The 136,136-nt window shown below is 27.9% G+C and overlaps 7 protein-coding genes across 10 annotated transcripts; 4 read left to right on the top strand and 3 right to left on the bottom strand.

Annotated features, from left to right (window-relative positions):
* Window positions 1-3,975: 3,975 nt before the first annotated feature.
* On the top strand, window positions 3,976-23,395 carry Rpt2 (26S proteasome regulatory subunit Rpt2). The gene is made up of 12 exons (XM_087159340.1): window positions 3,976-4,292; window positions 6,016-6,081; window positions 7,642-7,735; window positions 10,232-10,356; window positions 12,425-12,610; window positions 14,236-14,364; window positions 15,565-15,661; window positions 16,923-17,011; window positions 18,403-18,503; window positions 19,885-19,981; window positions 21,405-21,614; window positions 23,189-23,395. Exons 1-12 carry the CDS (start codon window positions 4,290-4,292, stop codon window positions 23,321-23,323), a joined length of 1,332 nt encoding a protein of 443 aa, XP_087015466.1. The 5' UTR covers window positions 3,976-4,289; the 3' UTR covers window positions 23,324-23,395.
* An 11,008-nt stretch (window positions 23,396-34,403) lies between these two features.
* On the bottom strand, window positions 34,404-36,622 carry LOC107446075 (uncharacterized). The gene has a single exon (XM_016060608.4). The coding sequence runs from the start codon at window positions 36,422-36,424 to the stop codon at window positions 34,988-34,990; it is 1,437 nt and encodes a 478-aa protein (XP_015916094.3). The 5' UTR covers window positions 36,425-36,622; the 3' UTR covers window positions 34,404-34,987.
* A 3,729-nt stretch (window positions 36,623-40,351) lies between these two features.
* Seipin (lipid droplet biogenesis associated protein seipin) lies at window positions 40,352-57,982 on the bottom strand. The gene is made up of 9 exons (XM_016060615.5): window positions 57,564-57,982; window positions 55,568-55,643; window positions 53,637-53,712; window positions 51,262-51,329; window positions 50,471-50,599; window positions 48,454-48,551; window positions 45,698-45,906; window positions 44,240-44,317; window positions 40,352-41,321 (listed from the first exon to the last, which is right to left on the bottom strand). Exons 1-9 carry the CDS (start codon window positions 57,728-57,730, stop codon window positions 41,218-41,220), a joined length of 1,005 nt encoding a protein of 334 aa, XP_015916101.1. The 5' UTR covers window positions 57,731-57,982; the 3' UTR covers window positions 40,352-41,217.
* On the top strand, window positions 57,920-77,239 carry LOC107446076 (acyl-CoA:lysophosphatidylglycerol acyltransferase 1). Of its 2 annotated transcripts, none has more exons than XM_016060612.4 (6): window positions 57,920-58,033; window positions 63,852-64,076; window positions 66,021-66,235; window positions 68,158-68,294; window positions 69,198-69,337; window positions 75,302-77,239. In XM_016060612.4, the coding sequence occupies exons 2-6, from the start codon at window positions 63,854-63,856 to the stop codon at window positions 75,724-75,726; spliced, it is 1,140 nt and encodes a 379-aa protein (XP_015916098.1). In that variant the 5' UTR covers window positions 57,920-58,033; window positions 63,852-63,853; the 3' UTR covers window positions 75,727-77,239. The 2 variants fall into 2 exon arrangements, with proteins under 2 accessions (XP_015916098.1, XP_015916097.1); XM_016060611.4 differs by having other exon boundaries at window positions 58,012-58,317.
* An 8,784-nt stretch (window positions 77,240-86,023) lies between these two features.
* LOC107446094 (uncharacterized) lies at window positions 86,024-116,344 on the top strand. Of its 2 annotated transcripts, none has more exons than XM_043051740.3 (5): window positions 86,024-86,281; window positions 108,820-109,408; window positions 111,468-111,499; window positions 113,456-113,596; window positions 115,757-116,344. In XM_043051740.3, the coding sequence occupies exons 2-5, from the start codon at window positions 108,889-108,891 to the stop codon at window positions 115,832-115,834; spliced, it is 771 nt and encodes a 256-aa protein (XP_042907674.2). In that variant the 5' UTR covers window positions 86,024-86,281; window positions 108,820-108,888; the 3' UTR covers window positions 115,835-116,344. The 2 variants fall into 2 exon arrangements, with proteins under 2 accessions (XP_042907674.2, XP_042907684.2); XM_043051750.3 differs by lacking the exon at window positions 86,024-86,281 and adding an exon at window positions 102,710-102,966.
* A 716-nt stretch (window positions 116,345-117,060) lies between these two features.
* LOC107446071 (V-type proton ATPase subunit D) lies at window positions 117,061-127,356 on the bottom strand. The gene is made up of 7 exons (XM_071179618.2): window positions 127,103-127,356; window positions 125,598-125,715; window positions 123,676-123,823; window positions 122,461-122,505; window positions 122,213-122,383; window positions 120,928-121,006; window positions 117,061-117,838 (listed from the first exon to the last, which is right to left on the bottom strand). The coding sequence occupies exons 1-7, from the start codon at window positions 127,141-127,143 to the stop codon at window positions 117,697-117,699; spliced, it is 744 nt and encodes a 247-aa protein (XP_071035719.1). The 5' UTR covers window positions 127,144-127,356; the 3' UTR covers window positions 117,061-117,696.
* Window positions 127,357-127,376: 20 nt separating this feature from the next.
* On the top strand, window positions 127,377-131,502 carry Trax (Translin associated factor X). Of its 2 annotated transcripts, XM_087159339.1 has the most exons (6): window positions 127,377-127,554; window positions 127,657-127,867; window positions 129,220-129,353; window positions 129,755-129,864; window positions 130,735-131,116; window positions 131,307-131,502. In XM_087159339.1, exons 1-5 carry the CDS (start codon window positions 127,536-127,538, stop codon window positions 131,101-131,103), a joined length of 843 nt encoding a protein of 280 aa, XP_087015465.1. In that variant the 5' UTR covers window positions 127,377-127,535; the 3' UTR covers window positions 131,104-131,116; window positions 131,307-131,502. The 2 variants fall into 2 exon arrangements, with proteins under 2 accessions (XP_087015465.1, XP_015916128.3); XM_016060642.5 differs by lacking the exon at window positions 131,307-131,502 and having other exon boundaries at window positions 130,735-131,165.
* The last annotated feature ends 4,634 nt before the right edge of the window (window positions 131,503-136,136 follow it).

The following is a 136,136-nucleotide window of genomic DNA, read 5'->3' as shown; positions in this document are numbered from 1 at the left end:
TAAAAACATGTATGGGGAAGAAGCAAAAGCAAACTTTTACTCCAAAAAAATGTTGTTTTCAAACAGTTGATTCTTTGGGCGTTAATTCCAGCTGTTTTTTAATCTTTTTGCTGGTGATTTGCCTGGATTAAAAATCCAAATCTTCTTATGTTATTCAATGAAAAAGTAATGCATACCATAGAAATTTTAGTACAACACTCAGCACTTGGAGAATTAAGAAGTATATGGTATTATGAATTCTCTTAATTTCTCTTCACAATGAAAAAATGGTCTCATTAAACAGTTGACTTGTGACTGCAACACTATCCACCTCTTCGCGCTGTTGCTACTCAGTCTCGATCACACACAACATTGGTCTGTATACACTTGACTGCTAATAACACAAGAGCGACCACGACCGTGAACTCAATACAGCTCTCAGGATCAGCACCCAAAAGTACAGTGATCTTAATGCAGTTCTCCCGGATTCTCACAAAAACAGCAATGAATCAAGTAGTGGTACATCGTTCATCGAATTCTATCACAGATAAAATTCAGGTGGGAGAGTACAGCAGTGTGTCTACCACTAAAATGTGTTTCCTATTCACTTGTATAAAAGGCGTGCTAACGCGATTCCATGTTGGGGTACCTTTTCATAGATGAAGGCTGACATCGTTGATAGCAACTCGCCCACAGCGTACATAGATTTAGGTGCAAGTGCGTTCTATCTTAGCTTTACCATAAAAAATTTAAAATTATAATGTTAAACAAAACACGGTGATGAAGAGATATGTATTCATTAATTTTATTTTAATTTGTTATTTTCCAATGACCTTTCTGGGAAGTGACCAGGCATCTGAAGAGTAGATTTCTTGGCCATTTTTTCAGGAGCATTATGTCCCGCAGTGGACTGATCGTTAAGACACGGTTCCCAGCAGACCACCGAAGTCAAGTATCACTGGCTGTTGTCAATTTGCTAGTGGGTGACCACTTGGATCAGCCTGCGTAGGGACCGAGGGTGTGTGGTATTGGTCCTCGTTAAACTGTTCTACCGTAAAGTGCTCGACTTCGCTTGCAGGTCGTCGGGCTACCGAAGCGGGGGTGCCATCCCCTCTGCAGAGGATCAAAATTATGTCTTCGGATCATCCTCAGGGGTGTTTCTCAGACCATTGCCAATAGCCCATTGTGCAGCTCTAGTGCGACTTAAAATGAAGTACAACAACAGGAGCATCATACTAGATGGGCCAACGTTGCTCTTACAGTAAGGACAGTAATAAATATCCCTTTATAAATATGAAAATGAATTCAACTGGTTCTCGATTGGCGATTGAAATGGTCTACAGGTGGCGTAGATTAAAAACTTTTAAGTTAGGCAACTATATGGAACTGTTAACTACATTGAATGTACTAGTTCTAAAAAAAAGCGTCGTGGAATTAAAAAAAAAAATATTTTTGAGAATTGAATGCGAAAAATATTTAGAAAAGGGAAACTATCGCGCTACATTAATAAAATTAATAAAAAATATTTAAAAAAAAAACATTTTTTATGGTGAATGCGCCCTTTTCCACACAGCCGTATACATGTTACAAAAGATATTTATACATGCGAAATACGTGCTCGTAAAATCTGAGGAATAAAAATTCCTGTAGTTGGTCGCTGAGCAGTATCATAGGTACAGGGTTCAGGAGAAAATTTCCTTCCCCTTCAGACCTATGTCTAAATTGAGGAAGTAAATGACGCAAAATTGTGATGGCATGTGTTTGTATCATACTCCGGGAAAGCTCAGACAGTCGCCAATCGCCCATTGTGCAGCTCTCAGGAGACATAAATAAAGTACTTACTTACCTGCATAACATTGTACATAGCACTTAGATTACGCAGATGCACATCTAGTGCAAAGGTACTTGAATGTTAGGATGTGTATCATTATTTAAGTTGTTGTTCTTGTTAATTTACGTCGCACTAGAGCTGCACAATGGGCTATTGGCAGTGCCGTAGCGAGCTTAACTCGCGCCCGGGGCACAATACCTTTTTAGCGCCCCCCCCCCTCACTCGAAAACCATCTAATATTATAAGTAAAATATACTCGCAAAGTAATAAATAAATTAAGTAAAATAAATAAAGTCATAAGCTCAAGCTAGGCATTAAATTTGAGACAAAAAATGTAGTTGAGAAAACAAGACTAGATTTTGAAATGTATATGATCATCTAGAATTAGTTCAAAAGATACCTATTATTTATTTTTCATATTTATAAGTCCCGCAGTGGACTGATCGATAAGACACGGTTCCCAGCAGATCACCGAAGTCAAGCATCACTGGCTGCGGTCAGTGTGCGGGTGGGTGACCACTTGGATCAGTCTGCGTAGGGACCGAGGGTGTGCGGTATTGGTCCTCGTTAAACTGTGCTACCGTAAAGTGCTCGACTTCGCGCGCAGGTCGTCGGGCTACCGAAGCGGGGGTGCCATCCCCTCCGCAGAGGATCAAAATTGTGATGGCATGTCTTCGGATCATCCTCAGGGATTTTTCCCAGACCGTCGCCAATAGCCCATTGTGCAGCTCTAGTGCGACGTAAATTAACAACAACAACAACAACAAATCATATTTATAAAGAAATATTTTTAAAACACGCAGTTTTAAAACAATAAAAAGTAAATATTTATTATCTCTAAGGAGATACATATATTTAAATGATAATAATACATTAATAAAACTAATTACTATGTATAAATTTTCCTTGCTTTTGATGAAGCAAATTTATCAATAATATCATCAAAGCTGATAATTTCAAATTTTTCTCTTTCCACACTTAAAAATGCTGGGTCACTTAGGTGATCTTGTCCCATCGTTGATCGTAGATATGTCAAAATTAATTTTAATTTGCTGAATGGACGTTCGCAGCTAGCAATTGATACTGAGATAGTCAGGAGTATTTCAAGTGCCACTCTCAGGTTTGGAAAATCATCTTCTCCATACGAGATTATAAAAGTAAGAAATTCTAATGGAGTTTTAGGTTCGATTTTTTTTCTACTGCTGAGTAACATTTTGCAGTCACATATTTCGATAACGAGTTCTATTCCATTGAAATCTGTATCATAAAATTCACCAAATTTTTAAATTTTTTTTCAAGGTCGTTTATCCTTGTTAATAGATTTTCAACGTCTAGTAGAAATGCAAATTTGAAATTAAGGTTACTTAATCGTGTACATATTTCTTGTTAGAGACGATCAAGAACGCTTTCCATAACGCGAGAAATTTCACTTTCTGCCGAAATACCAACATCTCTAGCCAATTCTCCGGGCATTTTGCAGCGTTTTCTTACACGTATTGTTGTATCAATATCCCATTTTTCACAAAGAGACTTCGCTTTTTCTAATGCCTCTTCACAGAGTTTGTCTCGAATTTCGGCAAGTTCAGTAGTTAATAATTCAAGATCATGGAACGCGTAGATGCCATAAGGAAGTGCTGACAGACACAGGTCGAGTCAGCCCTGATATTAGAAAAGACGTGCCATTTCTATTATTAATATATTATTGCAGTTCGATTAGTGTTCCTTTTTATTTACGAATTAACATTTATTATATTTCACTGGCACTAAATTTAAAATATATTTTCCAGAAATAAATTATAATAAAAATAAAAATTATCCAACAATTTTGTTTTGTTGATCATTTGGCGCCCCTTTGTGAGTAGCGCCCGTGGCATGATGCCCCCCCTTGCTCCCCCCTCGCTACACCACTGGCTATTGGCGACGGTCTGGGAAACATCCCGGAGGATGATCCGAAGACATGCCATCACAATTTTGATCCTCTGCGAAGGGGATGGCACCTCCGCTTCGGTAGCTCGACGACCTGCTCGCGAAGTCGAGCACTTTACGGTAGCACAGTTTAACGAGGACCAATACCGCACACCCTCGGTCCCTACGCAGACTGATCCAAGTGGTCACCCACCCGCACACTGACCGCAGACAGTGATGTTTGACTTCGGTGAAATGTTGGGAACCATGTCTTAACGATCAGTCCACTGCGGGACTCATTATTTAAGTGAAGTCCTTATTAATATAACAGTAAAATTTTAATAAATCTTTACATTCTTTACGTCATATCGCCGTATTGCACATTTGATGTTTTCCGTTGATATTTTCTGAAACCTTGTTGACGTTTAAATTTTGTTTTTAAAGTTAAAGTTAATGTTTGTGGTAGTTACCATTATTCCATTAAAAATACTAGGATAATAGTGCTAACTGCAATTTTAACATTGCACACTGACTTTTCGCAAGTAATCGTCAATCTGTATTTGAAACGAAAACAATGGTGAGCTGAAATATATATTCTTATTTATTTATAAATTATTGTACTAATTAGATTTTTTTTTTAAATGTATGTGTTTTTCTCGAAATCAACCTATTTTAAAGCTTAAGAATTTTGTTATAATTCCCTAATTATTGGGTAGTAATTGTTGTATGACCAATGTCATGAATTGTTTCGATAAAATTAGGCTTCTACTTAAATAGATTGAAGTACATGTATTATATTTCATTATGCAATAAAATTTCCACTGAACTGAATCATTCAAGCTTTTTACAAGCTTAAAGGCTATAATTAACCTAGAAATAATTTACAATTGAGGTTTATACTTTCCTCACATTAACTTCTACAACCCCGAGATACTAGCATTCTTTTCTACTTGTTTTTAGGGAAAGAATATTTATTTATTGGTTTTTAAAGGCAATAAAATATATATAATTTTTGTGTTTTACTTCGGGCATATTTTTTTGTACGATTTGTTATGGATAGTGAGTTAATCATAGTGTAAGATAAATTCTTCAGTTTGAGCTGGGCGTAGAATAATCAAGTTTCTATCGGCTTTTGGTTATAAAACTTAATGTTTAGTTAGAATTAGGCAATTTTCAAAGTTACCTGGGGGAGATTTCCGTATCCTGATCTGTAGCAGAATAATTGCTAAGTCTTGGCAGCTTCCGGGCAGCGGCCCGCGAAAAACTAAAAAAAAACATCACAGAAAGGGACCAACTCGAACTGTATAACTCGTAGCCACCCTCGGACAAAGGGGATATTTCGGTAGCGTGATCTGTCGCGCCAACTACAATTGCCAAGGTGCCAAATATTTTAAACTTGCAAATTTAAAAAAAAAAACAAACTTGTAGATGTTTGCCCCGGTGGTGGCTATGAGTTATACCTTTCGAGTTGGTTCCTTTCTGTGATTTTTTTTTTAGTTTCTCGCAGGCCGCTGCCCGGAAGTTTCCAAGATTTGTCGATTATTCTGCCACAGATCACGATACGGAAATCTCCCCAGAATGAAGTTGTGCATAACTTACCATGTTTTTTTCATCTTTAAAAGGCAGAGCCTTTTTTTTTTTAAAAAAATTAAGCTACATTAAGTAATGTCTTCATACAAATTAATACTCTAAACGAGGCTGTTTTCATTCGATAAATGATTAATTGATAGTCCTGAAACAGTATAGTGAGGAGACATTTAACTTTTTCTTAACATTATTTGAAGATTTAGAAATTGATAACAATACAATTCACAAAAACATAATAATAGTGGTGTTTCTCACCTAAATGTTTCTCCTGAGCAATTGAAATTTTTATTAAATTATTGGCCTGATTATTTATTTTTAATTACTTTCTTAGTGTTTCTAGTTTCTGTATTATGTTCTGAAGTTTTTTCGTTCTTTCTTTTTGCAGATTTAGAACTTAAAAATCTCACTTATAATTTCTCTCGCTTGAAATTATAAAAATATAAATTCGTTCAGGCTTATGTTTGTTAAATAAATTGAAAAAAAGCTCAAATGCAATTTATCAATTACATATTAGCTTTTTGATCTATGTGTTCATATTTACAGAAATTAGCCGTTCAACTCTTAAGTTCTTTTGTAGAATGACACCTTATATTTGGGTAATGCTCTTTAGCATACAAAAGTTATTATTGAAAAACGGAACTAATGTTTTCATGTTAATGTGTATAATTTACCTAAAATGGTTAGTTGATTATGTATTTTTTCCCCATATTTAGGGTCAAAGTCAATCATCTGGTGGCCCTGGGGGCAGTGGAAGTGGAGGAGATAAGAAAGATGATAAAGTATGATTTAAAAAAAAATTAAATATGATTAGTTACAAATATTTATCCTTTTACTTCTATTAATTTGAACAATTATCTTTTTTGTATTATGTAACTTGCTATACATATTTTTAATTAATATCACCCATGTAAAGTAATTTTGATATTCTTTCTTTTTATTTGTCGAATAAATTGATTGAGAAATTTCATTACCAATATAATAAAATATCGTAGTTAATCATGTGGTAAATTAAAATGATTGTAGATTCCCTCTTAATCACTTTGCTATGGCTGTAAGATGTTAATTTCTATTATGTTTAAAAATTGAGAATTCACAAGGACTTATTATGCATTCTTTTTGATGATATGTTATTGAACTCCCTTATCTTTTTGTTAGGTTTTTAACTTTAAATTTACACATTCAAATATTTGTCTATTATATGAACTTACCCATAATGGAAGAATTCAAAGATGAAGAGAAATCTATTTTAATAACGCATTTATAATTGGTAAATAAATTCCACAGCTTATAGAAGTAATAATAAATAAATTTAGACATGATTACTGCAAAAAATTACTTAATAAGCATGCCAATTAAGTAAAAATTGACAAAAATATAAAGTTTCTGGGATCTGGAGCCAATTTTTAAGTTATCAACTGTTATATTCCTTCGCTTTCGTTCCTTTTTTTGTTTCTTTTTTTAAATGAAAAATAAGAAATAATAATACTGTAAATGACAAATTGATGTTTCTACAATTAATTGCAATTTATACAGGGTGATTCTAAAAAGATGGGCAAAATTTAGGGAACTGATAGTACACACCCAAGCAAACAATTTTTATAAAAGAATGCATGGGCAAAAACAAAATGCGAAAACGCTAGAGGGCGTCAAAGTTTATGTTCTTATATGAGGCAAAAATACACAAAGAACGATGAAGTTAAGTTATAAAAGCAAATTTAATGGCATGTGATTACAATAAGTGTTCAAAACAGTGGCCGGCAGCGGCTATGCACGCAGTACAACGGCGAAGAAAAGATAGGCGAACATTCTGAAACACGCCAGGCATATCATGAACTTTCCCTGCAGCGGCCGAAAGCTTGGGGACAAGTAACCCAGCGCAGTAACTTGCAACAGGAATGGAGCTTTCACGTTTGCGCCAAACAACTTTTCAAATGCGCGAGCACCTTTGCGTTTTGTTTTCGACTATGCATTCTTTGATAAAAATTGTTTGCTTGTGTGTGTACTATCACTTCCTAAAATTTTGCCCATCTTTTTAGAATCACCCTCTATATATATTTTTAGTATTAAACTATGCCAAAAAGCAAAGTGCAATGCATGAAATTATTTCTTAAAAACTGGTTCTAGTATTTGACTTTAGTTAAAATTCATATTTTAATTAGATAGATATTTTACATATAGTTATTAAAAAAAAATTTTTTGGACCATTTTTTACTATTAAAAAAATATTAGTCTGCCCATAAGCAAGGTGAGAAAGCATTGGACAAGTGTTTCATACTATAGTTTTCATTGTTGTTTTCTTGCTTTCAATTACTATTTGTTTAATTATGTTATCATTCTAGAAAAAGAAGAAGTATGAACCTCCTGTACCGACCAGGGTTGGTAAGAAGAAGAAGAGACAAAAGGGACCAGAAGCAGCTAGTAAACTACCATTAGGTAAGGAATTGTTTTTATAAACTAGCTCATGATTATTTTATGACGCTGGAGGGAAAAAAGTATTGTATCATGGGTCATATTAGGATAAATTTGAGTCTATTTATAGAATGTGAGTTAAAATGGATTACTCCCAAAATATTTCTTTACAAAACATGTGCTCTTTTCAATATTTTCCTTTTTAGAAATGTATCTTTCACAAAACTCAGGGTTTCAAGTGCTGCATATATAGTGGGAAAAGATTAGACTAGTACATTACTGTGTAAACACGGTTTATTAACCTGAATTCACATCAAATTAGAGCGAAGCTGTTCTTTCGTAAAGGAGTCGACTTGCAAATATACTATTTTTCTCTTTCAATTTATTCTGAACGTAAATAAAAAATAACGGAAGACAAATTTTTTCCAAATCCACTGTAATAATATTTAAAAAAAAAAAAAATTATGTTGATTCTCCCTATAGCATTGTAGCCATTCGTCAAGAATAAATAAAGCAGCAAGAGTCCGTGTAATGAGCCATGTAATAAGCACATAAGATTATAAGAGTGTTATTTATTTCTCTTAGAGAAAAAATTCTGCTACTTAAAAAAAATTCAAATTCCAGTTTATTTATTCACTAATAAAATAAGATGTTTCTCATTTTCTATAACTTAGAAAAATACCTCCTTTTCAATAACAGAAAATCTGATAATTTCTGACAAACATAATTTTCAATATTATCGAAAATAGAATTGTAACAGAATCTTAATCTGCGGCCAAACACAATTTTTGTGAACCTGATAAGTGAAGAAAAACAGAATGTGAATTTTATGACATACGTATAAATATCAAATGGCAAAGCTATTTTTGATTATATAATGTTGATAAAAACTTCTTGTCGAGATGTATTAATTATAAATTAACCAGATCTTCCTGAATTTCTTTTTATATCTGGTTCCCTAAATGAATTTATTGCAACACAACTCTTACTTTTTCAAACTATCATTACCCAAATCACTCTCAGGATGTAGCTCGTATGCCTCAGGCAAAATCTGGAAAACTCAGGATATAAAAATTGGTTTTACTCATGTAAAATAAAAATGTTCCCTCAAAACAAAAGAATTTTTTTTTTTTTTGCAGAAATGTTTTTTATTTGAATTCTTTACATGCAAAATTTGTAGTTTTCCAACGCAAATGTAATAAAAGATCATTTCTGTTGAAGCAATTTTTTATTGGGAGAGAGTTTTTATTAAAACATAGTAAAACATTTATTTACTATAATGCTTGAATAATTTTCTTTAAGATGCAATTGTTACTTTAGAAGATTTTGATAAATTTTTCTAGAAGGGAAAATTTTTTGTTTTTTCCAAGGGTTGAGACAGTTAAACTGCCTTTTGTTTGAAATTTCTTAAAATGTTGGGAATTATTTTTTCTCTTAGAATTTGAGTCCTAAGTTTATGCATGTAAAAGTAAAAGGTGTATTGTTTGATGGAATCTGACTATGTTTAGTAATGATTTTTGATCTGTTCTAAGTGAGAACTCAATGGGAGCAATGATTTCAAAGAATTACCTAATTTCGAAGCGATTCATTCTTTTCTTAAATTGGTGAGGAAATATCAGAAAAATTACTATGCATTATTTCCGAATTCTGTTAAATATAAAATAAAATGTTAATTTATGAACTCAACTATGCTCAAAAATCTAAATTTACAAGCATTATGTTTCTATGAATATAAGATTATTTGCTGCAACCTGCTCCAAAAATCAAATTTATTTGCCTCAAAGTGATTATGCTGCTCTTTCATCACTGTGCATAAAAAAATATTTTATGATGCAATTGTCAGTTTGAGAATTTTGATTCATCTTTTTAACAATGAGAATTAAATTTTTTTAAGATCAGTGGGCAGTTAATCATTGTCTTTTGTTTAAAATTCTTTAAAATGCTAGAGAATTTATTTCAACTTAGAGTTTGATTCCTAAATTTATGAGTGTAAAGGTTTATCATAGTATAGTATCAATGCAATCCAATAATGTTTAGGGTTGATTTTGATCTGGTCTTTTAATTCTGGTCTGGTTTATTTGATCTTTTATTTTATTGATAAAATATAAATTTTATTGATATTTTTGTCCATCTATACCAGCTTCTTGTTTCTTTGAAGTCTCTTAGGTTGCAGTATGTATTATTTTTAAGAATTGTTTCTCCGGATAATTAGAAAAAATTAAGTAAATTTTTTCTTTAAAATAAAAGTAAGAACTCAACTGAAAAAATGATTTTAAAGAACTACCTGATTTCAAAGCAAGTTGTAATTTTCTTGATTTGAATTATAGTGGTGAAAAATTATCAGCAAATCTGAAGCAGTTGTAGAAAATCTGAATTTTAAGTTTATGAAGATAAGTTCTCTTTAAGAGTTAATGACTCATAGAATGCATATTTTATAAAACAATATGGGGAAGAGTGTTATGCACCTCTAAAAAAGTCATTTAATAGTCCCATGTTAAATGTGTTTTCACTTTGATATAGTTACTCCACATACCAGATGTCGCTTGAAGTTATTGAAGCTTGAACGCATTAAGGATTATTTACTTATGGAGGAAGAATTTCTGAGAAACCAGGAACGTTTGAAACCTCAAGAAGAAAAACATGAGGTATGAGTATAAAGGATGAAAATATTGATTTCTTTTAGGAATATGATATGATAAGTTTACAATTATTTTTTAAAAAGTTTGATTTATTTAAATTTGTGTTTATTGTTATTATTATTTTTTTGTTAATAGAGAATTTTCACACATTACTTTTTGACGCATGTTAATGTTAGTTCTTCTTTCATAAGGTTAATATTACTTTGGAAGTAAAATGCTTCTACCATACCATAGAAAATACAGCTTTTTTAATATTGTAAGAAATTTCTCCTACTTTATTAAAAACAAGGAATCTTGTTGATTAACTTTCTCTACTTGTTATATTATATTTTCATTTGTTATGTTTAAATTTTTTATTTAAAAATTCGGAGTTAATGTAATTAGATATTACAGTACAGTGGTCTTATACTTTTTTGTTTCATAACCTTATTACCTAAATGCCATAAGTATTTCTGTAAATTAAACAAGTGAAGATGTTTTTGTGAACCATTTTATTAAAATGGCTATGAATTAGATTTATTGATAAAGATCTATACTATCATATTTTACAGAACTGTATACCTTTTTATTCTAATCCTGCAAAAAGAAAAGAAATATCTAATTTGAAATTAATTATGTATATTATTAATATCATATATTAATGCTTTCTTGGAATTCAGCTGAAATTTTAATTGCATATAAGTCAGAGTTGAGCTCTCAGGAAAGTTATAACTCAACATTTCAAATACTGACACCACAGCTTCAGTTATTGGGCCATAATTCTTGCTTGCATGCATACATTGTTTCTTTTATAGTCATATATAAACAATTTAAATACTACTAACCTAAAATATACTTAAATATTATCTTTTTTTGTTTTGTTTGTTTATTTGTAGTAATTTTCATTAAGTATTACCTTAGTTATTTAAAAATACAGATATTGTAAAAAAAATTTACTGTGATTTGTGGAAAAGTGTAAATGTTATGAAAGGGAATTTACAAAAAGTTTCTCGTTTTTCAAATTATCATTGAGGCATTCAATTTAATCTGCATAACCTGTAGACAATCAAACTTTAACTAATAGCTGAAAAAAAAGTTTTCATATCAATTTTTCTATATTTATTAAAATAAAACAGAAATTTAGAATTGGAAATGACCTTAAGGAAATAAATCTTTGATGATGTAGTTGTTGAGTCTACATCAAGTTGTATGATAATGTCATAAGTATGACTTTTCAGCTGTTTTTATAATTTTAAGCAATAAGTTGCCTATTTCATATATAGTAGAGTCTAGATTATAATTAATGTAGACCCAGACTTATTCATTTTAAGCAAAAATTTTAAATAAAACAAATAATTTAGATTTAAATGCATATTTTAAAAACACAAATTATTCATACCACATCCTAGATTCATATTGTCATTAAAGAGTTAGTTCTTAAAGTCAATTGTCTTTTTTTTAAGCTGTTTAGGCATTTCCCTGCTGTAATGTTTTGCTATTTTTTAAAAGTAACAGGGTTACTGTTGTTACTTCTTCCTGTTTGATATATTCAATAACTGATTGCTTTTAGTCCATCTGTATGGGAGATTCGTATAAGTCTATTTTCATCAGTACTATCTTCATCATCATTGCTAGATTCATTTTCTTTATTGATGATTATAAGAATCAGGATCATCATTGATGATCCTGATCCTTATAAGGGTGATGTTGGATATTGTGTTCATTGGTGTTTGGGGACTAAATTGTATTTTTTTTTTTTTTTTTTTTAGTAGTTATGAAAATAGAGAATGTAAAACCAAAAAAATCCTTTAAAATTTAAGTTTCATAATTGACCACCTTTTTTCAAAAAAAAAAAAAAAAAAAAAAAAAAAACATTTGTAAAATATGATACACTGGTTGGAATCGTGACAGCTGAAATGTCAAGCAACTACTTTATTTACTAACTTCTATAAATTATTTGTGAGTAATGCACAATTGTGGATTGTTATATTTTTATTGTAAATTATGTTTATTATTATGAAATCCTTTAAGACGCTGCTTATCAAACTTTAATATTATAACTATTCTTATCTTAGTATTTTATTATTAACATTAGGAAGAAAGATCTAAAGTTGATGATTTGCGAGGAACACCGATGTCTGTTGGAACATTGGAAGAGATAATTGATGATAATCATGCAATTGTATCTACTTCAGTTGGCAGTGAACATTATGTTAGCATATTATCTTTTGTTGACAAAGATCAATTGGAGCCTGGCTGCTCGGTTTTGCTGAATCACAAAGTAAAATAACAGTTTTTATGTTAAAAAAGTTTTTGTAGAATTTAAATTTAGTGTTTTGCTCATCTTGTTGAGTATTGGCATATTTTTAGGTGAAATTAATTTTGGCATAATTTTTGGTTGTTAAAAAGAGAGATTGGGTTTAACATACAAAAACTTGTTGATTTTAAACTTTTTTATTTTGTTTTAGAAATTTTTTATAGAGAGGCCAATTGTCCAATAAACAAACAAAACCTGAAATTCCATGAGAAATTCAGAATAAGTTTTTGCTTATTTTTCATCTGAGTATTTAGATCGGCTTAGTCACAGAGTCACTTACATCGGCAGATTCAATATTTTCTGGTGGGGTAGCTATGAGCTGGTGATTCTTGTGTTTTTCCTTATTGAAAACTGTGGCATTTGGAACGCAGTTTTCAGTTGCACCCACCTCTGTATATCCCACTTCAGTCTCTGTTCTGTAATAACTCCCATTTTCAAAGGGGCCAGAAATTAAAATTTCATAGTCAGAAATACTGTCTTATGGTTGAGTTATAAAAATTACAGTTTTTAAGAATTTTCATAATCTTTTCAAAATAAGCTTCCCTCCTAACTTCCCAGTGTTATAAAATTTTGGTGTTTGCCGCCAATATTGGAAATTTTTTATTTTTATGGTACGACCATACATAATATCATTAATATCAAGTATATTGAATTAGCATGTAAAAACACCTTGAAATTGTGCTAATTTGAATTTTATTAATGTTTTATTGTTATTTTAATTCAGATTACAGATAGCTTATTTTGAAAGTTGGCACTTATGCATCTTGTAGCATTAAAACTAATAGAAAAGTACGTACTTAATTCCAAGTGCTCTGATTGAAATGAGTTGATTTCTCGTATAAAAAGTTTCTTTTTGAAATTTGACTGCTGCGTAATGTAATATCCTAAGAACAGATTCTTTTTTTTTACAAAATCAACACTAAAATTTAAGGTATCCCTAAAGTGCCCTGTGTTCTCCTACAGTTAGTTGAATGTTGGTTTATGTGCCTAAATTTTTGTACTTTAATTTTGTTCCAAAGCATGCTTTTTAACTTCATATTGGATCAAATGATTGTTCATCTATTCTATAAATAATTTTATTGCCCTCTAATTTTATTTAATTAATTTTATCTTTATTAACTAGATCTGTATGCTATTTTTTGCATTGTGTTATTTAATACTGATTCACACTTTTTGTCACTTAAATAAATTCAAACATGTCATAAAATTATTTACTTTATAGTGTAATCTAATTTGTATATAACAGCAATTTTTTTAAAATTTGTCATCTTACTTCTTTAATGAACAAAAAGAATAGACTTTAGCCTTCACCTATTTAAACTATTAATTAAATTTGTAATGCTAAATTTGTTAATTTTTTCTACTGCATGATGCTAGTTAATGAGTATGCAGAAAGTAGGAAGTCCATGAGGGAGAGCCAAGTATTTTAGTACAATGTCGTTAAAATAACAGAATTAATGACAGAAACCATTGAATTTGTAGGGCAGACCAACTGGTTTTTGAGGGTGGCTAGTATTTAAATAAAGTCAATTTACATTTAATACCAATAGTGCTATTCCATGTATTTTTAATACATATTTAAACTTTAGGTCCATGCTGTGGTTGGTGTATTATCAGATGACACTGATCCGATGGTTACTGTTATGAAATTAGAAAAAGCACCACAAGAAACATATGCAGATATTGGTGGTCTTGACCAGCAGATTCAAGAAATAAAGGTAAGATATTTTAATATGATATACCAAATTTATTTTTTCTTTGCTTTTCAAAGCAGTTGTTGATTAAGCAATAAAAATCAATGAGAAACTTTTGTGCTACCTTAATGTATTCTTTCATTTTAATATAGCCAATTTTGTTTTTTACAGGCTAAGCTCTTAAGTCATTAAAACCTATAATTGACTCAACTTACTTACTTATTCATATTAATATTTACAGAGATTTTTAAAAAGTTATTTTGCAACAAAACATAATCAAAGCATTTGCTTACTCAATAGTTGTGATTTTCAGTTCCTTAAAATATTTCTAATATTTAATGTACATGATATTATTTTTCATGAACATCAAAACTGATAACATTATGCCACTCTATTTTGTTATGAATTGATAGATATAATTTTAATTCAAAACTTCTTATAATCTGTGAAATAATTAAAATATTAAGAGATTTTTTAGGAGATAAAATTTTTGCAATGTGTGATGAAAAAAATATTTACCGGGCATGCCTTCTGGAGTCAACTTTAATGACCATAAAAAAAATTAAATAACAGTAAATCATAAATTTATTGTTTTTTAATAAAGAAACAAATATTCTTAGTTAAATAAAGAAGCAAACACAATGTGGGAAAATTAATGCATTGGCAACTTAGCACTACAAAAAAATACCAAAGTCTTACCATATTTATTTTGTGAGTTCTTTCATGGATTTTGTGCATGATTTCATGAATAAATGAATTGAAATTGAATTTTCTTTGGAGGCCATATTGCCTACACATAAAATCATTTACAAACAAGTAAAATAAGCAAAAAATAACAAAAAAAATTTTTATTAATTGAAAAGATTGTTTTGCATCTGTTGGGGAAAAAAGTCAAATTATTTAAAACACCTTCTTTAGAATTAATTTCCAACAATTCTATTAGTATTGCATTCATTTTTTAGTTGTATAGTTTATCATTAGTATTTATAAATATTCTCTTTTCTTTATTAATTAATAAGTTAGTTTTTACTATTTTTCTACGTATCATTATATCGATAAATATAGTATGTGTGTAATATGATGTGAATAACATTCGTTTTCTATATTCCTTAAATATCAATTAGAATTAATTAAAGTATTGTTTTTTTGTGTGTGTGTTTGTTTAACTGGTGTTTTTAATGTTTACAAGCATAATTTTTTTAAAACTGTTTATACATTTTTTAGGAATCTGTTGAGTTGCCCCTGACACATCCAGAATATTATGAAGAAATGGGAATTAAACCCCCTAAAGGTGTAATACTGTATGGACCTCCTGGCACAGGTGATTAAAATTGATTTTAAAAATTTACAATAATACTTAGATACTATAACGTTTGTATGTAGCGTTATTTTATTTTAAATAGTTTTCATGATTTTGTTTTAAAAATTAAAAAAAACAGTGGGTTGTGTTATAAATAATCCGTTTTGATTGTTAATAAAGCTTAATATTTATCGAAAATTTATTCTCAACATTTATTATCTTCCAAAACTGAATAATCAAATAGGGAAATAATCTTACTTTTTTTTTCTCTTCCTTCTGGTTATGAAAATATCAGAATGTTTGAGAATGCAAAAAAATGAGTACAAAAAATGAAAACAAAAGAGTCCATTTTCATCTTTTATTTTCACTTTTTTTTTTTTACTTTAACACTTTTAAAATAGGCAATTAAGCAAAAAAAATTTAATGATAAAAACTAGTATGTTTTATACTTTTTTTACTACATATTTTACCACACTATTTTTATCCAGAAGATTATTTAAAACATTTGATTGTGACAGAATAATATCACCTGTGCGCAGTAAATTTAAGACATGCAGTTTACTTTTTAAATGTATTTACTGATCTCTAACCACTCTTTATTCACTTTACTGTCTTTTGCGACGTATATATTTATCAGATCAAACGAGAATTTTTTTAATATTTATTAACGAGACCTTCCGAAAAGTACTAAAATAGTCTCTTCAAAATAACACCCCTAACAAATTCATCCCCTCCGTAGAGGATCAAAATTGTGATGGCATGTCTTCGGATCATCCTCCGGGATGTTTCCCAGACCGTCGCCAATAGCCCATTGTGCAGCTCTAGTGCGACGTAAATTAACAACAACAACATCAAAATAACACATAATAAAATAAGTTCAAACAGAAAAAGGTTATTATAAAATTCAAAATTCGATTATATCGTTTTATTATAAAGTAAATTTTATGCAACAAGTAGAAAGAATATTAAAGCATGTATTTTCACACATTTCTTTTTCAGCTCAAAATTTTTTTCATATGTGTTATAATTTAACAATGTTCTGATTATCATATTAATGATTATTGATCTATCTGAAGCTTAAAATAAATTGCCAAGAACTATGCTATGAACATAAGTTAACTTTGTATTGTATATGTGTATTATTAAGAATTATATCAAAATAAATAGTTTAAAAAGTTATAAAATCTGTTTTTTCTTCCTTCAAACAGCAGTGTGTGTTTCAGTTTTTATGCTAACAAAGGTTTCAACCGATTCATTTAAAATAAACTTTATTTTTTCATAGGTAAGACATTACTTGCCAAAGCCGTTGCCAATCAAACTTCTGCCACATTTTTAAGAGTTGTAGGATCTGAGTTAATCCAGAAATACTTGGTAAGTATTTTTCCTCTTCTTTTCTCTTTGTGTGTACTGTAGAGCCTAAATACCGGAATTGTTCTTTATCAACGTCCAAGGGTCGTCTACTACCAAAAAGCAGTCCATGTTGGCAAAAGATAAAAGTTCAGGTGCTTGTGAGTAAATGGGTAATGGATTTATGATGTAAATGGAAGCCCCCAATAGTTGGTTTCCTCTACATCTATATGCAGTAGAAATTCTTGTCCCCCTGCTTGGTCAAAACAGACATGGCCTGTCTTACAGATTTGCTTATGTAATTTATTATGATTATTTTGCAATTATAAGGCGATAGTATAAATTTGATTTCAATGGAGTCAATCATTGCAGTTTTCCTTTCTGAATTAAGCTAATAAAGCTAAATGTGGAACGTGATGTTTTCTAATTTGTCATTCATTGACAAAGTGACAGAAAGATGCAGCATTTAATATTTAAATGCCTTTCCATAAAGATTTTAAAACTACCTTAGATAGTTTTTTAGTTATATAATTATACAGTAGATAATCAATATAGTGGCAGCAGCAAAATAGTTGTCGTATTGCAAAAGGAATTGATCAGAATAAAGCAAATGAAGAACTTGAATGGCAATTTTTTGAAATTGATATCTGTAATTTTGGTCACAAAATTGTGGAATATAGATTTTAATTGCTTTGCCATTTTCATACTTGGTAAAAAAAGTGTCTCATCACAGTTGACTATCTCTTAACATCACTGACCACAAATATTTGTAATTAAGTCTAATAAATTGATGCCAAACATCGAACATATATTATTAAATCAAAAGCATCAGGTTCATATCTTTCACTATCAGCATTTATTTTTTGCTTAGTTATTTTATTACAGGCTGTTATTTTGCTTAGTTATTTATAATTTTGGCACAGGCTAAATTTTATTTGGTGAATTTTAATTAGAATCCATAATAATTGCAATAACGTTTTTTTTTTTTTAATGTTTATTACAATATGGTTAAAAGTATTTTCTTGTGAGTAACACTTTACCATCTGTCAAAAACAGATTTGAAGTTGATGAATTATTAAAACTTTAATATTAGGTATGCAAGAGTTCGCTCTAAACTGTAAAGTGTGGCAAGTGTTCCACAAAACAAAATGTTTGGGGTTCCAGAGACTTATTTTTCTTTTTATTTATTTATTTTGAGTGTTTCTAATGATTTTGCCTACCAATTACAGTAAATTAATGATTGTTAACATTTACATCTCCTTTGTTTGATTGTTTAAAAAAATCTCATTTTTATGCACAATGAATCTTATTATTTAAAACCTTTAATTATATCTATTTAAGTTTACATAAGATTTTTTTATCACCTTTAGTTACATTATAAACAAATTCACATGTTTTGTAAATGTTTCTTTCAGGGTGACGGTCCAAAGCTTGTTCGAGAATTATTTAGAGTTGCAGAAGAACATGCTCCCTCTATTGTGTTCATTGATGAAATTGACGCTGTTGGTACTAAAAGGTAATTTTATTTTTCTGTGAGACTTTTTTTAAAAAATCTAATTCTGAATTCACATTATTTATGAATTTCTCATATTATAAATTTGTTAAATCAATGAGCCCTTTAATTTATGTTATCAATGTAAAAAATTGTAAACAAAAGTGAGGTAGAAAATGTTACATTGTACTGAATTGGATACTTTCTGTAGTTTCTTTTTGTCTTAATGGTATTGGAAATAAAGTGAAAATTAAATACAGGATATCCGCGCACCTAGAAAGTCATGAATTTCAGTATTGAACAAAATTTGTCATGAAATGTCATGATTTTAACTATTTTTTAAAGAAAATCATGAAAAGTCATGGATTTAGGTTGCCGAAAAATCTAATTTTTAAAATGGAATTCGCCCCCTCCTCCCAATTTCATGGTGTTCCGAATATCTGAATTTGTAACAATTTTTTAAAGAAAATCATGAAAAGTCATGGATTTAGGTTGCCGAAAAATCTAATTTTTAAAATGGAATTCGCCCCCTCCTCCCAATTTCATGGTGTTCCGAATATCTGAATTTATAACAAAGTCCCCACTCTCAGTCTTATTTGATTAAAATATAAAATGTTTTTATCATGTTCTTTAAAAGTTATGGTGTTCTTTGAAAACATGAAAGAAAAAACATTTCTAGAGCGAATCATCTATTAAACTTCTGTGATTTCAGAATTTTTGTTATTATTTATTTTTATTTTATTTTATCAATTTAAGATTCTAGCTGAAGCAAGCCAGTTATTGGCGAATTTTTTTATTCCGTAATGAGAACAGAAGTATGAAATGAGAACAGAAAAATCAGGAGTATTTCTTTCCTTTCTGATGAACCAGAAAAGTATCTTAAGAATGTAATTCTGCAGAAAAAAAGAAAGAAAAATTACTTGCTTTTGTATAATTTTCAGCTATTTTATTGTTTCAACTTTTTCTTTACTCTGTTTTTAAAATTTAAAATCTATAAATATGAAGATGCAGAGTATAACAGTATTGGTTATACCTATCATTTCAATGAATGTTATTATAATGCTTTTTTTAATTTATCGTTATGTTTTTGTCGGAGAAATTAGTAACTTTGTTAAGTCGTGAAAAATTCTTGGAATTAATCATGAAAAGTCATGAATTTGAAAATCAAAAATGTAGCACATACCCTGTAAATAATGCTTTTAGCTGATGTCAAACTTTTCAAAGCTGTTAAAAATTGTTTACAGTCATAACTGTGTGTTCGCCCATTTTCAAACAAGTATTGTTAAAAAATGCAAAACTAAAATTAATGATCAGATTAGACATATGTTCCTCAAAAATTTCATTCATGGTATAACATGTAGATTTTTAGGTTTGATTTTTTTAAAATCTTTTTTTTTATTTTTAGATATGATTCAAACTCTGGTGGTGAAAGAGAAATTCAGCGAACAATGTTAGAATTGTTGAATCAGTTGGATGGTTTTGATTCAAGGGGTGATGTAAAGGTATATTTGCTTCTAATTTTTCTTTTAAGTTCATCTCAAAAAGTCTTAAAATTGTAACATTCAGCATTTTAAAACAAATTTAATAATTACGAGATTAAAGAGTGCAAAATTTGTATAAACATATCCACAGGTCAGTAGAGTGCCATTTGTCAGAACAATATTTAATCCAGTTTGTTCAATAAATCTAATTGATCCAGAACCTTCGTTTGTTTAAAAATTACAAACTATATTTTTATTTAACTATTAAATGCGTTTTATGGGAAATCTTTTGATTTAATACATTTATTGAATATACCTTACTTTTAATTAAACTTAACCTATGAAATCGTTCTGTTCATACACTAGATGTTTACATCTTTTTACTGAAATATTTTCAGTTGATTTAGTTTGTTTTGTAAATAAAGCTATTTATCTGCAAAATTCTATTATGTGCTTTTGTTTCAAAATATTTATTTGAATTATTAGCTATCAGCTAGAATTTATCTTATCTTTAGAATTTTTTACACTAATTTTTCATTTTTTTTATTTATTAAAGGTTTTTATTTTTTTGCAAAGGTGCTGTGTGAATATTGTTAGCATGCTTTGAAGTTGGTATGATTGTTTTGTTTAAATGTCATGTAAATCTAGAATATTGTTACAGATATACACTGTAATGCAGAGCATGGAAATCCCACTCAAGATAATTTCATTATGATGATTATCAACTAAGACCATGGTTTCTAATTTAATACTCAGTATTGGCTGGCACAGAATGTGGCAGATAACCTCATCCATTTGCAATAAGGAATCAAAAGTTAATCATTTTGGAAAAAAATTGAGTATTGGACTCATTGATGCACAATCTAATTAAAACATACAACTTAATAAAGAATGTTTGTTTAAAATTATGTAAATATACAATAAGATATAACTGTTACCTCAAACCGAGTGTGGTGGATAGAAACAACAAATATCAATATGGTGTCAAAAACTAATTGATAGAAATGATGATTGTGTGACTTATAATCTAATAAAAATATTTAACTTAATGAAAGTGTAATTTAAAGTTAAACGTTAAAGATTAAAATATAGGTGTTTAAAAACACTGCACAATATTGAAAGAAAATAATATGAATAAAGGGAGTTTACAAAACCACGCTAATGCCATATTTATCACCAAAAGAGTGAAATTCTAAATTCTATTTAATATTTTTTATAATAATTTTTCAACTTGAGTAGCATGCATATATGTATATTACATTAAATTGCTTATTAATTCTTATCAATTTTTAAATAATAAGTTCAAAAAAGTCACATTGTTTTCATTCTTTAATAAAAAATCTCTTTTCTGTGTTCTGTAATAGTTAAAATCTAAATATTGTATTAATATTTTCTACATATTAAATGAATTATGAACTAAATGTATGTTCAATTTTATTCATAGGTTGTGATGGCAACTAATCGAATAGAAACCCTTGATCCTGCTCTTATCAGGCCTGGCCGTATTGATAGAAAAATTGAATTCCCTTTGCCAGATGAGAAGACTAAAAGAAGGATTTTCCTCATTCACACTGCCCGAATGACATTAGCAGAGGATGTAAATATTGATGATTTAGTTATGGCAAAAGATGATTTGTCTGGAGCAGATATTAAGGTAAGCTTAGTTGTCAAGAGGTCCTTTCTCTACCAACCATACTCAACTTAATCCTCTTTGTTTAATTTTCACAAATAAATTGAGGATGGATATTAGGCAGTATCTTTTGATACATCTAAAATACAAGACTACCTCCCACTCACAATTCGAAATAATAAAACATGCAATTACAGTGGAGCATCGTTTATACGACGATCACTTATACGACGTTTACATTTATACGACGTTTTAGTGTGGTCCCAAATCATTCCTATTCATTTTAATGTAAAAATATATCGTTTATACGACGCACAGAATCGGTTATACGTCGGTTTTTGGATTTTGTTCACGTTTATTTAATTTTTTATTTTTTCTTGTGTATTTTAAAAAAGGGTGGAATTTGCCAACATGAATGATACAGAAAAGGGTGACAACAAGAATTCTTGGATGACGACCGTAATTTTTACTAGATGACTGAAAAAACTTGACAATATTATGAAGAGGCAAAAGCATAAAATTTGCTATTTATCGACCTATGTCCAGCGTACCCATCGATACTAATTATTTTGGAAAATGTAAAAGCTCTCTTTTTTCTGCAAATTGCACAAGTGCGCTTCAGCCATTAGATTTGGCCGTGATTAGAAATTTAAATTGCGTCATGGAAAGTAGTAAGTTCAACTCGCTATTCAAAGCATTGTAGAGACCAATAGCAAGAAAATATAATTAAAGGTAACATGCATTCAAATTGCTCACTGCAATTTTTCTTCTTTGGTTATTTGTTTGTTTTGCTTTGTCTAATTTAAAAATGTATGTAAATCAACACGTTAAACATTAAAATTAACTGAAAACAGAGTTAGTTTCAGTTTTAGAAGTAAAAATCGATTATACGACGTTATCGTTTATACGACGTTTTTCGGTGGTCCCTTCGGCGTCGTATAAACGATGCTCCACTGTACTTGTTTTTAGATTTTGATAACCATCTTTGTTTTTATGCAATTAATGCCATCCAAGTTGATTTTCATTAGTTTAAACTGTAATAAAATTAGATTTTAAGAAATCTAAAAACTGTGAAATGCGTAGTTTTAAATTACTTACTTAAAACTACAAATTTTGTCATTTTATTGCTAAAAGTTTTGAGGAAAAATTGTTTATATTATTAATAAAAATGGTATAAATAGTTCAATTAGTTGTGATGGTACTGTGGAAATTTAAGCTGATTGCTGAAAAGTAAGGAAAATTTCTATTGGACTAGATTTTTCTCTGCACATAAACAAATATTTAATAAAAAGTAATAAGCTGGCAGATGATAATTGTATTTTTAAAAAAAATACATCTCATATACATATATATTTGTCCAATTGTCTTATTAATTTGTTAGTCAGTCGAATTTGTTCGTGTAAAATTAGTTTATTTTGTAACAAATTCATTTCTGTATTAACTCATAATTGAACATGTAAGTAAGATACTGCTTTTTGAAATGTACTAAAAAACAAAATGTGAAAAAGTTCACTAGATAAGACAAATCACAATAAAATCTTGTATGTAATGAAAATGATTGCATTTGTTAAAAAAAATAAATTATTTTCTTGTTATAGGCTATTTGTACAGAAGCTGGGTTGATGGCTCTGAGAGAGAGGCGTATGAAAGTAACTAATGAAGACTTCAGAAAATCTAAAGAGAATGTTCTGTATCGTAAAAAAGAAGGAACTCCCGAGGGCTTATATTTATAAATTTTGTAGGATTTCTCTTCACTTGTTTTTTTTTTTATAACTTCCATTATTGAAATAAATTCATTGACTGTCTTTTTTTTTAGCCTTTTTGTGATTCATAAGCTTACAAATCATGTTGAATTTTCAATATTTAGAGTAACACTGTCAACTAAGAATTGAATGAAACCTGTAATTGAATGACTAATTAATCATCATTAGCTAAAAGTGTTCTAAGAATGCTTTTTTTATGGTTTAAAATACACTTAATCAAACATAAGTTTTTTTCGATTAAGAAGTTATTTTTTTCATTTGACAAAAGAAAAACTCCATACAAAGATAACAAATAAACAAGTACTGAACAAAATTAATTTAATCATAATTGCCGACTGATGGATTTTTTTTTTTACTATGTCTTGTGCCGAATATATACCTACAAACCATTAGTGGTTAAAATTGAGAACGACTGTTTTAACTGAAAAATTAAGAGTAATATGAGAATAAAGTCGAGAACAACTTTTTTTTGTGAAAAAAAGACATGCATTCAATTCAAACGTTTAACATATTAATAACTTTTGATCTAATGGTTAGATTATTTTGTACTAAGATGTAATCCTAATGGTTTAAAAAGATAACTTTAAAAATAATAATTAATCAGTGCAGGAACTAAAACATAGGCAAAAACATATATTTTCTTTGAATAAACATAGATGAGTAAGTTAACATTTATGCATTATTTTTTCTACCACTGTCGGCATATTGGCAACCACTGAACGTTCTTTGGGTAATAATGCTGCTCATTGGCAGCATCCCTGAAGCATTTTTTGTATACTGGGTAGTAGATTTCTTATAGTAAACTCATTCTTTCATTGCGATTGCAAAACAGATATTAATTTATTTTGAGGCTAGTACTAAGGTTGCTACCAAATATGTATGTATTTGTAATGTCTCTTTTGAAACCATTTCTAAGCAAAGGTCATACTTTTTACTTGGACAACTAGATTTCCAATCCCTCATTGTTTATCTTACTCCAGGAAAAAGGTATGAATGCTTGTGGCATTATGCAAAGTTGACGAAAAGCTCTGTATAGGTGAAACATAAGTTAACTGAAAGGTATAAGTGATAATTTGAGAAAAGAGCAGTATTCCACGAGTCGGATGGAAAAGAATTTTATATGCTTTTCACTATCCCAATTTCAGAAGTGCCTAATATAAAATCAAGAAAAAAATGAATTTATTTTAAAGCCAAAATGCATAAAAGGCTATAACTCTTATGGGTACAATTAATTAATCTGACATGGTGATAAGTACTATCAATGCAACTTTCAAAATTTAAAGTGGTTATAGCAGATATTTTATCTGCTTTAATGACACACCACAAAAGAAAAATTTCAATGTTGAAATTTCAGGTGAAGGAAACATTACAAGAATTGTGAATTTCATCAGTAATCGGGCAGTAATTATCCCATAATGACCACATGTAGACAATTTTCTTCGATATACCATTCATGTTGTGTAGCATTTTTAAAAAGTGCCTTTTTTTTAAAGCTTTTTTCATAAGATGTTGGTAAAAAATGATTTTCAAATGTAACATTTTTCATTTGGTACTAATTACTGTTCTCTACAAAATTATTGGAATTTTTTCTGCTCATGCACAGTATGAAAGTATTACTTTAAATGCTAGTATCCTGTTTTCAATTTTTAGCTAATTTTTTCAAATTTTATTGAATATTTTTAAAGTTATGGCAAAAACACCTAAGATTTAAAAAAAAAAGGTAGTTTTAATAAAAATCTCCATAAATATTTAAGCTAGGTTTACAAATTTTTATGCAATTATTGCATATAGTAACAAAAATAAATCTAGACAAGTTGATTGCTGTATTTTCTGTCAATCAGTGTCCAAAAACACTTTTTTTGCTTGCAATTTAGTGCCTGTCCATTTAACCTCTGAAAATTTTATACTTTATTGATAAGTATGACAAATCACATGACCCAAACACCTTTAAAGTTATAAAAAAAACTCTGAATGTTCTTTGAGAAATTTTTAAAAAAATGTTAAAGTGTGTCTTTAATTATAGTAGGGTAGGGTATATATGAAAAACTTAAAACAATTGATAATAAAATGCATAAGGGCACATACCTCGATTGTAATTATTTTATATAAAAAAAGTGCTTAAAAATATTTTTTCAGTGCTTCAAAAAGGCTTTAAAGGTGCCTATTTTAACTAAAACAAATTTTGGCTAAACAACCTGCCATTGGTGGGGGAAAAAAACCTAAAATGAAAAGCTTTATGTGTGCGACGAGCATATATGGCAACGTTACTTTTAAAAAGTAACGAGTAAAAGTACAAGTATTTTTTAAAAAAGTAACGAGTAAAAAGTTCTTATTTTAAAAAGTAACGAGTAAAAAGTACAAGTACTGAACAAAAAAAGTAACGATTTAAAAGTACATTTCTAGGAAACCGAAAATTCAAAGTAACCTAAAATTTTATTGAATAATATTCTTATGTTCTCTAATGTTTTTGCAAAATTGTTGTTATTTACTTAATTATTTTTAATTTTGAAAGCTATGAACATTAATTTATTTTTAAATTCGGAATATTATAATATAATTTTAAAATAAAATATAATTTTAATACAGTCAAACCCCGCTATAGTGAACATGGTTTATAGTGAACTCTCGGATATAGTGAACGAAATGTTCGGTCCCGTGCCTTGCTTTACCCGTATAATGTTATTTTTCGTGGATATAGTGAACCAGAAAAGTGATGAAGTTGAATATAATGAAATTTTTTCTGTCTTCGACTAATTATTTTCTTCATTTTCGAAATTTCTACTTCAAAATAAATACATATACCGATTTTTAAAACCATTTATAGGTAGCGATAAGCATTTTTTTCTTGTTTGCTTCTTTTATCTTGCTTTCCCATCCCTAAACAAATCAAGTAGATGTTTCCAACCCAGGCAGATGATGCACCTGTAAGGTGTCAGTGGGATCAATATGTATTTTTTGTCAGAGGAAATGAGTAATTATTCATTATTGGTCAAAGAGTTGGACACTACTAATATGTGCTGATAAGGCCCTCATTTCAACTCCTTTTTGCTCTCAGTGCAGTTAAAAAAAGCCTGCAAACAAGTGTCTCAAATTTAACTATGGCGAGCAGTAAACGTAATATGTTCTCCATTGATGATAAAATGGGCATAATCAGAAAAATTGAAAATGGATGTAATCAAGCTGATATTTGCAGGGAATATAAACTATCCAAATCTACAGTTTGTAACGTATGGAAAAATAGGCTATTAACAATTTCTGCTCATGAAAAAAATTTAAATGGCAGAAAAAAGTGGAGAAAAGCAGACCACAAGGATATTGAAGAAGCATTACTGAAGTGGTTCAGCATTCAAAGAAGCCGTAATCTTCCAGTATCTCGACAAATGTCGATGAATTTGCTAAGCGATTTTACGAGATTACTTTTATGTGCTCGAATGGCAGGTTAGACAAGTTTAAAAAGTTGACTAACAGAAATTCAGGAAAAATTATCTGAGAGTCGGGAAATGTTTCCATATCTGATGCTGAGGACTGCTCAACAGCTAAAGATTAAAATTTTTTTTTTGTACGCAGGGCGAAGAGCAATAAAAAATAACAAATTTTTTGCTACTACATAATATTTTTCAGTCATTTATTTGAATAACGTGTAATAAAAGGGAGGAATTTGGGAACCATTAGTTAAATTGCCCGCATAACGAATATAGTGAACTCTCGGTTATAGTGAACAAAAATTTCGTTCCCTTAAAGGTTCACTATAGCGACTTGACTGTATCTAACTTTTTATGGATTTGCATGAAAAAGAAATTTTATCTATTGATTTTAATTTTTAGTTTATCATTTTTATTTATTTAAATTACCATTGATTTAAAATTGTTTGACTCTATAGAAACGCGTTTTAAAAGCACAAACATAAACAAAGCAAACACGGGGTTTCAGATAGCTTTGTGATCTTTGAGCTAGCAAAAAATAATTGAATGTGCAGTATAAGTTGAAACAGAACAGTCTACAGTTTTATTTGTAACAATGGCTAATGCTGAAGTCATGCGAGAAAATCATTTTCCGAACATTTCTGCCTGACGGAATAATTAAAATTTGTAAACGAATTTTAGTATCAGCGGCTGAATTAATACCTACGAGTTTTCAAGAGTTAAAATAGTAATTATAATAGTTTTCTATAGCACAAATAGTTCTGAAGGATTTGACTGGGCGTTATTTGTACTGGGCGTTGTAAAATGTACTAGGTAAAAATGTATTTAGTAAAAAATGTGTTAAGTCATTAATGTATTATTAGTGAGTTCAAAAAGAAAATTAAAAAACTTAATAACAAAATCCAAAATTTTTTATTTACAATGTATTAAATAAATGCATAAAACTAAAAAATTAATTAAAATAACTTGCTAATTAATATTTTTATTCATTTTGCAAAATAATTGCATTTCGAAAGTGGTGTCACTGAGTCTGCTGCGAGAATTTCTCAGAACGTGCTTATCCACGCTGAATAAGCGCTCCACGGGAGGTCAAGGTATTTAAACACGAAGTTAGCTGTGAATGCATATATATTGCACATTAATTTTGTAAATTAAAAAAACATAATCATTTTTTTTTTAGAAAGCTTACCGAGTTTTAGAAAAAAGTAACGATTTTATTCGGCATTTCCGTTACAAATACTTGTACTTTTTCCCTAAAAAAGTAACGAAAGTACAAGTAAAAGTACTAAATTTAAAAAGTAACGAAGTACAAGTAAAAGTACGTACTTTTTACTTGTACCGGCGGTACAAGTAACGAAAGTAAAAGTACTGCCATATATGGTGATAAGAGTTCATGCATCAGTTTGAACAATATGTGGGCTTCTGCATTTTCCCTTGTTTTGAAAGCTATTACACTAATAGTGCTTTAATTTATTATGTTGCACTATTAGTTATGTTATTTATTTTAATTCTGTGATATGGGAACATATTTATATCAATGACATTTATTTTAATTAATGTGCTGTGAAGAAATAGATATGATTTTAAAAGCGCCGAGCCTGCCTTTCTCTCTGATCCGCAAGATGAGATTCCATTGAAATCCGCTTTCAACTGCAAATTGGTTTCTGTTACGACAATTTAGTAAAACCATTTCAGAAATGTTATTTGAACACCTTAAATGCCACGTCACTGATGACTTTTACAGTCTGAATGAAAAGTTTAGTGTCAATCAAGCTATAGATTTCTATAATTGCCGCAAAACAGGTTTTCACAGTTTATGCTGCCATATAGTTCAAGTACTCTTGAATTAAACATGAAGCCTATAATTTGGATGCAGAAAGATGCTTATAGTTTACCAGAATTTCATTTAATAACTATTAAAAATAAATATCACAGCAAAAATTTATATTGAATAATGGTAAAATAAATATCTATACTTGTTTATTAAGTTCTGAGTTAATTTAGTAAGATGAGATATTTTTGTGATGATCACAGGCATTCTGCCCTAAGTCATTCATCCAATTCTCATAAGAATAATTCCAAATGAAATTTATACACCAATATTTGATATAGAATTTCACTACATAGTTTTTTAGCTTCTTAATACTTATAATAATGGTAATGTGTTAACAAAAACAAATTATACTTTAAAGGGTTTGAAAATCCCTTTTCACTACATTTAAAAAAAATCTAAAATATATTTTAAGAAATTAAAAAAAAAAAATGTTATTAAAATGAAGAGCATTATATTATCAGTGATGGCCGTCAGATACTTAAGTGCCAATTAATACTTTCTTTAAACTTGCTCTCTCCTTTATACCAAATTAGTGAACGAATGTATATGAAATTTCTTCGAACTGCTATAAACACATGTAATTTTATAAACCTAATAAAATTAACATTAAGGAAAATCAACAAAATGAAGTTAGGTACTAAATGTCAATTCTGCAATAAAAGTCAGTAGCAGGACTTGAGAAAGATCCATAATATATACCGTAATGTTTTGTTTTTTAAAAATAAATAGTAGTGCCAAAGTACGTTTTTTTTTAAAAAAAAACTACGGATTGTTCATAGAGATCATTGATTGTTATTGTTTTTTTTCCCCTCTCCTTCTGATGCAAATTTCTGTTAGATAGCAGGTAAGTCCTTTTGAAGGTTATTCCAGATCTATTTGCTTCTTTATAGACACAAGTGATTGAGTAATTTAACATAGTTTTGAACAAGAGTGTTAAGATATCAAAAAATCTCCGATATTCAATTATCTCAAAAGTTAATTGGTAACAGATAGCAGCAACCACCCTGCAGAGAGAAAGATCCACTATTTCACATGTAAGTCCTTTTGAAGGTTATTCCAGATCTATTTGCTTTTTTATAGACACAAGTGATTGAGTAATTTAACATAGTTTTAAACAAGAGTGTTAAGATATCAAAAAATCTCTGATATTCAATTATCTCAAAAGTTAATTGGTAACAGATAGCAGCAACCACCCTGCAGAGAGAAAGATCCACTATTTCACGATCAATCGAAAATCGAGCCAAACCTATGAAAATGATCATTATATTGGTCAAATAAATTGACAACAGATAAAATTTAAAGGATATTTCAAAGTTATTGCAAACTGGTAAACATTAAATTTTTCAGAATTACAATTGAAGGATAGAATATTTATTATTTTTTTCATCTCAATTTCTGCTCTTTTACAATATTCACCTTTACAAATTATTGAGAAAATAATTAGAAAATTAAATATAAATTTAAGAATGAAATAAAATTAAAAAACTAGGAAATGAGTAATGTATTCAGGGTGGCCACCCACCTGGAAAACCTTGAAAACCTGGAATTATCAGGGAATTTTTTTATACTGGAAATATCAGGGAAATTTGGATAAAAACCTGGAAAAATCAGGGAATTTTAAAGAAAAGATGGAAATTTTTTCTTTGATAATTTTTTTAATTTCACTAATTTAAATTATTTACTAATTTTCTTAATTTAAATTATTTCATCCATTATATCCACTTTTTTAACTGAAATGTATCGCCAAACAGTTGAAATATCATCAATTTAGCTATACTTTGCTTGCATCAAAATTTGCTCCATTACAGCTGTTAAACTAGAATGCCACATAAAATTCTCCTACTGTTGCTAAACGAATGCAGAAACCTTTGACCACTATGGGACTGTGCAATTTAAGAAAGATTCTGGTGTAGGTGGAAAAAGATTTAGGATATTAGCTTCTATTTTTAAATACTGTCTTTGGGCTGAATCCATTTATGGCTCAAGTTTGTTCCGATGCTTTGGTGGTAATTTTTTTTTTCTATTTTGGCGAATTGTTTTTGTATTTTTAACTTTATAAAATTCTCCAAAAATTAGTTGGTTATAATTTGATAATAGATTTTGTATTGCACTCTTTTTCTGAAATTTTTTCTACTCCCATTCAAGGAAATCTGTGAATTATCTTTTCTCAGCAAGCCAACCAATCACACATTTTTTTACCATCGCTGACAGCAATGTTTGTCGATAAATCGTTACAATTGTTGCATTAATTCTAATTTTTATGTAACACATTTTTGAAAAATGGTTTTTTTAAGAACCAACTATATATTAATATTTAATTTTACTCTTTCGTTGGTCAAGATATGATTTTTGATTCAAAATTTTGTACCAAAACATTTGAAAAATAAATAAAAAATCTTGCCAAATTGTCAAAATAACATTTTGAATAAAATATTTTATAATATAGACACTTTTCTTGTACACATCCTACACTTAATAAGAAAAAAGAAACAAAAACCTGGAAATTTTAAGATTTTTATCTGGAAAACCTGGAAAAATCAGGGAAATTTGAAATCTGATTTGAGTGGCCACCCTGTGTATTAAATGGCACAAGTGAAAAGCCTTACATCAAAACTCAGAAAAAAATCTGTCTAAAAATATTCTATTTGATAAAGATTAATGGAGCTCCCCCTATAACTACAGAAAATTTTCAAATATAAATTTTTTTTATTTTTATATAACAATAAGTATTTATAATATTCTAAAGTTACTAAGTATTAAAATACATGTTCTTAAATTTCAATACAAAATCAGCTTAACTAATAATGAATCTAGTACGATTTTTTCATTTTAAGAGATTAATTGAAGATTTTTTTTCGAATTTGATTTTTATTTTTCTGCCACAGCATAGAACAATATGTTAACGGTTAAAGAAACATATAGATTGGAAAGTTTTGAGATACTGTGTAAGGAAGGCTTCATGGGTTGTAATGCCAAAGAATAAATAATAGTAAGCTATCGTTATTGAGTAGTGGATTAGAAAATTAAATTGGAAATTTAAAATAAAGATAATAAAAATATTTACTTTATCTTCAGTACTTGAAATAATTGTAACTAAACAGATTTTGTTCCTTGTATTTTACTCAAAATACTATATAGTTAATAAAAGTTGTGAGTGTGAAATACCATTTTTTTAAGCAATAGAAAATATATCAGATTTATAATCAATATTAATACAAATTTAAGTCCCATAGTGAACTGATCATAAGACACAGTTCAAAGTCAAGCATCACTGGCAGCAGTCAGTGAGTTAATGGGTGACCACTGTGATTGAGCTGTAAAGGGACAGATGGTGCAAGGAATCGGTTCTCTTTCATCTGTTCTACCATAAAGTACAGGAAGAAACTAGATGAAATGGAAAAAACTAAAATTAACAATAATTAATAAATTCAAATTAAAAACAAAATTTTATATAGTGCAATACTACCAGTTTTTTTAGATTTGTTGGAGACACTGGTCAGTTTATATCTATATAATATATGTATATATCCAGTAGAAAATTTAAAGTCAATCTATAGCAGAATCTTCATTACGTCAAATTTGGATGACAGTGTGATTTGGATGATTATGTGACCCTAAGACAGAGACTATTATTGCAAAAATTAGACTTATAAACAACAACCATGTGTACAGCAAATTAGCATAGATAAGGTAGGAAAAAAATTAGACACAAATGTTGAAAACTTATTATTTTGATTAAAAGTTTTGTACATTTTTAAATTAATGGAATAATTAAAAGTTAAAAAATTGATTTAATCCCTAATATCAACACCAGTGTTAATAATATTTCTCCATGATTGAAACCCCGAGATCTGAGATCACGGGGTTTCAATCATAACAAACGCCTTTTAACATAATATATATTTAATACCAAAAGGATGATGATAATGGTACAGTGTCATGGAGGAAACTGATTAGAAACGAATGATTTTACATTACTGTGCAGAGCGCCATCTATTAAGTATTAGAAATTATAATTAATATGGAGAAATATTATTAACAACCAGTATTCACCCATTTAAATTTCTTAATTTTCAAAATTTCAGTTCATTTCTGTATACCTGGGAAGTCTGAAAAAATGATTAATTTAATAAAAACATAATAGAGACTCAATCATCAAAAGTCTATGGTACTTTAAATAGTGAAAATATTAATATTAAGCAAAACACAAAATTATGAATTATACATTAGTTTCTTAGATAATTGAATTCCCTTTTTATTGAAAATAATAATTATAGATATGCTGAAATTGGATTATAACTAACAAAGGGTACCTTATATCCAAAGCTACCAGGGTTATGGGGTATCTTAGGGATCACTTTGGCTCCTACCGTCACTCCAGGTATAAGGTTTTATATACAGTCAAACTCTACTATAGTGAACTCCCGGATATAGCGAATGAAATGTTCGGTCCCTTGAAGGTTCACTATAGCGGGGTTTGACTGTATATACATTCCTATAAGGTTAATACATAAATAATTAAATAAGCACTTAAATTAGATTAAATTATAAAAAGTCAAAAATACCCAATACTTTTAATAAGTAATTTTTGATTTACTGAGTAACAAAAAAACAAGAGGGGTGAATTGTCTCCCTCTAGTATTGAAGTTGATTATTTGGAAATTTTGGAAGTCGTCACTTTTCGTTTGCTTATAATCTCCTGATTGGCAAACAAGTTTTTTAAGGGATCTGAAACAAAGTATAATTGAGTAAGTTCAGGAATAATACATGATAGTTCTGTTTTTCCCATCAGTAATTTTTAGGCATGTTTTTTTTTAAATCTCAGATGAAAGCTACTCTTCAAATGCTGTGATAAAATTTTTTTTATACATATATATACATTAGAGAATAAGTTTTATTTTAAATACAAAATTTATTTTTCAAAATAAAATTTTTAATATTTCAACACGATTTTCAGCTTAAATATTAAACATTAAAGCTGTTTCCCATTTATAACATTTTTTTTAAATTTATTATTTCTTTAAAAATAAAAATTCAGTAATTTGTTAATAAAAGTTTGCAGTTAAGAATTCTTCATTTAGATTTATAAATCATTATTAACTTATAGTTTTATGATTAGTTATGAAATAATGAAATGTTTATTAAAAATATTCTGATATAAGCACACACACCTTTAGCATACTATCTTTTTCAGTAATTAACTATATTTGGTTATAAAAATTCTATGCTTCCTGTGAATACAAATAATGCTTTGTATAATTAGTAGTATGATATAATATGTAATTTGGTTACGATATCTTAAAATTTTTTTTAATATAAAATAAAATTGTAATATTTTATGCAAAACATTGAAAGAAACTACTGTAGTTTAAATCCATTAAATACATTTTTCTTTCCATATTTTGATTTTTTTTTAATAGTCACTTACTTAAAAAATGAATTATAAAATGACTTAGAAATAATTCTATATAATTTAAACTAGATTTCAATAATAACATGTTTAAAATTTTAATTTAATGCTTGAGATTTATTAAAAATATTTTCTTCCACTTGGGTTTGGGTTTAAAGAAACCCAGTTCTTCCGAAGCAGTTTTTATTCTAAGGCTTTTTCCATTATGGAAGAAACTTACCATAACAACCACATTGTTAAATAGGTAGCCTTTGTGCCTAGTTTTTCATCCTTTCATTTTCATTGCAAAAAAAAAAAAAAAAGCATTTAAAATTACTAATTTTAATTTCTTCATGCTTTAGAATAGTTTTCTTTTTTAAATTAAAAAGACAGTGAACTATATTATTTTTAATGCTATGTGTCGAACAGAATTTTATTTAAAATCAAAATGTAACAAAGCAATTTTAACTATAAAAATAATGAAAAGTGTTTTACAAATCTGAATATACAACAAATTTTTAATACTTTATATCAGACTAAAATTCTAAAACTAGTGTATCATAATTATATACAATAAAAATCATAATAACTTGAGCACTTAAATAAATCATATTTATAAAGACGCGAGTAATAATTGGCTGATTGCACTTAAAGAGAAAAGATTTAATAATTTGATCACTAAATTGAATAAAAACTTATAAAATTTCATTGAGTTTAAAACTAGTAATGTAAATTGCCTAATAAATAATGTATAAATAAGATCATGATTAAACCTCAGTTTAGAAATGATTCATTAATTTGATCAGTTAATTTGTTTCTATTAATAAAATATATCATGATTAAATATCAAGTAAGAAATGAGTCATTTTATAGCAAAGGTAATAGTTAAAACGTACATTAATATTAGATTCAAAGCTAATAACAATTTAAAAATTTTGATTTAAAGATGCATTGAAATGGTTGAAGTTCTAATTCTTTTAAACATGAAATTAGTAATGATGTAATAATTTATGAGTCAAAAGAGCCATCTTAGAACAAAAGCAGTGATCACAAATGTCACAATCTACAACATTTTCACGAACTGCTGGCGAATTCTCCGAATTACGTAACTCAGTAAAATCAATCTTACAATAGTTACACTGAATAGCTGATTTCTTATGAAATTCAACATGACTTACAAGTTCTTCAATGTTTGCATTTGTGTAAGAACATTCAGAACACATATGAAGAACCTGCCTCCATGGTTCTTTTTTATTTATAGAATCAGATCCCTTTGATTGTTTTTTCCTTCTGACAGTAGCTTTTCTCTTAGCTGCTGATTTACGTTTTGCAACATCGTTACTCAATTTAGGTCGATATACATCAGATACATCTGTGTGGTCTGACTGTATCAGTGATCTTCCAGAGCTATGAGATGGGCCAGGAACCGGAGATACAGACACATCATCAATGGTCACAATTTCCTGTTTGATATCTGGAGGACTATCGGGTGTTAATAAATTGGTCGGTGTCGAAATAACGGTTTGTTCGGGGATATCTGAACTTATTATTGACTCCCCAGAAGTTTCTATACCACTCACAGATGGGAGTTGTGCATGTTCTGTATTATTTTGATTAACAAAAGATTCATTTTCTACAATTAATGTTTGTTCTAATAGATTTGAAGGCTCTATTTCTAAATCATTAACATCATCAGTTGTTTTAGAATCTCGGAAGACTGATGGACAAGATTTCTTGGGTGAATTTTTTTTCGATGAATGTAATGAAACCATAAATAGTGAGCTTGGGCCCCCACCTGATCGAATATCACTAGTAATATCTATTATTTCACTCTCAAATAATTCCTCTATATCAGGCGATGCTCTTCCTTTCATTTTTGGAGCAACTCCTTCATCATCGCTGGGACATAAATCCATAAGGGGTCGTTTCTGACGCGTTTTTCTTTTCTTGCGTTGCATAGGTGATCTGGTGGTGTTTTCAATTGATTGTGTGATTGAAGGCGTTATAGGTGTTGACAAAGTCGCTTTTTCTGTATGTTTTTGCTTCTCGAGTCCTAAAGCATGTCTATTTTCTGCTGTGACTTTTTCCAAACCTTTTACTTTCAGTGTTTCAGCTGTTAAAAGAAATGATAAGAGTTGATCTTGAGAAATATTCACCTCTCCACTATATACAAACTTGATGACAGCTTGGAGGTCACAATATTTTATGTCTTTCAATATGACGATAGGGTGCTTACTGGGATTTTCCGAAAATAGTCGTTTAAAAAAAGGACTGCAAGCAGAGAGCACAATTTTATGTGCTTTGAGACTCAACCCATCACAGGCTAGTGTAACATCCACAAATAATTCCGTGGATAATAAATTTTCGAAAACTTCAAGCAAATTACTCGTGTGGTTATTCCATTTTAAACATATTTTTTTAGCCATTGTAGCACAGAAAATTATAGTAAAATAGTTCAGCTTTGAGTTAATTGTACGTGAATCCCCACTTCAAGCAGTACTTTGTTTACATTAACCGAAATTTAAATTTTTGTACGCTTTTAGCTGTCTATTTCTGTAAGGCAAAAGGTGTGATTTGAATAAAACCCGAATTTCCAACGCATTAACAGCGTTTACATTAATGCGTTAACTGATGAGCAGTGAGTTTTCTCAAATTCCATTGTTTCATTTTTTAATTTCATGTATGGGATAAAACTAAAATTTGGGTTAGAAAAGTACGCTGATTGGCAAGTTTTTCATAGGTAATTGTATTTCACCATCATGGGAGTTGCTAGTGTCCAATTTCTAAGGGCAAAATTAAAATATATTGTAAAATGCCTGTAAAAAGATTAGTCCCGCAGTGGATTAATCATACGGTTCCCAGCAGAACACCGAAGTCAAACATCACTGACTGCTGTCAGAAAGCAGATGGGTGACCATATGATCAACCTGCGTAGGGACCGAGGATGCACGGTGGGCTATGAAAGCAGAGGAGCCATCCCCTCTGCAGAGGATCGAAATTGCGATGGCATATTTTCGTATCATCCTCAAGGGTGATTCCCAGACTATTCCCAATAACCCATTGCGCAGCTCTAGTGAGACGTAAATAAAATACCTTCCTACCAAAAGGATTAATCATTTTTATAACTTGGATGAATTTAACCTATGTTTACCAGTTAGGTTCCAGTTCCATCTACGAATTCATATTAGTGAATTTTTCGCATGGAGTTAAATATATATAAAGATACACACTTCAGTACTGAGTAATTTTATAATGTTGTTGAAAACCTAAAATAACTTTTAATCTAGTGATCAGACTTATCAGTGGCGTGCAGACGAGAGAAAGAAGGCGCATTATTCGCGATCGCAACACTCGAATACGCCATCTGGGGAGAGACCGGTTTCATGCTTTTAGCCCTTCTCCCTTCCCTCTCCTCCTCTTTTCAGTTGTATAGGAATGTACTACGATAATTTTCGTTTTCTTAATATTTTTCCCTTTTATTTAATAAAAATATTTTTTAAATTTCTATGATACTTTTCTTTAGAACTATGTTTAATGCAGTTTTCAGTTCCATATAGTTTTTTAAGTTAAAAAATTTTAATCTATGTGAAAATCAAGAGAAAAACTAACGTAGTTCCTTCCTCTATGACTTTCCACACGCTAATGGGGAAAGCATGTGAAGTGTTGCCATAGGAAAAGAGTTCTGCTCTACGCCACCTGCAGCCCATTTCGATCGCCAATCTAGCGAAAAGTGGCATCCAGTGAGCTGAAACTGGAAACATTTTTTTATGAAATAATACTTGATACTTGTAAGTAATACTTGCCTCAAGAATATTATGTAGAGAATAAAATATAATTTTCAAATAAATTTAATTTTGAAATTTTCGGTGATTAAAAAAAAAATTTTTTTTTTAGAACATTTTACTCTAAATCATAAATTTTTTACTTATACCTTACAGCGTTTTTTGCTGACATTTGTGCAAGAAATGGATTCTAAAACGTGCTTATTTTGCAATATATCTTAAAATAATGAAGCGAAATATTTTTTTTTTAAATCTTTGCTTCACTCAAATAAATTTATTCAAATTTTACACTATATGAGTATAGTAAGTATGCAACTGCTTCATATAGATTAGCATAATGTAGGAAGTAAACCAATTCAACAACATTGGTTTACTTCCTACAGGATATGGCACAAAACAATAGTGCCAATTTTTACTCATATGATAAGGAAAAAATATTAATGATAAATGCATTTATTGAGAAAAGAATGAAATGAAATAATAATTTAATATTTAATTTCAAAAAATATGTTACGCGTAGATGCATGACAATATCTGCCACTGTTTTTTTTTTTTTTTTTTTATAAAGTAACAGACCATTAAATTTTTTTTTTTAAAATTGAAGATTGATTCATTTTTAGTGTGCGTGTTCATCAGAAAAACTGGCAGACATAGATACTTATTATTCCAGGAGCTACCAAAAACATATAAAATAGGATTTAAAGACAATTGATTTCCTCATAAACTGCATACTAAACCAAAATCATACTTGGTGAATGGTTATACTATCAATTAAAGAGAAAAAAAAATCCTAACTTTTATCAATGAAAATTATAATATTATTAATTACAAAATTTTATAATAATTTAACACAGTGACAAACATAACAGAAATGAAAATAATAAAGTAATTTAACTTTGAGAATGAATAGATGAAATTTTTAGAATTTAAAATAATTTAACTAAATAATTTCATGGTTACAACAAATCATATAAATTAGAATGGAGCACGGCTTCTGATAAATTGCATCAACAAGTTTTTAGGATGCTCCAGTTCAAAGTCGAGATTGTAGTTTTTAATTATGTTTCATAATTTTTTTTCAATATTGTAACGTAAATGAAATATTCCTCGTCCTTAAATATAATGGTTAATCGCCCGTAATAGCCTAAAATGGAGAAATTGAAGTTCATACCCTATGCATATAAATGACTCTATATCTCCCCTTAATATTATCCTATATTTTTCAAACTGGACCAGATATTATAATATACTATAGAATTGCAGCAAGGAAATAATTATAGACAAATCAAGTGGCACAAGGGGGGGGGGGGATATAGTTCCATTGGAAAAGCGAGGGAAAATACTTAAAGGCTAATATAAGAGGCAGAGCCGTGTGTGGCATGGCCATTTGTGTTACATGATAGGAAGCAACAAATTAGTAAATTAGCAGACAAAAGACTCCGGGGTTCAAACTCGGTTAAGGATCAAAATTTCAAAAATTATATTTCATAATTTTTTTTAAATATTGCATAGAAAACTTCGTAACAGCTTTTTCGTGGTAATGCTTTTAAAATGTTTGACAAATTACAAAAAATTCCGAAAGCTTTAGTTTTTGATTATCTACAACTCTATAAAATATTTTGCAAAAAGTAAAGTAGTTAGCAATCCTGTTTTGCTTATAGTAACATTTATTATGATAAATTAAGCTGCTCAAGTTATTCTCAAACAGTGGCCTAAATAAGTTGCAAAAGCATAAAAACAATATTTCATAAAGGCAAAATATATCAACCATTAAAAACGCTAAAATTTATTACAAAATTTTGTTTGTCAATTTAATAGCAAGTTAGTAACTGGTTAGAGTAAATGGTGCACATTATATGTTTTGATTACCCAAAATATTTAAAGCTATTCAGCAAGATAGGTATTTTTTGTAGGACAAAAAACTATAATATTTTCAAATAACAAAACATTTCAAAAACTTACAGGATTATTAAAGAAAAAATACTTAAGAGATTCAAACAGTATAATAAATCATTTATATATATAAACCGAACTTTTAAAAAATAATTTGAACTAATATATAACACCAATACATTTCAAAAATAATGAATTTCATATTCATTTCTCTCATTTTCAAGGAAATGTTGCACATATATACATATTTTTGAGCAGTAAAAAAATATTTTTATTATATTTATAAATACAAGTATACATTTAACAAGCATGCTCATATATTATTATATACACCATCTAAGTATCATGCTTCAGATGATTAAAAAATTATACTGTAGAAAAATTCGAAATTATGTTACTTTTTACAATATTTCACTGTAAAAAATGTACATTTAAAACTTTATAAAAATAATATTTTAAATTTAATATGCAAATTTAGCTTATTTTTTTACGAATAAGCAAATTTACAATACTGGTCAAAAATATAGACTATGTTGAATCTTTTTTCTGTAACCTGAAGTTCAAGACGTTGAATCTACAAGATCCTAAAAATCAAATCTTATCAGAGTAATTTTTTTAAATCCTGAATTCAGTATGTTGAATGTACATATTATAGCCTCCTGAAGACCAAAAGTATAATTTTTCTATATAAAATTTTTATTTATATAAAATTTTTATTTCAAATTCTGTATAAAATATAAATTTTGTACACGTTCTAATAAAGGTCAAATTTGTAGAGCAGCTTCATATTTAGATAACATATAATGCAGAAATTTTACAGATAAAAAAAAAAGACAAACTCGCCTTTTTCCTTCAAAACTTAAGGTCATGGCCAATGTCATTATACTTTCAAATTGTTCAGGAAAGTATTTTTGGAAATTTTTTCATAGAATATTTCTATTTATTAAGCTGTTATCAAGAGTAATTTCTGGATACAATACTATGGAACAGTTCAAATTGAAAACGACTTTATTAGAAAAAGTGTGGCTTGTCACTGTATAGTCTCAGGCCTTCAATTATAATGAATCACTTGTCTCGTTTCTTTTCTTATCACTTTTTATTTCCCTGAGCGGTATCTTGTATTATAGCAATTATAAACTATATATTAAGTAAATATGTATAATTTTTCTTTCTTCACATAGTTTATCACATTCTATGTGAAAAAGATGTCACGAGAATGGTCTCATATCATCATCTTGTTTTCTCAAGATGGTATGAGAAATTATAAACTAAAAAACTATCTATTCATTCAATTAATTGATCTTCCTTGATATTTACTAAACCTTAGTGGCAATCAAAGGTCATAGTTCATCTCATTTATAAAATTAATATTGAGATTGAAGTATCAAACCTCTTTTTCAATGGTAGAGACTTATCATTGGTTTAGGAAAAAAAGAGTTCACTATTTATCATTATTGGAAATTTAAGTAAGTTTCATTATTACCATACAAAAGAAATTATGTAATAACTGTTATAAATAATAAAGATTCCTAATTTTTTAACAACTATTCTGTTGTAGCTAATCTTTGTCTAATTCCAATATCACTTGACGAAGATTTTTCAGCTACTGAAGAAGGTTCTTGACTTTCATAGCTAGAACTAGACTCACCTATTAAAGAGGAATTTTAAAATTACTACATATTTATTAAAATAAACTAATGTGTTTAAAATTAATAAAGAAATAATGAATAATTTTATTATTCTTCTGGTTTAATGAAAACAAGATTTTGTTTAAATAAAAACATAATTAGTTACAAAAATGTAAATTTTTTTTCTCTTTAACATTTGCAGTCAAGAGGAGTTTATTATGTATTTGTACAAAATTTGTTTCTATGATTTTAAAATGTGATGAGACATCAAACAAAGTTCACTTGAAATTGCAATTATTAAAAATTGTTCAAAGACAAAACTAAATTAAAAATCGCAAATTTATCACTATGACTAAAGCAGTACAATCAAATAGTTTCAATTTAAAAGTTGTGTGTTTGAAATAGAATAAACAAAACGTATAAAAGCACACATAAAATGTTAAATAAAACAGACATAAGAATAATTCACCTATACAATCGATAAACTCTCCCTTCTGAATATTTTAAATATTTATTTCAGAGCATTCAATTGATTCTAAACTGTATTTATGTTAAATAAAACAGACATAAGAATAATTCACCTATACAATCGATAAACTCTCCCTTCTGAATATTTTAAATATTTATTTCAGAGCATTCAATTGATTCTAAACTGTATTTATTCAAAAAAAAAAAAAAATAACTAAATAAATAAGTTAATAAATAAAATATAAATTATTAACAGCACTAAATGACAAATTTTTTTTTAACCACTGAATAATTATTTATTTACTTATTTAGTTTACTACCTATATATTGTTTGTTTCATGGAGTTAATCGATTTGGCAAATTGAAAATAAAGAAATACCTCTTTTAATGACAAAACACAAAATAAAACCGAGAAATACAGGAAAATAAGAAACAAATAACAAAGGTAAAAAATTGACAAAGAGGGTAAGGAGAACAAAGAAAAGGAGACAAAATGCATAAATTTAGTAGTTTACATTTTAAACAAACAAGTTTACCTTAAATCACCTCAGCAGGTTTAAGAGATTCTTAGCAGCTTAAGAAAATTGAGCAGAGAGCTTGAATTTTAAAATTTTATAATTGAAAAAATGTTCTGATACGTTTATTGTTAGTTATAGTTTTTTAAATTCACAATTTAAAATAAACAATTATGATACAAAGTTTTTCAAAGAAAATATGACTTGTTAAAGTTTAAAAATTACAAACTCCACACAAATTTTATAAAAACTAGGTTTCAAAAGAAATTGGTAAAATTTTAGCATGACATACAGATTGATTGCTAGACAAAACATTTTTGAGACATAATATTAGTCTAATTCCGATCAAACCAACATGCAATTTTTTTTAAAAACTCGAATTTTTACAAATGTGCAATTTTACTATATGCACATCCCCATTTAAATAATTGGGGAGATGATGAAATAAACAGCTTTTTTTCTAAAATGGTAAATTAGTTAAACAATTCTGCACAAAATAATTGACTTTGAGAAAAAAAAGACTTTTTGAAAGAAAACAACTATAGAGTGAAATACAAAAACTATTAATAAGCTTTTTTTCCTTCCTCTGATGTATGCTTGAAAACTAAGGTAAAAATTACACTGATACATGAAGTAAGATAAATAGGATTTGTTAAAATGAATGCTCCAATTTCATAGGTATAATAGGTAACATATACTAAATGTATTCATTAAAAATGTACATACATGCTATGGCAATACAAACAAATTTCGAATAGTCACCAATAGATGGTGTTGAAAGTCCAATTGATATCAGCATTTCAGTGAAAACAATACAGATTAAAAACAAATGTCTTTTAAGTTGGTGGGACAATAATTATAAACATTTTGTGCACTTGAGTTTCAAGCTATCATGTTTACTGTCACTGTTCAGCCCCTGTTCCTCACAAAATATGGACAAAAAGCACCAGATCATAAGGCACTTTATCATTGGCACCGGATCAAAGGCAATTCATTTTGAATAGTCACCAATAAATGGTGCTGAAAGTCCAATTGATATCAGCATTTCAGTGAAAACCAAACAGGTTAAAAATAAATGTTTTGTAAGTCGGTGGGACAACAATTAAAAACATTTTGTGTGCTTGAATTTCAAGCTATCAAGTTTATTGTCACTGTTCAGCCCCAGTTCCTGACAAAATATGGACAAACAGCACCAGATCATAAGGCAATTCATCATTGATATCCAAAATTTTAAGAGACAGGTTGCATTTACATAGGAAAATCAACAGATCATCTTTCTATAGGAGAAGATGCAATTGAGCATTTTTGCAGAGCCATCTCAATAAATGTTACTACAACTAGAGATTGGTTTCAAATTAAACTTGTCTTGGCAACTACAATACCAAGATTTCACCCTTGAAAATTTTTCTTGATAGGAATTTGTATAAGAATGCATGTATGCAAAACAACTATGACTGCTTTAAAAGTCTGTATCATTGCAACCATCAAAATAGAGATGTTGCCCAAGGTTTGTGAAGAATTATATTTCAAACTTGATGCATGTCTCACAACATTAGGAGGGCAAATCAAACATTTGTGAGAAGTACATTCAAAACTTGCTAATATTACTTTTGCTTGCATATACATTTTTAATAAATACATTTATTAGATTTTGCCTGATCTACTGATGAAATTGGGGCATCCATTTTGACTTACCTTGTATAACATACAGAATAAAAAGCATGGTTCAGAGAAAAATGAGACAAATTTAAAAAAGGTAAATAAGTTTAAGATTTTAGTAAAACTTCATTGCATAAATAATATATACCAATTGTTTCAAATTAAATCTTTTTCCTTATCTTTTTGACCAATAATATTCATACAATAAATATACATCCTGCTGTTCTTAAAGCTCTATCTTAACATTTTTCTTTAAACTGTTTGAAATTTTTTTTTTTTAAAAGAATTTTAATTACTTCTGTGAGGAGATAATGTTAAGACTTCAGCTGGCACAGTTGAGGGATCTGTCCTTTCAATACCTCCACCTGAAGATTCTGTAAAAAAAATTAATACCGCAATTTGTATAAAAAAAATATTCAAATATATAATAGATAGTAAATAGATAGCTAAATAAAAAATAATTTCAAAGTAAAGTAATAAACAATCTTAACTAATTTTATAAATAAAATAAATTAATGAAATAATGAAGAAAGGAAAAAATTAAAATCTCATTACAGTTCTAATTTTTAAAAAAAGAATCAGAGATAAACGTTTATGCTGCATAGTTAATTCCAAATTGCTAATCAAAAATTTCAAATTCATGCGACATAGCAGGATTTAATTTATCAAGCCTAATACAAAGATTCAAAATTATAAAGATAATAAATAATTCAGAAAAAAAGCAACTGACGTCACATTTAAATGACATTTCTTTTTCCCCTCAAACCTATTTAAAAATTAATTATTTTTATCTCTTTCCTGTTCTTCCTTAGATGAATTTAAATTGATGATGATTCATGAAAAATTTTCTTCCCTTGTCTGAAATATTGAGGGAAATGTTATAAAGAGAGGGGGCATATATTATCTCAATCGCCAATGACTCCCATGAAGTCATTCTAGCTAAATGTTTAAGTATAATAAATATAACAAATTAAATTAAAGCAGATTTTTAAAAATGACTTGATAATACTTCAAAAAAGCTTTATTTTGGCTCATTTGACTATATCAAGAATGTAATACAGTAAATAATGGAAACTTATGTCATAAAATAAGAAACAATCAGTACACATATTGATATTAATTAGCTTTATGGTAAAAACGAGTGTATTTTAATTTTGCTCATTATTGTGCTATTGTATACTCTAACCTCTGTTTCCTTATTTTATTATTTTTTTGTACGTATGGCTTTCCATTATCTAAAATATATTTTTTTCAGTTTAAATTAATTGAAGCATCTGCATACATACAAAAAACATACAAGCAGATTGAACAAAATGAGAAATTTGTGCATTGAGAAGAAATTTCCACACAAATTGCCCAAAACGTTTGGCCAAGTAAAGTATAAATTCGCAAAATCGGGTGAAGGAAAAAAATAGACCCATCTTAACCTATGCAATAGTCAGTTAATAAAATTTTAATATGCAATTTTTAATAATATATCTCATTATTTACTTAACTTTTCAAAAAATTTGATAAAGTGTCTGAATAAAGTTAAAAAAAATTATTGACATTTTATAATATATATTTTACTTAGGAAAGTTTTAAATTAAAAAGGTTTTAGAAAAAAATCAAATTAAAATTCTCATTTTCAAATTAACTAAATTTCTTAAACGAGAACCCTAAACTCAGTTCAAAGACCACAATTAAAGTATATTAGCAATACATTTTCTATACGTCTAAATTAAATTCATTTGAATGCTCATATTGATATTTACTTTCAGTTTCCATTTTCTTCTGTCGCATGGCTCTTCGAATTTCTTCAACAGATTCTCGCTCACTTGCATGGATTTGTTGTATTCCATTAGTTTCTGAGCCATTCATTTCGTGACGTATCCATATAAATACTGCAACAGTAGTCACAAAAAAGAAATTAGATCCAACACCAATCACTAGTGACAAAACTGGCCAGTAATACATCATATATCTATTAAATGAGATGTAACATTAGCATTAAAATGGATGAATCATATTGCTTATGGCAGTTTTTCATTTGTGTTTAGAACAAAGCAGAATCTATTTTTTTAATATTAAAATTAAATACATAAAAAAAGAAAAATCTTATCATAGTTTAAAATTGTATCAACAGAGAACAGTAATAATAGTTGATCTAAGGACCTGAATCATGCAGCAGTTTTACATGGAGATATTCCGAGCTAATCGATAAGGGTGGTCATTGGCTTTTCCAAATAGAATTTGTTGATTACTTATAATAAAAAGAGGAAGTGGAAGTTAAAGGGTTATTTTTAACAGCATACCCATTTACGGTAAATTTTGTTTTGTATATAAAAGTAAAAATTCAATTGCTTGTAAGATCGGTGGGTAAAAATGTACTTGCAAGTTAAACATGATAATAGGATTGGAATTGATATTTATTAATAGCACAATTATTATATGAATAGTTTTAAGATAGAAAAATAATTTTAAAAAACAGAACTGCAGACAGCAAATCATCAATTAGCTTTTTATTTTGGACATAGCTCAAAATGCATATAAAATAAAATGAACATGTAGCTGAAAATGTGTATGAAAGAAAATAGCAAAGCTCAAATAACATATGAAAGAACGTGGATGAGCTCAAAGAGTAGTGACCGAGACTATATGGGTGGTTGAGTATATTACAGACGTAATTGTTCAGATGATCTCTTTATATTCAGATATCTAACTGATAAAGTGGTATCTATTTAAAAAACGAAATTTTCACAAGTATTAATGTAAATTTACTCCCATTATTATAAATTTATTAGACCCACGGCAATTTAAAAAACAAACAAACAGTAAACATTTAAAGACTTTTGAAAGCATACTAAAACAAAGAAATGTACTAAAATGTTTATGCAAATAAAACTAACTGTCAACCTTTATTCTCTTTAAGGAAGATTTTCCCAAGTGGTAGTAATATGACAACCAAATCCCACAGGCAAGAATATTATACATTATGGTAGAGCTTAAGTGCATTTTATAGAATATCACTATACATTAATATATATACTTAATTAATTTTTTTAACATAATGATCAAAATTATTTTGAATCAAATTTATAAATCCAATAAGGAGAGAGAGGAACTTAAATTCTGCTACCACTTTAAAAATAAAATCTCCAGAAAACTGGAAAAGGTTAAAAGCTAAGCAAATAGTTGACTTTACATATTATAATAGATATTAATAGACGACTTTACATATTTATTTGGATTCATTCATTAATATAAAAAAAAGAATACTCAAAACTCGTTTGAAAAATGGAATCAAACACTATGCCCATTTGCTTAAATATGCATTCTGAATCATGTCCGTTTTCTTCCAAAAGTTTACCAAGGAAATGTAAAAGGAGCAACATAGAAAAAAAATGCAAGCATAAAGATGATTTAATGAGCTGAAATCAGTGTCATGAAAAAACAAACAAACCAAAATATAGGAAGCAGTTAATGTTTTTCCTCCCTAAAAACATTTTTACAAATCATAATTTATATTTTAGAACTGATAAGAGGTCTTCGATAGAATTAATAGTATTTAGAACTGATAATAAGCTTTCATAGTTAAAGACACAACAACTAGTTTCTGGGAGTAAATCTGTTAACTTAAAAACTTTTCTTAAAATGTTTAAATTTTTTGAATCTCAGTACATGTTCTGGGCTCAGAAGAACAAAAAAAAAAAGAGTTTTCATCAGAAGGTATTTTCCTAAAAGAACTAAAACTTTTAATAATTTTTTGTTGACTTTAACATGTAAATATAGACAAAAAATAAGATATTTAATTTTATTTAGTGGTAAATAAGATGCATTCATCATAACCAACTTCAGAACTATCTATTTCAAAAGAAATTCTGATACAAAAGCATGCATTTATAATTACATAAAAAAAGTTGGACATTGATACTGTTCAATATATAAATACACAAACAGTGCAACCCTGGTTTTATGTTGTACGTAATCTGACTTCCTACACAATTTTTTTTTGGTTCGTGAAAATTGGCTATCCCGGCTTTATATGCTTTTCTAACAGATTAAAATCATTCTTTCTCTACAAACCTCACAAAATCTTTTTCTGAGTTTTCTTTCATTTTTTTAAGAGACTTGATTATTAGTTGTTTGTAAAAAGACATTCGGGGTGTTTCACAATCTATTCTATCTTCAAATCAAGGTTCTACTGGATAGATATATCGCTCTCTCTCTCTAAATTTATATAGTATATATGTGACAAACGAAACCTCTGTGAGAGAAAACAAAGGCCAATAAATGTCGCTCCCTCCGTAATTAAACTGTTAGTACTATTTTGATGTAAACGAGGAGGGTTAGATGGAAATGTATAAGCAAACCTATATAGTTCAAAAATGAAAGCTTTGTGTGAAAGCGTTTTCTTAAGTATTAAAGGATAAGAATCATTCTTATTAGTTTTTCCATTGTCTTAATTGATGGTCATCCTATATATATATATATATATATATATATGAATAAATGTATGCCATTGCCATACCTTAAACCAGTAAACTGAGCATGGATTTTGAGAGCACTTGAATAAACTTCAGCTACTTCAGCTTCAATTTCAATGTAAATATAATAAGTAGGATTATACTGAAATAAAAGAATAATGCTACTTTACACACACATTCAATGAGAAATCACCAGAAACAATTATTCGATATATATCAACATAAATTACTCAAATAATTAAACTAATCTTAAATCATAAATATAGAAATACTATAAAATTTATATTTAAAAAAAGGCTGACTAAAAACTGTAAATGTTATTGTCTGAATATAATTTATAAATTAAGATTAAACACTTATTTTAATAAATCATTATCTAAAAATTATTATAAGAAATCAAGATTTTTCTTTAATACTGTCATTAATATGCATTGTATAAATTCTTGATAAAAATGTGTTATGAAATAATAAGAAATATTTTTAATTATAGAATTAATATTCCTACAAAATAAGAATTTTTAAAAAAATAATGTTAACATTATTATTAAATATTTCACTTACATTCAATATAATACATTAAACTGAAAAGATTATACATCTGAAATACTTTACTCTGTTTAACGCAAGAATATGCTATGCTATTTTTTCTATTCTGCAACAAATATATTTAGAATATTTAAAACAGATTTGACATCTCTGATTTAGATAGAATAAGCTTATTATAAAAAAACTAAAACAAATTTGAAAATATCTGAATTATTACAGTCAAACCCCGTTATAGTGAACACGGTTTATAGTGAACTCCCGGATATAGTGAACGAAATGTTCGGTCCCGTGCCTTGCTATACCCGTATAATGTTATTTTTTGTGGATATAGAGAACCAAAAAAGTGATGAAGTTGGATATAATGAACTTTTTCCTGTCGTTGACTGATTTTTTTCTTCATTTTTTTGTAATAATTTTGAAATTTCTACTTCAAAATAAATACATATAACGATTTTTAAAGCCATCGATAGTGGAGAAGGTAGCGATAAGCATTTTTTTCTTGTTTGCTTCTTTTATCTTACTTTCCCATCCCTAAACAAATCAAGTAGATGTTTCCAACCCAGGCAGATGATGCACCTGTAAGGTGTCAGTGTGATCAATATGCATTTTCTGTCAGAGGGAATGAGTAATTATTCATTATTGGTCAAAGAGTTGGACACTAATATGTGTTGATAAGGCCCTCATTTCAACTCCTTTTTGCTCTCCGTGCAGTTAAAAAAAGCCTGCAAACAAGTGTCTCAAATTTAACAATGGCGAGCAGTAAACGTAAAATGTTCTCCATTGATGATAAAATGGGCATAATCAGAAAAATTGAAAATGGATGTAATCAAGCTGATATTTGCAGGGAATATAAACTATCCAAATCTACAGTTCGTAACATATGGAAAAATAGGCAATTAACAATTTCTGCTCATGAAAAAAATTTAAATGGCAGAAAAAAGTTGGAAAAGCAGATCACAAGATATTGAAGAAGCATTACTGAAGTGGTTCAGCATTCAAAGAAGCCGCAATCTTCCAGTATCTGGACAAATGTTGATGAATTTGCTAAGCGATTTTATGAGATTAATCTTATGTGCTCGAATGGCAGGTTAGACAAGTTTAAAAAGTGGACTAACAGAAATTCAGGAAAAATTATCTGAGAGTCGGGAAATGTTTCCATATCTGATGTTGAGGACTGCTCAACAGCTAAAGATTACTAATATTTTTTTTTTGTACGCAGGACGAAGAGTAATAAAAAATAAAAATTTTTTTGCTACTACATAATATTTTTCAGTCATTTATTTGAATAACGTGCAATAAAAGGGAGGAATTTGGGAACCATTAGTTAAATTGCCCGCATAACGGATATAGTGAGCTCCCGATTATAGTGAACCAAAATTTCGGTCCCTTGAAGGTTCTCTATAGCGGGGTTTGACTGTATAACTCTCTCTACTCAAATAATAAGTCATTTATTAACACAAAAATTATGTAAGAGAACCATATTTTTTAAACAGACACTTAACAAAAAAAACATACTTCAACAAATTGTTCAAAGAGGGGAATGTGCAGTGTTTGTTTTTCTTCAGTTGAACCAAGCAGCAGAGCTGGCATGTAAAATAATGTGTAGATAACTTTAAATAATGCTGACCTATATCGCAATATAGCCTGAAAAATAAATATGATTTAAGTTAATTGGAATATATAATTGGCATATGACGAATAATTTTTACACACAAGCATTCGAAAACTGTTAAAAGTTTGCTATAATGCTTTTATTTTATAAAATAGTTATTAGTTTCTCATGCTAACACATTTCAAATCTTTAAGATTTGTATTAAATAATAATTATAACTTAAATGATTAATAGCTGATACTAGCCAAATCCCAGATTCCTTGTTCATGCTTGGTAAAATGTTACATAGCTTTTCATTATCGTTATACTTGGCGGTTTAAAACATGAAGATGTGCAATTTTGGGGTTCTTAGACCTTTGAATTGCACTTCTTTCCATTTTTATAATCACTATCATACAGAGCTTCACGTTGCTATTTCAAAAATAAAAAGTAAATTCTTATGTACTAATTGTCACTTTTTTATGTCATTTTATTTTTAACTTATCTTATTTGACCTTTTTCATCACATAATCTACCAATGCTAGGTAAAATTATTTGTAGTGTTAATGATAAGTAGTATTTTTTGTCACAAATAAAATCTACACAACAACACTATATCCGTTACTACAGAAACAAAACAAAGCTTTCATCATAAGCTGCAAACACAGAGAATCAAAAATATTGGAAGAAAAAAAATATTTATGCTGCAACTCACAGGTCTCCTAGATGATTGCAACACTTGTCCAGTTTCTGAAAGCATATCAAGCCTAATCATAAACATACCTGAAATCGAAATTATTTACAATTTAAAAAGAAACCAGAAGTTTATTTTTCAAAAGAGTACACAAAAATAAAGAAATATTTTTTTAAATTTTAATATCCTTTATTTAAATTTATAAATATAACATACTTTTTATAAAGAAACTTTGAAGATGCTTGAAAATAGACATATACCTAGTACAATATGCCTAGTAATTTGGGGCTTTATTGATTTTAAAAAAAAAGCTATTTAGATAAAACACTGTTCTTTTAAAATATTCTAAGATCAAGGAGGAAGATCAGTTTAGGTTCATGAAATTTGATTCTGAGATCAAACAAATTTCAAAGTGGACAGGATAAAATTTTTTCCAGAATGGCCTACATTGACAGTATAATAGCTCTTGAGAAGAACCAATCATCTTTCCATATTTACAGTCACAAGAAGGAAAGCTCCAGAAAAATCAAATTAATAATTGTAAATTAAAAATAATGAAAAAAAGTTTAAAAAAAATTTAATTACAAATTAAAAATAATTTACACAAAATGCATTTACATTGTTTTTTCATACCTTATTTATTTTAGAAATGTATTGGCTTTTCAAATAATAATATTATATTATTATTATATTAAAATAATAATTATTATTATATTAAAATACTTTTGAAATGTTCACTTAAAATTTTGAATCATTCTATAATAAAACACTACTCTAAAGATTTCTATTTAACGTTTAAAGTAAAGAACTGTTTAAATAATACCTACGTTTAACTTGCTTGGATTCAAAGTTGAAAATTCGAATTGACAACATTTTTATAAAAAATTACAATTGAAATGCAAAATGTGCAGCATAATTTTAAAAATGACATGTTTAAAAGATATTTATGCAGTAAAAATAAGAATTCAAGGATGCAAGTAAGTAAATTTTTTAACGAACTGCCTTATTACAATTCTGCTCATTTGTAAACCAAAATAAAAACCCTCCTTGATACTCATTAAAAAAAGTAATACTTACTCTAATGTCAAAAGCAATAGGACAAGATTAGTCACTATTTACACCATAAAATATTGTACTACAAAAAGTTACAAATCAAATGCAAATTATGGAGCATTTTAAAGGGACACACAAATATAAAGTATTTAAGCAACTAAAACATAGGTTCTGAGATAAAAATTTGCTAAATAGATTTTTGAAGTGCTCAATATTAAAGTCAATTTTTTATATTATGGACTCAATGGAGCCACAAAAAAATTTGTGATGTTAAAAATTGAACATTTTAACTGAGTATTAAATATTTTTTAACAATTTAGTCAGAATAATAACTGTATGGGCATTTTAAAAACTATCTAACATTTATTTACTTTAAAAAGTTTATTTCAAATAATATCAATAATTGCTTTTTATTTGATACAACATTTTTCAAAAGTTTTTCTGTTTTGCTCTATCCTTTCTTGATATAACTCCTGATTACCTCATTTAATATTTCTGACTTTTCCTAATCAACCACATTCTAAAACATTATTCCCATAGTTACCAACTTCTGATAAATATCCGTTTCTTTTGGATTCCTTAAATTAGTAACTTTTTTCTTATTTTATGAGCAGATATTCTTATCTATACATGCAACTTGCATGTCTATTTCATACACAAATTGATGATGCCGGCAATTTCAGTTCAAATATGGTTCTGAAGAAATCTGTTTCCTATAATGGTTTCAAGAAAAGATTCATAAAATTATTCAAGAAATGTTTTTGAGAATTGGAACTTTAGAAAATAATTTAAATTTCTCAGAAATCTAGAAATTTTTACGGTGATTAAAAATCCAGGGTCACTGAGAAATGCAATCGGCTAAATGAAGCTTCTTCTATTAGCAACACATAAAATTCATAGAGAATTCTAATTTTTTGCGATATTGAGAATTTTGCAATTACATTACAATTTTTGTACTAATTTAAAAGCACTTCCGTTTTCAGAAAAATTTACAGCTCAGATGCAAAATGTATGGCAACATGACATCAGTAGAAACTACTTATTTCATAAAAATTTAGGTTAAATCCATATTTGTAAATTAAATCTTTAGAGTGGCCATTAAACCACTACAGTTTTGGTTACTTTTATCCAAAAAAAAAAACTATTTCTGACTGCTGTTTTTAGAAAAATTAAATTACCTATTATTAAATAAGAATAAATTATTATTAAATAAGAATAAATTTTTATTCAATAAGAATATTTTTTAATAAATAAGATTATATTTTTAAATAAGAATATATTTTTTAAATTCTAACTATGACACCATGTAAGAATTAAATTTACAAAAATAGGAATTGTTTGACCTTGCTGTAGATTTCTTTCAGATTCCGGCATATCTAACACCAATTCAATAGCATAAGCTTGGCCTCGTGTTAAAAGCTAGAGGAAAGAGGATCAAATAGTTATAAATAAAATGACTTTATTTTGATAAGATTAAATGAGTTACTATATATAGAAATTTAACAAAAATACAAATGATGAGTATCTGATAATATACTCATCATTTATATTTTATACTCATCATTACTCATCATTTATAAATAAAATGACTTTATTTTGATAAGATTAAATGAGTTACTATATATAGAAATTTTACAAAAAATATAAATGATGAGTATCTGATAATATATAATGGAATTTGTTTTCTTACTCCTTTCACCATAGACTATAAGTCCAAAAAATAAACAATGCATTTTTACTCAAAACAAGCACATTGCTTTGATTAAACATTACATGAATGAATACATCAACGTTAATATACTTTTCATTAAATTTACATGTGTCCATATACTTTATACTTGTATTCTCATTTTATGTTTCGTACAAATACATACGCATAATAGTTTTGCAACATTCTTCCAAAACTGTGAATATTTATTTGAAAACCAAATTTTTTTCATTGTTTTACTAAATTTATAATGCTCCCACATAATCATGATGCTATAACATTCACTTTTGCTTTAATAAATTCAGTAACAGCTATATAGCAATAATAATCGAAAATTACCACCACTTTTGTGTTCATTAAACTTTAAAAAATTAATTAATTTTTAATTTAATATGAGAAACAGCATTGAAAGCATGCAAATAATAGTTCCAAGAACATACTTTTATGTGTAACTCATATTATATGCACTCAACAAATTTTGATACCCACTGCCAAAATTAAATTGGTTGTAAAGTTGAAATATTAAAATTGTAGGAGCATATTAAAGAAATAAAGTTTAGTAAATAGACAAACATATCACTACAGTATGGATAACAACAGGATTAAGGGGCTCAAAACCTCTAAATTAAGATAATTGGAAAAACATTTATTTATATTAAAGACACTTACAGACATAATAATTTTTAAAATATATTTAAAACCATTGTTATTAATTTTATATTTTCTCTAACAATTTTAAAATAGGCTGTTAGAATTTAATAGCAATTTATGAATTTATTTTTAATTAATTTAATTATCAAATTAATTTACTTAATTAAACAATTCTGCCACATTCTGAAAAAGAGCTTGATTACTTAATAATGTCTGAAATTCCTTTTAACTACACTTCGAATTACAACTGTTGCTAAAAAATATGAAACTTAAAATTAACACTTATGACATTTAAACATAAAATTAATATCGTGAGGAAAAAATAACACACACACACATATATATATATATATATATAACATTTAATCCCTTTCAAAATGAAACTCTGGTTACAACCCTGATTTTCAAGAAATAACACATATGCGGGCAGATTATAAAAATATTGGTACCTGTTATTGCATTTTAAATATTAAATAATTAAGATTTTTATAAAGCAGCTATCATTAAACAAAAACAAGAAAAAAAAAACATCCATAACTACATTTTAAACATTTAATATAATTTTTTCATCATAAAGCATTAAAAAAAGTGAAGATTTTTATATTGGTGATAAAAAAAATAGAAAATTTTTTGAAAGTTTTGATGATTACTGAGCGCTAGCAATAGAGAAATTAAAAAAGCATAAAACAATGGGGCCAATTAAAAGATTAAAACTTCTGACCGCATCTAAGAAAGCAAGTAAATTTTTTATTCATTCCAAAGTTCAAAAGCAAGACAGTAGTATTCGACATCTCACTGATTTCAATTGGCACGAATAAAAACTAATTTTTAAATGTCTAAAAATTATAACTAAAATAATTACATAGATCAGAAATTAGAATGAGTAATTTACAAAAGCAATCTTTCATAACATACTTCATAATCATTATTCTGAGTCAACGAAACATTTGCATAAGGATTCTGGCAATGCTGACCTTTTGTACACTTGATGCTAAAAAAAAAGGAAAAAGAGAAATTTTATAGGAATAACTAAACATCAAACTTAAGAGTTATATACACTATAACCTCTTTAACATAAATATGTTTAACTAGTTTTTTTTAAATAGTATGAACTTATTTTTGATTGATCAAAAATTTGTTTTTGTATATAGTGCTCCTAAGCTTCTATAATGTGAACACACTTATGGTGAAAAATTATTCAAGTTGAATTCAAAGCTCATTACCCATGAAAAAAAAAGTTTTATAATGAACAAAAAAAAAATTTTTTTTTCTCTGATAGGATATAAAAAAAACTAATGATTCAGATTATTATAACAATAAGAGTAGGTATTTCTGAAAAATATTCGGTAACAAGGTCATAGTTTAAGTGTCAATTATTTCTCTGTTACAGACATCAAATGAAAAAGTTTAAAGTTGGTTATAGTCTCAGATTGGAACCAATTTTAATCTTTTTCATAATTAAAAATATAAAAACTTGAAAACATATATTACACACACATTTATGTAGCTAATAGGACTCGAGCACTGCAAGAAATTGTATATCGTGATTTATCGTTCGCTAGATCTCGCAATATAACATATGACAGAGATAAAAAAATAGTGTATAAATAAACTATGCATTGCGTTCTATATTTCAACGTTGATCCTCGTACAAAACAAAAACTTCTTATTTAATTCACTCTGCATAATTCAATATCACGAAATGAACATTGTCTTCACAGCTAGACAAAATCAACATCTTCGAAGCTAGACAAAATCATCTTAGTGAGCGAGGCAACAGTATTAGCGTAGGCAAGGAACCTCACGCTTAATCGTTATCTCTCTAAATAGCGAGCGCCATCTTATAACGGTGGCTTAAATCAGATTTCTGATGCATCACCTGAAATAAAAGTCACTATATCGGCCTGCCGATAAATGCGTTAAATCAATACATTGATTTTTAGCGCCAAATCATTAATAGCTGAAAATAATAAATCTGAAAATTTAAAAGCTTGAAAACCAGAATGTAGGCGACTATTTTAGTTTTGAACATCACATTAAAAATTCACATTTTCAATGCTGCTGATGAATTGGAAAATCTTTTAAAAAACATGCAATAAAGTAACAAATTGGGTGTGTCTTTTTTTGCTAATTATTTGACTTTTTTAATCATTAAAATAAAAATAAAGATTTCCGTATTGCGATTTGCAGCAGAATAATTGCCGCCTTGGCAACCTCCAGGCAGCAGCTGCAAGAGACTGAAAAAAAAGTCTCAGAAGAGGACCAACTCAAAGGATTTAATTTGTAGCTACCCTCAGACAAAACTCTGCACCTTTTTTTTTGTAAAAAATGCAAGTTTAAAATCCATTTGGTGCCTTGACAATTGTAGTTGCCTCGACAAATCATTATACAGAAATATCTCTAAATGCCTAATTCAGTGTTTTTTTTAAAATTCAGTTCATTAATTAAAAACTATATCCAGCATATGAAGATACAAAGACATTATTAAGCTTGTTTTAGTTTTTATATGATCCTGCTACTTGAATAAATCTTGTAGAAACATTGTTTGTTTGGTTTTACATTTGATAATGAGTTAGATCTTAAATGCAAGAGTTACTATTGAGTGGTTGGTGAAAAACTAACCATGCAGCTAACTTTGTAATACACATTACACAAATTCTTAAGAGCTAAAGTCACTATTCGAAATTTTTAAATTATGACAGAAGACTTAAGTAAATGTAGTAATTCATTCTATTCATGTATCCATTCATTTTCCTTGTTTCTTTTTATATAATAACATAAAAAACCACCCAGTTAAGAGAGGTATCCAATTTTCTATTAAATTGTAATTACTTAAAAAATATATCAAACTTTTTAAACTTTACTCCCTTCTTAAAGAAAAGTTAAAAATAAAAGAGAATTAATAACATACTCATAAAACAAATGGACTGGTTTTACATGAGCGATTGCCGGTATATATAAATAATACAGAAGTCCATAAGAAAACAATGAAAACCATAATAAGACACTACAAGCTGAAACTGCAAACAAAAGTTTAAAAATAATTCTTTGAATATTTGACGTAAGATCCATATTCATTATCCATGAAAAATTCTAAGTCTTAAGGAAAATTCAACAAAATAGCAGACAGTTCACTGTTTCAAAATAGAAATAATTGGTAGAGCCAGATTTGGGAAATGCAATTTGCAAAATTTAAAATCTTAACTTTAAAGAAAACATACAAGTATACGTTAAAGACATAATGTTGAGTTTAAAAACTTTTTATGCTTTTAAATTTGTTTTCATTAGCCCCGGTTGATGAATAATAGTTTGACCTTCAAAATTCTTAACATCTTTGTTTTAAAAGGATATGCTAACTCGCATCCGTAACTGTTAGTGTAGGTATGTTGTTTTTATTTTTTCGATTGTTCATCACAATTTGTTGATAAATTAAAAAGAGATTCTTCTTGTCTTTCAACACATATATTGTTATTCACAGGCCACTTCAGGCGTTAGTGATAACTGAAAATCATATTAGTCATAACATATTGCCTTCTTTCGTCAAGCTGTCAGAAGCTGAATGATGAAATCCCTCTACTACTATTTGTTTTGAATGTTCTTTCAATTTTTTTATGTTTCTTTAAAATAAATTTTGTATGTTGCACTGGTTTCTGTTGCTTACTTTGGTAAGATTCATTCTTTAACAATATAATTTTTAATATTCTAATGTAAGAAATATTGATTTTTGATAATTAGCTACATTTTGTTACTTCCCGAGAGAAAATGATACCTATTATTTACCTTTTAGCGATATAGATTATATCTAATTAATTAATTTTTATTTTAAATTATGACGAAGAATAATTGTTACCGTGAACAGGTACCGAACCGGAACTATCCCCTTTGTCGTGGACAAGATTCATTTACTAACAATGGAAAATGTTACAAGTATTGTTTGTAAACAAATTATGATGATTGATTTTTGCAGTTATTTTGGCCATATAAAAATAATCGGATAAAAAATTTTAAGATGTGAATAGGTTCTTATGGCGCTAGACTTTGAACGTGTGTTCGAAGTCCTTGGGACTGCAGACTTACAAATTTTTAGGTACTTTTTTTCTCGCAAGTAGTTCCCTATTAATACAATTTTAAATCCCTAATTTAATAATATCCATGGAATTTAAATCTTCAATTGTTAGAAAAAATAATAAAAGTACAATTAGGTATTGATATAATGCTATTGAATTTGTAATTCACAAACTTGGTTTGAGGGATAATTCCATATTCCACCTGATATCGCTAAGTACCATTGCCAGACTATTGTATTTGTTATTAAATTTAAAAAATGCATTGTAACCTGTTGAAAGTTGCTACGAGCTTATAATATTTGTATTGTCTTAGGTTTTTTGTTTGTTCTTGCTGATGGTCGCCAGAACTTGGCTATCAATTTGGTGCAAGTATTTGACACTTTAAAAAAAATCTCCTCTATTTTTATTCATACCTAAACCAGTTTAATTCACGTTTTCATTTTACATCGCATGATCAAATTTTACCTATCGCATATATTATTTTTATAAATACTATTCAATTTCAAGTTATAAAGGAAACAATAGAATTACGCTTCATGTTGTTTGTTAGAGTATAAGATTAAATTGAAACAGTAATGCATAAATTTTCTATTAATGATATTAAACTACTGAATTATGACCTTAACTTTCATTAATTTCGTATTCGATGTTTATATGTTAAAATTTGCAACATATTTTCCATTTAACTTTTTTCATGATTGAATTTCAGTCCTAATTGTTTATCAAAAAACAATGAGTGAGAAAATTAGAGTAACTGCTACTGATCTATAAAATATCTATGAAGTTTTACTATTGTTATCTTTCTAGGAAAACTAAAGCTAAGTTTTAAAAAAATCAGATATTTATTGTTAAATTTGAATGAATATGAAATAATGTCCTGTGATGTGCACCTCACAATTCTCAGAAATGATTGTATTTATTGCTTGCATAGCAGGAAAGTTACATAATCACCGATTGCGTAATTTAAATTTCAAAATCAACAATTATGTTCATTTCATAGAAACTTGGGAGATAATGGTTATCTGCCTTTTTTTTTTATTGTATCTTGATTTGATTGTATATCTAAGCAATTATTTTTTTGGAATGAAAATTTAAATTCTTTGCTTGTCTAAGATATTTTTAATGAACATAACACATCTGTGACTTTTCTGAGTTATTCTACTAATATTTTGAAAGAAATTATCAAGTAAAGATGCTTTTTTCACTATTATAAAACCAACTGATTTATTAAATTACTAGCTGCTTAAAATGAAATTTTAATAAAAATTATAAATTAGTTAGAGAAATGTTCATTATTTATCTAAATTGTTTTTAGTGTAAAGAAGGAGTTAATTATTCTCCTTCTTATATTTTAATAACTGGGAAATTCGTATATTTCATTATTTATATTATTTTTAATGTAAGTGCAGAGAAGTTACAAGTTTTTAAGCTCGAAATATTCACTTTTCTTGTAATTTTTCCCTTCATATATTGAAAGAATTTTTTGATAATATTAAAAAGAAAGAAAAAAAGTAAGAATGTTTCTTTGAAAATATTTGACAGTTCTGTTAATCTTTTATTTTTATATTTAAATGATTTTCTTTTTCTTACCTGATAAGACTAAGTTATTTTTAAAAGATAACACAGTTAGGAAAAATCTGAAAACAATATTAAGATAAGTAATACAGTCAATGCTCTTTAGTATGACTCCCTCTTACTGTTACCTTCCTTTATAATGACCGACACATTAAGTCCTGTTTGATGCTCTATAAACACCATGTTATTTTTTAGATCCATTCGAACGTCCAAATTGAACTCTCTTTATTGATTCTAATATAGTGTCCAAAATTTTGTTTCATTTTTTTAAAATTTCTGGAAAATCACCCCAAAAACGCATGATATAAATTTTTTCATTGACAGTCAGTCAATGGGTAACAAAAGTCTTAAGGAAATTATTCTTACACTATTTTTTTTTCGTGTTATTACTGAGTGAAACATTTTGAATTCTTTATTATTAAAGAGAGGGAGGCAGGACCATTTTTGTGTATCATCGGATTTGCATCTTTATTTGAATTTTTGAGGTATTGCATTTTATTATTTAGTTTTTCCATTATGGAGCCTCGGGGCACAGTGAGTTTTTGGTTTAACCACTGACTACAGAAAGGCTCCAGTGTGTTAGCAGACAGTGTGTCCCCTGATGAAGTGCTGTTTTTACTAACCTACATATTTTTCAAATTGAATTTTGCTTATTTTTGGTTTCTAACTTCTTATTAAAATTGTTTAGGATCACCTATTCCTAACCTTGGGGTTCCAGGGCATATTCTATTTAAAAAAATGTTTTATTGTTTTCTATTATTGAGAATTTGAAGTACAAATTGGAGTTATTTGTGCGCATTCAAAATCTTTGTAAATGTTTTATTTTGAAGAGTTCAATAAATTCTTGAATCATATTTTACTTGTTTCACAATTGTATTTTCTTATTTTATTAAGTGTTGTAAAAGGAAGTTTATTTTGGATTTGAAACAAGTGGTGTTTATATTCTTTTTTGTTTTATTTTTGTTCAGACGTAACAGTTCTCAGCAGCATGTTATTTATTGAGAATGGCTGCACGTAAACAGATTAATGCTATATGCTTAGAACATCAATTGAAAATTTTGTAGAAAGTAGATGGTAAAGTAACATCAAAATCACAAGTTAATAAAATATCACTTTGTTAAAATATTTAAAAATTATGATGTAATTCTGGACCGAAGAAAAGTGTTTCATTTTGCCTCCAACATTCAAAATCTAAAAAAAAAAAGGAGCACTGAATGACTTAAAGCTTAAGCGCAGTACTAAAAAATGGCATTTGAAAAAAATTAATAATAATATTTTAAATTTTTAATGTATTTTATTAATAATTGTACTTTATTGACTTTAGTTCCATAATTATCTTTAGCATGTTTTTCTCAAAATAAGTCCTATATTTATGTATAATTATAAGTAAGTGATAGGTCTGTCTTAACGATATAGCAATCTAGCTTGCGTCATAATGATATTGCAACCTTGGGTTATAACGACCAGTTTTGTTTGGACCATAGGGATGTTTATATCGAGAACAGACTGTAGTACCATAGAAATTGTATCTATGAGTATGTATGTATTTATGCATAGACTCTGGGTAATTTAATTCAACTTTTTAAAGATAAATCTTAAAAATAAAAAATCAAGATAGATTTGGGAATGTTCTCATGTATGTATTTGTGTCTGCCTAGGGTATTCACCTAAATGCCACTACCTAATTTTTTAAATTTTTTTTTTTTTAATAATATTTCCATATTAGTGTTCCTGTATTAAAATTGTGACCATATTTTGTCAATAAAAAGGCAAAGGCATGAGAAAATTGTTAAAGTATCGCACAATAGGATGAATTCAGACAGCAGATATGCATTATATATACAAAGGCAAGGACGCAGTTTGCAGAAAATGTTTTTGTATGTTTATAGTGAGAAAAAAAAACTGCCGAAATTTCCTGCAGGCAATATTTTTTATGCTATTATTATACATTTCAAAATGAATAGCTCAAAAAAGCAGGATTTTTTAAGTGTAGAAGAATTGAAAAATTATTTGTATGAAACTATTTATGATATGTTAACATTGAAATGCTTCTGAGCTACTTAGTTAGGTATCTAAAAAAGCCAAAATAAGTCAATAACTAGTTTTATATCTTCAAAAAAGAAATAAATGGTGGTATATATAATTATCGGATATAAGATACCTCTTTTATTCATCATTTATTTTATTCATTCATTTTTTAAAAATTTATCATAAGTACAAGATCTGGCCAGTGTTGCCTTAGGGATAGCAATAGGCTTGTAAAAATACCTCTTTTAGGATTATTTTTTTATTATAATTATTTTCTCATGTGTCACTATTTAGTTGTCAAATTTTCTGTCCATTTTAAAACAGATATTGAAATTTTGGATAAGAAGATGGCTGATTCTCATGTATTACGACCAAACTATGTCTCTTAAAGTTTATTTAGTTTTAAGCAATGAATGAATGTCTTATTACAATTTTATTGGAAGAAAGTTTGAGAACATAATGATTTTATGTTTTGTAGGTTTCATATTTTACTTGTAATTATTATCATCTTTTTCTGTTAATTGATCATAAAAGTTTTTATTTATCATCTTATGTTATTTTAATGCCTATAAAATCTTTTGTTTGAGTTCTTAATGTGAGAGGTAAATTTTTAAAACAAAAAATATGCGTTATATAATAGAATGCACAGTTTAAGAAGTTCTTATTACATAAATGTTCTGCTAACTTCAGTCTTCTAAACTTTTAGAAATTATGTTATTTACTTGTTTTTAAGCATTATTTGATAAAATGATTTAAAACTTAAATTTTAATATAAAATTTTCTAATTGTATTACTAGAATTATTACCACTTCTTTTTATTTATTTTTAATCAAGGTTATTTGTTCATTGTTGATAATTTATACATTAAAGTTGATTTACTTAGATGTAAATATCATAGCTGCCAACTCTACTGGATTTTCTAGTAGACTACTGGATTTTGCAAGTTTCTACTGGTTTAATAAAAGTTCTCTGGGGTTTTGTATATTTTTAGAAAATTCCCTAAAATTAAGTAAATTTCCTAAAAAAAATCCATATTGAAATGACATTTTTGCACTGATTAAAGCTTGCTTGAACATTTAAATACATATTACAGATACATAATGAAGCGAGCCTCATTTATCGAAATAAGTTTAAAACTTAACTGTTCTAAAATGTTCAGTTTATTTTTTATTCAGAACTCCCTTTTTAAATTCATTAAAAAGTTTTTTTAACTATGTTTGATGAATTAAATGCCTAATATTATTCAAAATTATGAGTAAACATAATACACTGCATTTCAAGTTCATTAAATGTCAATTATAACTGGAAAATAAAGCAGTTTTTCTAATTTGACGACCATTAAAAATCCCTAAAATTCCCTATGTGTAAAATATTTAGTACATTATGCAACAATTATCATGAAATTTATATTATTTCGTAAAATCTACTGGTTTTTTTCCTACCCACGTTGGCAGCTATGAAATATAGCTAATTTATATATTTCTCTAAAAAAAAATTTTTCTGCTGTTTAATTCCATTTTTTTTCTTAGCCATGTCTATAACTCGGATAGTGCATTTAACTAAATGTACTCTACATGTGGGTTTTGTTATCATCACCAATCTATATTGTATTCCAACATATTTATTATGGATGTGGTTCTTTCTGTTGCCATTTCGTATCATCAATCATCCAGGTTATTGGTATGTTGAAGGTATCCTGTTCAAATGGATGTTGAGTATGGTAGGATCATGGAGTTACAAATCAGGGTTTCACCGTAAGTTATTTTTTTCCCTTTATAGAGCTATTTTTTCTATTTAGACTGATTTATAAAATAATTTAGTTATATCTAAAAAATATTTTCTGTGTTTATTATTAATATATTTGATGAGAAATGATGTAATGCAGAAATACTTAACTCACAAGCGAAAATGGTTTCCTAGTGTTGGTTTCTCTTCTTGACCCCATGATAAACTTTACTATTACCCTTATTTACGTAAATAAAGTCCTTCACTGGATTTTTTTCTGGATTTTCTAAAGTTATTAACACGACCGCATAAATCATACGCGACAAAATAGCTTCCTCTTGAATTCATTTTGATTGAAGGAAGAGTAACATGACCCTCTAAGTTTTTATTCTAAGTCATAAGTGGTTATAATTTAGGGTCATTCATAATTTGTGTATCTTTCTTTTCAAAGGATATAAACTTATCAAATATATTTTGCTTGTTTGAAAATTGCATTCCCTTTTTTTGTTAAACCAGCCTACTATTTTCCTGTGCATTTCGCACCTTTGAAGTATTCCTGTAAACTCCACTTAAAGAAATACCCTCCATTCCAGCTAAATCTATGCAAATAAGCGGCTTATTTAATTAAAAGGGAAACTCAATGTTCAATCTTAAAGTCTAAATTTTTGCAAAAGTTTACTTTTTAATGGTATTTAATGCATGGTGTAGCATTTTGATTAAATAAACTCAGTTTTATGATAAATAAACAATTATAATTGAAATAGTCTGTGTTAGTATCATAAAAATAAATCAATGTTAGTGTAAAGTATAATATAGGAGCTAAAATATTATTTGATCCCTTCTGAAAAAATCTATAATTGAAGACTGTTTTTATACCCATTTAATTCATCAATTTTTAATCAAAATTAGATTTTTCCCTTTCAGTTTCTACTAAGATTTTCATGACTTGCGTTTTCCTTTCAAATACATTCAGAATTTATTTTTTTCTAATCCTCGAAACTTGAGAAATTTCAAATGAATGCACTATTTTTGTTTGGGATATTTTGAAATTTATTGTTTCCAAGATTAATTGGGTTTCCCCTCGATTAATTCAAATCATTCCTTTTCGCTCTTAACTTGCAACCAATTTAGAATTATTCACTGGATTAAGCAATGATTATTCTGCTTAAGAGAAAGACACACTGTATGCTTTTGAAATTTTTCTTATCAAGGCTAATAGTGCACCAGGAGGAGACCACAAGTTTTGACCAGAAAGCAAATCACATCCTTTTTTACATTCTAAATGATGTGTGAATGAAGTAAGTCAAAGAGGGGTAAAACCCCCTTCATTTACTTCAATATATAACTGGCAGAAAAATTTAATTAATTTTTCAACTTTACTCCTAACACCTGTTTAGACCTTAGAGGAGATATTAGTTGGTTAAACCTCGTCTAAGGTTTGGACCTACTAATGAACAGGCCAGTCCCTATTGAAATGACCACCTTTTGTATCCTTACCTTAACTGAAAAACGGAAATTCCATTTTGGCGAAACATTTCTCGAAAATAAACAAATTTTTTCATTTCAGTACCTTTTCTTACGCAGTTAGGCGGGGACATAAAACAGCAAATATTTGTTAAATGGGGAGGTTTAACATTAGTTTAATATAAAATGATTTGGCTAGCTGGTTATTCCATTATCCGATACGCAATTAAGTGTACCAATTTTTTTTTTGTTAGCTTCCAAATTTTTATTAAAATAAAGTTAAAATTAGTCAAATATTGCTTCAGCTATAAGTTAATATTTGTGGTATTTTTTTTTTTAAAACCTCACTTTATAAAGTCTCTTTTTATCGAGGGTTGTTATGTCAAGCGTATATATATTCCAATTACAGACATTAAAAAACAATTGTATATGATAATTTTCTTTCTTCTTTGTTTGTTTTAAAGGTTTTCGATTGTTTTAAATGTTTTTTTTTTTTTTTTAATTTTTAGTTGTGGAATTGGGAGATGATATATCTTCTTGTACAAAAGATCGATGCTTATTTTTGGTAAATCATCAATCAACTGCTGATGTTCCTCTTTTAATGTTAGCTTTTCAAGAGAAAAATGGTGTTTTGGAATCTATTATGTGGATAATGGATAGAATGTTTCGTTACACTAATTTTGGAGCAGTTTCTGTTACGCATGGAGATTATTTTATTACTCAGGTGAGGATTTGTTTGAAAACAAGTGTTATCTTTTCATATAATAATCACTTTGGAGCTTATTATATTTTTAGAAAAGGGTAATTTGAAGTTATTTGCTCATATAAACTAGAAATAAGACACAAATACTTAATAATTAAAAATACTTAAAAAAAATTATAAATGTGTGTTTGCAGAACAGTACTTCATCAGGGGACACACTGCCTGCAAACACACAGGAGCCTTTCTGTTGTTAATGGAGTTAAATATACTGAATCTGTAGAAGAAAAATTAAGTACTGACACCTGTGAATGAATTCCTGAAAAGTAAAACATCTAATCAATGAGCAAAAAAAAAAAATATTGCTCATATATTAATAGGTTTTGAAATTGAAGTTTATAAGTTACAATTTGAAAGCATAAATTTTTTCTGTCCTTTTTTTAAAAATAATAATCTTTTTGCTGAAGTTAATTTCAATTTATGCAGCTTTAAAACACTTCTTTCCAAATATGCCAAAAAATGATAACCTGTGCCTGTCTAATTTGTAGGCACAGGTTATTATTTTTTTTGTTAAAGAAAAGCAATCAGCTTAAAAATAATTTTAAAAAAGCAATTGTAATACAGGGTTGCCACAGGTGATTAAAATGCGACTATTTGTAACTATTTTCTACCTGAGGCAACTATGGCTACTTTTTTTGTCTGAAAAGGCTATAAAAGCAACTATTTTTAGGAAAAGAAGACTATTGGGAGACTTTTCTGTGCTTCTGGCAATGTTTTTTTTTTATCGAAAATTGGGTTGACATCCTGTATCCCGCTGTAGTTTCTGAACATAATGATTTTTTTTCTTCTAAAGAATACAAAAGTATTGAATTGCAAATTTGAGTCATCACTTTTTAATGCGCTCAATTTGCACTGATTCACAATGGAATAATTCATAATGGAATATATATATATATATATATATATATATATATGTGTGTGTGTGTGTGTGTGTGTGTATTTGCTAAATCAATTATTGATAAAAGGAAAAATGATGTGAAAGGCAAAATTTAGAAAGAGAATGTTTTTTTTTTTGACAAAAAATTATTTTTCTGCATTAATTTTAGCATTTAAAAGTATTTAATGTTCTGCAAATAGACTAATTTCTTTAATATTAAAATTTAGTGCTAGAACATTAACGTTTATGTAAAAATTATCATATTTCCCTCCAACATGACTAAATGGATCATTGTATATGACAATTAAGTAATTTCATAAAATTTTAGTCTTATTTTTGCTGAATTTTTGTTTTCATTTAGGCAGCTATTTTCATAACTTCAGGAGACTATTTTCATGTTTTAGGCTACTAGAAGCAACCATTTTGTTCATTTTTTCTGTGGCAACCCTGTAATACGTTGAAACTTGAGTTAATTTGAGCACACTAAACAGGCCAAACTGTGCACACACGAGATAATTCGAGCGGCATTTTATTTTATGTTGCTATAATTTTTCACTTTTGAATATAATTGAGAATTGAAAATAACAATGTGAAAGCTAAAAAAAAAAATCATTTTATTGATATTTATCATTTACATAGGATTGAGAGCTATAACAGTTATTTATTCAAGAATAAAATATAGTCTTTTTCAATGGAACAAAAGCGCAGTATATCAAAATTTCCCACCAAAAGAAAAGTTGAACCAGGAGCGGAATCAATTTTTTTACATAAAAAAATTGCTTTTTTTTGGCCGTTTTTTTTCTCCAAAAAATCTGTGCATTAGGGGGATTAATAAAATGCATTTAAAATATCCTATGTCAGATTCATAATAAATTAATTTGAACATTATTTGCCTCTTTAATTGTTATTTCAGTCTTAATAGTAATTTTGTCATATTTACTGCATGAAAACTTAGTTGTATTTTTTTTTTAAATTCAAATTTACTAATCTTTTTAATTTTTATTTACAGGGTAAAGCAGCAAGAGATTATCAAATGAAAAAACTAGAAAGGCATCTTTTAAATGCGTATCTAGGTAGAAATCGACGCTGGATAATTCTGTTTCCTGAAGGTGGATTTTTATCAAAAAGGAAGGAAACAAGTGTTAAGTAAGCAAAAGCACTGGTTGCTTCATAAAATTTAATTAGAATAAAAATCTGTTGGGCTAACATTTCTAGTTTATTAACATCTTTCATATTCGAAAGTATTTAAATTTAATTAATCAATTATTTTATTTATAATATTTTGTATATGTAGATTTAGTAGTGTGCTACCTTAATTAAAAGCTGCTGGCAGTAAAAACAACTTGGGTTTCGAGCTTTGCAATGATTTTAATTCCTTTTTTATGCCAATTAATAAGAACATAATTTTTCTCTAATTGAACATTAATTTGTCTTAAAAATTAAAAGACAAAAAGCACAATTACAAAATATCTGTTTAATACTATCGGAGTAAAAAATGTTTTTTAGTTTTGGGCGCATTGACTTCTTTACATATAATAAAATAAAGAGTTTGTCTTTAATAAAATTTAAAATTAAAGCAAGTTTTTAACTTTTATCTATGAAAACTTAATTTTATTATTCTTTACAGCTTATGACTTTTGGTAATATATTAATTATATAAGTTTTTAAACTACAAATGTTTTAAACATGTGAAAAAAATTTCTTTAAAATTTTTAAATGATAAAAGATTGAAATCTTTTAAAACTAAAATTAGTATCTATGCATTTTGGCTAGAAGGTAGTGATTGCACTTTCAGAAGTCATGTGATACCCAGGTGGCAGATGCGGATATGAGATCTTAAAATATCTTTTTCATTTCAAGTAGAGAGAATAGTTAATTTTTCTAGTTGACAATTATTTACTATACTTGTTTTTCTGTAACAGAATAAATATTTATTAATATAAGTTAAAATGAAGTTTGTAGAGTACAACTATTCCAGCAAAGACACTCCATTCTTTATATTATGGGGGTAACAACTTAGTAAAGTTTTCTATCTCCTTATCTTTTCAGGTATGCTGAAAAAAATAATTTTCCAATTTTGGAGCATGTTACTCTTCCCAGAGTTGGAGCTTTAGAAGTTATATTAAACACTCTCCGTCCTGATGGAAAATTAATCGAAGCGTTAGATAATGATGTACCCTTGTTAAAAGGTAGGTCATATTAATCAAAAATACAAGATGTTAACATTTGTTCAGCTTTCTACATTTCCTCTAGCACTTGGTCTTTAAACTTATGTTGTTCGATTATGTAATTTTAATTGAAAATATGTTCTATTAAAAATTCATTTAAATGTGACGTGTACATTATTTGATGTGTACTCTAATATATACCTGCAACTTTTGTACTTGTACAGCCTAAACATTTTTATATTTTTCCAACAAAGTCTATTTTTTGGCCATTGGTGGTCCTATTAGCCGGGTTCACCAAGGTAAGTATAGGCCAGAAAAATACAATGGGTCTCTTTCAAATAGGGCTCACTTGAAAAAAAAATTTTTTTTTAATACCAAGTAGATTTTTTTTTTCACTTTTCATCATTTCCAATCAATTTTCTTTCCAATTATTAAACAAAATTGTTCTTTGAAATTATCAGTATATTGTTTGAGAAATTTAGCTTTATGCAAAATTAAGTAAAACAAGACAGAAATCTGCTTATTTTTTTTCAAACAAAATTTAAATGTATTAAATAATGATTAAATAAAATAGTACATGGTTGAAGGAAAACATATTACTTAATTCTAATAGTACATAACTTATCTATATGACAAATTACAGTGCAATTCAAATTATTATTATTAATATGCATATCCATTGCTATTCAAGTTATTATTAATAAGCATACCCATGATACTAATCCAAGTAAATTATTGCATAATTTATTTGGATTTGAAAACCCATTAGGTTTTGTTAAAATACACCAATGGATAAATATTATAAGTATCCAATATTTAAAACGAATTTAATATATTTTTAGGCAAAGAATGCAGAAATAAATTTTTTAGTAAAAAAAATGTCTGTTAAAGTATTTTAAAAGATTAAACCAAAATATCTCCATATAGGTTGTACCTATTTTCATCTACTGTACCTTTTGTAAAAAATCTAAGAAATCTATTTTTAAAGATAAAGTTTAGAATTTTGAACTCATAATTTGGCAGAAAACCATAATTTTATTGAAAGTCAAAACACATCTCTTTACTCAGTTCATTGCTTCTCTTATGACTGCTTGACTAGGAAGAATATTTTCTAATTTTCGATTAGTTCAGTTCAAACTATGAAATCGTTGAGGCTGGAAAAAAAATGTTTTGTTTACATATTTCATAAAAAAAAATAAAGGCTTCTGATATTTTAAAATTTTAGTTTAATAAAATTGTTATTACACTTGTGATTTAAGTTTATATTTTATAGTTTAACGAGTGACAAAAATGTATTTTATTTAATATTTTTGAATCATATTTTAGTTGACTAATATTTTATTTGGTAAACATTTTGTTAATTAAAAAAGAACTATTAAATTATGTAATGAACATATAATGAAATTATTTATTAATGGAATATGATTGCATACTGTAGATATTGGTTGTTCATGATATATGATACATCCAGACATGATTATTAATTAAATTTAATGAGTATTTCTGCTTGTTTAGTAAAATCTTATTTTATGTAGATGAAATGCTTAGAATACAAATGTTTAAAATTTTTCATCTTTTTTCGAATTCATTTCAATGGTATAATAAAGATAAAAGTTTATAATATTTTGTTCATTGTAAGACATAAAGAATTCAAGCGTTTAAAATTAATATGAACATGCCATGTGCTACATTAAGTTATGTGTATTTATTTTATGAATGTATATATATATATAAATAACTTTAAAGTAGTCACATAACAAATGCTTTATATTATACAAAGAATCATTTCAGTGACTTTTATTATTATGCAATTCATTATATATTAAGAGGGTATAAAAAATGACTGAAATGATAGTTATTCTCAAAACAATTTCTTTTGTCTCTTTGATAAAATTCAAGCAGTATATTTTTTGTATATACAAGTATGCTTCTAGTATATACAGAATAGTAATAAGTAAGGATATATTAATAAAACTTACTTATCTCCAGGAGATATTGTGTCTGTTCATGAAAAAAACCCAGATGGGCTGCAGGGTTTTCATCGCAGGAAAAAGAAAACTAGTTCTTAACTAATAATCCAGTCAACATGTAAAACATACTCAAATTGCTAAACTACAAAATCAAAAAAAGAAAAAGGAAAAGCAGTTCTTTACTAATAATTTAGTTAATATGCAAAATACATTCAAATTGCAGGGAAAACAATTAAATAATTTAGTTAAAGTGCAAAATGTGTCCAAATAACAGAAATACAAAAATGAAATTAAAAAAGAAACCTAATTGTTATTTATTAATTTAATCAAAATGCGAAATATAGCCTCATTGCTAAAAATAAAAGAAAGAGGAAAAAAGTTTATAAACAATTAATTCAGTTAAAATTAAAAATATTTCCAAATCGCAGAAGTTCAAGGCTAGTGAGAAAAGAAGAAAAAAAATGCATTTATAATATAATAATTCAAAATGCATCATTCAGAAAACATTAACAATACGAAACTAAAGAAGCTAGTCTTTTTGGTCTAGAAGCAAATAGTGATAAGACCAAATACATGATAATGGATTGTAAGGGAACTGATATGGACACAGAACTACAAATCACTGAAATGACAAAATTTGAAAGAGTTAGGGAATTGAAGTACTTGGGTAAACAATCATATTATGCCAGAGATTAAGCAAAGACTAAATACTGGAAATCGCAGCTGCATTGTACTTAAGAGATTGCTAACATCAAAAGTAATAATGAAGAAAACAAAGCTTCAGGTTTATAAAACTATAATCTGACCGTTATCTAAATATCAGAGACGTGGAATCCAACCCAGAAGCAAGAAAAAATGCTGATTACCTGGGAAACAAAAATTCTTAGAATTATTTTTGGACCTGTCAAAGAGGGTGATCTGTGGAGAAGGCGATACAATTTTGAAATCCAAGACTATTTAAAGAAAAAGATATAATAAATTAAGTAAAAGCAAAGAGAATTCAATGGCTAGGACACCTTGAGAGAATGGAGGAAAACAGAGGCACTAAGAAGATATTCAAGGGGCAGTGCCAGGGCCAAAGGAAAAGAGGAAGGCCGGTCAAGAGATGGTTTGACGAGGTGGAAAAAGACCTTCAGATTCTAAAAGTCCAAAACTGGAAACAAAGAGCTAGAGACAGGTGACTTCGGAGGAAAATTGTTAGTGAGGCCATGGTCCAACATGGACTGTAATGCCAGGGAGTTAGTTAGTTAGTTTAATATAATAATTCAGTTAAAATGCAAAATACATCCAAATCATGAAATGTGAAGAAAATTTTTTTTTAATTAATGAATAAAAGAAAAGTTCTAAATTATTAATTCAGTTGAAACAATAAATACATCCAAATAGCAAAAGAACCAACGAGCAAATAAAAAAAATTAAATGAAAACAATTTAGTTAAAATGTTCCATTTTTCCTAATCAAATCGCCGAAATACAAATGAAAGGAAAAAGAAAAAATTTATTCTCTTCAAATAATTCATCCAAATCGCTGAAATAAAACAGTTCTGTACTATTGATTCAGTTAAAAAGCAAAAGGCATAAATATTGCAGAAGTACAAAAATGGAAGAAAAGGGGAGGGGGATATTTTTCAATATTAATTAATAAATCGGAAAAATGTAATACATACCAAAAAGTGAAATAAAAACACAGGGTTGTTCTAAGCAAAGGAAAACACACTGACAAATTAAGTGGCGATCATTTGACCTTGAACTGCATTTAATTAAGTATCAACTGTTAAGAATGATGTTAACCAAACCCTTCTTTGCCTCAACAATTCGTGAACTCTGCAAAAGAAAGTTGAATAGAAATTTCAGGCTATTTTATGAACTTCATGCTTATTTATTGATGGGACGGGGTTTCCTCTCTCATAAATAAATAGCTTGTTTGGGATGCAATAGTAGTAGTGATCGTTTATGCAAATTTTTATTAACATCTGTTATATTATCTCAGTTAATTTCATACAAAGAATATAATTACATAAGAGAAATAAATAGTAACTTCTGGTTATAAAATATAACATATAAAAATAAATGGTACATTAAAAACAAATTGTAAATATATTCAGAAAATGCTAAATATATTTCCATTTTCTATTTTAAATGCATAATTTATTTGTAATTTTATATCAAAATCTTTATTTTTTAAATTATAACTAATTTAATTGCTAAGAACGATTCCACCGGATATGTAATCAACCGTGAACAATTTTGTAGTTCTAACTACACTGATTAGTCTTTTTTACTGCTTCTAAGAAGGTTCTTTAATGCACTTTTGGCAAAGTTTGCAGAACAAGTCAATAAACTATTTTTTTCTACATTTTCAGCTATGTGAATATCACTTGATACTTAACTATCTTTTTTTTTTTCATTTGGCTGAATTATGTCTGTATTTGTTTAATTTTGTTCGTTTGTATTTGCATTTGTTTCTTTTTTAGTTTGTTCGTTTCAAAATGGAAGATATTTTCTTAGATATTACTCTATCTTACATTCATGCATAAAATAATAAACTTAAATGTACCAGCATCTCGATCTCATGTGTTCTGAAAGGGGTTCCCTGTTTTAGGGGGACATTCTGTTTAGACGGGTTCTTAATAAGATGGGCGATGTGGGAAACGAGATAAGTGAAATAAAGGTTGAAAAAATAAAAAATACTGGACTTGAAAATTTTTCCAATAATATGGAATTTGTGTGCATTTTGAAATTGATTTATAGAGTGTGCGAATTTCTCAGGTTAGTAATTTTAAAATGCGAGAAGGAGAAAAAATACCAAAGATTCTCGCTCTGTTCTGGAAACACTGGGCTGTGATCTTTCTTAAAAAACCGAGTATTTGCGAACTCTAACTCTGAAGGCACTAAATTTGCATTGCTTTAATATTTTTTTAATAAATGTTCATTATTTATTATTATTTATTTATGTTTTCGTATTTTTAAGATTACCTAACCAAATTTAAAAACACATAAATAGGAACTAAAATTATTTCAGTTCATTTGCTGTATCAGATTACATGTTTAACTCTTACCTCTCAAAACATCATCATCATGTTTATTCTTTGTCTCGTGTGAATTGATATTTGATTTTGTTGTGTACTTTTAAAAATTAAGTAATCTCTCTCTCTTTTTTTAAAAAAAAAAAAAAGAAATTTAAAATTGTTACCGAGAAATTGTTTTAGAAAACGTAAGAGAAATTGAAAACTTAAAGTAATCTCGTTATTATCTGTTCAGATTGCTGTCTTCTTTTTCTTAGGACACATTACACAGATCTCATTCTAGCAGGGTAAACAGGGTGCAGCAGCCTGCTGCCCTTTTGGTCAAAAGAATCCACCCTGTTGCCCCTGAAGTAAATTAGTGCCCTGATGTAATAGACTCTATACCCTTTTTGCCCCTTCTTTCCTCAACCCTTCTTTATTTTCCCCCCAAACTCTACAATGGATTTCTTAAACTTTTGTTATTTTCAACTCTTTTTATTTTGTCGTTGCTGTCAATACATAGATTTATATGGGAAAGGAAAAGTAGCCATCACACCCCCTTGTTGCACTTGTCTTTGAAAGTTTGCAGTTACTTCCACCATCATTAAATCATAATTATTAATCATTTTAATGATTAAATCATAACTACAGACACTTGAAAACATACATTTATTATTTTATTAATATATGCATGCATTTTAAATAAATCACTAAGCTAATTATCTCATTAACTCGATATATATGTTAATTTATTAATAAAAATTAGTAATTAATGTGATTGCTTTGCTACTTTTAGTAAAGTAAAAATAAAAAAAATTTCTTTTACTAATTTACAATGTTCTTTAAGAGATAATGTAAAGCCCATAGAAAGAAATTATTACCTTTTCAGAATGATAATGCCCCTTTTTTAAACTTCTGCACCCTGCCCTTTTTTCTGCCTAGAATGAGCTCTGCATTACAATTCTAAAAAGACTAAATATATTTTGAATATGTATTCTAATTTTTATTTAGGTACACAGGAAGAATGTGAACCATTGAAGTGGGTCATAGATTTAACGATTGCCTATCCAGAGTTGCATAATCCTTTAGATTTGCTTGCAATCTGTGCATCATCCCGTCCATCATGTTTAACATACTTATATTATCGTCGTTATCCCGTCGCAGATGTACCATTGGACAGCACTGACTCTTTGAGAGACTGGGTCTATGCCCGTTGGAGTGAAAAGGAAGAGCTCTTAAAAGAGTATTATAGTACCAAAAAGTTTCCACATTTGCCCCAGAGCCAAAGAAATGGGAATAGTGATATTGTGCAAAATCAACCCCACCATGTGCGGATGACAGTCACGCAGATAATATCCATTCACGTCTTTTTCATCTCTTCTACCCTACTTCATTGGTATCTACTATCAAAGATGTGGAACTTTGCCTGGTATTAAAGACAACTGATTGCCTTAAAAACTTTGGAGCTTGCCTTTACCTTTTTTTAGAGGATTGGTGGGCCTTCTCACTCAGAGAATTATTACTGCTACTTGTTTTTATATATATTTTAATTTTTGATTACAATAATTAGTTATACTTAAATGTTATTATATGAAGTGCATGATTTTTTTATATATTAATCGTGTTGTCTGTGTAGTGCTTTAAGAACACATAATGAATGATATTTTTTTACAGTGAAAAATATAAATTCTAACATTCAATTACCACACATTCTGCTGTCTTATTTGTTGTTTTTTTTTTTTCTCTCTGTAAACTAAAGCATTTTGTATCGGGAAAAGGGGAAAAAAAGACAGAATGATGTCAAACAGTATAATGTCGTCATTATATTTCAAGTGCTATTTTCCAAACTAATATTTATTACCAAGTTAATAGCTTCTGATTGTTATGTTTGTACTTTTACCTGTGATAAAGCTGCACATATAAAATCTGTGATAAATGCAGTTACTTTTTGATGCTTTAATAATGATAAATTCAGAGTTTTCTTTTTAGTTTAATTTCAGTAGCATTTCTGAATTGCCTAATGGTTTTTTTGAAGAAGCTTTACTCTGAATAGCATAATTCGTAATGCAAATTAAGTACATTAGAGAGGGGGAGTAATATTTTTTTTTCGAGTGCCATTTTGAATATAAATTAGATTACCCTGCTTTGAAAGTGCCATTTTTATTCCCAGTGATTTTTTGTAAACTAGAAATTTTCATACTCGCTTACATGGTATGCTCTCTTCTTTCTCTTTTTACGAATTAAAGTCTTCTCCGCAAAAATTTTTTCATTAATGTCTTAATCTATATCGGCATTTTCTTATTTTTAATTATTTGAAATTTTTTTTATCAAATTTCAACTTAATTGTATATTTGTTTATATTGTGAGAAAGTTAAAATATATATATATTTAGAACAAATTTCTGTTTTGGTTGTGCTTATTTTAATCAAACCATATTTGCTTATCACAATAAATTTTTAATTCCTGAACTATTACTAGTATTGTTATAACATATAATTTTTTCCCCTTCATTTGAAATTTGGAGTACAAGTGCAAGTAATGACAAAATTTTTTAATTCTTTTATTTCTTGTTATTGTGTATTTAATGATACCAATGTTCTACATCCTTAGTATTGTTATGTTTTTTTTCTATCATTTCTTGATATGATATTTAAATTGTATTTTTTCTACAAAAAATGTGCAAAGCTTCTTTATAAGTTTATATAAACGAACTGGGTATTTACTAACTTTTTATTATTTAAATTTTTTAAAATTTAGTTTCATCTTAACTCTTAATTGTACAGTGGTTTACACTTTGATCAAGTTATAGTTTACATTTTTCATCAAATTATTGATTTGGTGTTAAAAACTATGTATGCTTATTATTAGGAATTTTTGGTTTTTAAACTTTGACAAAATTATTTGCGGTGACAATTTTTTAAAATTTACTTTCAACTTCATGCGCAAAAACAAGTATCTTTATTTTGATTTTTTTTTTTTTTTTACATTTTCTTTTTTTACATGGCAATTAGGTTAATTTTATTCTTGGTAAAACTTTAACCTACTTTCTTTATTTTATACTTGTTTTATATTATTTCAGTAAAGACTTTTGATTCAACATAATGAAATAAAACGAAATCAGACTCAAGTTTCTTTTACTTGTTCTACAGAAAATATATTTACCTAAAGATAAACACTGCTCTATAATCTTATAGATTAAATGAGAACAATATATTTTTTCTTTTCTCTATTTATATATACATGTATATTTTTTTTACTTTATCAAAATTTTTTGTGCACTATAAATATACCTACTTTCTATGCTCAGTTATCGACATAATTTATTATTTTACTTTTATGTTAACATTTTAAATTTACACAATTAGTATAGTTATTGATATTAGAGAATTTCTTATTAAACACATCATTGAAGATTGTTTTTTAAATTTATAATATTTCAGACCAAAGCTTAATGTTTTAAAGAACAAAAAATTTAGATATTTCATCCTGTACCTATGCGTTTGAAAATAAAGTTGAGTATTTTTAGTTGTCCTATCATTAGGTTGTGACTTATCTTGTTTCAGAAAATTAAGAATGACTGTCTTAAAGTGATAAAATAAATTAATAATTTAAATTGAAAAGAACTTATATATAATTTTTTAAATTAAGAAATATTTGTAAATAATATAATTATTATTCTTTCTTTTTTTCTTTTTTTTTTGTGGAAAAAATAAGAGTTTTTGTTGCTTCATTAATCGATTGATAGTTCCTAAGAATGAGTGATCATATTTTAAAAGCTTGGGAACCACCGTTTTGAGATGATAAAAAGATTTAAATAATAATAATTAAAAACCTACAGGTTTGTTAAATTTAAAATGTGTCTAAATAATATAATTAATTATTTTTTAGTTACATTTTTAGCCTTTGTGTCCAAATTTCATTGTTTTATCTAGTATTGATAGTTCCTAGGCTCTGATAAAAAACCAATGTTTTGAAATTAGTTCAATAAAAATACATTTGTTGTGTTTAGAATATTTCTAAATGATACACTTACTTGCCTTTTTCTGGAAAAATTAGAGAGCCTTTGAATCCAAATTGCATCGCTTTATTAAACCATATATAGATCCCAAGAAATATAGAGTAATAGAATTCAAGAAGCTCATAAGCATTTTTCTTTAATTAATTTTTGTATCATTATTTCCTTAAAACTGATGTGTTTTTAAATTTTTCCTGAAAGTGAAAGACTTTAATGATTTTATTGAAGGAAAAAGAAAAATTCCAATCCCCCCCCCCAAAAAAAATGCTTTTTTAAATCAAAATAATACATTGCCATTAGCATTTTATTTGCATTCAGTAACATTTAGAAGAACCAAAATAAATGAAAGTAACATTACTCAAAATGAAATTTTCAAGCGAATGATTATTGTAACATTAACAAACATTGTATTTAAATTGCTTATTGCTAATTTTAGGCCTTTAATTCTTTTCTCCTTTTTTTGTTGTTTATATTGGTAGTGTAATAATTTTATATGATGGTTGTACGAGGACTTAACTAGTTTGCCCATACTTTATATGTGTTGCCCTAAATTGATCCTAGCCCGTATGTACCCTAAGTTGGTCCCGACTGGAGTTTACCCGTATGCCTTTGTTGTCAAAATTTTAGTTAAAGTGTTAAATTAATGCATATTTTTGTTCACTTAATTAACTTTTAAAGTTATACTGTATTTTTTTTCTTTACTTGTATTTTTTTTTTTTAATTAATCAACTTGCTACTCATGAAACTTAGTTTAAGTATTAAAACTTTCACAACAAATGATGTTTCCTATTTGTACTTAAATACAAATTAAGTATAAAATTGTTCATAAAGGTAACAGTCATACCTTTAGTTTTTTATTTGCCAATCTTCAGTTGCATGCAAAATAAGGAGTTTTTCAATTAAATGTTTAAATTATTCAGTTTTCTGTTATTTTATGACTGCAATATAATGATTAGTCTTTGATATGTGCAGATATTTTTTCCAAATAAAAACTCATGTTGAGAATTTAAAATTCTGTTTCATAGTGAGTCCTTGCATGCTTTTACTTTTTATTTTAACAAAAAAAGTATAACTCCTAAAATTAATTCACCTAATTATAGTGAAGAGTTTATTTAAAAATTATATAACAAAAAAGAAATTGATTTAAAAAAGTATAAAACATTTGTATACCTTGAAAGAAAACTAAAATTATTCTTAATATCATTATGCAGTGTAAGTTTTCATATGATTTTGTTTGTGTAATATTTATCTTGTAATCATTAAATAATGTTCCTATTTTGATTTTTCTTAGATTTTAAATATATAAATGAGCAAAAAGTTAGATTCATTTTCCAATACCCTTCTATATTTTAAAATTAAACAGCATTGGTTCCTGCATTGTATTAAAGTATTAAATAATTTGTGTTGTTAGTACCATAATTTTACATCATCTCTGTTTATTTTATACATTTGCTCTTATATAATAATGTGTCCAATTACTGCATTATGATTTCAATGTAGTTTTAAGCTTTATTTTTCTTTTAGTTGAAAATTTTAGTTTTTATTATTATCATTTATCTGAGATGTGCTATTTATTTTATACTTTCTTTTTCAGTGCTTACCCTGAAATCCAGATAATCCAAGCTTTGATTCTATTCCTCTTACAAATTTTAATCATTTAAGTGTTTAATTTAAAATAAAAATATCATGCTGATGTGAACCCAGCAATTAATATATCGTTCTTTGATGTAACTTAATCAAAACTTACTCAACTTGCTTTAACTTAAATTAGTAGAAAAATAAGCTGGTGTCTGAAATAATACATCATTTTTATAGTACAATGAAATAAAGTTTGGAAATGGTCTGGGCTTCCATTCATACAACTCAGTATTAAACTTATTTTCCCTCCGATTTTTTACCATTTTTAAATATTTCTCTGAAATGAGTAACTAAAATAGAGAATAAAAGTTGAAGCAAATTTGTTTTACAATTTTTTACTTTTTTCATGAAATATATTAAAAAGATTTCTAGCTTTGCTATTTGAAAAATTGAGGTTTAATGCTATAATTAAAATAAATGCACATTTCAAATATTATGCAAAATTTGCAAATTTTCTGAAAGAAATCTGTAATGGATAATGGTTTATTTAAACTTGTAATGGATAAAGAAATTATGTGTATAAAAGATTTAAGGTTTTTATGTAATTTTTCCAATTTGTTTGTCAAACCAAACAAAAAATAATAAAAAATAAAAAAAAAATTATGAATAGAGTTTTTGACAGTTTTCATTTTCTATAAATGTGTCTTAAAATCCTGTTTGAACTAGTTTTTCTATATTTTTAACTTATAAAATATAAGTTAATCTAATGAGAAGTGCAGTAGTAGTATTAATTAGAAAGGGAAAATACAATTTTAATTTTATAAATGTTTTTAAATGTTCTTTTTTTTTAAAAATAAAAAACTAATGATGCCCGTAAACTAAATTTATTTATGTTATTTTGTTTAACAATTATGAAATAGTCTGTTATTCTATTATGTATATTTTTTACTTGTTGAATCTAGATTTGTAGTCATTGTTGCTATATGAGGTTTCAATTTTTTATAGCATATTTAGCTTGGATCATCTGGATTTTATTGTAGTTTTATAGTAATTTTTTTTTTAAAAATTTTTCTGTGTTTTATTCCATTCCAAATAGAATATTCAAAACTTTAAAAAGAAAGAAGACAAGAATTTTGTCTTTCTCAATATTTTTGCTACTTGGTTTGGCTGTTATATGTGATGTATAATGTAGCTTACTTGTCATTATAACGCTGCTTAAAACAAAGAAACTGCTTTTTTTTTAAAAAAAATTTCAAAATTTTTTTTTTAAACTTGTGATACTTTTATTAATTTGAAAGAATCTCTTGATACTTATATGATTTAACTGAAAGTAATTATATAATCATGTATCAATTTTTTTTTTCATAACAAATAAATTTTAAAAAGTATTAATAAGTTATAAATAGCAATGAAATTTTATTTTTAAAATATGCAAGTACATATACATATATGCAAATTCAGCTTATTTTTGAAAATGCTCCGCATGATTCTGCATCAATATTAGGAGGTTGAATTAGTTTTATCTGAATTGGATCGGAGAAAGTTTGTTAAACTGTTTAGCAAAGTTTTATAAGAAAACTAAAAAAAAAAAGTTTATTTATATTTAATCATTTAAATAAAAAGTTTAAAAAATGATATTAATGATTAAATAAAAAAAAATATTGATCTCTAAGAGATTTGTTATAATTTATGTTATTAGGTATAAACAGGTTTTTTATTCAAAACTGATTCAACTTCTTAAGAAGTTTTGGAATTTTTTTTAATGTGTATTGGCACAGATGTTCCCTCATTTGTGGTATCTCTACAGCAAAAAATGCTTGTATTATGTACTATTAACTTACATAATATATTCATAATCATTAGATATAAATACTTGTAAAATAGAATACTTAATTAGCCTCTGAAAATTGAATTTAGGTATGTAGTTATAGTACCATAGATTGAGCTTACATATCAAAAGAATATATAAGATTTTTTTACCAGAGGGTTAAGTTCATTTACCTGGTTTAAAAAAAAGCATCATTTTTAAAAGTATGTTCTTATTAGTTCTGTTATTGCAGCAGCAGTCTAATTCATTCGTAAGTTTTGTTTGAATGTTTCGTTTGATGTTATAGTATCTTTTATGCTGTTAAGTGTAGAGCTTTCTTCTTACTAATGCATTTGATTTGATTTAATATGCATGACGTTTTTTAATAAAAGAAATAACATTTGACTAATGTTAAAATGTGTGTCATGTTTTTTTGTTTAAACACATTTTGTTATTTTTTGTTTATTAAATTTAATAACTAAACCTTATCTATATATATGTATATTGGGTGTCCCAAAGGTGACCAACAATTAGAAATGTCAATTAAAAATTGTATTGCTTGCTATCTTCTGTTTATGAAACAAAGAATTTATTCTTATCAAGTTTCAAAATTAGTCACAAAGTTTATTATTTGATGGTGTTGCTAACTGATAAAAACAAAAAAATTTTAAAAATAACCATAATTTGCAGCAGCAGTGTGATTCGATTTGATGACTAAATGCATTAATACTCATGCAAAATATTACAGTTGGAATAATCTGATTTGAAAATCAGCTGTGCCATCTGTTGATGGATTTTGTTACTGATTTTGAAAATTTGTTTAAATAAATTTGTTTCCTAAGCAGAATACAATAAACTGTATATTTAACTCCTTCCTTTTACATTTACTTGATTTTTCAAATTGTCGACCATTTTTGGGATAAATAGATAATTTTCACTCATATATTATATAAATAAAAATAACATGCATGCAGTGCACATTAGACTTTAAAAAAATCTGAAAATCAAAGTATGTTTTTTAAAACTTTTAAAAATTTAATACATTTATGTATATGTGTGAAAAAATAAGTATGAATGCATGAATCTATTTAAAATTTATACCTGCATATTAATTTTATGCATTATTAATTTTGTTTGAAAGAATTAATATTACAAAGTGCATGTTTCTAGTTGTTAATGTTTTAAATGTTCCTTTTGTAATCAAAACATTTAAAATGTAGCTTTTGTTGAATTGTGTGATTTGTAGTTAGAATTTATTTTCTTCGAGTATTTTATATTTCACTTGCCATTTTAATTGGTTTTCTAATCTTCACATTTGTGTAATATAGATTGAAAAGAAAAACTTTTATGAATGATTGTTATGTTTTTAGAATGAAATATAATTTTTAAAATTGTTTTAAGTGACAAGTTGATCACTTCAATAAATTCTATGCTATAAATCATAACAAATGTGCTGAATTTGAAAAATGAGTGATTTTAATCAAGAGTTGTGTCACTAACAATTTACTAATAATAAAATTGTCACATACATTGTGAGTTTATAGTTTTATTTCTTTAAATACATTCATGAAAAATCGTACGTGAAAACACGAGTCCCAAAAATGAAGGATAAAAACTAAAACATATTATATTATTCAGAAGAAAATATGGCCTTGCACTGTTTCTAGATGATTCTGGAATATTAATATCGCGATATCTTGCGCGAAAAATTTATTTATCGTGATATACTTTCTTAAAATTAACTATTCAACATTAAAAAAAACATTGTAAGTATTTCTTATTACCAAAATCAAAAAAAAAAAAATATCTTTAATATTTATCATAATTTTAAAAAATCAATGAGTAATTAAAAAAATAGAACAATCGATTTGCCGAGCAAGTTTATCTCGTCACCCATCGATATTATCGTTGTTGATAATTATCGCATTGAAAAATTATCGTTGATGATAAATATCGTTATCGTGGATAATTACCGTTTTCTCAATATATATCTTAAACTATGATATTTACCATATATCGGAAGAATATTTTTTTAAATAAAGTTATCGTGATGCTTAAAAAATATCGATTATTCATGATATCTGACGATGCGCTATTTTACATTTTGGAAGAAGGCTAGGAAATTACGATTTGGTTAGAAAATTTTACGCTTTATTCCACTCTTCAATATTGCCTGGTAAAAAATAAGATACAGCATGATATAGTCGATGCAGAAATTCAACAAAAATTATTTGTTTTGATAAACCTTTAAGCCACCAATATTCAAGTATTTCAACTTTTCAGTTAAGAGCTCCGCCCCTCTTTTTTTTAAAAAGCCGCTTTCTCTAAATCCGCTAACCTCCTAAACCCCCTTTTCACCAAGTTATAACTTGGCGGAAGAAAAAATGAGAAATATATTAGAATACTAATCTTATTTTTTCTTTGGGCAGGGATTCTCGTGTCTTTCTCGAATATGATGAGCCATTGTAAAATCAAGGTGCTTTGCATATCAAAAATATACTTAGAATGTAAATACTTTAAAATTATCCTCTCCAATCTCAGTTGCAACCGTAAATAAAATTTTAATGCATCTTACAATTAACATAATAATGGAAATTCAAGTCAAAAAAATTTAAATATTTTAGGGTAAATTTATTTATAATATTGAAAATATTAGTCAAGAATACACATTGAAATTAGAGTAGTAGTTAGTAGAAAATATTTGGCAGAAAGTTCAAATCTAAAAATTTTTTTTTTCAAGATAAGCTTTGCAAATGAATAAAAAAAGGAATGCTCGCAAATAAATATATGAATACATGCAATTTTTCAGAACAATAGATTGAAAAAACGATATTGTGCGAGCTTGAAGCCCGCCTAGCTTAAGATTGTTGGGTACCAGTTTATCTGGGAAGTAATAGCGGCTGGTGCGCAATACTAACCTCATTGCAACCATTATGCAGTTGGTCCTGGAACCTGATCCTCCGAGACCTTTATAGGATGCTGTGGGAATGCTTTACTAGACTTAGGATGATCGTAATATATGTAATGCAGTTTGCTGACGTTAAGTTTTGTAAAGATTGAGGTATTTTAGTAGATTGTTATTTTAAAGAAATTTATTTTTATCAAATATGTATTAAGCTTCTTTTTCAGGAAAGACTATAATAATTAATATTTTATATTGAATTACATAATTTATTTTTTCTTCTGAAAGTAGATAATTATGTGTGTAACTTTAATACACAATAAAACCTATCTCTAAGTTCATAGACTATTCAACATCATTGGCGAAATACTCTAAAATGATTTTTTTTTTTTTAAATGGAATAAACTTTTTTAAAACTAGTTTTAATATGTCCTTAAAATCATTAAAACTAATTAATTAGTAATATATGATGTAAACGAAAAGAATTTTTTTAATATGCTTTAAGCTTTTATCCAAAATCTCATTATTTAAGTTATTTTAAAAACACTTTTTTTTTATTTAAAAATATATGTTGAAATCTTAATATAGTAAACATTTTGTGCATTTCATATACCTTGCATTACATCATATTATCACTCAGTATTTTAAATTCTTTCGTACTTTCAATATAGATATTAATTTTCAATTTTCTGATAAGTCTTGCTCAATAAAAGGTAGCATTAGTCAAAAATACAGTAGATAAAACAAGTTTTATCTAACTTAAAAATCTCAGCTTATTCATTTGAATAACATCAATAATTCTGACGGATTTTGCAAGTTTATATTCAGTGACGTTAGATTTTTCTTTTATTTTCTTTGTTCTTTTCTTTATATTTTTTAACGTCAGATATAGTCTAGCATTGTTTGACTCATATTTGACTTGAGAACAGTATTGAAGTTTAACATTTAATTTGAATTTTCCTATTATAGCTTTCAATACGATTTAAAATAATAAGACTTCATTTATTTTACATTAACAGTATCTATATAGATCTTTTGTCTCCCTATGTCAAGGAAATGAAATAGATATATTGTTTTACGAATTATATATTCGAAGTTGAGGTATATTTTGAATATAAATGTCTTACCTAAAATATTATCTTTCTTATTCGAAGTTGAGGTATATTTGGAATATAAATGTCTTACCTAAAATATTATCTTTCTTTCAATTTTTGTTCACTAAATACAAATATTAAAATATTTCTTTTTTATACCTAATTTAAATTTTGATTTTTAACACACTCTTTGTAGAAAATCTGTTTACTCTGTACTTATAGGGGACAATAGCCTTAAAAATAAAATAAAAATAGCTGGGTGATATCATGCAGTAGCAACTACTGCATTTACTACTATCTGCTCAGTAATAAAACTATGAAGATAACGACAGAAGCTTCTTTACCTTACTTTCAGTTGTCAATTCTTGTTCTAAGAGAAGTCTTCGGGTGCATGTGATGTCTTTTTTATTAGCAGGTGTTATTTTTCCATGCGGGAACGTGGCTTCGTGACGTCAGCCGGCATAAACTATTCAGAATCACCTTATCGCAGATGTGTTTAAGCAGGAAGAAGAACAAGACTTAAATGAACATCTAAGTGATGGTGGATTAAGAACGTTACAAAATTATGAAGTAATGAATTGAATTCTACAAATCGGTACGTTACTCAACCTTTATATTTTTAGATTTAATTTAAATATTTTCAAAGATATTCACTTGAAACGTATATCATATGTTGTTTAATCTCGTGATATCTCAATATTAGATGTTAATAATAAAATTGGTAGACTCTGAATTTGGGGGTTCGTCACACAACGTCTTGGGACAGCCAGACCTGCCAACTTTTTCTTGTTTTGAGGATGAATATTCCAATAGATAGTGAAAAGATAATTGAAATACAACTGTAGTTTTTTTTTTTTTTTTTTTTTAAATATTTCCAATGCCCACTTGTGTTAACATTTCGTCAATTTAGACATTTACAGGGCAGATTTGTTGGCCACTCTTTTAGGGCCATCATATTAGGTGGGCCAACGTTGCTCCCTCAGCAAGGACAGATAGAACAGAGAATGAAAGAACATCCATGCTTTGCCTGGGATTCGAACCCAGAACCTCTCTGATTCAAGACCGGTTTTCTGACCCCTACACCTTTTGGTAAAATTGTATACATACAATTGTAGGCACCTTTCGGTTAGTCTTGCGAAAGCAAAAAATCGCTCAAAAATGTAGACCTCCGACAACTTTTTTTTTTTTTAAATTATATTTATTTCTTAAACTCAAAAAAATTAAATTAAACGAAATTAAATATAATTATATATTAAAAAATAAATAATTAGGTTTATTTCCTTGCATCCAGCTAACTGAAAAGGGTGTAAACATACTATCACTTAAATCACTAGCATTTATATATATTTAAAAAGTTGCATTACTACTTCTTATGTATATATTAAAACGAAAGTCTGTCTGTATGAATGATCACTAATAACTCGAGAACGGAGCACGAATTTGGATCGTGTTCTTTTTCGGGAGCAATATCGAGAATACGAAATTCCATTGTTGAAAACCAATGGTTGTTGAAAACCAAGATTTAACTTTTCCTAATATCTTTTGAATGGCTTCTCCGATTGGCATGGAGTTCTTTTTTTACTTCTTTTTTTTACAGATGACTAATATTTTTTGGATCATTTAGTGATATATTATATCTTTCTACATTGAGTTGTTCACATGGACTATTAAAAAAAATTGTTTTTTGTTGTTTCAGTGCTACGCTGTCATAGAAACAGCATAGTAACAAAATGTTTTAAAAAAAATGGAAGCAGACGAATATCGAGAAAAATTGAGATACCTAGTTCGCCTTAGCGTTTAGTTTAAATGCTAAATTAAAAACGCGTGTTGGAAAAAAAAGAAAAGGAAAAAAAAATAATAATAAACGCTGACTAACGTAAGTTATTAAAAATTCAAGAAGTGCTACATTTAACCGCCATACGCAATTATAAACATAAATATGCTTGTTCTTATTTGTCCACAGGCCATTACAATTTAAAGACGTTTAAAATTATTAAACTCTAATTTTAAAACCTTTTATTGCCACATATTAATAACGTTGGGCACCAACTGCGTCTAGATGCATTAAGCGCATATAAAAAAATTGTTTGAGTTAACATTTAAGGGTTTGATCATTTAAGTCAGAATCATAAGAAAAGAAAAATTTTCAACAGCAAAAAATATTTTGTCAAAAAATATATTATCAAAAAGTTGAATAAATTTGATTGGCAATCAAAAGTACATTTTAACTACCAAATAAACTTGTCATATGAATGTAAAGACTGATTTACTTGGCAATGCCGTCTCTCAATTCTTGTTTAACACCATTAAGTTAAATTATTTTTATAAAATTTATCTTTTACTTTAAAATGCATTGTTTACTGGCTTTGATCCGTGTATCCTTTAAGTTAAAGAAATTTATAACTTAAAAGTTTGTTTCGTTTTGACAAAATAACCTTTACAAATAAATTCCCTGGCTAGCAAAATTAATAATAGCAAATAAGTACAGAGTTTGATTTTGCAGAAGTTGCTAATTTTTTTAATTATCCATAAAATGCAATTGAGATAAATAGCATATTTTTTCAGAATTTCCTTTGGAATTTTCAATCTACTTTAATTGCCTCATCACCACCGGGAAACACGTGTCCGATCTAAAATGACCAATAAACCGCACATTACCTCTACAGTCAATTTTTGTTTTTTTTTCTAAATATTGCTATTTCTACTTTATTTAATTCAATAAAGCTCAAATTTTCCTTATTTTCGAAACGAAAAAATTTGTAGCAAAAAACTAAGTTAATACAAGCACAAATATTTATATGCATTTAATTTAATTCTTCTGTAGCTCTACAGCCTGTTGCAGGCCAAGATTGTCTCCAAAAGTTTCTTCCATTGGGAATTATCCGCTACCATAGTTCTTCTATGGTTGACCCCAACTTCATGTAACGATTTAATTTTGTTACCTTTTAAAATAATTGGTGTAGAGATAAATTTAGAAGAACTTGATTCGTTGTTAAGTTTCCTAAGTTCTCGTACAATAACACATTCAACCGAGTTTCCCGTTAAATATTAGTTCTCGGAAAATACCTTTCTCTATGCCTTTCTCTAAAAGAACTTTCTTAAGATATTTCAGTGTTTTGATATTTATTTCATAAGTAAGTAACTGCCCATTCTTTGTGATAGGTAGAACCTTCCTAAACCACGGCTTCGGTCGGGATTCGATTCCTTCTACTAAAAACTCGGTATTCTGATTGATTTGCACTTTCTCTGATTGTGTTGCTAGTAGTTGAGATTCCACTCTGATTTCAAAGCTGTTAAAAAAAAAACCACTGTCTAAGAACCGGGAAGTAATTTACAGAGTGCTAGCTTTTATTCTTTGTAATTAAAATTGGGGTCAAATTTTCTACCTTTGTCTCCTTAGTAACTATGCAGCAACGTTACTCTTTTTATTCACACGGCAGTTAAGAAGTATAACTCAAAACTGCATATTATTCTAATATTATCATTATAATATTAACGTACTGACGTGGGGAAAAAGCGAGATTTGTGGATACCATGGTAATGGAGTGGGGAAATCGCGTACCTTGATACACATATTCTATTTAAAAAAGACTGCAATATCTATAAAATTACCGAGTCAAAACCTGTGAATATCTTTCTTTATTTTAAGGAAACTTTCTGTTTTTAGCTCTCTTTAATTTTACCCGATATTCATGATACGTGATTTCCAACAAATTCTCACATAAAAGTTTTTACAATGCAAAGCTTCTTAAGACCTCAAAATCTTATATAAAATGTCATTGTGCAATATCTGGTAACCTGTTGCAGTCTTTTGTGTGGGAATACCTTTCAAATATATAAAAATGATATATCATTTTTAAGATACACCTGCAGCAGTTGTAAAAGTAAAGATTTATCATAAAACCTTTAGTTCAATAATCTAGTAAATAAATATAAGCTGCAGCTGTTAAAATGCGAGAAGAATTGATTGGAATATTCCTTCAATGATGCATAAATTCGACATTCGTATGTATTAGTCACACAAAGTCGTTTCAGTCAGTCATAGGTTTGAGAAAACAATTTACAGAAGGAAAAAGCTAGATATTTTATCAAATTACAGAGCAAGTTCGAGTTTCTGTAATTATCTGTTAAAATACATAACATATCAGTAGTACCCTAAAGGATATTGTAGAACTTAACTGACCAAGTTATCATAATTTTTTCCTCTTACTTTAATTTCAAGTAGCAATAACATTTGATAGGAGATAATACTTTAAGAAATCATGAACTATTTTTAAAACGTTCGTGTTTAGAATGTAATTTTATACTAGAACGAGAATATTAGTAAAAAGGATTTATAACAGCGTTCACCAATTTCAAATTGTTGAGAATATGTTTAGTTGAACATAATTTTGTTCATGCAAATAAAAAGTAAATATTGTTAGAGGATCTTTCTTTGCACTAATTTTCTATATAGATGTAAAACAAGGATTTATAATTAAAATACTAGTACGTTGAATCTAAATGCTAATCTAGGCAACAGGAGGTTCTACTATACTCTAAAAAAAAGAATGAAACAGAAAAATGTTAATAATCTAAAAATAATAAGCTATTGCTTTTGATAAAACGTTAAACTATTGGGGGAAAAAATAAAATTGTTATAACAAGGACAGTATAACAAATTTCACACAATCAGTTTTTAAAAAAAGCTCTTTGTTCAAATAAGTACTACTTTTTATAAAAGTCTTGACACGATATTTCTTTTAAATTATATTATAAAAATATAATTAAAATTATACTATTATATTATAACAGTATAATTTAATTAATGTATAATTTAATTAATTATAACAGTATGAATTAATTTCATTTCATTTCATGACCGGCGACTAACAGTTGACCTAATAATCAACTCCGATTCCGTCTACGACTGCCGAAGTTCAACTCCGAAGCCTTGTAATTTTGAACCCAATGCAGAAGACAAGGTAACTCCTGGATCAAGTATTGGGAGAAATTTGCTTTTGTGGTTGTGAAGAAAGAATTCTTCCAAAGGGTCAATTTATGTTGAGATATGGAAATCTCAGGTTGTTGGGAGTAGTTGGAGATATTGACAAATTGTAGATGGTGATGAAAACAGAAGAAGATGAAAATAATAGTTGAGCCGGATTAGAATTAATAAAAAAGGCTTTTATTTAGTAGTATATTTGCAGAGCTCGAGTTACAAAATATAAAAATATATTATCCATAAGAATTTCAGTTGAATCATTTTTGTATAATAATATTAATAAGGACAGGCCATGGGAGACGAATCCCCCACAACCTGCCTAGTCAAAAGCCAAATTAAAAAGTACATGTAATTTGTTCCGATCGGACACAGGAGAAGCATGGGATGGAGATCCAAAATTGGCGATTTATTAAAATATAGCATAGCCAAAACAAAGCCAACCAGCATATCAATATTGGGTTAAAATAATACCTTGGCGATCACGAGTCGCCAACAAATTTATGAGAATTATTACAACCATGCAACCGAAACATTTAGCCGTTGGAAAATTAGAATAAAAAGTTATAAATAGATTTTTGTTTTCGATTAAAGGCGACAGTGAATATATAAGTCTGCATTAGAAATGAAATAAAAAAAGTATCCGTTACATTGATCTGGAAGAGAAGAAATAAATATTTTATGTTTGTTTTAAAAAGATTAAGTTTGTGATTTATTTTAAATGTAATTCTATTAATAAAAAATCAGCTTAAGTAATGAAAGATATTTTAAAAGATAGAAAATAAATATGTGTATGCCAATTCTGGCATCACATATATCCCCGCTGAACACAGAAAAAAAATATGTATATATATAGATATTTTTTTTTTTATTTTTTATTATTGGATCTCCCCCATGTTACAAAAAAATTTTATGCATTAAAACATAATATATCCATGGAACTTATAATATACACTTATGTATAGTTAAATATCAAAGCAAAACTATAAAAAAATTTATGACATCAAGTTGTACTTCAAATATATCTTTTCAATACTCATGTTATTAAATCTTATGTTGATGTGAAATTAGCTGAGCATTGTCATCACCTGGACAGGATATTCTAATTTCTCTCGAATTTGAGAAAACTTAATCATAACAAATAGTATAATTTGCAAAATCATTTCATTTTACCATACAGTTTCCTTATTATCTATACTTTTTTTTTTACATTGATATACATATACAATCCAAAATATTTAAACATATAAGTGCAATTTATCTTATCATATTCTATATTTCTTATTATAAGTTAATAAAATGTTTATTACTATGAAATATTCAAATAATTATAAGTGTCAATAAAAATTCTTTAGTTTATTGTTATTATTAAAAAAAAACCTACTGAGCAGAGCATATCATTCAAAAAAATGAGCTTTTATTTTAGCTCTAAACAAACAGTTGATCAGACTGTTACATTATTTACCTAGGTTTAGTCATCCCTTTTTCATAAGGGGCAAAATTATCATCTCTTATATTTCAAGAGGCAAAATTTTCATCTCTTATATTTCAAGAGGTAAAATCATCTCTTTTATTTCAGAGGCAAAATTATCTAAAAAAGCAGCATGTAAATCTATATTTTTATTTAACATTTTTTTTTTTTTTTTTTAAAACCTTTGAACTAACTAATATGATCTAGAAAGCATGTGATCAGGATTCCAACCTGAATTTTTGTGACACAATGTATTAACAATTATACTATCACAGCTATCTAGTATTAAATTCAAGGTAAAATAATTTTATAGTTTTTTTTTTTTTTTTTAACCCTATCAACTTTTGAATTAATGTTATAGCAAGCCTATGATCAGGATTCTAACCTGAATTTTTGCATACATGATGCATTGTATTATCATTTATACTATCATGGCTGTATATTATATTCAAGAAGATAAAAGTTTTTTTTTTTTTTTATTTTATTTTTCACTGCATCTATAAAAATTCACTTCATTTTAATGAAGGAAAATATTGTCATATTATATATAAATGCTCAATTATTTTCATTTTGAATTTATTTTTAGCTCAGTTAGACACTTATTCAATAAAAATGAAAATGCTTACAAGATATTCAGTAGTTGCATTGTTCAAATCAATAGAATATCTTTTTTTTTTTTTTTAATATATATATATATAATAAAGTTTCACAATTTATTTATGTTTTGATTAAACAAAATATTCATGAGTAACTGTTTGGATTAACCCTATTGAATATGCACTTGCATTGAAAAAAATAGCTTACTTATGTAAGTGAAAAACTATTTGTGCTAAATATAATAGCTATTGTAAAATTAAAAAAAAATATTAGATGAATTATTTATTACTATGTTCATTTTATTCTAAAAATATCTCTATGTCACTTAATGAGTTTTAATTACCTGGCACCTAAGTAAAGAAAATCACCATAAATCATTCTGCACAGATGCCTCCATGCAAAACAACAGCAACAATGAGACAGTTAATGAAATTTTTAATTAAAGAAAAAAAATAGAGGCTGAAATCTTTAATTTTCAAACACTCATACCAACCTAATTTATAAAGGACTGGAATATCAGTTTAATATGGTTTCATAAGATAACAAAAGTGTGTAATTGTGTGTTTATTATTTTACTTCTTAAAATAAATCTGGGTGAAATTATGTTACACTACTATAAGTACTGATTAAGAATCACTTTGGGATAGCTTAATCCTTATAATACATTTTAATAACATGTTATTCCCTATTGTGTTTTCTTGTAGATGTCAATATTCCCTATTAAGTATTGTTATCTTATTTGAAAATTTCAACATTTCAAAAAAATAGATAGTTAATTATTGATATTTATGAGCACTTCAAAATAACTTAATTAGCTTGAAGCTAATTTAAATTGCAAAATTTAAGTGTGCATAAGGGTTTATAAAATATATCATTATTATTATCAGTATTATTTAAGATACATTTCTGGTTTAGTTTAATAACATTTGTAAATCAACAACAATAATTATAAAAATTCACTTGAAATATATATATATATATAGTATATCAATTTATGGGAAACAGTATAAAATCAATTTATTTTTATTGTAATATTGCAATTCTTGATAATGATCAACCCAAAATATAAACGGTAACATAAATCATGTTAAAATGACCAATTAAATCATTCAAAATTTTAAATTCCTTTTTATGAACCAATATATGATATGAATATTTTAGTTCCGTTGTTCTTAATTAGGTTGCAGAAATTAATCTTTGAAAATAAATTTATACATAAGTAGAATGTCAAACACCTCACGATCTGTAAATACAAGATATTAAAAGAAACTTCACATGCAAATCACACCTAACCAACACTATAATCATTTCTTGTTTTGCTTTGAAGAAATTGTCTGTTATATGAATACAAGAGTTGAAGAAATTTTTCAAATTAACAAAGTTTGCTTACTGGTAAAATCAGGTGCAAAAACACTAAAGCTCCCATAACACCACAAAAACAGAACGCAAGAAAGTCTGAAAACATTCCTTGTAATTTACCAAAAATAAATTTCTTGAATACCAAAGTATATTTACATCGTTCAGTTCAGACATTAAAATAGTTTAATTCACGAGTTATAGGCAATTTAAAATCATAACTCAAATATCATTTTATAGAATAATCAATGTGGATAATAAAAAGCTCTTAAATGTTATTGCTAAGAATAAATAAAAATTCTTTAAAATCACTGAAAACATCGTTAATGTTCATTAATAAAATACGTAACATTCGATTTTTTTTTTATAGAAAATAAAATATGGAAAAATTGATTTGACTTATCATTTCTTTTGTATATTAATTAATTACAAATCCTTATCACTGAAATAAAAACATAAACTAAATTATTCAAATCCTGTGAAAATATATTCGTTTCAGAATTCAAGTTAGTTCCAACAATAATTCAATTTTCAATAAATTCTTCACCTGTATAAACATCACCAAAAGGCTAATAATAAAATCAAATATGCCGCTTAACTGGATAAATTACAAAATTTCAGGTTGTAAAAAAATAAAATTAAACTTTTCTATTATATTTTTAACTTTTAAAAAAAAATTTTTTAAGTCAAATGCTCTATCAATTTGTCATACAAAAATTTTAAATTCAATTAAATGTTGTAAACATAAAATATAAATAATTGAAAGGATACGTAACGGATGACTGTTCGATGATGAAAACGAAATCAAAAGCAAGACGAGAGTTGAAGGAAACACAAATTTAGTTTCTTCTTTATGATGAATCATAAATTAATAGATATTTCTTTCGAGTAGCGTAGGAGGGGATAATGTCGAACATCTAAAGAAACCATTCCAGGGTCAAGTTTCATTCAATTCCAAATCCATTCGCAGCATTGCAAATTCTCCGCTAAGCATCAGCTCCAGTATGAAGTAGTGGTTTGAAGTAGCCGTGAAGATAAAAATTATGGATTTGAAGATCAGTAGATGCTTTTAAAGACTTGCGTTGATAACCCAATTCGCTCCTTGTAACTAGGCACCAATTTTTGTGAAGAAAGAATTCTTCCAAAGGGTCAATTTATGTTGAGATATGGAAATCTCAGGTTGTTGGGAGTAGTTGGAGATATTGACAAATTGTAGATGGTGATGAAAACAGAAGAAGATGAAAATAATAGTTGAGCCGGATTAGAATTAATAAAAAAGGCTTTTATTTAGTAGTATATTTGCAGAGCTCGAGTTACAAAATATAAAAATATATTATCCATAAGAATTTCAGTTGAATCATTTTTGTATAATAATATTAATAAGGACAGGCCATGGGAGACGAATCCCCCACAACCTGCCTAGTCAAAAGCCAAATTAAAAAGTACATGTAATTTGTTCCGATCGGACACAGGAGAAGCATGGGATGGAGATCCAAAATTGGCGATTTATTAAAATATAGCATAGCCAAAACAAAGCCAACCAGCATATCAATATTGGGTTAAAATAATACCTTGGCGATCACGAGTCGCCAACAAATTTATGAGAATTATTACAACCATGCAACCGAAACATTTAGCCGTTGGAAAATTAGAATAAAAAGTTATAAATAGATTTTTGTTTTCGATTAAAGGCGACAGTGAATATATAAGTCTGCATTAGAAATGAAATAAAAAAAGTATCCGTTACATTGATCTGGAAGAGAAGAAATAAATATTTTATGTTTGTTTTAAAAAGATTAAGTTTGTGATTTATTTTAAATGTAATTCTATTAATAAAAAATCAGCTTAAGTAATGAAAGATATTTTAAAAGATAGAAAATAAATATGTGTATGCCAATTCTGGCATCACAGTGGTGAACCTTTTAAAGGAAATAACCAGTATTTGCGTTACATTGTGAGGAAAACCACGAAATCCTCCCACAGTTAGTCCGACGGTAAAGGGACTCTAACCCATGATCCGTCTACCCCTGAGGATATTTTACGTCAGCACGGTGATCGGTGCGAGCTGGATGCGTGTATACATGTATAAAACGAAAATACATGTATAAAAAGAAAATACAAAAAATTTACTACTGAATCCATCTTTTTTTTTTTTTTAATTTGGATTCAGTTGTAAATTTTTTGTATTTTCTTAATTAAAATTTACAACTGAATCCATCTGAGCAGCGATGGCTCAGGGGATAGAGCGTTCGCCTTTCAATGAGGCGAACCGGGTTCGAATCCCTGTCAATACAAATTCCGCATCTGGCTTGCACCGACCACAGTGCTGACGTGAAATATCCTCAGTGGTAGACGGATCATGGGTAGGAGTTCCCTTTCCGTCAGACTAACCGTGGGAGGTTCTCGTGGTCTTCCTCTCCATGTAAAGCAAATGCGGGTTAGCTCCATCAAAAAGTCCTCCACGAAGGCAAATTTCTTCCAATACTCGAAACAGGAGTTCCTTTGTCTTCTGGATTGGGTTCAAAATTACAAGGCTACGGTGTTGAACATTAGTAGTCGTGAACCCATAAAATTGGGTTGGCTGTTCAACGACGGTTATGAAATTAACTAAAACTGAATCCATCTAGAAATAACTGTATTTTTGAATATTACTTTGAAAGTTATATGCTCTTTTCAAAATAATTTTTTTTTCACTTTAAAATGAAATTTAAAGGAATGATCGGTTTATTTCGGCTGAATTATATATATACTTAAAGTATGTTTTACAGAAATAGTTTGTTAGATGTGTGGGATCAGTTTGAAGTCTTGTTTTAACTTCACATGTCTTTATATACATACATACATACATATATATATATATATATATATATATATATATATATATATATATATATATATATATATATATATATATATATATATATATACAGTGGTGGCCAAAAGTGTGGACACTTTTTGAAAGTTTCATGTTTTTCAACTTTGTGTGCTTGTAGAAAATATTAATTTTCACTTAAATATAAACGTTTATATATCAAATTGAAGGTAATTTAATGTAAAATTTAATAATAAGTACAGTATTACAATATCTGAATTACAAAAAAATTTATGCAACTATAAGTAAGATCTATCTCAGATTTGTATTTTTTTAAAGTGATACTTACACAATCAATACTTAGTAGGATAACCCTTATTTTTTAAGACAGCTTCACAGCGTCTTTTCTTCGAGTGAACGAGTGTATGGAGTTCGTCTTTCGTAATCACATGGTGCCAAGAATCAATTATAGCTTCACTTAGTTGTCTTTTATTGGATGAACGTTTTTTTCGTACAAGAATTTTCAAACGTCGCCACAAATTTTCAATTGGATTGAGATCAGGGCTGTTTCCTGGCCATGGTAATATATCTATATCTTTATTATGAAAGCCTGCTTTGCATACTTTTGCTGTGTGGCATGGAGCTGAATCCTGCTGAAAAATAAATGGTGCGTTGTAGGGGAAGAGATCTCTGATGGAAGGTATCAATTTTGGTTTCAGGACAGTTTCGATGTATTTTTTAGCACTCAGGATGCCAAATCAGGCCGAAAAAATGCACAAGTGCTACTACCGATAGAAAAATTAAATGGCTATGCCTTCAAGATAGAAAAATGTCATCAGATGCCATTAGATGTGAAATGAATGCAGCTGGTATTGCAGTAAGTTCAAGAACAATAAGAAGAAGGTTATCAGGATTTAGACTAAAAGCTAGAATTCCAAGGAAAAAACCATATTTAAATCAAAAGCAACGCGAAAAGCGAGTTAAATTGGCAAAAGAACAGATTAAATGGTCAGAAAATCAATGGAAGCAAGTAATCTGGAGTGATGAGAGTAAAATATCGCTCTTTGGAAGAAATGGTAGAAAATACGGGAGACGTAGAGTAGGTGAAGCGCTTCATCCTGATTGCATTGAAGCAACTACTAAAAGTCCAACAAATGTCATGATTTGGGCATGTATGTCTGCAGATGGTGTGGGCCGAATTCAAGTGATTGATGGCATCCTGAATGCCAAAAAATACATCGAAACTGCCCTGAAACCAAAATTGATATCTTCCATCAGGGATCTCTTCTCCAATAACGCACCATTTATTTTTCAGCAGGATTCAGCTCCATGCCACACAAAAGTATGCAAAGCATGGTTTCAAAATAAAGGCATAGATATATTACCATGGCCAGGAAACAGCCCTCATCTCAATCCAATTGAAAATTTGTGGCGACGTTTGAAAATTCTTGTACGAAAAAAACGTCCATCCAATAAAAGACAATTTATTGAAGCTATAATTGATTCTTGGCACCATGTGATTACGAAAGATGAACTCCAAACACTCGTTCACTTGATGAAAAGACGCTGTGAAGCTGTCTTAAAAAATAAGGGTTATCCTACTAAGTATTGATTGTGTAAGTATCACTTTAAAAAAATGCAAATCTAAGATAGATCTTACTTATAGTTGCATAACTTTTTTTGTAATGCAGATATTGTAATACTGTATTTATGATTAAATTCTACATTAAATTACCTTCAATTTGATATATAAACGTTTGTTTTTAAGTAAAAATTAATATATTCTACAAGCACGCAAAGTTGAAAAACATAAAACTTTCAAAAAGTGTCCACACTTTTGGCCACCACTGTATATGGGTCATTCTCACAAAAACAGTCATTTTCATGTCCCCAGTATATTTTATGTTTGTTTTACAGCTTACGAAAAAAAAAATTCAGGGAAAGTGTCCTTCAGAATGCAAGCTAACAAAAGAATAAAAATAAAATTATCAATTTTTATTTTTTATTTATTTTAGGTAACTAAAATATACCAATATGTCATTCCCTCACTTGTCCCCACTGCTGATTTAAAAAAAGAAAAAAATTGTTACTGAAATAAAAAAAATTTTTTTACAAATTCGTGTTTTTTATTTCAGAATACTGAAATATAGAATTCAGAAAATCAATTTTAAATTTAATTTCTGATAAAAATATTAACACAGCACTATTTTAAACTTTGTCCCCAGTGTTTCGCGTCATTCCCTCACAACAATGTTCTTATCACCTGCAATCTTATTAGAATAAAAATATTTTAATAAAAACTTCAGAAGTTAACAACTGGCATCATAGAACAAAATTGCAGCATGTTTCCATCTTCAACTTAAAGAAGCCTTGCTGTGGAATAAATTTGAATGAATCAAAACAGGTAAAATTTTTTACATTTGTCATTCCCTCATGTCATTTTTTAGAGTAAAATAAAATACAATTTCATCGAGAAAGTGGATAATTATATGTTGCTTTCTTGTATGAATATAATTGTATGTGATTGACTTCAGAAATTAATTAGGCCTAACTGCTATTTTTAAATTTTATTGAATTCGTCATTCCCTTACTAGTGTATAAAGTGAGGGAATGACGCTGAAGTGAGGGAATGATTCAAGATGAGTATATTATTAAATTTTTTTTTGTTCAATCGTGCCAGCCAATTTTATTTCCCAAACCTGTAAAAACTATTAAATATATAAGAGTAAATTATAATAAATATTAGATATACTTAGTATGTTTTCATTTTCAAACTTTAGGTAGATGTAACTTAGATAAAAACATGTATTAAAATAAAATATCATTCCCTCACTATTAGTGTCATTCCCTCACTTTTTAAATAGTGAAAATAATTAATTTACTTATTAATTAATTTGAAAAATAAATTAAAAAATTAATAAATAATTTTATTAAATTAATTAATTTATTTATTAAATTAATTAATTAATTATTAATTATTATAAATTAATTAATTACAAATTAATTATTCAAAAAATTAATTAATTTAAATATTAAGTATATTTTATAGGATATATACTTTCTTCTTAATGCCATTACATATTTCTATTAATATAAAAAGTTTCAGAGCTTTTTATTCACTTTACTTTTTCGGGATTTTATGAACTGAAAAATGACAGTTGTCGTGAGAATGACCCATATATATATATATATATATATATATATTTTAAATACTGGCTATAACTCTTTTCTACTCTATAACGGTAAGAGAAAACATCCCAGAATATATAATTTCAATCAACTTAATTAAAAAGTTATAAAACAAATTACTATCTTATACAGTCTTAAAATATCATGTAACATGTTTATTTATTCTCTTTCCTTTTTTCGAAAAAACTAAAAAGGAAAAAAATATTTACCCTTTATTGTTGAGTTCGAAAATTATCTAAGAGATAAAAAAATATGCATGTAAATAAGGTTGAATGCGGAAGGCTTCTACCGTTAAGTCGCAGTTATAAATTAAACAATAAAACCGTATAATTCATTAGTACACAAAGTCTAAAGATAGTATTTCCAGATAAGAGTGCGAATCCAGCAGTGGACAAATAATTATGTTTTATATATGACTGAATAAAGTTGACAGAAAATGGTATAAGTATTGAAAAAAATTTAAAACATTATGCTGTATTGTGACCTAATTTAGAACAATGATTTATCAAATCTTCTCCGCATTCTCTTAAATGGATATAATTGTATGCGTTAGAATTGTAATTAATTTAGTTAAAATTAATAGAAAGCTCTCCTGTTACACAAAACGTAAAATTGACATTAATGGATCAAAACTTGACCATTCTCCAAATCTGAACTATTGGCACCATATTTTTCAGACGGTGGATACTCCCCTCCCATATTTTGAGGGTTAAAAAACCGAATCCGTCGTAAAAAGAACGTTATAGTATCTGATTTAATAAACTTAAAATATCGTCTGCACTAATGATTTAGTATATTAAAAGTGTGACCCTCGAACAACCAATATTGAGTATTAGTGCATAAAAATCTGATCATTAGATTAAAAGTTATTCAGAGTGCTCATTTTATTAAGCGTGCTATAAATGTCAACTTGATTATTACTTTTCTACGCTCAATGAAGAAAACTGTTTGCTTTCATCAGGGTTACAAAGTTTGAACGAATCGCTGGTGGTTATTTTATTTCATCTTAATTCAAGTGAAGTCAACAAAATGTCTAAAATAATTCTCAGCCTGATTCGTAGGTATTAAGTGTTGATTATAAACCAAAACAGAGCACAAAAAATGCACTAAAACACTATAGACTACAGCGTCCATCTAGAATGAATAAATTAGATCATTATCAAATTAAAGATTTAATTTCTCCTGATATGTATTTCATAATTCAGATACAACTCCATTTTACTGTATAACTCGAAATTTTTTTAAAATATTTGTTTCGATGTGATTTTTTATGATTGGCTCGTCAACCTATTCATAGTAGTTCTGGTTGGCTCATTGAATGCAACTGACAGTCGCTATATAATATATCCGTGACAAAGTATATAACCATTTTTGGTATGGCTAAATGAAAATATAATAACTGATATAACTCAGTTTTAAAATTTTATTGCTAACAACTAAAACGCTATTGATGTCTCTTTAATATCAACAACTATATCAGATGTTTCCAACTTACATGAGGCCGGGGGCCGCAATTAAAAACACCAGTCATATGGCGGGCCGCAACTTTATCAAAATTTTATATAGGACTCTTTTATGTTTGAAGGAACATTATTACTGTCAGATTTTTATCAACTTGTATGAAACAAACGTATTAAATTACAAATTAAATTTAGAAGTAGATTAGTAAGCAACATACACGGTTATTTTTGTATTTGAATAAATATTTTCTTGGATGTAAAACCTGAGAAAAATTTTTTTTCGCCCCGTTGGTATGTTAAATTTCACAGAAACGAAAAATTAGTTTTTTTTTTTTTTTAGCGAAAGAAAAGTATTTCAAGCCCATATAGATTTTTTGCGAAAATTGTCCGCAAAAAATGACAACTAATATACTTTAGTTCGCGGGCCACAAAAAAAGGCTTCGTGGGCCGGATGTGGCCCGAGGGCCGCCAGTTTGAAATTGCTGAGCTACATCAATGATTTTGATTATGATAAAACGGGTATGACAAAGTTTATAACCAGCAGTGTTGATATGGCTAAATGAAAATGACTCTGATATAACTCTGTTTTAAATTTTATTGGTAACAACTAAAACGCTATTGATATCTCTTTAATATCAATAATTATGATTATGACAAAACGAGTATACCAAAGTATATAACCATTTTTGATATGACTAAATGAAAATGACTCTGATTTAAGTTTTATTAATAACTAAGGCACCATTAATATCTCTCTAATATCAATGATTTATTTACATTGAAAATAGATGTACAAAATTAGTACCTTCTACAGCAACTTCGTTTACGCCTACTACCAATAATTAGAAAATAATGGAAATAGCCCCATAAAAGAGCCTGATTGGCCTAATAATTATGAAACTAAAAATTTATATAAGAGATGATCCTTTGTGCAGTGAAATTAAGTGCTGCAAAAATTAAACTAATTTTGTTTTCTTATTGCACTAACATTTTTATTATTTTGGAAGCAAGGTTAAAACCCACGATTCAAAGTCACAGAAAAAAATTTGATGTTCTTTTTAAGAAGTAAAAATTCTTCGCGGTGAGGCTTGATAGATTAGAAAATTGCAGGAAACATAACGCGGAACAATAAAAAACTTTTTTGTTCATTTCCGGCAGTGCGTTTAAATTAAAGCCTTCTTTTAGTCGTGGTTTTCCTTTTTTCGAGAACGGTGCGAAATTCATTGCAATTGAATCTATTACAAAATGGATATTTTATTAATGTTGATTGAATTAAATTATCTTAACCCAAATAAATCAGTATTTTAAGCATATTCTTGACAGCAATTTTTTGAACAACAATTTTCTTAATCAACCTGAACAAAATTTAGTTCTAAATCATTCGTTTAAAAATCCTGAATGAAAAACTGAAAAGGTAAGGTACTTAAAATTCTAAAAATAAAATTTTTTTAAAAATTATTCTTGATGCATAAAAACTTTTGTACAGCTTTTTTTTCTTCGTAAAAATGAGCGGTTAATTAGTCTATTAGTATTTTTAATTAATTTAACTTAACCTGCCACTATAAAATTTAAATACCAATATGGGATTCTGATCAATTTTTGAATTTTGATTTCAGGAAAACTAGTGAAAAACTTGTATATCACGTATTCCACTAATTAAAAAATTTACATTTTCGTAGTCATCACATTGTATTGTCATTTACTAAAAAAATTATAAGCATTTAGTGTCATACATTGACAGTTTTGCCAAAAATTAAAATATTTGGGCCAATCTGAAACACAAACAAATAAAAATAACTTAAGAAATAACATTTGCATTTTAATGGATTATATTTCAAAATTGCTCTTAATATCTCTATCTAAACAAATTAGGTATGGTTTTTAACTTATTTTATTTATCAGAGTCGATTATAATTAATCCAAGTCGTTAAAACTAATAGTACAAAAGTTATTATTGTCTTATAAGTAAACAGTACTGTTCTGTACTCATTTATACTCGTTTTGGGCTTAAACCTACTAATAGTACAAAAGTTATAATTGTCTTACAAGTAAACAGTACTGTTTTGTACTCATTTATACTCGTTTTGGGCTTAAACCTATCTACGCATCTGACACAACCATCGAGCAAGAGAGCATTGTTTCTTCTATACTTTTTTTATGTTAAGTACAAAAAAAAATTAATTAAATTGGTAGAATTAATAGTTTGGAAAAAAATGCGGTGTTCATGTATGGAAATTATTACTTTTGATTTATACCCATCAAGTTTATAACTTTTTAAACTGTTAGGTCTATTGGATTAATTTTGATTTTATTGGACTAAACATTAAAAAAATACATTATGAACAATTCTTTACTTACTTATGTAGCAACGCCAGACTTGTAAATATATATTTACACTTTTTGTTTACAAACACTTCTACAATTTTTTAACTATTAATCACATCGATTTTGTTTCTGTTTCATTCAATTCAGAACATAAAATGCTTAAAACAACACCTCCACTTGCCTGTCACGTAAATAGTTAAAACAACAAAAGTGCACTTTTTATACATAAAACCGTAATTTCTATACATAACCACGTGTCTTAACTATTTGCCATATAGACTTGAGTTTGATCTCATTCAATTGCAGCATAAACGCATACTAAACACACAATACCTCACTTGTCTGTATAGCAATGGTTTAGTTTCACCCTCACCCACAGAATATGCAAAATGGGCATTTTCTCTATATATGTATAAGGCCATTTTGTAAAAAAACCCTTATGTGACTGATATGAAATTAATACCATATACTTGAAATCAACTCCCCAAACAATATAAAAAGCAATCGTTACATTACAAGCAAATTTCATAACTTTAATTTTGAAGACCTGTGTTATTGATTACTTTTTAATAAGCTTTATATGCTCTTGTATCATAATGTTAAAATGTAAGAAAAGTTTGTATGCATTATCTTTCTTCTAAAAAATGCTCACAACTGACAACGCAACGTAGAGCAAACTTGTTGCTTAAAAAAATTTGTCCTTATATGTTTTATCACATCTAGACAACAACATTATTTACATCGATTCCACAAAAAAAAGTTTAAAAATTAAAATTGGAAAACGATTCTAGAAATCCACACTGTAAAAAATCCCGAATCAAATTACGGAAAAAAGTACCGGCACCCAGGGTGCCGGTACTTTTTACTGTAAAATCCATTTTTATCGGTTATATAAACATGTTGCGGAGCAAAAAATCTGACACACCGTTATTTTTACAGTAATACAGTCAATTCGCTATAACTCGAAGTACGATAACTCGAATATTACTATAACTCGATTTTTTAATGAGGTCCCGACCCTTTTATCTTCAATTTCATGTTAATTATTCTCGATTACTCGAATTTTACTCCCTTTATCTCGATTTTTTTGGGATCTTTTAAAGCAAGAAAAAAACCACAGGAGCTGATATTTTGCCCCTTCCTTTGCAAAACACGCACAATGTCTTTCGAATTCTTCATGGATAAGCTAAAACTGTCCCTCTTGAAGTATGTGAAAAGTGATTAAATGAAACGTTACCAAATTTACTTCAAGGATACAGTTAAAATGATGTTTTCAATATTAATGAAATGGGTTTATTTTTTAAATGTCTTCTAAATAAGACTATGATGTTTAAGGATGAAAACTGCTCAGGGGGTAAAATGAGCAAGGAACGTTTGACTGTCCTAGTTGAAGGAAATGCGTCTGGGATAAAGAAATTGCCCTTACTTGTTATCGGAAAATACCGAAATCCCCGATGTTTCAAGAATGAAAAACATATCCTTTGGATTACAAGTCTAACAAAAAGTTCTGGATGACATCAGTTTTATTTGAAGACTATGTAAGAAAATTGGATCGGAAATTCTTCGCTAAAAAAGAAAAGTGATACTCTTTATGGATAAATGCACAGCGCATAGTGATCAACCTAATTTGAAAGCAGCAAACTTGCAGTTTCTCCCGCCAAATACAACAGCAAAGTTGCAGCCGATGGACCAGGGTATCATAAAGTGCTTCTAACAGTCTTATCGTAAATGGCTTGTCAGAAAAATTATCTTAAATATTGTAAGCATTTAGAAGATTTGTAATTAATAAGCATTAATTAAATAATGCGACAATATTTTGAAAGTCCAAAACCGAAACTAACGATAAGTCGAACTTCCGATATGTCGAAGTTTTTCGTCAGTCCTATCAGATTCGAGTTATCGCGAATTCACTGTAATTACCGTAAAATAACTGAATCTCTCAAATTAAACAAATATTACTGTAAAAATTGCGCTATAGTATTTTACGGTAAAAAGGAATTTTACGAATGATGTACCCAAGGTGCCGATACTTTATACCGAAATTTTTTACATCACACCCCATTTATAGAATCCCCCCCCCCACAAATATTGGCATAGCAATACTATTTTCGATTTATGATTTAATTTTAAATAATTTAAATAAATGAATTAAAATTTTTACTAAGTTTGTAAATAAGGTAATTTCGATATGTTTTTTGAAAAAATTATCCTATAATTAAAGTATTCATTTTAACATTTGGATAGGATTAAATGGAAGAGTGGATAAACTATTGCGTTACATATGAACAAATCTAAATGTGAATAATGCACAAATAAGGAGATAAAACATGCATGGCATACTAAAGTTTCGTTACTATAAAGAATAACCTGTCTTCAAGGTCGAAACACAGTTATTTCAACACCTACTAATATCTTTAAACACTGACCATAGTGAGAAAGATTCTTGTTTATGAATCTAAAAATAGAAACATTGTTTATTCATTAAGAAAGGAGTTAAAACTGTTTATTATCGCTCAAATGTTGCTTCTTAATAGAAATCCCTTCAATTTTAAATATTATTTTGGTTTACTATTTTACAAGTGTTTTTTCTATTACCTTCAGATTGTAAATATTTATAAGTCATCAGAAACAATATTATAAAAATTCAACTATCAGTTATTTGCATCGCTATTATATTGCAGATGTTTTTCATTGTCAATTTTAATTCAAATTTTATAAGTTCAATATAATTAAAATTGGGCCGGGATAGCTTGGCTGGTAGGTTGTTGGGACCATGTCCAACAGGTCGTGAGTTTGATCCCCGACGGCCAAAGACCTCCGTGAAGTAAATGGTGACTGGTGCACGTTCAGTCTGTTGAGTCACGAAATCCTCCACGTTCCCATAACAAATCATACCACTGAGGGTACCGAATTGAGGATTGATCGCTCTCTAGTTCAGGTCAAAATTGCGATTTGTGTATAAATGGGTCTGTAACGGGTTGTGACGTATGTGTGTTGTAGAAATCGAATTCTTGTCCATAGATGGCGCAACTGGAAAACAAGAAGAAGAGCACCCCCTTTGCCTTAATGGCATACGACAACAAATCATTAAAATTATGAATAACTGAAAGTGTATTTTTTTCAAAGTCTACATTGTTGTCAATTAAAGTTAAACATTCGAATTTTATAACACAGTGAAAATTAAAATATTTTATTCTGTATAAAAATTGTATGTGGTTAGATATTTCATCAGAAACCAGCTATGGGAGTATGCTTAATCATTCTTAGCTGTTAAAGTTAATTCTAATAACCTAAGTGTGTGTAATAAAGTTATTTGTAAATCTTTTTTGAAGTATTTGCGTGTAAACTTTCACTTACTTAGGACTTACCATATCTAGAAATATAGTTTGATGTAAATAATTAGCATATTTTAGGTGAACCGAAGGAGAGAGTTATATCTGTTGCCATATACTGTAAATACTTTTAATTGTGGCAATTTTTAAGAAACTCCAAAGTAATTGTATTGCTATTTTTGTTTTTATTTATTTTTTTAATTGTGATTTTAGTGCATAAGAATCTTTAAGGTTATACGAGAATTTTAACACAGCATCACTGTGAAACTAAAGTAACAAAAATTTAAGAAACAATAATTCATTATAATTTAAATCTGTTTCGATGAAATTAATTAATCTGGATCATTGATTCGAATTAGTTGCAAGTTAGTTATTCGAATGACAGTATACCCAACTCCACTCCCGATTCGTCGACCTAGGTTCAAGTCCCGATGATTGCTGGTTAATTCACATACTGTTTCTGGACTTGCAACAACCACATTGCTGACGGAAAATATTTAGGGAGAGGGTTTCGTAGTTTTCCTTCCCCTGCGACGCAAATGCAAGTTCGTTTTATAAAAAATAAATTACAAAAATCCCCCACGAAGGCGAGTTTGTACACGTGTTTAATACAATCCCGTGTTTTCTGATTTGGGTTCAAAATTACAAGGCTGCAGAGTTGAAATTTGGTAGCTGTAAGTACATCATCCATGTTCACTGTCGGTGATAAAATATAACATTATAGTTAATTTAATATATCATGACATGCTTACTTTCAAAAGTTGTCTTTTTCAGATTCATTTGTTTTAGAAGTATTTTAAATCATTTGAGGTGAGAAATCGTTAAATCTAACAAACTCTTATAGCAGGGGTCTGTTTAGAAGAAATTTGGGTCCGTTAACGGACCCTTCACAAAATATCTTTTCATGAAAACGAACCCTTCACGAAATATTTTAACTTAAAAACGGACCCTTCACAAAATGATTTATCTTTTGATCGGACCCTTCACAAATTTGTTTATCTTCATTATTGTTTTGTTAATCGAGTAAACCCTTCCCAGGAAGGGGGGGGGGAGAAAGACAGATGTAAACGAACTAAATTTTGTCTTCGGCAGAAGCTTCTTCCTTTATTCGTCCGAAATTAATATTCTGCGTTCAGCAGTATAGGGTAAATACCAAATATTTATATGTTGGCATCGCTAATTTAGTAGCTGCAATTGCTGTTAATTTTTTACAATTTAATTTTTTTAATTATAATTTTACACTGTTGAGCATAATCTTGTATGTCTTTACAAGTTAAAAACTCATTGAAAAAGATTTTTGCAATAACGGATCCTATTTGCACAAATTCATAAAAACGGACCCTGGTTGAGAGAATGTGACTTAACCTTTATTTTATATTCACAAATTACGAGTAATTTTTTCACAATTTTACAAAAACGGACCTCTCACAAAATGTCTAGACAGACCCCTGCTTAAAGACACAAACTGAAAAATCGACACTTTTTAAAAAATAATCAAATTTATGAATGATTCTAGAACTGTAAGGATCATTCAGTTTTAGTGTATTTTGTTGCACAAAATTTTCTCTAGCCTTTCTTCGATTCAAATTTAATTTTTGTGTCTTTTATAGGTTTTTCAAGCAGGTGCCATCAAAGGAAATTATTCAAGACATTTACTGTTGGACTAGGTGGTACACAAAATGAAACTTCGAGGCATTTTCTTAGTAATTCTGAGTGCCGTTCAGATTCTGGGATGTCAAAGCTTTGAATTCAAAGATTTGTTCGGTGCCTTCACGAAAAATGTCGAATCAGCAAATATTCAGACATCATCTTCGTCAAAAAATTTAATTGAGAATGAGGACAGACTAGAGAACGCGACCTTTTCGCTTATCGATGATGTCGATTACAATTCAACTCTTACTGCCTTAAATGAAATGTTCGACATGATTTCTTCAAATCAGCAAAACACATCAAACGAATTGTTGATGAATACTAATTTGACAGACGTAGTCATGGACGGTTCTGAAGTCGAAGTAAATGTACCAAGTAGCCAACTTATTACGAGTACTGAAAAATCCTCTTCAGTTACTCAGACGTCCACTGTCACTGCAGAGATGAACCAAGTTTGGAATAAAACTGATAGCAGCTTAAATAATGTAACAACAGAAGAACCTGAAGAAGTAGTTTTGAAACAGCCATCCACTTTTACTTACGTTACAAGTAAGTAGCATTTTGATATAGATAACCCGCAGTTCATTTTGGGGAGTGGAAGTTTGAAAAGGCATCAATTAACACCCATAAAAATGGAAAGCATTGGTGAAATATAGTAGCAACTCACACTATTACGAAAGGTGATATTTTTACATGGAACTGTTCCTTTGAATTGTTTCCAGATAAATACTTTACAGGTTTACAAATATTTCAATTGATCGCAGCAAATAGAAATATCTCACTACATAAACGGAAATGGAGTTTCTTTGCCCACCAAAAACACTCATCTGTAAAATTTAAAAACATTCATCTATAAAATCACCATGCTCTTCATTTTATTGTTTCGTTTTAATTTGACAAGAAGTATTTGTGCCCCTAGCTTTTCATTAACCGTTTCGTTATAAAATTGTCCCAAAATCTATGTGAATATTTTTTTTAAAATTTTATTTGTCACACATGTTTTACAATTATGATTCATTATATTTCCCAAACCTATAACTTATAATGTCGCTCCGGTTGGGAAGTAGTAAAATAAAATTATCGAACTCTAATTCATCTGTTATTTCTAAATTGTGGATTTACCTAAATTGTGGATTAAGTCATTTTCTTACTTTCTCCTCCTCATTGGTTCTAATTGTGTTTTGATTGGTAACATTATAGTTTGTACGTGAAATAAAATCGAAAAACTACGTTTAATAACAATTAAATTATTTTATATTGAACTTGCATATATGAATTTTTATTTAACAAAAAAATCTATTTCAGAAAAAATTTACGTTTTTTATTTTTTGTTTAGGCTTCGAATATTGGAAAAATAATCAGAATACTCTATAATCTGTTAAACTGTTTTCACTGTAATTGCATAAAAGGAATAGAAAAAAAACAAAACACGTTTATTGGAGGAATAGGATCTTTTCTCTATATTTTCCTGCCAAGTAGAAAATTCATAAAGGCTTTTCTGGCTAAATTAATTTATTTTCACTGTTTTTTAATAATTTATTCCATTAATATATTAAATTTTAAAAAATTATATGAGAAGTTTTTTGAAAAATCAATTTTAGGGTCAACTAAACGAAGTGAAGTTCACAATTTCCCGTTTCTTGCTCGCAGTTTATTTAATATCCTCATAGTTTGTATCAAAGTTCATTGCTCATAAGTTTACGAAGTTATGAATTTTTTAATATGTTGTAAACCCCTTGCTATCAGGTTAACTGTGAGAGTTTTTTGTGGTTTTCCTATCCATGTAATTCAAATGCGGGTTAGTTCATCAAAAGTCTTCCGTGAAGGCAAATTTCTCCCAATTCCAGGAGTTCTTTTATTTTCTGGATTGGGTGTAAAGTTAAAAGGATACGAAGTTGAACATTAGTGGTCGTAAACCCAAAATTGGTTCGGCTATTAACGACGGTTATGAAATAAAATAAAATATGTTGTAAAGAGAGCAGTGGTGGCTTAGACAATAGAGCACTTGCCTCCCAATGAGGTGACCGGGTTCGAATCCCACCGATGACCTGGCGATGTTAATTCCACACCTGGCTCTCACCGACCATAGTGCTGACGTAAAATATTCTCAATGATAGACAGATCATGGGGTAGAGTCCCCTTGCCAGGTCAGGTTAACCGTCGGAGGTTTTCCTCCTCGTGTAAAAATGCGAGCTAGTTTCATCAAAAATGTCTTCACGAAAGCAAATTACTCTCAATACTTGATTCTGGAGTTTCTTTGTCTTCTGGATTGGATTCAAAATTACAAGGCTACGGAGTTGAATATTAATAGTCGTAAACCCTAAATTGAGTCTGCTGTTCAACGACGGTTATAAAATAAAATATGTTGTAAAAAGCCGCCGTGGCTCAGGCGATAGAACACACGCCCTCCAATGAGATGACCCAGGTTCGAATTCCAGCGTTGGTTGGTTCTGCTCCCGGCTCGCACCAATCACGGTGCTGTCATGCAATATCCTCAGTGTGAGATGGGTCGTAATAAAATGTTTAACTGTCAGAGTTTGAAATTAATATTTGTTGTTTCCATTAATAAAATAAAAAGTAATAACAAAATTATCTTTAATGTTTTCAGAAACTATTTACCAAAAGACTGCTGACTTTATGGTAAGTTACAGAACAACATTTATTTAATTTTGTGATTAAAAATTTATATTTTGAAAAAAAAATATATTTTTGAAAATGTCTATATAAAATAAGGACCGTGGTTTTACTTTATGATTACTTTTATGGCTTGGAGTTGTACTAATAATAAAATTAATTTTAGATTCCTTAATAGATTATTTTATCAAATTTTTTTTATTACTGCAAAACACAGAGAAAGTTTTTTAATGATTTAGTACAATATCTAAACATTAAAAAAAAATTCATATCTGTTTTAAAAAAATATTTTTTTCACGGAAGTAAGAGAAAGATGATTAAACGAAAACATGGCCGCTTTTATTTTTATTCAGCTGCTGATTGATTTACGAAACATTTAATATTTGGCAACGGTTTATGCATATCCGGAACACACACCTGTTAGATAAAGCTATATTTAACTTGTTGCTTATGCTTTGATTTGATGTTTAAAGTCAAACACTTCCTTAAAAGTATTGTGTGGTAATTTTTATTACTTTATCAATTACCTTATTACAAATCCTGATCTGAATTAATGCACAGATTGCTTATCATATCATGGAAAAATTATTATAATAGAAGAATAATTGCTTATCATATCATGGAAGAATAATTGCTTATCATATCAAGAAGTTTCATGCCATCAATAGTAATTGAATATCTCTTACGTAGATGGATACTGATGTGATTTGTTTTATAACAGAGAAAAATAAAATAGCAAACATCAATGATAATTTTCAAATCACATTACATAACGATAAAGTTGATTGAAATTTCAGTTTCTGTAATATTTACAACTTAAGACATATTTTAAACTAAGGAATAATCTTTGTTCTTAAAGTAATTTTTGTTATGAGAATGAAAGATGATTTGAAAGATGCAAATTTCTTTCCGTAAGAACACGAGCAATCCATATATCTAACTTTGAAATTAAACTTTTTAGCTTTTCAAATGATTGTGAACCGTCGAATTAATGCCCGGGAAAGCCTGGTTGGTAAGGCGTTGGGCTCGTGTTCTTGAATTCGAATCCCGCTGGCCGAAGAATCCCCATGTATTAAATAGTCACTGGTGCACGTTAAATATGTCGGGGTTAAAAAGTCCTCTGAGTTCCACATCAAATTAACTAATACCTCTGGGGTACTGAATTGGAGATTGATTGCTCTTTGGTTCAAGTCAAAATTACGATCTGTGGATGAATAAATGGAGTATGATTTGGTCTTACCAGTAAAACGGGCTGTGACGCGTGTGGCTGAAGTCTCATTCTTGCCCATAGGTGGGGCCACTTAAAAAAACATGAAACGCACCCCCTGCTTTAAAAAATTCGCTTGCTCTCAAGTAGGCTTGCTGGTATTGGCAAGTGGCATAAGACGGTTACACAACGGCCGAATTCAATAAATTTACTCTCTCAGCTATATCATACAACTGGAGTGGTGCATCTTCGTATATCTTAATCGAAATTTTGCAACCAATTTTTGGCACTGGCGTACTGCTAATAAATTTTCTCCAAACACATCGGATAACAGTACTTTTTCCCTTTTCAATTGAAAAATAAACCGAAAATTCGGCTTTTCACTTTCTATAGCTGAAAGGGTACCAACCAAAATCTACTGCGTAGAATCTATCGAACTTTTTCACAAACATTAGCTGCTATATAAGATTTCAAACTATATAATGATTATGCTGCTTAAATGTGCTGTGAAAAAAATATAATTAAGTCCTCTGTGGGGGAGTGGGAACAAAATTACTTTCCGAACTTTTAGTTTCGTATGCAGATTTTTCAATTCATATTAAAAAAACAACTGTCAAGCGGAATAATTAGTTTAAGTTATATCAATTTAATAAACATATTTGCATAATAGATTGTTATCTGATTATGAATATATTACTACTGCTAATTTTTTTAAAAATAAATGTTAGTATATTTTCTTTTTTAATTCATGACAGGGAGATCCTTACATGCTTAGTATTTTCGTACCAATTGCTGCTGGAGTTTTGTTTGCTCTCGTAATTATTCTTACCATTGCCACATGTCGATGTATCAAGAAAAAATGCCGTCGAAGGAGATTTAGAAAAAGAGTTCTACCGGTAAGCATTTTTTTTTAAAATTATTTGCTGTAAACTGTAGTCCCTTAAAATCGAATATTTGTTTTTTTTAATTTTGATAATATAGACCTAATTTTCTGCATGCTTAAAAATTCACATTTTAATTTTTATGCAATGTAACATTATTCTTGACCTAATTTATATCCAAAACTTTAAAAGTTAAACTTACTTTTTTAGAAAAAATTATAGCATAAAATACATTATAACTAAATTCAGCTAAAAAAACGTTTTAATTAATAAAATTTTCAACGCTGTTCTCTGAAACTTGGTACATAAGGTATCTTATACATATTGTAATCGTCTTCCTAAATGATCTTTCTACAAATCTGAAACAATTTTTATTAAAATAACTAAGATTTCTGAATATTATAAAAGAGTAAAAATACCACATTGATTTTGTTTTGTAAATTTTTGCAAAAGAATACACTGAATAAATATTATACACCGAAGAGCCATTACATTATGACCCTGTAATGGCTCTTCGGTGTATAACCCGAAATAACATGTAGGACCACCTTTAGCCCTCAAAACTGCTAGCACCCGCCGTGTCATTGATTCCACAAGGTGCTGATAGGTAATCTGAGGTATTTGGTGCTCACCAACTGGTCCTGGAATTCCCACACATTGCGAGGGGGTAGCGTGGCAGTACGAATTTGGTTTTCCAAGTAGGACCACAAAGGGCTTTATTGGATTAAGGTCAGGTAAATTTGGGGGCCAAGACATGACTTGAAAATCACTGCAATGTTCCTCGACGATTCGACTCTTATGACACGGTGCATTATTCTGTTGGTAAACGCCATCCCCCGCAGGAAAAATTGTTGCCATGAATGGGTGAACCTGGTCTGCAACTATGTTCAAGTAGCTTACAGACGTCAGGGATTGTTCTATGAGGATTATGGGTCCTAATGTGCCCCATGAAAACAATGTTCCTGGGCGAGAAACCATGAAAACCTGGGCGAGTCCATTGTTATAGATAGAGGGTGGTCATAATGTAATGGCTCTTAGGTGTATTTACATTGATAATTCAGTTAATACATTTTAATTCAAAATCCATTCCACACAAAAATATAGGATTCGAAAATGTTCATAAAAAAAGGCATAAAATGCTAAAAATCTCCATCCATTTTATCTACTGATCTTTCTTGCTAGTTAAATTTTTTTTGTTTAATTTAATATCAAAATATATTTTAATTTATCATGGATGATAGAAACTGCAGCAGTGGATGTGCTGTTATTATCATGGCAGCTCCGTGGCCTTGAAAATTTGGCACACGACACATAAAATAAGGAAATTTGAACAAACATAACTTTCGTGATAGACCTATTGAAGAAAAGTAACCAGCATGTCCGTGAATGGGAGTAGAAAAAACCTAACCAAAAAAATTCCCTCGGTCAGCTTGACAGCAAATTATTTAAAACAAATTATATTTATTTTATTACCAATTGTCTATGTATAATAAACTGCCAGATTGCATTGGGACTATTTAAAATTACAACATTAATGCAGGGTGCTCTGTAATGTCCACCTATAACATATCCTAGTAGCAAAATAACTTGGACGCTCATTTGACCAATATTCACGAATCTTGGCTCAATAAGTGTTCAAAGGGCTGTTATTTTCTGATATTGGTCCTATATATGTTCATGTAGTATCCAATATTGAACCATAATTTCAAGCTCAACAGGGGACAAGGTAAAATTGCTGCTAGGGATATGGTTTTCAGAATCCTTGTCGAAAATGAAGCGAAAAAGTATGCGCAATAGTGAATGCATAATAATATCTAAATGAAGAAGAAACGAAGACGCTATCGAAATCTTATGGATCACCAGTGAGGAAGGCGAGGATCAAAAACTTCAAAACCTGATTGCGGAGGGAAAAAAAAGTGGTTGAAAAGCAATAATTAGAAACACTCCAAATTTCATCGGATAACCAAACTGTTTTTCGTCCCGCATTCTTCACTAATATTTCGACATCTTTTTATGCTTTTTCCTCATTTAATTTGCAACCCTTAACCTGCATACTTTTTGGCCTTTGATTTTTGACAAGAATTCTAAAAATATGTATTAAAGATGGTCTAACATCCTGCATTTATTCACGTAATTCATATGATTCATGTATTCACACAATTCATACATTCGCAGGATTCAATAAAGAGCCTAAGACCTTCTGATCAAGCAAGACTATTGGGAGATTGTTGTGACTCTTCTGATGAATTTTAAGAACAAAAGTGCTGTTATATTTTCTCACGATACTTAAAAGCACGCTGTGAAATTAAATGTATAAGACAGTTTTTTTTGGAATAGAATCTGAATGATCTGTACACTATCGAAATAGTTATACTGTGCTGAAACTAGGATATGTGTGAATTATGAGCAACACAATGGAGAAATTCAAGTAGATTAGAACTCTATAACTTTGGTGAAAACATCAAAATGTTTGACAACCAATTGTTGAAAACTAGTAAAATGGTCAAAAGATATTTCCAGTTTGTTTTGCCAAGTAATTTTACAGCAGTTATTTTATATTCTTGAATAAATTAAAGAACGCCACCGCTTAGGCTGAAAGTTTGGATTGTTGGAAATTAGAATGTTCTGGAAAGTTTCGCAGTTTATAATGGCAAATTTGTTTTGTATGAGTTTTCCTAGTCAACTACCTATTGAGATTTTTATTAAAAATCTAAGGTGTTGGTATTATTTTCTTATGATGAAATAAAATCATTGATAATTGTCGAATGTTTTATTTTAGTCTCTATGCTTAATAAAACAACAATACTATATACAACAATACAATAAGCTTAATAAAACAACAATACTATGTAATTTAAAAAAATATTTTTAATTTATAATAAATTTAATTAAAAATAATTAACTTAAATTAAGATTCAAATAAAGATTGTTCCAAAAATAATTAAATTTAGAGTTAAAAGTTAAATTAGAAAAAAAAGTTTTTTTAAAAAAATTAACATTTTATACAAACAACCCTCGCCAACATAAGTGGCATTTCTGTACCAAGAAAATGACACTGAATAAAATTAAAATCTCTTGCGAAAAATCATATACCTTTTGAAGTGAATGGAAGTAACCTCTAAGAATGATCAACCTCCATTAATGACCATATTACTATGGAGCAAAGAGTTCTCGCTCCCAAGAGGTTTCACTGTATATGTGTATATATATATATTCATTTCAAATTATCCTACTTCTTAATTACTGGCAATTTACTTAACTGTTTTAAAATAACCAAAATGTCAAATGAATAATGGATTATCGGATTATATATATATGTAATTACAGATTTCAAAAATCAGTATGGATTTAAAAATTGTTCTGATTCTTGGAACTTCTGTGACTTTTTCATGGGAACCTAGGGTTCTGTAGAACAAATTTGATGACATGTGCTATTCTTTTTATTATTTTTTCTTTAAGAAATGAGCAGAAAGAAAAAATTCTATTAATATTTTAATTGACAAACACTTCTTTTTTTGAAAATAGAATACAAGATAAAATAAAGAATACACAGATAAAAATATCTTATGCTGTAATGGTAATTTATAAAATTTCTGATAATTTAATATCAATTTAAAACATAAATTTACGACATATTTGTAAATTAAGAATGATAAATATAATATGCATGCAGTACAATTTAAATAATTTAACATACACAGATCTTAACATTCAAAGCATGAGCTAAAATAGAAACGAAAATGAGAAGGTATATAATTACAAATAGATAAAATCAAATTACCAATTAAAGAGTAGAAAATAAAACAAAATTATACAAAAACACTTGACAGATATTCCGTTTAATAGTCAATGTAACAAAAAGATGATTAAAAATAGAAAGTTGCTTACTGTTTCAATAATTCCTTTTAACATAATATACATTACAGTCATTTGTATTGAGACAGACATAAGATATTTCAAACATTGAATAATGATTTGAGTATCAGCTGTGCCAAAAATGTCTAGAATATATACACCTCTAATAATAAATTCAAAAAAGTTCCCTTTGACAACAGCTATTATAAAATCTGATTAAATTTCATAAATTAAACATATAGACTGTTTTCTAAAAACGACTAGAATAGTACATCACTGTCATCGTCTGTTGCAAGCAAATTAGGTGCAGAATCCACTTCAACTCCAGCAGCTTTCAAAGCTTCCTTTCTTTTTTCATTTTCAGCCCTCATAATTTTTTTCTTTCCTTGGATTTTCTTTAAGCTGAATAAAATTTATACTTGTATTAAAAACTTTACTGAAAACCTTTCCTCATTCAACTGTAAGCATTAATCAAATAAAAAGTAGACATAGAGCATATGATAGCATCAGAAATACAGCAGCTGAAACATTAAGGATCATAAAGGATCGGAGGAGTGGTGCACTGCAGATTGCCAACATAACCAATTAAACAGTTCACATGAGAGCATTTAAAGTGAATATAAAATTGTGCAATTTTTTAAAATAATGATAGGCATTGAACTTTTGTCCTTTGCTTTAGAAGACTCCGGAAGTGTTGCCCATTTATCGTTATCCGGCGCGTGACTGTGAACCAAACTCACAGAGGCGAGATACATTACCCACGCCACACTGCCACAGATACCCAAATATCCCAATAAAAAAGATACCCAAATATCCCACATTCACACATCACAGATAAACATCCATGTCCTGAGCGGGATTTGAAACCGCAGTCATTGGCTTTGCAGTCAGGCATGCTAACCACTCGGCCACCTGGCCAAAAATTAATATATCGAGAACAAAATAAATAGTAGTATAGTTTTCAGAGGTGCACATGCAGGCATTAATTGTCAAATGGTGGCTCTTTGTGGCAATTAATGTCTAGGTTGATCAGTTGTGAAAACGAAACATGCAAGAGTTAGGTAAATTTTTCTGTTTCTAATTTTTCTCCTGTATGATTAAATTTGTCTGATTTAAACAATTTGGAGAAAAAAAAATCAAACTAATCTGTTTAAATTATTTGTGCCTTTTGACTTTTAGAAATAATTTAATATGCAATTTTTTACATTTTAAAATTGTAAAACTAACTATGCGCAAGGCGTTGCAGTTAAATAAATCACTGAGCTGTTGTTGTGAAGTCCAGTGTCCATATTAATTAAGATTTTTTATAATTGTTTTCTCAAGTTCTTTTTACTGCATCTTTAAATTCACAAGTTAAAACAAAGATAAATATTTTACATTTGAAATTATTTTGAAAAAAGAATAGAAATACAATTGAGTTTCGTGCTAGTGCTTAAAGAATAATTTCCAATTAATGTTTTGCTTTTTATAAAATAAAAAATAAAGTGTCTTGAAAACTTAAGTTTTTTAATGTATTTAAGTCTTAAAATATGAGTGCGTCCAAATACTTTTTGACCAGATACATTTGAAAGATAACAATTAAATTTTAATACAAAAATCAATTGTTCTTTATATTCTCTAAAATAGGTTACATTGAAACTCCATATTATAAAGCATGACAGTCTTTTAAAACGATTAAAAAGAAAATCTCACATACAACATTAGGTACTTGTTGGCGTAACAAACATGAAATATTTTGTTCTACAAAAAACTTGTGCATGTAAAACAAATTTAAGATTACAAAATCTGCCTAACTTTATCAAGACTTATACTTTTCAACACTATTAAAAAAATGTTCTAATGATGAAATGTCAGGAAAATAAGTTTCTCGCATTTCAAGTACACACTTCAAAAAATCATACATGCATTAATTGTTATATTATCAAATGGTATTGGATAATAAAGAATATCAACTACTAAATTCATTAAAATATTTTTAATTAATTATTTTTGCTGTTTTAAAAATAATCACTAATTGATATTAAAACTAAAGGAGCCGTAACAAAAATTTATGCCCCAGGGCCCTGAGTGACGAAGTCAGGAATAGATTTATTTAAACATTATTTTGCAAGCTTTCATTTTTTAGGTGTGTGATTTTGTTTGTCTAGCTATCAATATAGTCTGAAATGAAATTGTTATTTAAGATACAATAGGTGCAACTCTAAAGCAGCTTGTTTGAGTAGAAGATGTAGATAAATTTATGTTAATATTAATCCCATGAGGTTAAAATCCAGATTTTGAAGCAATATTTTCCATCCATATTAATATTAGATTTTGTAAAATCTAATAAAAAAAATACTGACTAAAAACTTTCGTAGTCAAAAGAGTTTTAAAAATTTGAAATATAATGCAAAATGTCAAAGTAAAATTAGGCGAACTTCACAAAGAAAAGTATTGACTTGTTTTTGCTAAAATAGTTATGTAATACAACTTAGTTTACTACTAAAAATATCAAACAAATTTAACACTATTCTCGTTTTAAGAAAATGAAATAAAAACTATTCATATGGATTGAAAATCAAAAAATTTTACATTATCAACCATAAACTTGATGCATGCAAACATTCATAATATTAGAAAAAAAATTGTATTTTAAAGTGGTTGATGAAAAATTAATTCCTATCAGCTTATGATCTTTTTTAAAAATTATGCTTAAAACGAATCATGGATGCTAGAAGATTAAGATATGCTAAAACATTTTTAAGTAATATCACAATTAGCCAAATGGTATATTCATATTGCCAAGTAATGTATCCTTATATTTATAGGTGGTGTAGTTATAAAATACATATAAGCATATTTATTAAATATATTTAATATGAATTACATAAATATAAATATATAAGCATATTTATTAAATACATATATATCATTTTTTACGTCTAAAAAATTTACTATACACATAAAATCTCAAAATAATATACATTAAAAATATTTTTATCTGCCAACATATCTACAACACTTAAGGAAATCCTTTCACATGTCAGTGTTTTCATTACAGGGCGAGAACGCGAGAATCTCGCTTATTTTATTCTTTTCTCGCATTAAAAAATTATTAAGGCGAGAAGATCGCACACTCTATTAATCAATTTCAAAATGAGCGAATTTTGGAAAAAATTTCGTCTTCTGCCATTTTGAATAAAATTCGTTTAACTTTTCTTCCTTGATCTTTCATTATTTTCAACATGGATCCCTGTTATCTAGCTTCCCTATTTACCAGTATTGTTCAGAACAGGTGCGAACAGCAGAACTCATTTTTTTTCTGCAATAAAAACACTGCATGTTGTATTTTTCTGCCAAAAAGTTTTTTTCATTGTTATATTCAATGAAAAAATTGTGTATAAAGGAGAAATTCCAATATAAACTTACCCAAATGAGAAACACTCAAGTCCTTCAAAAATTAAATAAACATAAAAACAAATGATATTGTAATAATTAATTAAAATATTTACCGATAAAACTCTTCTCTTTCCCTTTCATCCAACTCTGAAGTGATATAGGCAATTGTTCTCTCAATTTTAGGAATAACAACTGAAATTTAAGTTAATAATTAAATTCATATTATCAACTGAAAACAATTCAATGTATTAAATGAATATGCAAAATTAAAATATCAATAATATGCAATTTCAAGAGCTTGTTGGCAAGTAACACAAGCATATAAATTAAAACTTTATCATTGCCTTATAAAAGAAAATACTACAGCAGCTTAATTTTCTTGATAGATACCTTGTTTCTTTGAAAAAATTATAAGGTGAGTGTTTGTATTTATATGTTTGAAGTGGAATTAATTGCATGTAATAGTTTTATTTTTCTCACTGTGAAAAAGAGAATTCAAAATATAGTTATTGAAGTTACGTTTTATTTTTTTTAAGCATCATAGCATAATAAAGTACTGAGATAAGGGGTGTTTATTCACTGGATCACCAAACGATGAAAAACCAGTGAGGGAACAAGTGTTCGTTTACGTGTTTTTTTTTCTAAGTTAGTGAAAATAAAAGATAAACTTTAATTTTCTTGCACCTTAAGTGATGTTCCGCATCAAAAGTATGTTAAAAATACGAGAAACAACTTCTAACCAGTGAGGGAACAGGCATGTTCCTTTACTGGGCATAGATTTCCCAGTGAATGAACAGTATGTGTTAATATGTTGACACTTTAATTTTCAATTTATGATTACAAAAAAAAAGCTAACATTTTCCAAGTATTTATATGTTATAATTTCAAGATTAGGCTTGTTCTTAAATATTTGTATGGCTTATAAATTCATAAAGAGCATTAAAAAATAACCAAAATTAAGTGTTCCTTTACTGGGTGTTCATTCACTGGTAAGAGCTGTTCCCTCACTTGGTCTTCTTACAACTTGTTATTTGAACCTCCAAAACTCTGAAACAATATTATGTAACTTCTCTAAAATTTTTTTTACATAATTTGCAATTAGTAACAAATATGTTGACACTGTCATTTAACTAAAATTACGAATTTTGAAATTAATATGATTTTTTAAAAGGCTAGCAAAGCTTAAGGGTTCCTTCATTGGTTAGTTTACCCTATATTTATAATAGTAGATTACCTTCTTTATAATACTGAATTATTATTTATACATTTTTTAACATAATTCTACTTTTATTAATTTCAGAAATAGCCTATCCAATTATATAATTAATGTAGATATTGACATTCAAAAGCTAGTAAGGACAGCAATAAAATTAAGTAAAAAAAAATTTTTTTTTTTACCATGTTCCAAAGCATTAACTCTCCTATTGGTAACTTTGATGACTTCATCCAAAGTTATAAAAGAGGTTTGTAAAGAAGCCAAATCCACAAGCAAGTGAATAGCTTTGGCATAGTTCTTTTTCAACTTAGCAAGTTGTTGACCACCTCTGGCTAAGCCTGCCAACTCATAAGCTGTGAAAGAACAACATTAAGTTAAATATAAAATTAAATTTCAATTGAGTGTGAGAAAAAATATTAATTAAACTTACTATCAACACCATTTTGGAAACTTTCAAATACCGGCAAATTCACACCTAAAATATTGAGAGATTATTGCAATAACATAATATTACAATAATTAATTTATATAATAAATAAAAATATGCAAACAAATAATATAAAGTTTAGTCACAACAAAGCTAATATTTGGAATGCTAAACACTAATTTAAAAAAAAAAAAAAAAAACAATAGCTAAAATATGATATGAAGAATGTTACTTTTATAGAAGAAAAAAAGCAGATCAAAGGTTTAAAGATGTAAAAAAATAAGAAATGTAAGCATCTAAACTTTCAGTTATAGTCAGGTTGGAGTTACTGGTTTAAGAATCAATCATAGTTTGAAACAGTCTGTCGATCAGAGAATTCAAAAGCATATCGAATTGAATTCGTATCGAATCGTTCAAAAAAGGACAGACATTGCTAGTAAAATAATTGATTACAATAGAGGTCTTTGTTTATATCTCTTTCAGCAGTTGAATGGAAATTTGTCAAGAGGCAGAGCGGTCGCAACATACATCATGTGTTTAAAATTAGATTATGCCATGCCATACCAAGATTCTGACCATATGAATTCCAGTAGTCCCTAAAGGTGAAAGACAGCATGGACTTGCCAAACCATGCAAACAACTAAAGCTTGATATGCTTGCCAAACTTTCTGGTCATTAATTGTACGCTACTTGGAGGAGAATAACTATTAATAGCAGTTTTGTGTTGATGTCATAGAAACTGAATGCGCCACAAGAAAGATAGACCGCTAAGTTATGTAAAAGAAATAATAGATGCATTGAACCAAATTCTCCTCTATCTTTGCATTAAAATATTAGTTTCCTGCTCTTCTACTATTTTGGATATAAACCTGGAATAAAATATTGTTTCCTGCAACCTCCTGTGTTCAATTTGTTGTGAGGTATATAGTTATAGACTAAACGGAACATTAAATTTTAATAACATAAGTTTTCATAGTCAAAATAACAAAAATATACAGAATGGTATTTTGGCCAATTAGACAGAAACTTTTATTTCATTTTTGAATAAGTTTAGTTAACTCATAAACATTTACTTGTATAATTTTATCAAGGCATTTACACATTTGAGAAATTAAATTAATACATGTTACTAAAAAGAAGCTTTACTCATTATCAGTGTAAAGAATAATGACCATATAAAAAATGAAAATTTTATAAAAAATAGAAAACATAGTTTACCAGCCACATTATCTTTCTTGCTACGAACTTTGATTTGAGCTTTGGTTACATTTTGCAAAACTATATGATTGAAATCCCCGGTAGTAAACTTTGCTTCAGCTAATGAAAAAGCAGCTTCCTTCATAACATCTCCCATCAACGATTTAGTCTAGAAAACAATTAATATGATATGCTAGATTTATGTATGCATTATTTAAAAAATTGATAGATGTATATTTAAGTTTAAAGCAGTATATTAATTTTGTGGGTTATGCAAGAATGAAGTAAAATGACATTTTACATTTAAAGAAAATCAGGTTTGAAAATTTTTAAGCTATAAAAAATACAGACTAATCAGCATCTGTTTTTACAAGAAACTTTGAATTAGAAAATTTACGGCATACTCTCTTTTGAACACTGGTCAATTTATTATTATATGTCAAAATATCTTCAACTTTAAAAAAAAAAAAAAATTAGCATGTATCGTTTTGAAAAATTCTAAGGATTATTACTTTATACCTTTTTTTATCAGTAAAAATCTTTTTATTATTAAAATATATCAGGAAAAAATAAAATTTAAATTAATATTGCAAGATGGTACTAACATTATATATAAGCAGAGTTGTTTGTAAAAATAGAAACTCTTGGTTGAATAGTAAATATGTGATATGTACTTTATTATCACAGAATTTTCTTGCAAATCGCACCTTTGAAATTCATATATTTTTTAATACCGTTGTAGTCTTCATCAGCTTTGAAGCTCTAAGCTTAGTGAAAGATTCACCACTGATTGGAAAGATATTTTAAGAAAAAAAAAACATTATATAAATAACTAATATCTCTTGAACTTAATTTAGCTAACAGTACCAGGGCATGATTAAAAAATTCAGGGGTTGTGGGTACGGAAGTACCACAGAGAAAACTTCAAACTAAATTTACATGTTGCACATAAATAAAATGCTTCTAGACTATTTATAACATAAGTTTGTTATGATATATTAGTACTTTTGAGCTCATATCTATTTCAACTTTTATTAACTTATGATTTTAATAAACAATTCTACAGAATATATATATATATATATATATATATATATATATATATATATATATATATATATATATATATATATATATAATATTTAAGGACCAAGGTTTGGGTCTCTAGGCCAGGCACTCAATTTTGTTTTAAATTAGTGGTAGTACTTCTTTGAGACAGATCAGAATTTTTAATTTTAATATTATATTTCAAAAATAAATGATATTTTTCAAAGAAATCTCTGATTTATTGCAACTTTGTTAAGTTAAGACATTCCAATGGGCAACATAACAGCATCACATTAATGGAATAGGAAAAGAGATTCTGCGTATTTTCCTTTACAACAAAAGAGCAATTTACATGGAGGTAATTTTAAAGAGTATAGACTACAATATTAAATTTACAGGATTGCCATTAACAAAAAAGAAAAATTTTCTTTTTTCTTCAGGTATTCAATTATTTCAAACTTTAAAATAATTTTTTTTAACTCAAATGAAATAAATGATAGACATTATAACAATAAATAAATGAATTCAATTAAAAAAATAATAAGCTAGAAAAAATTTACTATTTTTAAAATTTTGAATATACCTATCAGTCAATGAGTTTTTACACATGGTTTCAAAAATAAAGCATAAGCCAAATTATTATAAAATATATTATACTATAAAACAACCATAATTATCAAATAAAACTATCAACAATTGGAGAGCTTAGTGGTATAAGATACATCATGACACTCTAAACTTTTCATCAAAATATAAATAACTGAATAGTTTTTTTTTAAACATTAATTCAAATGTTTACTACATCTTCTAGCGCTATTGTTTTTAAATCTGTAAAAATATCACCTAGAATTTCTTCCACAAATTTCTCCAGTTTATATTAATAAAAATTATCATACCTCAACAATCTTTTTGAGAATCATACGAAACCTCATTTGCAAAGCATCTGCCTTTCTCTTTAAAAGACCATGTCCTTTTTGAGCTGCTTTAAGACGACCTTTCATCACAGTCATAGCCCTGAAATTGGGAAACTTTAAGTCCTTGATTTTACAAATCTTAATGAAGCAATTAATTCTTAATCATTCTTAAAGCATGCAGGATTTGAGAGATTATCAATTTAAAAAAAAAAAAAAATCTTATAGTAAATTCTGGTGCATACTTTCTAGATAAAGCATTAATCAATGGTGTACATATTGTTAGATTTAATGAAATAATATGTCAAAAAGTTTGAGCTGTTTTCTTGACAGGTATAATGAGTCAGTACTTATTAAGTATTTAGTTCCTACACTAACTGAAACATCTTTATATAGGGATATTAAATTTTTACAATTACAATTTTACAAAGTCCAAATTTATTTTGTTACGTCATAAGATTCCCGCTTGAGATCAAAATTAAAATGTCTATCAAACAATAGAAAAGCATACACCAAAGGAAGGATTTGTGATTTGCTTATTTTTGCTGACAACAAGGATAGACATAATCCCTAAATCTTTAAAATTTTTATAAAATGCAAAAACACTTCATAAATGTTGAAATTAAATTCTGGGAAAGAAGAGTCCAAAAAAAATTCTTCAAAATGTTTCAGAGATCAAAAATTTTGAACATAAAAGATATTCTTTTTTTCTTCCAATTTTATAAATTTAATGAAAATGTTCATTTAGTTTTCAGCAAAATTTCATCTTTTATTTAATTACAACCCTAAAATTAGTCTATTACATTAAAAGTAGATTGACCTTCCTACATATGTATGAAGGGGAATGCAATTTGCTTGTTTTTGCTAAAAAGGTGGGAGAGGTTTAAAAATAATTAACTAAATTACTAAATATATGTTTACATAATACTTAAATGACCCCCTAAGCAAGATTAATTAATAAATTAAGCAAAATAACAAAAGATATACAAAATAAAACAAACCCAAAATATAATTTGCACAATAATCATTTAATATATAGTTCATTTGACTTGAAAAAAAAATCTACAAATCAGGGATACGAAAATCTCTCCCATAAAAACAATTCACAAACATGGATAAAAGGAAAGCATACTGTTTATGCAAATATTTGTTCACTTTTAAAATGGAAGAGCGTTTACATGTTAGCAGCTTTAAAAGTAACAAAAGTTTTTGAATAAAGCATAGGATAAGTTCAAGATATTTAAATAAGTGAAGAAAAAGATTTGGAAAAGTCGATCATATAAGTAATAATTAAGAAATGAAAGGGTGATATTAAGAGGAAAATTTTCTTGGAAATAAGTGCCAATATTTATTGTCTTATCTAATACTCAAAATAATGAACATGATATATTTATTAAATTACAAAAAAATGGGTCAAAATTGATGAAACAATAAATATAACATCACAATTTCTGGGGGGTAACATTTCACAACGAATATAAATTTCTTACATTCTGGAAGGAAACACTGGTATGGTATCTTTTCCACTCATAGTAACTTATTAATTTTTAATACAAATAGATTATCGATAGTTAAATGGTTGTAAGTAGAAATTAATATATTTGATTTTAACTTATTACAATTATACACAGGCAAGTCAGGTGACTTGAACAATTTGCAGACCAACACCAAAAACAAAACATGAAATACACAAGGTTGCAGTTAAGTATTTACTGCTGACAGAAACTAAAACCATAAGAGCGATAAGCTAAAACTAATGTCTTCACATAAGCTTTTACTAATGCTATAAACCATCATCAAACAATATGATATAATCTAATTTTTTATATAAAACTTTTTGTTTTCTCTCTTGGAATATTAATTTACTACGTATGATAACGTTTTAGACATCAAAAACGCATTTTGATCGACTTCCATTCGATCATGAGTCATCGTGGAGGAGGTATAAAACAATCGATTTAATTTTATTTCTTTCAAAACTTCAGAATTTTTCTATTTTTTATAGCTTCTATCTACTATTTCTTAGAGTTATTTTCTTTTTCAGGGCATGCTCAACGGAAACGTAAAAATTTTAAGGCAGAAAAGCCAGGAGAAAATACGAATGAAGAAGATCTATCACCCATCGCAAAGGTGTTTTTAGGTTACCAAACTGAACTAGATGCGCGCTATGACAAACATGAAAGGTTGATCAAGAAGAGCAGAGACTTAACTATCGAAAGCAAACGTATTATATTTCTTCTTCATAGAATTTCAAAGTAAGTCATTTACTACAAACCACAGCTATACAGCTAAATATCTAGCAGTATTCAATATAATTAATGATGTATTTGTTCTATCCATAGTGAATATTGGGAGCAAATTTTTTTATATTCAAGTCATTTCAAATTAGTAACAAAATAAACTATTAAATATTTCTGAATAACGGCATACAATTCATATAAAATATGAGGAACTTTTTGAAAGACTATAAATCGAATTACATTAGTTATATATTGTTATGAACATAGATTTTAAACTCAGTGCATGTTCTCAAAAAGAAAAGTTATATTGTCTAGAATTCTAAAAAATTAGCATAAACCTTTTTAAGCACTAATTGTTTTTATTTTCACACTTCATTTTCATTATTTATCTAATTATTATCAAACTACATTATTTGGGGACTTTGATTATTTAATCTAAGATCTTCAATAAATTCTGGTATCTGGTAGTACTGTTATCAAACATAAAAGCATACTTTCTCAAAATAAACATACCTTTTCGGATGGATTGATCATCAAAATATCAGGAGTAGATGAGGAGTTTCTTGACCATCAAAATATTAGGAGTGGGTGAGGAGTTTCTTGACCATCAAAATATTAGGAGTGGGTGAGGAGTTTCTTGACCATCAAAATATTAGGAGTGGGTGAGGAGTTTCTTGACCATCGAAATATTAGGAGTAGATGTAATATGAAATATATGCTGATAAGTCAGTCTGCAGAGCAATCAAAAGCTTGGTAGCCGTAATGTTAATTTTACTTTTTGCGTCATTCACCATTTTAGTTCAGGAAATTTTTAAGCCAATCTAAAAAATTTCTATTCGCATTTATAAAATTTGTTTAGCCAATGATAGCTACATGTAGGAAATAATTTTTAATATTTATTTATTATATTTTCTTGTTTGTTTAATAATAGTTGAAAAATTATTTGAATTGTAATTGTAAAAAACTTTTTACTTAATTTAAATGTAATTTGGAATGATATAAGAAAAAAGTGGAAATGATTCGGTCTTGAGAAAGAGTTCTTGAGAAATGAAAGCTTAAAAATATGTTGTTTTTTTTTTAATTTTAAAGCTCAAACTGTTTTGCTGATTTTAAAAAAACATGTGTTTTGTAATTTAAAATTACCTAGTTTAATATGGTGTAATAATGTATGCTTCTTATAAATCTTTTTTTTTTTAGCTCTTATCAAATAAAATAGTTTACAAAAAATGGATTTTAATAAGTTAACTCTGATATTAATTAGTTATAAATTATCAATATTTTTTTTAATGTTTTAATCATTTATCACTAGTTTGTATGCTTAATATTAGTTATGTAAAAAAATAAAATAATTCATATTTATATTTTAGCGACCAAAACTGTGATGAAGTTTTAGAGCAGGCAAAGTTACGTTTGAATGATTTGTTCAACACTGTAATTCATGATATAGCCATGGAATTGTCTAAAAGAGAAGTTTACCAGTTTATTAAGGCTTACAGTGCAGGTAATTTGTTAATTATATGCTATTATGTATTAGCATTTTATCGCTGTTTGTAATCTAGGAAATTTCAAGGACGTTATGACAAATTCTTAGTAAAAATAGGGGAATAAAGGATTGTAAACTACATAGCAAGAAAATCTAAGAATACTGTAGAAAATCTAAAAGGTCACAGAAGAATGTTTAATTGAAAACCTTTATGTGTTTCCCATCCTATGTGGCCAAAAAATGTTTTGAAACATTTTTTAAAATGGATAATTCATACTTGAATACTAATTTCAGAAAGTTGTCGAAAGTAATTTTAAAAGTCATAAATCTTTTTAAAACAAGAGTTTTTAACATTTAAATTCAAATACTTTGATATAATAAATGTTTGTTAATTTAAGAATACTAATGTTTATTTATAGGTCTACAAGAATATGTTGAAGCTGTATCATTTTACTATTATTTGAAATATGGTCACTTGATCAGCATTGAAAAAGTACATAATCAAGATTTTCTCAAAGATTGCCCAAAGGTTAGAAAACGGAATTCTTTCTTATAATATTTTATGAAATTATATTTAAAAAAAAAAACGATGTTGAAAGTTTAAATCAAAGTCTTTTTATTGTTATTTAATCTATGAAGTATGATTTATAACAGTTTTCCCTTTTTTTTAAAAATTTTATAAAGTAATGTTGTGAAAGGTACATAATTTCTACAAAACTTTTTTAAAAAATGGAATATATTTCTAAAATATCTTGTACTTTTATGGAACAATTCATCCCCAAAGATAACAAATGGAATTAAAAACAACAACATTTTTGACTTTGTTGGGTTTGGACAGCCTATTTTCTTGGATTGCTCTTTGTTATAAATTTATAGAATATAAAACATTTGATAAATTTTAATAATAATATTATGCATAATTATTCTTAATTGTATGTATTTTTGGAAATCGCAAACACCTATGCCAACTGCTTCCACGTTTTATGTGATAAGTAGTTTTAGACATCAGTTTTTGTTTTTTTTTTTCATTTTGTTACTACGTAATTGCTCAAAAGCTCTTTTTTCTTAATTTCAAATTTCTCCCCTGTTTTAGAAATTTAGGATTAAAAAAAATTTACTATCTATCATTGTAATTTTCTTTTTTAAAAATTGTTTCTCAAATCTAAGGTATATGTTTTTTCATAAATTTTTTAAATTATATGAATTATTAAAAAAAAAATATGTGAAAAAAGAAAAACCAATTAAGTTGACTTTTTAATGTTTGATTAATCAAGAAACAGTTAATGTTATTTATGTTAATCTCATTTATATACCTAATTACAATTTTACTGTTATACCTTGTCTTAGTTAGAATTTAAAAAATATTCTTTTCAAATTTGTGACCTTCATATTTCATCAGGGTGAGGAAAAAGTAAAAGAAAATGATGTTACTCTGGCAGAAATGTTGTCACCCACTGATTACATCTTAGGAATAGCAGACTTGACTGGTGAATTGATGAGAAAATGTATCAACAGTGTTGCCAACGGAGACATAGATGAACCTTTCCAACTCTGTTATGTATTGCAAAATATTCATGAGGCGTTTTTAATTTACTCCAACCACTCAAGAGAATTGAAGAGAAAAATATTCACTTTGCAAAATAGTTTGCGAAAAGTAGAGAATGCATGTTATGCCATTCAAATCAGAGGATCTGAAATTCCAAAGCATATGTTAGCTGACTTTTTCAGCTGTGATGAATTCCAAGAATCTGCAAATTGTGAAGATTGAAGTATTTTTTCAAGTATTTATACATATACTTATTTGTTTTAATAAATTCATTTTTAGAAAAATTTGTGTTCTGTTATTTTTTATGCATTAATTATTAGCTGCATAAGCCTTGTCTACTCTAAAATTAAGAACCTCTAAGTACTTTAGAATTAATCCTTTAATTTTAATGACTTACATTTAAGGTTCCATTTATCGTTCCATAGTTACAACCATAGAATTCAGACGTTCATCGAACTCCCGAACTCATCATTCATTCCAAATAGTCAACATAGAAGATTTTCCATTTCCAAGAAAATCACTTGAAAAACAGTTTTAAAGATATTTCTGTGCTTCAAAAACTAAACTTTTATAAGAAAAATGTTCAAAGAAATTATTAAAATCAGTAATTCTTTGTTAAAATATCTCTTCTTTTACAGTATAAAAAGATGTTTCCTTTAGAAATCAGCATAATATAGAGGATTCATTAAGGTTGTAAGAATACATTCCAATCTCTATAAATTTCTTTTCAAAGAAAAATTTAACACATTTATTCATCATTTTCTTGCCAGAAAGTTATTATTATTTACTATTTTTGTCTTAATTTAGTTGTTTGCAAAATATACTTTTCAGACAAATACTTAGTATTCATTTAAATTCTGATTTAGTTTTTTCTAGACATTGCAGTTCAATTAAAACAAGAATTTTTTTTATACTTAGGTTTCACTCTGAGTGGGACAATCTCTAACTGCATACACATACTGATTTGCTTCCAGTGGTTCGCAAATGGACCTCAATATGTATTTTTGTCTCTTATATCAAAGTAAAGTACACAGAAAAATTCTTTAATTCCTACTATGGATGCATAATCAGGATTTTTATAAAGTGTGTTCAAGCTTGTTATAAGGGCACAATCATGATAAAAAAATTTAAAAAAATACAAGAAAGGAAAAACCAATATTGGTGAGAGAATTGAATTAATTAGCTTAACTGGTTAAAAAAGTATTTTAGCCTGTATTAAAGATTTCCTTCTGTCTCATAGTGTAAGTCGAATTCAAACAACGAGATCCTCATCTGAGTCAAGTGGAATCGCATAAACAAGATTCTTCAGATGTCCCCATAAAAAGTAGTCAAGGCTCGATAAATCGGGGGGGGGGGCAAGGGACTGGTACACCACGCTCCAAATGTGACATTTAGGTAAGTGTGCACATCAGTGCTAAGTGGGATGGCATATCATCAGGTTGAAACCACAGGCGGTTACGAATGGCAATCGGAACATTCTGCTGTAGTTGTGGTAACACCTGTTCCAGAAAAATAAGATAATATTCGCCATTGTGTCAGTAGTAAGTATAAAAAGTTGACAATACCAGCCCTCACATTCACACAGAATCATTGTTGATACGCATGTGGTCGCATTGCATCTGGATACTCAATGCCCACATATGGGAATTGTGCGCATTAAAGCTGAAAAATTCTGTCATCCGGCATTCTTTGATCAGGAAACTGCACATGATACATTCACAACGCAGCTCTGCCATCACCATTTGTACGGCCGTACATGTAATGCATGTCTGCTTTTTCGGCGTGTGTAAAGTCTTTCCCCTACTCATATACATAATGTTGAACTGCGGCTAGACATCTACTGCCCTCTCCCAGAAACGCAACCAACAGATAACTCCATTTCTCTTTTCTTTCCCCCATTTATGTGTCACTCGAGCCCATACAATCCTATACGATAAATGATTGTTACAATGTCCTGCATCTACACTTAAAGTTTGTACCATGAGTTTGGGACCACCTTGTATGTATGTGTGTGTATTTATGTATATAACCAGATCATAAATTGTTTTTTAAAAATTATTTAGAAAGCACTGAGAATGACTTTTAAGTAGTTGAAATAAAATTACTAATGAATTTAAAACAAGAAAAAACATGACCCATGTAAAAATGCTTATTTTTACTAGTTTATAGTTTTTAAAAAATTATTTTAAGCAATGAAGAATTAGCTGTTGAAATGAAACAACTAAGTTTTATAAATTTCAAAATCATAGGAAAATAGACAATTACAAAATGCATATTTCTTATAAATTTTATAAAAATATAAATGTAATTTTCTTCTTCTGATCGAGTGACAGCATTGTTTTTGTTATTATTAGAAAAATAGTTTGTTTTTAAGTTATATATGTATTATCAATATTTTGATGAAAAATCTTAAAACTAATCATAACAATTACATTGGATTAATATATAATAGAATTTCATTGCAAGCTCAAGTTCTAGGAATAAACTGTATCAATATTCATTTTACTGGTTTGTCAGATTAAAATACATACTAAAAATATTATATGGTATTAGGAGAGAGTACTAAATTTAATAACTATTCAATTAAAAAAAAAGGCAAAAAATGTGTAAAAATCTCATTTTCCATTATGTGAATGAAACTTAAAAATGTTCAAAGATTACTGTTTCAGAAAATTGTCAGTTAAATATGATTATCCTATGAATTTTTAATTAAAATTGTATACATTATGTTTACAAAAAATTGCAAATTTAACTTATATATACTGTTTCAATAATCAATTTAAAATTAGAACTGTTAATGTGGCATCATTGAATATAAAGCTTTTTAAAATTGAAATTTTGAGAAGAATATGATTTTTTCATTTCTTTCAAAAGAATTAGATTAAGATTGTTTTTATTCAACAATTCTTGATCTTTTTTTTTTTAAAAATTATATTGTAGGTTATAGTCTTCTCTAAATGATAATGTTTTGTAGCATGTGAATTAAACATTATTGAAAATTATTGTCGATAGAGGTTTATTCTGTTTAACATTTTACTTCAGTTTAAAGCTTAACATTTTACTTCAGTATATGAAAGTAAGGAATCCTATTCAAAGGACTAGATTTGGTTCTCCAGTCTTCATAAATTGAAAATGGAAATTTCATTATGAAAAAAATTCTTTTTACAGAAAGAAAAAACATTTTTAATTTTAGTATTTTTTATGTTGTTCAGCAAAAGGACAACAAAAAATAATTGCCTAAACTGGGACACTTAACTCTTTTTATATTTATATAAAATAAATTCATTTCCCTTAATTTTATTTTTATATGTGAAATGTTCTATTATTTGCCATAAAATTTGGTCAACTGTACAATGTGATAAAATAAAAAGAAATTTTTAGAACAAGATTTCAACATTTTATTGATAAACTTTTGTTGTAACATGACTTATTCTTAATAATATGCATTGTTTTGATACCTTGAAAGAATAAAAGATTAAGTAGATTTTTGATAAATAAAATAAGTTTAAAAAAAACAAATTGGCAAGTTAAAGGAGTAAAAACCATATGCATCAATCACATTCAGCATTTTTAGTACAATATAGAATAGTTAAAAATTTGAAAATAAATACAGCAAGAAAACTTTTAAATGCATAATTTCCTTGAGCATTAACATTTGACAAAGCATTTTAAATATGATAAGAAAAATAACTTTCTATAAATTATTTCTACACAAATAAGATTTTTATCGATGAATGTCCGATTTACATAATTAGAGATTTGATTAAAAGATCGACACAAAGCAATGAATACCTGATTCATTTGGAATTTGATTAATATGATAATAAAATTACCTTTAAATAACATTTTTTGAACTAAATTTAAATTTATGTGGTATACAAATATTTTGAACAATATATTCTGTTTTAAAGTAATTTCTTCGTAGGACTTTTAAGTCATATATTAGCATTTCTATTTAAAAATTGGATATTTTTTAGTATAAAATTTAAAGGGAAAATTTTTTTGAAAACAAAAGGAACCGTATGCAAAATGACAAATTTTTTAGAAACATATTATTTGAAATTTTAAGGATTTGTGTTATATACTTAAATTGTTTCTTCGTAATGTAATAAATTGAGTTTTGATTTTGTTAAATGCTTTTTTCAACTTTTTTTAACACAAAAAAAATTTTTTTTTTTTAAAAAAAGATTATATGAATTAAAAATTATCTGCATATATCATTCTTAAACATTCCACAAAATGTATAAAGGAAGCAATTAAACACATAACAGAGTTGGAATTTTAAACATGCCATACAAAAAAATAAAGCTTTAAAAAAAAGACATTCAAAATGGGATTTGCTTTGAAGGACTTCTAAATTATTAAAGAATGTAGTTTTAAGGATAATATAAATGATATTTAAAAATTTTTATAAAAAAAAGGATTGAATTTCTTATAAATATTAATGATTGAAATTTGTAGGCAATACTGCTTAAAAACTTAGCTTTGTGTTATTTTTTTTAACTTAAAAGCAAATATTCTTCTATCTAAAAAAGTATGATAATTTCTAAGCATTATTATTTAGTGTTATTTACTGATGATAATTTCTAAGCGCTATTTACTTTACACTGAATGAATGGATCGCTTGTTTGTAAAATAATTCCAGTTTATATCAAAAACTAGAGTTTCATGAAAATGAATTCTAAGGTATTAATATGAAGTTAAAATTGTGAAGAAAAAAACTAATATGCATAAATGCTGCATATGACTATAAATTTTATCACTAACTTTTAATAAAAAAAAAAGAAAACTTACATTTCAAAAAAAATATTTCCTTTTGCACAGTCAAAAACAAATCAATACTTTTTAACTTTTACTATCATCATTACGTCATAACTAATGCTAAAATGCAAGTGTTTAAATTACATCAACATAAAATGTCTTAAAGTCATTATTTCTTTGCAAAACATTTGCTTACATTTTGAAATCATAGGAAACAGGAACCATTTAATTTATAGGAACATGGATTTCTATCCTTACTTTAAAATTGGTTTGAGCACCGGAAATTGACAAACACAAATTTTGTTCTTATTAAATTTTTGTAAATTATATATCAATATCTATACAAAAATTAGTAATATTAAATTTGCAAATGTAAGAAAAAAAAATTAAATGGGTATATTAATAAGAAAGGACCCTATAAATAAACAACTCTCACTTTAATTTTATACATTTGAAATAAAGAATAATATACAATACAATTTTTTTTAATTTTA

Source organism: Parasteatoda tepidariorum, chromosome 3 (genome assembly GCF_982258835.1).
Source record: "Parasteatoda tepidariorum strain Cologne lab strain chromosome 3, Ptep-v5.0, whole genome shotgun sequence".
NCBI lineage: Eukaryota > Metazoa > Arthropoda > Arachnida > Araneae > Theridiidae > Parasteatoda > Parasteatoda tepidariorum.
This window is presented reverse-complemented; position numbering and strand designations above follow the sequence as displayed.

Excerpts from the sequence above, each read along its gene's own strand:
- Rpt2 (XM_087159340.1), top strand. Across the intron at positions 10,357-12,424 it reads CTCAAGAAGAAAAACATGAG|GAAGAAAGATCTAAAGTTGA; the intron begins GTATGAGTATAA and ends TATTAACATTAG. Across the intron at positions 15,662-16,922 it reads GTATGGACCTCCTGGCACAG|GTAAGACATTACTTGCCAAA; the intron begins GTGATTAAAATT and ends ATTTTTTCATAG.
- LOC107446075 (XM_016060608.4), bottom strand. The coding sequence starts at position 36,424 with ATGGCTAAAAAAATATGTTTAAAATGGAATAACCACACGAGTAATTTG.
- Seipin (XM_016060615.5), bottom strand. The coding sequence starts at position 57,730 with ATGAATATGGATCTTACGTCAAATATTCAAAGAATTATTTTTAAACTT. Across the intron at positions 45,907-48,453 it reads GCTCAGTTTACTGGTTTAAG|ATATATGATGTATTACTGGC; the intron begins GTATGGCAATGG and ends CTCATTTAATAG. Across the intron at positions 41,322-44,239 it reads AACATTATCTCCTCACAGAA|GTGAGTCTAGTTCTAGCTAT; the intron begins GTAATTAAAATT and ends CCTCTTTAATAG.
- LOC107446076 (XM_016060612.4), top strand. The coding sequence starts at position 63,854 with ATGTCTATAACTCGGATAGTGCATTTAACTAAATGTACTCTACATGTG. Across the intron at positions 64,077-66,020 it reads TTACAAATCAGGGTTTCACC|TTGTGGAATTGGGAGATGAT; the intron begins GTAAGTTATTTT and ends TTTAATTTTTAG. Across the intron at positions 69,338-75,301 it reads TGATGTACCCTTGTTAAAAG|GTACACAGGAAGAATGTGAA; the intron begins GTAGGTCATATT and ends ATTTTTATTTAG.
- LOC107446094 (XM_043051740.3), top strand. The coding sequence starts at position 108,889 with ATGAAACTTCGAGGCATTTTCTTAGTAATTCTGAGTGCCGTTCAGATT. Across the intron at positions 109,409-111,467 it reads CACTTTTACTTACGTTACAA|AAACTATTTACCAAAAGACT; the intron begins GTAAGTAGCATT and ends TAATGTTTTCAG. Across the intron at positions 113,597-115,756 it reads TTAGAAAAAGAGTTCTACCG|GATTCAATAAAGAGCCTAAG; the intron begins GTAAGCATTTTT and ends ATACATTCGCAG.
- LOC107446071 (XM_071179618.2), bottom strand. The coding sequence starts at position 127,143 with ATGAGTGGAAAAGATACCATACCAGTGTTTCCTTCCAGAAT. Across the intron at positions 123,824-125,597 it reads TTCTCAAAAAGATTGTTGAG|ACTAAATCGTTGATGGGAGA; the intron begins GTATGATAATTT and ends ATTGTTTTCTAG. Across the intron at positions 117,839-120,927 it reads GAAAGAGAAGAGTTTTATCG|CTTAAAGAAAATCCAAGGAA; the intron begins GTAAATATTTTA and ends AATTTTATTCAG.
- Trax (XM_087159339.1), top strand. Across the intron at positions 127,868-129,219 it reads CTTCTTCATAGAATTTCAAA|CGACCAAAACTGTGATGAAG; the intron begins GTAAGTCATTTA and ends TTTATATTTTAG. Across the intron at positions 129,354-129,754 it reads TATTAAGGCTTACAGTGCAG|GTCTACAAGAATATGTTGAA; the intron begins GTAATTTGTTAA and ends GTTTATTTATAG.